The sequence below is a fragment of the Tripterygium wilfordii genome, chromosome 21 (assembly GCF_013401445.1).
Source record: "Tripterygium wilfordii isolate XIE 37 chromosome 21, ASM1340144v1, whole genome shotgun sequence".
Classification (NCBI taxonomy): Eukaryota; Viridiplantae; Streptophyta; class Magnoliopsida; order Celastrales; family Celastraceae; genus Tripterygium; species Tripterygium wilfordii.
The window spans coordinates 7630525-7735146 of record NC_052252.1 but is presented as its reverse complement, the minus strand read 5'-3'; the positions used below and the strand labels follow the sequence as shown (position 1 = coordinate 7735146).

Genomic DNA, 104622 nt, shown 5'->3' with positions numbered 1-104622 from the left:
CTAAATCTTACGTTTAGCTTGAGAAAAAGGATTTGGGAAGAAGTTATCAATTATGGTGCATATTTTGAGCCCATTTTTTGTGAGGGCTGAGTGAGATGATTGGCTCCAAAACCAAAAGCCCAACAGGGCAGGGCAACTATCACACACTGAATCTCCATCTCTTCATTTAGATTAAGTAGAGACTCTCCGTAAACTTGTTCTCTGATCGACTTCTCTCCCTCTCTTTGCCTCCACTCACTTCCATGTATGCAAGTGAAATTACGTTCTTTTGTTGTTCCATTTCACTTTCTATTGACAGCGATATGTTTTCTGCAAGCAACTTCCAATACAAACAACCATCAATCGGGTAACAGGACATTCTTCATATCCTTGTGTACTGTTCTAATGAAAGTAGCTACTTAGTTGCTCATTCTGATCTTCACTTGAACATGCTGAGAGAAGTACTTTTGCAGTTCCTCTATCTGGGAAACGACCAGCATCGGTCACTACCCATCACACAAACATGCTCACACAAAGGCTCACCTTTGATGAAAACAATAATTAGCCCTACAATGTAAAATGGATCAGGTAAAGTGATTCTTGAAGGATAGAAAAGTCAAAAAAAACCAATGATCAATAGAAAGTACAAGTTGGTAATAATTGGTGAATGTAGGGAAACAAGAGCATATGATATCCCAAACTGTTCAGAGCAACTTCAAAATGTGACAGGACTGTAATACTTCGACCGCTAAAACAACATTCTACTTAAGCTCCTGCGAGAGTTTAGGGGAGAAAGCAAACATTATCGAAATCATTTCCGTTTGTCTGGCCTTTGGAGCAACAATCACACCCTACTCCACTTCGGCCAAATAATCATCAATTTCAGCAGGTGTTAATACCCTGCAAGATAGAGAGCAAAAGATTAGATCTATTGAAGCAAATGCTTCAAGGTCAGTTTACGAATTAGGAACCACTGGTTTTAACTTCAATCACCACCATAGACAAGTACTGAACTGGGAATATGAAATAACAATCTACGTAACTTTCGACAATTAATCATGGCACTGTAAACGAGTGGGGCAACATCGATGTCACATATGTAAGTGCATTGAAAATGAATAATAAGAGGCAGAACTTGCCTGAATTTTTTGTCCGTGCCTATTATTCCAATCTCGATGTTCTTCCCAGATATTTGTCCTTCAAATCTACACAAATATAAAGAAAATGGCTGAATAAACAGATAAAATAACAACAAAAGTAGCTACTGGAAGTGAATCTGGAAAGGCTGATCTAGCACAGATAACTCGTAAGTTGGACTGACAAGCCACAAAAAGGAACTCTCATTGATGCCAATAAGGGTTAACTCATAACTGATAAAACCACAAACATTAGAGTACCATAAAACAGGACTGACAAGCTGTAAGCCATACATATCAAAGTTTGACACCAAAGGGAGATTCTCATTTACGACTACTTTGATTTCAAGTCCTGGAGGAGTGAGCAAAGAATCAGTAAAATAGAAATACCTAACCCATTTGGTTTATCCTACTTCAACCTTTCACCATTCATCAGCTATGAGCTATGCATTATAAAATAGAAAAAGAAAACAAAATTTCTAAAAAGATGCATACCCCTCCTTCAAGGTCAGAATGGCTGTGTGAACAGCATCATCGAGCTCCATATCATCAGTGTATCTAGAATGTAAGATGAGAATACTTAAGTTATATTCAAGTACACAAGCCCCAATTAAACCATATTAAAGACTGAGGACATAACAAAGAAACAAAAGTTAAGAATGCAGTCCTATTGTGATTAGTGAATACCTCTTCTCAAGAAAAGTTTTCGCATTTGAGACATTCTTTCCCATAGCCGAGGCTTTCCATGAGAAATAGGAACCCGATGGATCCACCTGTTAAAAATATCCTCAGATTTAGCTATGGATGCATGCTAAAAAATTGATTTTGACATTAGAATTGCACAAGTCTAAAGGATAACCACTAGAAATGCACAGAATCTTTTGTATTTCTAAATTTGAATGGACATGGAGAGAGAAAGTACAAATATTCTATCACTACAAACAAGAAGGGGATGGAACAACAGAGAGATTAGTCAACTTTGAGCAACCTTACCCCAATATGTAAATCCCATATTATCTTCTGCAATTTAATGTTACTCCATGATTACCCAAATTAAAGTCTCTTATGCTAATACTCAGGAAAAAAATGAGAAGTTGGTCTAAAAGTATGCATGTCATTGGCAATTCAAAAGATGCTAAAATCTAGAGGTCAAGTGTAAAAATATATTTCAAATGAAGTGCAAGCTACTCTCAAATCTCAATAGAGTTGGAAACATATCAAGTTAAATAAAACAAGAAAATAGAACTGTTGATCACAGCAAGCAGTTCTGACAAAATGCAATGATAATTAAAATCCAAAGATTGTTATAAAAGACTTTTTCCTTTCCAGTTCACTTTGAGTGCAAATTACAAGCATGAAAACTTTGTTTTTTGAGCAGAAAAAACCTGTCAATTAATAATAACAGCATAGTAATGCGACTTGACCCAGGAGCAAACAGCCAATCCAACATGTCCCCAATAAATTTTTGCATGAAGAGTGGCACCTCAAACATTTAGTTCCCCTTCCACATATAGGCAGTTTATGTTAGCCATTTGCCAGTCTAAACAATATATTCACATAAACAAGTCACAAGGATATCTACTTGTGCCAGCAACACATAGCTGCATGAAGGCTAGGGCCAATATGTGTGATACACTGCAAGCGGGCCAAGAACAATGCATTTTTCAGTACATTTAATACAACCAAATTGGTTAAGGACATACCTGGTACAATTGAGGACCAGAGTCATCAAATCCAGCAACCAGTAGGGAGACTCCAAAAGGCCTAACACCTCTGCCAGAAAGAAAGATACACTAATATTTAACTCAATATCTGTTTTTTCCTACATGCATGCACACCAACATAAAAATAAGGAAGCACAAAAATCACGCACTATATTCCCACTAATTTCTCTAATGGAGAATCCATAGCCAACCTCGAATTGATCGGGATAAGGCTTTGATGATGATGATGACCAATTGTCTATGGGTCTCCTTTACATTGATTGCTAATGTTTTCGGTAACAAACATTATTTTCTTATAGCTTATAGATGAACAATACAGTGACAAATTGTTCATGCATAAAACCTCAACTATTCAACACCTTTTCTGCATTAAAAAGGAAATATTCCGATAAATGGAAGCAGACGAGACATGCAACTTGGAAAACCATTGATCCCAAATCAAGACAAAGAGAAGACTAGATTTGACCGACAAATCTATTGAAAGATGTAGATACCTCAAACACATGCATACTTTTCACATTGTAACCAAAAAAAAATAGCAACAGTTTTATTTGTTACCCAGATTGAGTGAACTCCTGCATAACAGCTGCAGTTTCTCTCACAAGCTGCGTGACAGGAATTGGTTCCTGCAAACATGAAATTAGCAAAGCAGTTATACCTTAACAATACAGTACCATGTGAGAGATAACTAAGTAACAGAAAAGTATATCCTTACATGGGAAAAAGTACATTCAGCCCTGATCGTACCACTCACCAGAAGGTGAAGACAGGGTATAAGGTAATTGCTATGTCTCAGATTCATAAATTGCCAGCAAAAGTGGTGATTCATTACACATTTAAACAAGCAGACAATCAAGTGTCATAATAAGATTAATTATAATAACTTATTTCAGGATAAATCAGAAACCAGAAGATCATAGTGTGACTGTCCCCAGGAGATATTAAAGAATGACTAGGGAAAACCAAAAATAAAGGTCACCATAGAATAAAGGTCAATATGAAAGGACATGGAACATGATAACTACAATAGTCATTCATAAAGACTTATTACAAGAAGGATAAGCACATTTTACATACTAAGGGAAGCAAATCGATTACAGAAAGAAAACAAAACATTAAACATGTCATTCAGTCATTGACAGCCGATCCCTACCTTATATAATCGATGATACTGCTCTGCTTGCTTCCTACTTTTCCGAACCAAAACTCGAAAATCAGGACCCATACCACTGCAAAAGATAGAATTAAAAAGGAAAAAAAAAGCCACAGACAAAACAGTAGAAGTATATCCAAGGCAGTGGTTTTTTCCACGTTTTTATTGACAAACGAGGGGTATGTTACAGTCATCTGGAAGCAAGTAATCAATTACATTCACAAGCATATTCTAATTCTGATCACTTTACTCCATGTGCCAAAAATTGTACAACTATCTAACGATCAGTTTCATGAATTAACACTGTCGGAGGAACTTTTGTTCATTCGAAGTTTTGAACAAATGACTGAGGAATCAAACAGTTTGCCCTTCTTGGCTCCACCTTGAGAATTACAAGAGGTCAAGCACTTACCTCTATTTCTATGGAACCAACCATTACCCAACACAAACTCATTAAAATTAACAGCCAACTGCACTAATGATCTTAACCAATTATTCTTAAAAAATCCTATAAAAAGCAGCGACTCCAGACACAACCTCTTAACTCCTTTCCACGTTTGTCTTCATGAATGATGTGTATAGGTTGAAACCCAAAAACAAATTTCCACCTCCCTAGCAAATGTTATGTTCCAACTTGTTGCTCCATCAACAATTATAACATGGTTAGTACAAAAGCCTCTTTATCACTAGCCATTTCAGTAAGAACTGGGTATTGAACCTTCAAAGGAGACTAGCTGAATGATTTATCCATACCACCATCAAAGACATAAAAGGATAACAATCTTCCTGCTTTTGCAAAAATATTTTCTAAACACCTATCCATCAAGTGCATGGAAGTGTAGGTTGATTTTTTTTCAAACTTTCTTTTTCATAGATAACTGCAAAGTGCAAACATGTTTTCTTCCTATGATAGAGACAGCCGCTGGAATATGGCTTGACGGTAGGCCACTTCAACAAAAAACCTACTCCAAATGAATATACCATAAAGACCTTCATGTTCACCCTAAGGCATCTATGAAATTTATTTAACAATCATTGGTGTGAAGTAACATGCAAAAGACATACCTGTAGACGACTCCAATGTTTGGCGTCAAACACTGTATTTTCTGTACCTGAAGAAAATTCAAACTAAATATCATCATCAAAGCCTTATTCTAAACAATTTAGGGTTTGCAACATGAATTCATACAAAAAATTGCATATCATCAACAGCCATTTTGGGGGATCGCAAAATTATTCAAGAAACAGATTAATTACATGCCCTTCTCCAGCATTACAGCAAAGCCAACTGTCCTCCTCTCCTATGCATCCCAAACAATCAGTTTCAAAACTCCTTCCGCACTAACTTAACTTTGTTATGCATGGGAGCTCTTTTTTTCTGTTTCTTTTTTCAGGGATTTAAAAATGAGCAATTGTAACTTATTTTCTTCCTAAACAGATACACATTTGCAGAGGTGACGGGTACAACTTATGCATTTTCACCAAGGGGGAAAGGATAGCAGTCCTAATGCATCACTTACATGAAGATCATTAAGAATTACCCATCTCAAATCCTTGCATAAATGTGAAGGATGAAGTTTCAAAATCTCATGACATACCTTAAGCAAAAAACTACAATTGGAGGAAAGGAACATTTGAGAATATGATTTGCATTTAACCAAATATAATCAAAGAACTACACTATGTTTTCCCACTACATGAGGTAATATCATCTTCAGCTATCACCAAGCAGTACAATATTTGACATGGATGGCATTGCAATACAGATAAAAAAGTTTAATCAAATTTCCATCAGCATCTTGAAAACAAAATGTCCACTTACAGAAGCTTCATCAACCAATATTGAAGGCAGTTTCTTCTCCGTGGCAATGACAACACCATTAGCAGCTACAATAATCAGGTAAAAGCATTACTAAAGATTAACTTCAGAGGGGAAAAATTTATAAAGATTTTTTTTTTGACCCATTTGATTTGGATGCAATCTGAAATAAACAGCCGATTCTAGACCATCTGACCACTTCGGTAAAATTGAGTAAAAAACGTAATCCCATGGATGTGGAGTTCAAAAACATACCTTTAATCCCTAATGATGTTTGGCCGGAACCAACAGCCGTTAATGCGTGCTCGATCTGAACTAGCTTCCCTGAAGGACTGTTTAATAACAAGTAATTATTTTGTAAATGCAAAGCTTATCCATTTTATAAAGGGGATCGGAAGTACAAGTTATGCAGAACATACCTGAATGTGGTGAGCGAAAACGAGTACTGACTATCACCCATTATGAGTCAACAAGTGAGATAAGAAAAGCCCTAAAGCAAGAAAAATGCGTCAATCAAACAAATCAGAACATCTGCTTCTAAAACTACGTCCAGACTCATATACAGAGCGAAACTACTTACTTCGAAAGCTCGGATGTGTCCGCCGATGAGAAGTAAAGAACTAAATAGCGATTCTTCCTTGATTTCTTGTTGGGGAAGAAGGTCTTATAAGGCCGGGCTTGTCTTGTATGGTCCAAACTCCAAACCCAACAGCGGAATGGATTGAATCCGCTTCGATGTGGAACTGATTTGAGATAGTTGGGCCAGTATGTCGGTAGAAGCCAGAAGGCCTATGATATTAGACAATTGGGCCAGCAAGTCAGGAGAAGGCCTATGATATGAGACAATTCGGCCTAGTAAAAGGGCGATTTGGGAGCTGTTTTGTTTTAACCTCTTGCGGTCGGTGAGAGGGGATGAGTTCCTAATTTTGGTTTGGTGTGGTGACAAAAAGTACTTGATGTGTCACTAAAAATATTGTGACAAGGTGAGGGGTAAAATTGGATATTTATCATTGATATCAATATATTTTTTAAAAAATATAAATGGAGTGATAAAATTGATTGAGGATAAAATTGGAAAACCTTCGTGTTTTGACACCTAAAATACTATCAAACTCGTTGTATCGGAGTGGAAACAACTCTCTGCTTACACTTTGAACTCACTGTGTTGTTGTGGTTATTGTAACGCATCGCTTAGCGAAACACTTTTTTGTTCAATCCGATACGTTCAAGCCAAAAACGGTGCATTTAATAGGTGTAAGCACACTGACAAACACACCCATTGTAGAAATAAATTAGCCAATTTACATTCCACTCTCATATCCAATTTAACAATTAAAATAAATTAGCCTACCTTGTAAAAATGACTCTTAAAAGAAATTTATTGAGTCTAGTAACTTTCTCATTTATTTATTCTAAAAATTTCTTTTTAAAACACACTTTTTTTTTATTGTTGTTTAAGATATTTTTTATACCTGACGTCTATTTCTTAAAATTTTTTATTAATTACACCAAAAATGACTGGAAAGATATTTTTATTAACAGACCAGGTATAAAATTATATGCAATATCGTTATTAGTTTTTTTTTTTTTTTTTGTGTATCTCCATTCTAGTAGATTGCATGACTAGTTTTTGTTTGCATCTCTCGAATAATTGTTGTTGCTCTAAGAACAATTTGAAATTTCATACGTTAATTCATAAATTCTTAGATTGCGCCTTTCCCTAAGTCGATATAATATGAATATGTGAATATAGCAATTGTCTTTTTTTATTAAAAAGTGACTTTGTTTGTGACGTAGCACAAAGCAATCAAGGAAATACAAGTGTAAATCTTCAAGAACAATCTTGGAATCCACCAAGGAAAACTGGTTGTAAACCGAAGAGTTTTATTAACTTCAAGGAATGAATGCATAACAATCGGCCAAAAAGCTTAAATAGTCACTAGGAAACCCTAATTTAAGTAAAAAGACCAATAAAGACCTTAACTAAAATAGAACAACTTAAAAAGAAAGTTAACAAAAGCAATAAAACTTTAACCACCCGTCAGCCTGTCTTAACATAGGGAAATTAAGCATGAAAACGACCTCAAGCGGGGACCCCGATTAGACCATTACGGAGAATGAAAATCAGTATTGGAAAACATATTATAATAGCGATTCTGACATCCAAGTCAAAAAGTTATGGTTGTTTCTTCTCTGCAGCTTTTTACGCTTCCCCTTCTCAATATCTTCTTTCTTCCAATCAAATTCTTCCTCAAACACAATTGCCACTCGTTATACGTCAGTTTGCATGGTTATGATAAAAATTATGTTCAATTGTTAGAGATTTGGCTTCGCTATAATCAGCCAACAAAGTAGTAAGTACCTATATTTGTCCTTTTATTTTAGTGGTGCCTTTTTTTTTGTTGCTACATGCTTTGATTTTCTTTACAAAGAACTGAAGGTTTTTTATAAACTGTGGAAAGGATTGGCGTTCGTTCGGTGTTATGAATTTTTCTTTGTTTTTCATTCCCTATCGGTTGCATAACTGGTGTTTTGTCTGTGTGTCTATTTGTTGCAAAAAGAGAAGAACAACACAGGATTTACGATGTTTGACAATGTGCCTACATTCTCGGAGTTTACGTTTATTTTCAATATAAGAAATTTCTTAGTTCATTTGTCTAGGGTTTTCAATTCTTATAATACTTCTAATATGAGCCATTATTTAACACTATTTACACGGCTGAAAACGCGCATATGAAATAAATTTATTTGCTTCACTAAATCGATTCAATGTGAATATTTGAATACCAAAATTATCGTGTTTTTCATTCAAATGTAACTTTTTTTGCAGATTCATGATTAGATTTATATGTATTCAGTTATTTTATAATTGGTTGTGCTTCCATTACACAACAATTAATTACATTTGCGCCTAATTATGAGTTTATAAATTATGGAAAAGGATTGGTCTACAATTTCTTCAACTTAAATTTATTTTCATGCATTTATTAAATTTAGGAAGAATTGTCGGGCAGGGCAATACATGATTATTATGTCTCATCTATTATGAAAGTGTCATAACTATGCTTCATACATTATGAAGAATTGCAATTAAAACAAAGGATTGAAAAAACTATGCTCACATATGTAGTAGATTTTTATGAATTACTATCTTAGAATGTTACTTGCTTATGTTAAAGGTCCAACAAGTTTCACTGATATAAGAATTGTCAATGGAACTCTTTATGAAACATTCAAGGAGGCATGCAACACAGTGGGTTTAATAGGGAATGATCATGAGTGGCATGAGGCAATGGACGGGATTGCATAGTGGACTACATCATATGAGATTAGAAATTTGTTTATCACATTACTATTGTTTTGTGAGGTGATACCAAATGATACGAACAACCCTTCCCACCTCAACGATTAGCAGTTTGTCCACTTGGGGGAATGATCATGAGTGGCATGAGGCAATGGACGGGGTTGCACAGTGTACTACATCATATGAGCTTAGAAATTTGTTTATCACATTACTATTGTTTTGTGAGGTGATACCAAATGATACGAACAACCCTTCCTACCTCAACAATTAACAATTTGTTCACTTTGGGCCAAGGTTCTCACGGATTTGTCCTCCCAAGCTCACCCCATAATGGATCTAGGAAGTTGGTTCAGCAACAACCCCTGCAAGCCTGAGCCCGTGGATCTACCATTAGAAAAACAGTTGCTAATTATTAAGGGAGTTGGACCCCCTTATATTTAGAACTTCACACCCACATCTAACCGATGTGGGATGTGCATGACAAAGGTGTCCAATGCAAACAGATGATTTGAAACACTATTGTTGAACTTTTTACAGGCTAAGACAGAAGCTTTGGGTTGTCAACCTTACACGTCTTAGATTAAGAAATAAGAAACCAGGTTCTAGTTGAACTAAAAAAAAAAAAACTGGTAAAAAAAAGGTGCATCCCTCATGAGTAAATTTTCAATGCCTGAAGTTGTCCAACTACAAGATCTAAACAACATAGTATTGAGAGAAAAACTTGAGTATAACACCGATGAACTTGAAGTTGAGAATGCTACTCTGGTCCAACAATTGAACAAAGACCAAAAAAAGATGTACGATGTAGTCTTGGCGACTGTCTATGGAGAGAATAGAGGTTTGTTTTACCGTCATGGGGAGACTGATAAAACATTTGTTTATCAAGTAGTAATCACTTAGTTAAGTGCATATCACAATTCAACAACACTCTACGTCAGCTCAATTAAAGCATCCTCTATATTTTTAAAATATTCATTCATTCAATCTTTCTTAATATTTTTTGTGTTAAAAAAATTATTACATTATAAACCAACAAATATATTTTTTACGACTCTTTAAAATATATTAACATAAAAATTAGAGAATAATAAAAATACTTATTGTATTTAATTTGTAAAAAAATATATATTTCTTCATTTTTTATCACAATATATATTCATATTTAATAAAAAATAAGACATCAGAAAGAAGCATGAAAATAATAAAAAGTAATATTTTATTAATAAATTGAGTTAAGCTGATATGGTAAAAATGAGCTAATGCATGTATCTTTTTGTCTTTTTCAATGTTTATCCTATTTTAAAGTATGATTTTTCAATGTTTTGCGCCTAACAAATGCATTTAGTTCAAAACCGACTACGTAGTGCCCTATAAAGACTGGGCCTCGCCTCTGTTCCAAAAACGATCACGTTTCTCCGTATCTGGTAAATCTCTCTCGCTCTCGCTCTCTCTACAATGTCCGTCGCTTCAGAGCAGAATCGCTATTTCTCTAACCCTAATCGGGCAGTTTGTTTTCTGCCTTTTGATCACTTTTTTTATGTACTAACTGATGTAATGTTACCTTGATTTTCTTTGAAGCCAAAAGAGTACTCTCCGACTTCGGTTTTCAGGTTTAGATCTCGCTATCTTCGTTCTCTTCGGGTATAAATCGTTGTTTAACTGTGTATAATGTAATTTCGTTTCTTCTCTCTGTTGGTTTTTATTTTCTCTTGATTTGATGTTTCTTTTGCTTATGGATTCTATTGTTTCGATTAATTAAGTGAAAGTTCGTGAGTTTATGTTTTTTTTTTTTTTTTTATATTTATAATTATGCTAAAAATGATAAAAATTACGAGACGGTTTGATGTAAAGCCGTAGTTGATTTAGGACTTGAATTTGTTATGTGGTTATTGTTTGCTTGGTGGTTGGTCACTGGAACTGTCTGAGCATGTACAAAATTTTGTAAATTTAGAACAAAGGTAAGTGGATCAGAAAATCTGTAGGGAACCTTTTTTGTACGGCTAAATATGGCCTTTTCTTTTTGGATTTTACATGGGGGGTGGTGAGGGAAGGGAAAGTAGTAGTAGTAGTAGAAGAATAATAAACAAAGGCAATAAGGCATGCAGAATTTACCGTCATATTTAGGGAAAAATGTTTGGTCTGTATTTGAAGTTTGAAGTTTTTTGGTCTGTTTTTGAAGTGGAAAACTTTTTTTCTTCGACTTTATTTTTTTGATGCAGTGTCTGAATTAAGTGTTTATATGACTCATAAGTCATAAAATTAGTGTTATGATTCCACATTTCCATCTGTGTTGGTGGATGTTTTTCTTGTCTATTGTTGGTAAAAAAGTTTTTGTTGGCATTGGCGATATCCTTCACCAAGGGTAAACACATAATCCTAAACTTTTTCATTATCAAATATATATGTTTTTGGTCTTTGTCTCTATATATTTTTCAGGTAGCTGCGTGGTTACATATATTATTGCTCCTAGTGCATGATTGACCACTATTTATTGTGGCTGAAGTTTGAATGTATTTCCATGTGCCAGTAAAATTCAAGCTGCTGAAATGAAACCCTTGTAATCTTTCACCAATAATGTTGCACCATGCATTCCCTGCTTTAGCAGTTTAGCTGTCTGTTACTGTTAATTGTCTTTATTGAATCAGACAGCATCACACCTGGAGAAGTGATGGAGTTCAATGAGGAGCAGAATGGGGCTTCAGGAACTATTCCTGAATTTGGTGCAATCTTTATGTCAAATGCTGCTACGAAAAGAGAATGTTTTAAACGTAAACTGTTCGGCCTTCCACCTCGCATGACCCACTTTGTAAAACACGTTAAAACTGGGATGATGTTGTTTATGTTTGAATTTGAGAATAGAGAACTATATGGTGTGTTCCAAGCATGCTGTGATGGTGCAATGAACATTATTCCCAATGCATTCAGCTCATTTGGAAATTTTCCTGCCCAAGTATGTTTTTTTCGTCTTTTAAAACTGTTAGTTACCTTTCATATTTTTTTGGAAGGAAAAATAAAAGAGAAGAACGTTTCAGGGATTTGACACTATCTGTTTTTATGGTCAATTGTCTTGTTTAGGTAAAATTTGTTCCAATTTGGCTATGTAGTCCGCTTCCTGAAGATGAATTTTATGATGCTATCAAAGAAAACTACTTTTCATCAAAGAAGTTCAATTTTGGGCTGGACGAAGATCAGGTTGGATCCTTCTTCCATCAACATCTGACCTCAATGGAAGAAAAGAGTATATCCAGATTTCTTGACGACCATTCTTTTTTCTAAATATGCAGGTCCATAGGCTTTTGTCATTGTTCAGTTTGAGAAAGTTCAAAGACATGACACTGCACAGACAATTTTCCAGAAGTCAATTTACAAGACCAACTGGTTATTCTAGAAGTAAAGTCAGAAAAAGGGTTGATGGTGGCCGGTTATTTTTGACTGATGCCACAGAAGACGAGCATAATTTGGACCACAGTTGCAGGGCAGTCAACTCAATGGATTACCCGAGAGATTCTTTTAGAGGTGATGGAAGATTTGCAAGAAGTGCTTTGTCAGAAGATGAAAGCAAGATGAATGATGAGTTTGGATTGGCAATAAAAAATGACTACTCAGGAAAATTTGGAAGAGTACCTGATAATGACAGGTTTGCATCAACTGATGAAATAGGAAATAAATGTAATGTTGACACTGAGTGTGGGCCTTTCATTTCAACCAAGTATGCTGGATATCCTTTACATGAAATCGGAACTGGAAGAGTTGCTGATGATTTTATATTTGGAATGAGTGACAGAGAATGTGACAGGGAAAATGATATTGAGCCACCTGTGTCAATTGAGTTATCTGGTGTTTTACCGCCTAGCCTCAATAAATCTGTCCTTTACGGCTTGCCCACCTTAGGTACAGATTCTCTAGTTGATGATCACCTTAGACCATCTCCAACTGTCCATTTTCCAATGAAGCCACAAATCACAAGCCTCTCCTCTTCAAAAGTATATGGGGATGCAGTGTCACCTATCTCTAACTTTTCTTCTTCGACTTCTTTTGGTACTAGTGCTATTCCTTATGAGCCCGACGCACCTAGTTTTAGCTACGAAATGTCATCACCTCATTTGGTTGATCATAGTTCTAATTCACCACAGAAACATGCTCGTCAGAAACGTTATGTCAGGAAAATATCTCCTACCTTGGATAGCCAATCGCTTCCGCTGCACAGAGAGCATAAAGTTACAAGCAACTGGTTGGACTGCAAATCTGATGTGGATAATAATGCTTCATTTCCTTACCTCAACTCTTATGAGAACTCCTACAGGACCAGTGTGCATTTCATGGAGCCTGCATATTCTGAAAACAGGCCGAAAAGATATGATGAGAATGAAGATTCTACTGGTTTCGTACGGCATTCTTCTTTATCTTTTCCACCTTTTCCAGAAAAGGGAAATGGTTCGAGGACGGATGAGGAACCTTCTAAGTTCTTTAATCCCATCGAGCCATCTGCTAGGTTTGAGTATAGCTATCCTGTTGGATCAAAACAGGAACATGTTCGTAAAATTCCATGGTGTGAAGATGATGATTCGTTTGTTGTTAATGTGCCTACTTCAAAAGAGGTTCACTGCCTGCAGCAAGATTGTTCTGTAAATGGTAGAGATATAGGTTATGCTGACTTTTCTTCAATCCATGATGACTTCCATCAAAATTCTGATGGCAAGTATTTTGGCTCCAACAATAAAAGAAACAGTGTGTTTTCGCGCTTAGCTTTAGCTCCTGGAAAAATCAAGCCAGAAAATCGTTTGCACATTGGAAATAATGAAAGTGGTGTAGGTAGATCAGTTGATGAATTGATGGCAATGCTGCACCAGAGTCGGCAAGAATGGGTAAAAACAGAAAGCTCTAGATCATCATTCAAACGGCTGGATAGCGTCAAAAATTCAAGCATGAAAAAGCAAATCAGTTTGAATCCCAAGTTACCGAATACTCACTCACAAAAAGCCCACAAAGCCACAAAGACAAATGCCATTCCAGCAGATGAAGAAAACACCAACCAAGTATCTGAAGGAACTCCTTTTGTGGATTTCAAGCGTCGCAGTGAATTGCAGAAACCTCATGTTGACGTTAAAACTGGAGGGACTAATGTGAGTGCTGAGAGTGATGGCTCACTGGGTGGACGCCATAAGAAGAGAAAGTTGATTAGGCCGAACTTCAACAAGAATGACTCATCTGATGACAAGGAGCTTGATGAAGATACTATACAAAATATGCAGGCACCTGGTCACGAAAGTAATGTATATACTGATAAAACTAGAGGTTGTGATGCTCTAAGGAGAAGCTTGGATTGCAAATCCTGGTTACCTCAAAAAGTTGAAGTGTCATCTCATTTGTGTCAAGCGGGTTATGAAGACATGGATGTCATTGCTGGAGGGGACTTATCTAGTCAAGTCAATAAAATGCTAGAGAATTCTGGGGCAACCTTTAGATTTACTCCTGAACATGTAGCAAAGTCATCACAAAATATGTCACCTTCAACCTCATGCAAACAGAGCGGTAATAATGGAGGAAAAATTTTGTCCACGATGGACTCAATTTCTCAAGACTTTGATGATGCTGACCGTATGATCATGCCTGAGGCATCCTTGGAATTACGGGTTGTAAATGTTGAAAAAGAATGTTTGCGTGTGGATCAGGATGGTAGCAATAAAGAGGTGTTAGAAAATGTTGAAGTTATTTGCAAATGTGGCTCAATCAGTGATGAAGCTACCCCTGGTAATTTAAGTGACTCAATTAACGAGATTTCTAAACTGGAAGAAACTGGTGATGAGCTTTTAGGTATCCAAGTAACGGAAGAGAGTGGACAAAATAAACAGCAAGTTTTTCAAAATAGTGGTGAGGCTTCCCCTGGTCTAGATTGTGATAATGCCAGACATATGATTGTGCCGGAGTCATCCTTGGAATCATGGGCTGTCAAAGCTAAAAATGGATGTTTGTATTTCAGTCAGGATTTGAGTGATAAAGAGGATGTTGATGCCTCTTGTAAATGTGGCCTCATCCATGATGAGGAATCCTCTGGTAATTTGAGCAACTCGATTAATCGGGTTTCTGGACTGGAAAATGCTGTCGAAGACATTTTAGGTTTACCTGTAAATGAAGATGGTAGACGAAATAAACAGCTAGTTTTTCAAGACTGTGATGAGGCTGTCCATGGTAACATAAGCAGTTCAATAAATCAGAATTCTGGAACTGGAACTGGAACTGGAACATCAGGTGAGAAGTTCTTAGAAATTAATGTAAATGAAGCTGGTGGAGGAAATAAACAGAGAGGTCCTGAAAACAGTTGTGACAGAACTATGGGTAAATTACGTAGGCCAGTGTTTGATATCATCCCATGAGCTTTCAGGTGCTGGTCTAAATGATGATGGTATGGCAAAGGAAAACCAGGAAGCATATGAAGCTTCTTAAAATTGCTGACTATGGTTACTTTTTGTTGGGGGGACTGGCTGAAAGGTCAAGTTTCAAAAATTTTCTTGGATTTAACCCTGATCCGGAAATTAATTTTTGTGTTTTGTGTTCTGGTAAATGAAATGGACTCTTCTGGTGGTTTGGGTTTGTATCTAAACCTTCAAATATATATTCTGGGTCTGGATTTTGTTTTTGGTATTATACTGCGAAGCAATAGATCGGCCGCTCTATTTTGTTGTCCATGTGCAGTGTTGGTGATGGCAAGACAGGTATTGAACTAGTGATGAAGGTCAAAGAGCACTAGAACTTGAACTTTTACATTTTGTTTGATGGAGCAACTTTAAGAAGTTTGGTTAAACGGGGTTTGTGCAGAAGACATCGACTTTACTTTAACGGGGGGCTTGTTTGAAGGTCGGAAGTAGATTGCAGAAGAAACTGTGATGTCACCTAGACTTGTTTCCTGGAACTTTCTAGTGGTGATTCCCCTTTTTGTTTATGTTGTTTTTCTGACTTGGGCTGTACGTATCTTTTTGCTTGGGGTTGTGAAACTGGGTTGGCAGTTCTTTGATTTAGCTGTTGTACCAGATTATCCTCCATAGAACAATGTTATTTTGTTGACACCAAGAAAAATTAAATTATATTAATTTTAGTCATGATAGTTAAAAGTGTCTTTCAGCTGGTCACTGACATGGTTCTATATGCCTGGTCCTTGCCTTTGTTGCATGACTTTTTCTACTGCAAAGAAAAAGTTCATTATCTCAACTTCCATAATTGATCCAACACTTGTTCTGGGACTGGTTCATTTCTATATTTGTCTTTCGATAGAGTATGGTATATGAAACAGACTTGAAAGGGCATTGTGATAACTTTGCTGTCTTTGCAGATGCCATATCAATCCCAACTCGTAGTATGTATGATTCTCGTTGATTAAAGAGACGTGTGTTATAGTGAAAAATCATTTTGTGATGGTTGGTTCTCTCCGAGCTTAGGACGTACGGTGACCGAGTTTCGCGATCAGACTTAAAGAGTTGAGACACACGGTGACCGAGTTTGGAAGTTAAACCGACCAATTGAGACATTGAAAGTGTTGAGATATGATATTGATATGAATTTGACCACAAAGATTTGCAATTTAATACTTCCAACTCATCTTGTTCTGTAGTTCAAATGACATATCCATTACAAGTAAAAAAATTTACAATTTATGTGGAATTATTGAACGTAAGAACTTTATTAGGCTATCACCAGCAGCAAATATATCGAGGGGCTTGATTAGTGGCCGAGTTAGGAGAAGCCAAAGGTTTGACGAGAGTTTGGCGGTTGTGCCGTTGAAATTTTTTTAGAGCTATTAACCATATATATTATATAATTATTATGAATTTTTGATATCTTGTATGAGTGTCTATCAATTAATTATTATAATTTTATATTAACAATACATATTATACCGTTATTAAAACATATTTTTGGTAATATATAAATTATATATAATGTGTAAAAATTTTCAAAAATTTAGGGGGTTAATGAGTAGAAATACATGTATTTTTAGAAAAGGATGTATAGTTTAATGGGCTACCCGGAGAGAAAGAAATAAGCAACGATACACACGTAGGTCGCAGAAGAAATCACAATGTCAAAACAAATATATACATTTGGACATTAAAAAAACCAAAACCATTCGAGAGGTTGTGGATGAAATCACGCCAATCAGGGAGAGAGTTAGAGAAAGGAAATAAAACGACGTTTAAAGTTGTTAGAGGTTAAGGTTATCGAGCCTTATCAGGAGCAATAAAAGCGCCATTACTAAAGCCCACTATTAATAAAGTCCATTGTTATTAATTAATATATAATATATATTTTTTAAAACCGGGAGATTCCAACCCTGAACACCAATCTTACCACGCAAACTAATGGCTCGGGTGTGTTATTATCAATACCCTAATTATAATTATAGAAGTCGTTTTTTTGAGCCGCTCGCTCTTCCAGTAAATTCAATAAAATCTTCCATACAAAAGAATCCACGTCTCTTTCACTTAAATAGAGTGAAAACGTCTCACTCTTCCAGTAAATTCAATGGAATGTATGTCGAATTAGGGGGTTTCACAATTAGTTCTAAATTGTAGAGTCTACAATTGAAATCCAATGGCTTGAGAGATTTGTCACATCATATCACATTTTTGTTTTTTCATTTTTAAAATTTATATGATTTTTTCTTCATCATTAGATATGAATTGTAAACTCTAGGGAATTGCGGAGCCCCCTCCCCGATAATTCAAAACTAAAATAACTATCAAATGGAATGATATGTATGAACAGTTGTGAAGTCGTGATGCACACATTCCGGTGATCTTACGACGCCAAAAATGCTGCGAACCTCATATCATGGCGGTGCCCGCGCTATGGGGTGTATGTATGCGCCGCAATCTCTGCTCTTCTGCTCCTACTCTCTATCTCCCTCCTATATACCCGCCTCAGTCTCTCGCCTGCTGATAATTATCGACAACGAAATGATGCATTTTCGATCCAATACCCCCTCCTCTCGGACTCCGACGATCGCCAATTTCTCCACCGAAGACAAGATCGACACTCTCGGCGACCAGCTGCAACAAGAGAATGACAACGAATTGTTTGATTGGGAAGACGATGGTGACCAAATTAGCAGTAACAAGGTATCCTCATCTGGGTTTTACTTCTATCGAATTTCTAATGGCATTCGTCGGGCCGTTAATAAGCAGTTTATTGATGATTGAGATAATGATTATGTCGGGTTTAATGAGGGATTGTGTACAGAGGATAAGAGTAAGGCTGCATTTGGGTCGGATGATGTCCCTGTAGATGAAAATATGAGGAGGAAGGTGACAGAGGTGGAAGAAATTGAGGATGCTCTGATGTTGTAGGCGGGGAAGAGGGATTCACCCCTGAGGGAAGGGTTGGGAGAATGGTTTGACAAGAAAGGTGATTTCTTGAGGAGGATAGGATGTTCAAGTCCAATTTGGAGGTGTTGAATCCCTTGAATAATCCATTGTTGCAGGACCCTGATAGGGTTGGGGTCATTACATTGACTAGAGGGATAAGGTGGTCCAGAAATGGTAGTTCAAGCATGTTCCCTTTGGTGGCAAGAAGCCTTTGCATGTTTTGGTGGGGAATGAGGAAGCTAAGGTCTAAGGAAATCAAAACGACAAACATGACATGAGGAGTAAAAGGCATTCTAAAGTGTTGAAGATGTTTCGGGAAGTGAATGTTGAAGGAAACATGAGGAACTAGTGTTCAGGAAAGATGATAAGAGGGGCATTGTGCGGAGGACTTTGGATGACAATGCAGGTAATAGGTTGAAGAGTATGAAGGCAAACAATGTTGACAAGTATTTGCGTTTGACAACTGGAGATTTTTCGAATAAGAGTAATGGAATGCAAGATAATGATGTACATATTGACTTACATAGTAAGCAAGTAAACACTGGAGATCAAAGTTTGAGCGGTAGTACGGATGGGAATACATCACATTGGAGTAGTGGGAGTGAGCTGGTGAGAGATACATCAGCTGGTGAGTTGGGACAAAAGGGTAAGTTGGAGAAACTAGCTTCTAATGCTCATCAAAGAAAGTCTGAGCCTACGAGTCATATATACGCAGATGGGAGGAGATGGGGTTACTATCCAGGCTTGCAATCTAGCCTTTCCTTTTCTGATTTCATGGAGGCATTTTTGAGAAAGAGCAGGTGTGATATGAGGGTTTTTATGGTGTGGAATTCCCCATCATGGATGTATAGTGTTCGACATCAGAGAGGACTTGAAAGTCTTCTCATCCACCATCCTGATGCTGCGTTGTTGTGTTCTCTGAGACAATTGAACTTGATTTTTTCAAAGAAAGCTTTGTGAAGGATGTGTAAGAATCTGGCTTATTTCTTACTAGATTTTTTGCTGGTTTGTCTAGTCTACAATGCCAGCTTGAAGGGATGGTCTTTGTCAACAGTTTCAAAGTTGCTGTTGCTATGCCAAATCTTGATGAATTGTTGAATGATACCCCTGTGCATGCGTTTGCATCCATCTGGTTTGAATGGAGAAAGACAAAATTATATCCAGTTCACTACAGTGAGCTTGTCCGGTTCGCAACCCTCTATAAGTAAGTGTGCTTCGTTATGCAGTTTCTATGTGTTGTATTAGGTAACAAAGCCATGTTGAAATTTCAATTTTGTATCCAAAATTTTATTGCATGTTGTTGTTTATTTTATGCATTAGTGTGAAATGGTAGCACTAAAACAATGCTTTTTAGAGCTACCAAACCAATATGGGTGGAGTTAAAAAGGTAATAGCTATTCATGAGATATAAAAAAAGAAAAAAGAAAAAGAGAAGCAGCTATGGTGTCTCGGAGTGCTACTCATGAACGGAGTATACTGGTTTAACGGGTAGAGCTGCAGCCTGCAGGAGAGCATGTCAAAGGATAATAGCTGTGCTTATCATTTATATTTCATTTGTTAGAGAGGCAGACATGTGTCAAGACGAGTATTCTTTGGACGAGCCATGGGACTTAATTGGTAATGGCTAACTTGGAAAAGGTTGTAGATATAAAATTTTACATAAGAAGCAAACATATTACTTATTGCTTCAAAAATAGGAAATGGATTCATGTAGACTGCAATCCTAGAAACTGTATGGAGAGACTGTCTTGTTGCAGATTTGTCCCTTGCTAGACATTAAGCTGGAACCTACTTATGTTGAATTATTGGCAAATAAAAGAGGACATATTTTCAATGAGCCAATGCAAGTTTTATGTTGAAGCAAAAGGTTTATGGAATATGATATCCTTTTGATTGCAGTTATATATTATTGCTAATAAACTTGTATCCCATTTGTTGGAATTTAATTGTCTATTATTTTAGCATGGTGATGTATTTATCATCAACTTTGAATTCTGTTTGTCGACTATATTGACAAGGTCATTGTGTATTTTCTTTTTGTTCATTTGTGCAGATATGGTGGTATCTATCTGGACATAGATATAATAGTTCTTAAACCATTGTGTCTTCATTAAATAACACTGTTGCTTTGGAGGATCAGCTTGCTGGAAGTTCCTTAAATGGTGCCTTAATGACATTTAAAAAACACAGGTAAGGATGATGTTGCCTTAAACTTTACGATATGGTGCGCTACTTTAGGTGCACCATGTTGGACTGAGATTTAAAACATGTAGATGGGCCTATTTTGTGAGGATTCCCTCTATGGTGAGGTTTTCTCCTGTTCTCCTTTCCTATTGAAAATGATGATCTATGCCTTTTTTTCCCGAAAAATAAATTAACAATTTCCAAGTTTTGCAAAAAATAGTATGGGGTGATTTTAGCCCTTCCTAAATGATGATCTTGATGGTTAGAGATATTTCGTTTTAGCAACGTGAATGTGATTCTAGTTAAGTCATTCTCTAGTCTCTATTGCTGCTTTATTTGATTATCTCTGATATTCTTGGGAAAGGAGCGTTAGAGATTTGTTATTTAAAGGAACCATTATCTCAAAACTGTGTTAGAAGGAGGACATATAAACTGAATGAGGAAGATTTTAACTATCTGAATCTAACATATCCTCCCCTGAATAATCAGATTTTAGGAATTTCATTTGTCAGCCCTTCTCCAGTTGGTATCCTTTCTTCTTTTCCTCCTGTCTTTACCTTTCAGTTAAAGGACATTGTTTTTGTTTCTACATGGAGTAATTTGGTTGCTTAGATCATGGAGGCGAAATCCCTTCAATTGATATTCTTTTGGTTTTTGTGAAGGAGCATGGGATTAAGGAAATAACTTCTTTGAGAAAGTAATGAGAGAAAACTGAATATCCTACCATGCCTTGGTCTTATTATTAATCAATGATGAGAACTTGATACCATTTGATGTTTGCTTGTCCTTCTGACGCAGCGCCTTCATCATGGAATGCTAGAAAGAGTTTTACTTGACATATGATGATACACGCATGCGGTGCAATGGAGCTAATCTATTGACCAGAGTTGCAAAAAGATTTTTGAGCAAAGCAAGTAAATCCATTAGAGAGCTGGAATTAAAAGTGCAACCTTCTTACACGTTCTTCCCGATTTCTAAGTATATCACAAGGTATCATTACAAACCTAATGTTGTTATTTCACATTCCTGCATATGACCATATTTGGAATGCCCAGTTTCTTATGGTGGGACCTGACTTATTTGGATCGGTGGACATAATAAACAAGGGTACTCAGATTTCTTCAAAAATTCAGTTACATGATTTTTTAACTGGTGACTAACTTTCTGATGTGATGTTATTCCCTTCTCATGCTTTAGCCTTAACTGATATTTGAAAATCTACCTTATGACAAATTGTTGGAATTAGAAGAATGCTTGTCCTTCCACTGTCTATTTTCTTCATTGGGCCATAGTTCGTCTTTAGACTAGTCCATGACATGTTTCATTGCTTGAGGTTAGATGCATGAAAAGTAAATGACATGGATAGGCTGTTTCTCAGTCTCCTTTGCACGTATTTGGAGGGGAAGGACACAAAAAATCTTTGTGATGGAGACTTTGTCCATGTTGAAACTTGAAGAAAGTCCCATAGCCTTCTCTTTCCTTTTAGGTTCCTCGGTGTTTCAGCAGTCATTTATTCCTTTCTGAGGCCTTTGGATTGTTGTTATGCACCTGTGCTGGCAGTGGCTTTACTAAAATATCTAGTTTGCATGTATATCAGTTTAATTTTCTTTCACCTAAATTGCAGTTTTTTACTTAGATTAGTACGTATTTGATCCTATATTGCTTGGCTCATGTCCTTCTGACTATTCTTCCTCGTTAATTTTTAGTTTATTTGAACTGTATACAGATACTTCGTGACACCAACAACAGAGTCCGGAAAAAATCAGGATGATACTCTATTCAACACAATTCTTATCGAATCGTTAATATTTCATTTCTGGAACAACTTGACATCTTCTCTCATCCCAGAGCCAGAAAGCCTTGTAGCTAGGCTTATCAACCGCCGTTGTATCCATTGCTTGGACGTTCTGTGAATTTTACGGAAGTTTTCAGGTTTATCTAAACGATTGAACTCAGTTAAGGTATGATGAGTAATGACATCCTCCTTTATGAAAACCTTGTTTGTTTAGTTGCTGCTCAAGAATATATTAAGCCGAGCTCTTCCAACCTGATAATTATCTCCAAACATGAAGCATGCTTGTTCTTTTTGTTGTAGAGTTTTGTGTCAAACCCGTCCAAGAAATAAGGTAGCATTGAAATGTTGGTTCCTCAACAATTTTGTATGAATCAGGCTAAGCATTTTTTTGCTGTGGTAGTCGCCAAAATCTGTAAAGAATCAATTATTCGATAGAAATTATCATTTGTTTGACATGTTCCCAAGTTTTTTCTTTTTCTAGTCTTTTTACTTATTATTTATTCTTGCCTTTAAGGTCTTTTTTTTAATGATTCTTCATATGTGCATTCTTTCTCTGGACTATTGGTCAGCGTGATCATTCTACCTCCTTTAGGCAAAAAAACATGAACTGTAGAAATTTAAATTCGAGGCTGCATGATACTGCTGGGCATAGTTGGGATTCAGTATGCAATGCCTGACAGGAGTAATGGCTAAATCTTTTTTGTTGTGCATTTTTATTTCATAGGTAAGTAGGTATATTTGAACAAGCAAAGCATCATTACTCTATGAATATCAACCTTGAAAACATGAAAAAGGAGGTCATTCCCCAACAACTTGCTGAGCTAGCCCTATTTGCATTCCTATATTGTTCTTCTCTCAAGCTTCATCTTGCCTTTTGAGGTATCAAAAGGAAGATGTAGTGGAAAAAATGAAAGGGACCTATTGTGTCCTAGTCCATAGCATTGAGACTAAAGCATCTCCTTTTCACAGGATTTAAAAACCATTGCACCAGGAACCTCCTCCCATTTGATTCCATTGACATTTTTACTCATTCTCCGTGGGTCCCTTGACCCCACCCACATAGCTACCACCTGCACCAGACCCATACACACCCAAACACATGTCTGCAATCTCATGTGGTGCTGTCGGATCATTTCCGGTGTACCACACATTCACAAGTGGATTGCTGGACACTTTCTGCTAGCTCATGAGATCATTCCATCAGCACCTGCAGCTCCATTTGGTGGTTTCATTATGTTGTTGCCTCCATATGTGCTTGGTAGTGGCTTGCCTGAATATTTTGGCCAGACAAATGCGTAAGCTAACATGCCCGGGCATTGGGTTCCACTATAGCCAACCCAAGCATAGGGCATAGTTACACCAACAATGTTTGGGAAGTGTAGTATAACCCACATGCTGCTCTATAGAAATCTTGAAAGTAGAGATCATTGTGAGCATTGAGAGGTAATGCTATGGGATGTGAAGTGACTGCATTTTTGATGATAGATTGGATGGCTAAAGCGGCTAAGATAACCACCATGTGAGTATCTTGAGTCATAGATCAGAAGAGTCGTACCCATGGGACTGAAGGTCTGCTAGATCAGAAGAGCCTTCATAGTTCTTTGCCTGGTAGAATTGCTTGCCTTCATAGTTCTTTACGAGTCCAATTATATATTTTTTGTCCCAAAGAAAAAGATAAATTGAACATGAAAAAGACAACACATTTAGACCATTGAATATGATCTGAAAATTTGTTTCTCTCTATGATGATGAAGTTGATTTTTGTATGGGCCCTCTAGTGGGATCAAATATCGTTATGACGAAAAAACATAATAAATGAAAAAATTGATTTCATTACAGAAGAGATACTCCTTGTACAAGAAACTGCTGTCATATGGTCACTCCTTCACATTCAATGAGCAAAACCCACAAAAAGTACGATTTATAAAAACGATTCCTGTTCTCTGTTGCATAAAAACTGCAAAGAAAATCCCATGAGAAATTTAATATGTGATTTTGTTGAGAAGAAATGAAAAATAGACACATGTCACTGCAGTAGGTATTGTGTAGACTGTATAACAATGTTTTAAAAATCGGATTTTTAATCATGTCGGTAGACCACCGATGAGGCGATAACCGGTTTAACCGGAAGTTGAAGTTTTGAGTTTTCTTCCTTTGGATTTTGGCAGGTGATTGGAATACAAAATAGAAAACATTGAACATAGACGCTACTTTGTTAATGGCGAATGTTTGTTTCACGAAGCAGAGTTGACCTATTGTTTGGCCCAAAGAAGATCAACTCCTCGTTCGCTCTCCCGATCTTTCCATTCAAGGTAAATGCTTCACAAACTTTTCTTTACTCCTTACTTTTTTTCGTTCTCTTCCACTCTTGTCTGATTCAATTCGATCTTTCTCTTGTTGTTATTGGAATCAAACTTTCTTGATTGTGTATGTGGATTACTTTGAACGGGTGTTTGTGAAACTAGTAAAGTTGAGATCTTGCTTGCACGAATTTCTGGGTTTGATTCCATTTTCTTCAATTAAATCAGCAAATCCTCTGTACTGAATTTCACGATTTTTTATTTTACTTTCGCACATCTGATCCATGCGTTGATTAATAGGTAGACAGGATTGTCCGAGATTTGTCTTTTGATTTTCTTCTTTTTCTTGGGCGACTTTTATTTGTTAAATTTCTGGGATGTTTGGTTACTTCCCAGATCATTTGGTTTAGGATTGGTGCTCCATTTGCAATTTGATGGATATAGGGATTTGCTTATGAATGTTAGAGGCTTTATTGGTAATAGTTACTAGCTTGTTTCATTATAGAATTTTGTTAATTAGGTGCTTAAAGTCTTAGCAATGGAATGAAATACTTATCTCCGAAATCGAAAGTGAGAAAACAAGAAGGAAAAACAGAATGTTAATAAAACACAAAACACAGAGCAGCACTATATCAAGAACAACAAAATGGTCATGTATACATGTTGATATATGATTTTGTCATTGCGGACATTGAGCTTCGATTTATAATATATTTAGTTGATGCAGTCATAGTCTTGAGGATGATGCACTAATTTATCTGAGTAATGCATTCTTCAGTACTCCTTTAGAATGGCTCGATCCGCTGTTGATGAAACATCAGACAGTGGGGCTTTTATGCGTACTGCTTCAACATTTCGTAACTTCATTTCTCAAGATCCAAGTTCCCAATTTCCTGCTGAGTCTGGCAGGTATCATCTATATATATCATACGCTTGTCCTTGGGCATCCCGATGCCTTGCGTACTTGAAGATTAAAGGACTTGACAAAGCCATCAGTTTCACGGTAAATACATGAAAGTTTTCATTAGTAGATTGAAGTTCTAATGATATAAGTAATATTGTCTATAAATACTTTGCTCAGTCTGTCAAACCCATATGGGAAAGAACGAAGGAAAGCGATGAACATATGGGATGGGTTTTCCCTACTTCAGCGACAGAGGAACCAGGAGCTGAACCTGACCCTTTGAATGGCGCAAAAAATATCAGACAACTTTATGAGCTTGCAAGTACCAACTACTCGGGGAAGTACACTGTACCTGTATGTTTAACCCTCCTGTATGATATTTTATGATTTCTTTCTTCGAGCCTCCCAGTGAAAATTTCTTCTCATAAGTTTGAATTTTTGCCAATGCTAGGTGCTGTGGGACAAGAAACTCAAGACGATTGTTAGTAATGAAAGTTCTGAGATAATCCGTATGTTCAATACTGAATTCAATGATATAGCTCAGAATGCAGCTTTGGACCTATATCCTCCTCAATTGCAAGCTCAAATTAATGAAACGAATGAATGGATATACAATGCGATTAATAATGGTGTTTATAGATGTGGTTTTGCAAGGAAGCAAGGGCCTTATGAGGAGGTAAGAACTTTTTTAGTAATCTGAATTGGATCAGGGCTTTGTCATTGGAATTCACCATACTTGCTTATTTTTCTTTCTCGTAGGCTGTGAAAGAGTTATATGAAGGCTTAGACAGGTGTGAGGAGATACTTGGAAAGCAACGATACATCTGTGGAAACACATTGACTGAAGCAGATATACGGTTATTTGTCACCATCATAAGATTTGATGAGGTACTGTTATTAGAGTTTCTAATGACATGAAAGACTCTTTGCTCTTTGGTTCTTCTGCGTTTTGTCCTTCCTCTCGTCTTTTTATGCAGCGAAACAGAAATGGTAATCATAAAGAAATGTAATCCTTGAAAGTTTTTTTCATTGTGATCGTCATAGGTTTATGCTGTACACTTCAAGTGCAACAAGAAACTACTAAGAGAGTTCCCAAATCTGTTCAACTACACCAAAGACATTTATCAAGTACCTGGTATGAGTAGTACTGTCAACATGGAGCATATCAAGCGGCACTATTATGGAAGTCATCCTTCTATCAATCCATTTGGGATCATTCCTCTTGGCCCCAATATCGACTTTTCTTCTCCGCATGACAGGGAGCGGTTTTCTGTCTAGATGGGATATGTCGACAAACTATGAAACAAATGTCTTTTGATTTTCAAGTTTGTCCTACTTTTCTGCTGAAATAAATGGCTGCTGAAGTTATTGAAGAAATGGGTCTTAGATTGGGGTAATAAGGGCATGCTCATATGGATTGCTGAAGTTTGTGTGCTAAACTATTGTACTATCTGTATAATGCCGGATGTGTTCGTTTGTTGATGCTTTGAGTGATTTTAAGTGAAAGTTTGTTATCGACAGTGTTAAGGTTCTTTTGCTTTGGTTTTTGACACAAAGCTCAAATAACCAATGCGAGTAATTTTCTCTGCCTATTTTATGTAGATACGAATTGGATTTTTTCATAAAAATTTGATATCCATTACTTTGGAAATAAATTAATGTTTAATTATCAATTAATCATGGTTTATACACTCCAATAAAAGTATTATACCAATAAGTCCTTAAGCTAAACATTAAAATTTCATGGAAAAATTAGAAATAAGTCACTTAACTAAAAGTTTTGTTCCAATGATGAAGGCCTAGGCCGTCGTAGTGGAACGTTCTAGTAGCTTGTCCATATCAACAGAGGAGTTGTCAAGCAAGAAGAATTCTTTTTGGTTAAGAACTTGTGATAGTTAGCTTTTCTTTATTGTCGTAGTTACTATTTTAATTAGTGTTTGCTTTCATTTAGCTTAGCTTGGTAAAAGAGTAATTTTCTATTTGGATTTGAAGTAGTAGTTAAGTAGGATTTGCTTTGTCTTCCTTTGGTTATATAAGCCGTTAAAATATTACGTGGTTATTCATTTAATCAATCAAATTAAAAAAAAAAAAGAGACTTGTTCTCAAAATCGAGAATTTTCACATTAAAACCCTTCATCACTCCCATGCCAGCTATTCCGGATTATCATCTGATTCTCAAGTTCACTTTTCTTCAAGGAAAGAAGAGTTAAACACCGACGCTGCAATTGTCGATCTCGAGATTGTCGTGATCTCAGCAAAGCATCTCAAAAAGGACGACGTGGATTCTAACAAAGGTGATCATCACAGCGATGATAGCCGATTAGGGTCTACATCGAATACATTAGAGCAATCATCAATTGAAGATGAGGAGGATGATCTGAATGAATTATCAACGCCTATTTTCGATGAAGAAAAAGAGGAAAACTTGAACTTGAATTCTATTGATTTTGGGATAGATGAACAACATCCCCGGTATTCGATGACTATCCAAATGAAGAAGATCAATTGCTGCAAAAGGAGAACAAAGAAGAAAAAATGAAGGAGAAAACTCACATTATTCAAGAAGCAAATCTTAACCATATTATGGGGCTTGTTGAATATGTCGATTTTGTCATTCCCAATTGGTTTAGCAAGGTTAATAATCCTTCGGTCTCTTTGATAATTGAAGTTGAGGATTCAAGGAAGAATTGATCGGAGACATGCTTCTTCGTATCAATGATGTTATTCTCGACAGGGTTTTTACTACTATAACTCTTTAAAATTCGAGGTCGAGTTTTCTCCAACAAGGGGAGGTTCATGTAGTGGTTGTAATTTCCTTTGAGGATAAAGATTCTCTTGAAGGGGATGAGAATGATGAAGACCTAGGCCATTGTAGTGGAACATTCTAGTAGTTTGTCCACTTCAGCAGAGGAGTTGTCAAGCAAGAAGAATTCCCTTTGATTAAGAACTTGTGATAATTAGCTTTCCTTATTAAATAGCTTTTTTTTTATTGTCGTAGTTACTATTTTAATTAGTGTTTGCTTTCAATTAGCTTAGCTTGGTAGTCAAGGAATAGTTTTCTATTTGGATTTGAAGTAGTAATTAAGTAGGATTTGCTTTGTCTTTCTGTGGCTATATAAGTCGTTAGAATATTAGGTTGTTATTCATTCAATCAATCAAGTTGAACAAAAATAGGAGACTTGTTCTCAAAACCGAGAGTTTTCTCTCAACCCAGTCTTATTCTTAATTCTGTTAAGATCAAGGTTTTCATCATCCAATATGGACATTCCAATAAATTTTGTTCCATAAGATCCATTGAGTTTTAAAGTATTCCATAAAGAACAAAAAATTATAAACACTTATTTTATTAATAGAAATATCCTCATCTTCTTATTTTCCCCATTTGACACCCAAATTTGAGCTTCTTCCTTCGTCAACTATTCCAACCAGTCAATGGGTAGGAATTGTGCACTTAGGTTTGGTTTACATTCCCGTGGTGGTGGCTTGCAACCACGGCGTCTCTGCCTCCGAATTGGACACTTTTCTTCACCGTTGGCCGTGACTTCAAGGTCAAAATTAGGTGGAATCAGCAGTTGACGACGATGAATAATGGTTAGGGGTTGCTTGGGTGCTTCGTTTTGGTGGGTCAACGACACCATGCCTGGGAATCTGCTAATTTGTTATCTGTTTTGAACTACTGATATGTTATCTATTTCTAATATCTATTATCTGTTTCTTAAAGATAAGTATGGTGAAACATATAACATTATGGGAAAATATATAACATTTCAACATACCCAAAAAAGCTAACATATAAACAAATCCAAAATAGATTCATCACAACCAGAACCAGAAGAAAAAGAAAATACAAAAAAAAGAAGAAAGGTGATGCGGCTTTTCAGATTTAATACCAAAACTAGGCCTGTCCATTGGGCTGGGTTTCGGGTTATCGGATGGGTTTGACTCGATCGGGTGTTTTTTTGATGAGGGAGTGACCTAGGGGACACCGAGTCACTGGGTTTCTCAGGTTACCAGATAACATTTGAGGACTCAGCAAATTCAGGCAGAAGAAGAAAAATTGATGCAAATTTGAGGCACTCACAACACAGAATGCAAGCAACAAAAGCTAAGGTAAGTAATAAAACAAAGCCAAATCGAGTGAAAGCAAGACAATTGTGTTCATTGAATCAATGAATCCTTAAGATTTCGTGAACAAAGAGTCACGAGAGTTACAAGAATCAGAGCTATCTCCTCCAATCGAAAGATTTTGTGCATCCTGAAGAACTCTGTTATTTGGGCCTTGACTTATTACGTTGATTTCAATGTCAAAATAAAAATTGGGCCTTGTTCTCTCTAGTCTCTACCATGAGTCCATCACTCTATTAGATTATTAATGCTAGAAATTGGGCCTTGTTCTCTCCACCATCCATCACTCTATTAGTGCATATATTTGTGATATCCCACATCGAAAACAAAACAAGAGAAGCTCAAGGAAATGCTTTAAAAGCATAGAGAGGTCTGTAGATATCAAATACTTTTAAGTTTTATCAAAATGTTTTTTTATCTGGGTTATCGAGTGACCTGATAGCCCGAAAAGTATAAAAATAACAATCTGAAACCTGACCCTATTATGGACTTTTCGGGTTGAGTTTGGCCCAGACCGATAAAAAAGATATCAAACCTGTCCGATAAGTCTCAGGTCGGTCCAGGTTTATAAATTAATGGACACCCCTAACCAAAATAAATATAATATCAGTAAACCCAAACATAGATCTAATTTCAACAGATGAAGTTTTCAATTTTCTTTCTCTATTTTCTCTCTTTAGACTCGTAGATCTTATTGAAGAAGAAAGATCTAGAGGAAGCTTTTGGTTTTTTACAAAGAACGGGGTAGTTAGGTAATTTACTTAAAATAAAATTAAAAGATAGTTTTACCCTTATCTATATTTATGCACTGTGTTTTACTCTATTATGCCATACTGACACCATCCCTTTTTTATTTAAACAATTTTCAAAATATCTTATCTCTCAAAATACATTTCTTATTTTATATATATATATATATATATGTATATATATATATATATATGTATATATATATCTCTGTGTGTGTTATATTCAGGATCAACACAAAAATATTTTTCCAATGAGACCTACTGTTGATATTTTTTGGAATTGAAAAAACCAGATCAAATATAGTATTGATTTAAATAAGAGAGCTTCATGCTTTTGTGCATTGGTTAATCATATAGAAATCATGACTGAAAATTTCAACTTTACTCTAGGTAAATCATATTAGACACATAAGAATGTTCATATGAAATTTCATAACAAATAGAGCACATATGATCACTGTTAGGTCTAAATTAACCTTACTAGCAAGTGTAGTAGTCGGCGACTACAACACAATGATAAGCAAGGGTCGAATCCACAGGGATGGAGTTATGTCTAATCCAAATGTATACTTGTATGTATGTATGGACAATGCAAAAGTGTAAAGTTTCACTCAAGTTTGTTTGGTTTAACAATTGAACTAAAGACAAGCAAATAGTAAAGTGTTCTTGGTATTTTCTTGGAATAAGGATGCAAATTACGCTAATGCAACTATCACTAATGCAACTAATATGAATGAGATGAGTTAATGAATATGAGATGAACACCAAGGCTTCGGAATCTCCCTTGGCAAATGACTTACAAAGAGACAAATTCACACACACATTTGCTAATTCGGGCATAACGAATCTGTACCTAAGTCGGTTTAGCGCACTTAAGCCAAATCTCCCTAAAATTGATTACTAGCCAACTTATTGGTCTAGGTCGGATATTCCTAAATACATTCTAGCCATCTTATTGGTTTAAACATGCAAAGGAATTCATGAAGTTCCATGGAGATTAGGATTCATATAAATTGTCACCTAATTAAAGGAAGACACATTCATAACCAAGAGTTTCAAGAAGCATAATCTACTTGACATATTACAGTCTAAGAAAATTCTTCAAACAATTTCATCCAAAAACCTAAAGTGTGGGCCAAACACAACAAGCATGAAGAAATTGCAATCAAGCATAGAAACACAAGATTTATACCCAAATCAACTCATATATATGTAAATCAAGTCATATACAAAATCATCAAACCTAAGACTTCATCCTAGCCTTGGCAAAAGTGGTTTAGTTACACATAGAGAGAGAAGAACACAGAGAGAGAAGAGAGTGGCATGAATAAACCCCAAATACTGAGATAATCCAAGTTGGGTTGAAGTATTCCTCTTCCAAGCTCCAAGAATCTCTTTTCCCCTCTATTTTCGCTCTCCAGAAGTCTGTTTGAAGTGTCAAAAGTGTTATGTCGCTAGGGCAAATCACGAATTAAAGCTGGCCCAAAAGCTGTTTTATGCGCCTAGACGTGTTGAATTCATGCCTAGGCGCGCGCCTAGGCGCAAGCTCATATTTTCGGTTCTCTTCATATATGCTCCCTGGACTGGGCGGACGAAATTATTCTGGGCGTGCATAAATGTTGTACCTAGGCGCACCTCGCCTAGGCGTGAGCCTAGGCACACTTCTTCACCAAAATCTCTGGATCTACCCTTGGAAACTTCAAACGACTATAACTTCTTCTCCATATAACCTTCATTTGAGTGATTTTGGAGTATACGGAAAGCTTGAGATGTCTAGTTTCCAATGCCTTTTGTTTCGCTTGATTCCAATAACTTTGCAGAAAGGTATGACCATGTGAACACACGAAGGTCGGTGGACATTTTCTCCAATTCAACCCCTTTTCCGCCACTTTTCATCCAAACCCGACTTTTCCCTACAAAAAGCATAACATCCCATAAACATACTAAATTTATTATTAATAGAGGCTTAAGAGAGATGATTAACTACCAAAATTATAGGTATTTACATACCTATCAAACACGCCACACTTAAACCCTACTCGTCCACGAGTACAACTAAACTAAACATAGCTATGAAATAAAATCCTAACTCACTAACACAGGAATCGTGGTTGCATTTAGCATATGCAACAAGCCGTTAAACCCCTAGGTGTCCCTAGTGGAGGAGTTTTGTATCCTGAGGGCTTACAAGAATGACACCCACAAACGTTTAAGTCTCAAGAGATCAAGCACCCCACACTTCATCCGCACTATATACTCATGGAAAATTCTCAGCCTACTCAATTCGTCTTTTTAGATGGCATGTAGTGCTAAGAGGAAATGCATAAAAGTGTGACTTCCAAGAGTTTATACATGCTAAACATAGTCACATTACAAGACTCCCAAGAACAACCAAGCAAATATATCAAGGCACATTTATTTATATATATATACTACTCTATCTAAATGCCTTTTTTTTTCTTTTTCTTTTTTTTAATCTAGGACCGTGCAATGCTCACTCCATTAAACTTTCTAGTCAACCCATGTAGCGAGTTCTTAACCAATGACTCCCAACCAGTTGGTTTAGGGCATTAGGTGATAAAGCACCCCTCGGATCAATTGCTCGAGTTGAAAAGGTTTCGAAGTTAAGCTAGCCTAGTATGTTCATCGTGATTTCCTTGCCTTTTTACGTGAAACTCGAGTTGGTTAGACAAGAGCCCTGGTTACTCAGTAAAAACACATAAGCGGAACAGGATTTTCATCAATTTTCAAGTTCATTTTTTTTAAATAAATAAATAGAAAGTTGTACACAAATAACTAGTGCCCATGATATCACTAACATGATGTTCTAGCTCATCTTAGAGAAAGTCCACATTCAACATATATACCCAACCAAGTCATACCCCACCATATTTCAATGCAAGTGAATCAATTTCGTAAGTAACCAAGTAGGCATCAATGATTCTTCAAGCATATAAGGGGACAAGATGGGTTCACAACTCAGATGTGAAACATAATGGAGTCCATCAAAGCTCAGTTCAACATAAAACCATAAGTAAGCATCATCCATAGTACATGACCTCAATAGCACAAAATAAGAGTACCCTACCACCCCACACTTAGAACAAGCTTTGTCCTCAAAGCATAATAGGGGAAGAATCATAACATAAAAAAAATGGAGGACAAGCTTGAAACAATACAACCTGCGGGTGGTGGCAGTAGTGCTGTAGGGTGAGAAGATGGCTTGTCGCATGGTAGCCATCGTCTTTTCTCTTGGCATAGTTCATTAGGGTGCCTAGGCTTATGGATGTCGCGCCTAGAACAGCCTACTGTAAACAGAATGCCTAAAAATTTTAAATACCTTACAGCCAGATTTCGACATATTTAAACTTGTATCCACACAAAAAAAATTTCAATAAAAAAAAACTATGAAGCACAATAGGATATGATTCATTGGGTTACCTCCCAAGTAGCGCTAAATTTAGTGTCTTCAGCCAGACGTAGCTGTACCTACAAAATCAAACATGCATGCATCAACACTTAACAGTTTAAGCAAACTCCCACCCTAAACTTTAGGAACATGCATAGTCATCAATGCAAATAAATAAAGGGAGGGAGAAAGCTTAAACACAACTCTTGTTTTAGATACGGAGAGAGACAACCTGATTTGGAGAAATCACAACAAGTCTCAACACCTTCACAACAATTCTTGGGAAACAAATCAAGGAGGATGGTGCACATGATACTTTCCCTTCAGAATCCCCGAAACATTTGCCCACAGAATTCAAGTTGGCAAGCCATAAATTTCCACCCTTTTTCTATCTTAGAATTCGTTATTGTGAAAGTACCATGGATGGACAATTTCAATGTCTCAAAAGGAGCACTCGCTTTACATCTCAACGTTGTTTTGGACCGTGCTTTTTTCAACTTCCTTGCTCTTGTCCGCACACCTTTCAAAGTTGGAGATAGCTTGCTAGTAACTGGAGATAGCTTGCTAGTAACAAGGGAAGTAGCCACTAGCTCGTTGGATATTGGCGATGATGGGGTCTTTTTGCTTTCAATGCCATCACCAACCACACATTCCACAACCTCATCACTTGAAGTCATTTTTGTCAATAGATTCACTTTCTCATGGCCAACCATATCAACATGAAGACATTCTCTAATGACTTTTGGAATCTTCATAGCCTTAAAGATTTTGAACTCCATGGTCTTGTCAAAGACTGTCGTTGTGAGCATGCCCTTTTCCACATCTATAATGGTCATTGTGGTAGCCATAAAACTGCGCCCCAAAATGATAGGCAATTCTTTCCCTGGAATAGGGTGATTTTTCATCTCCAAAACCAAGAAATCCACTGGAATAATGAATTCACCAACCTTAACCAACACGTCTTCAATAATGCCAAGAGGGTAAATAATGGAACAATCGGCCAGCTGAAGATAAACTGAAGTGGGCTATAGATTCCCTATGTTCATGGCTTGAAAGATGGAGTGGGGCATGATGTTCACGCTAGCCCCAAGATCAAACAATGCCTTCTCAATTTTATGCCCACCAATGGTGCATGAAATTGTGAAACTACCTAGATCCTTCAACTTTGGAGGTAGTTTCCTTTGCAAAATGACACTCGTCTCTTCTGATAAAAAGACTTCCTCATGCTCACATATTTTCTTCTTGTTGGTGCACAACTCCTTAAGCAATTTGGCATATTGAGGAATGGACTTAATAGCCTCAATGAGAGGTATATTAATCTCCACTTTCTTCAAAATTTCAAAAATATCCCGATTATACTTGCTTTTCTTAGCCGATACAAGATGAGATGGGAAAGGCACTTTTGGAACATACTCTTCTACTTCTGACTTTTCCTTCTCAACATGAGGTATTGTGGAAGCACTTGGCTCCACCACTATAAGCTCATCATGACTCTCACTTTCAAGCTTCTTATACTCAATCTTGTTATCCATTTTTTTCCCACTTCATAAAACAGTAATAGCATTAACATCTTCATGCTTCTTGGGATTAACCTCAGGTTGACTTGGGAGCTTTCCCAACTGTCTTTCACTCAAGGCATTAGCGAGTTTTCCTACCTGCATTTCAAGCTTTGAGATGGACTGAGTATTACTAGAAACATTTTGTTACAACTAAGTTATTGAATTGCTCATCTCCGGTTGGGAATGCTGCATTGTGACTTGTGATTGAGCAAGTTAGGTGATAAGGTCTTCCATAGTAGACTTCTTTGCATCTTGAGAAGGTGGAGCTTATGTTGGAGCTTGCCAAGGTCTAGGCCCTCGGTTGAAATTGTGGGGTAAAGCATAGGAGAAATTGGGGTGACTATTCCATCCTGGGTTATAGGTGTGAGAGAATGGATCATTCTGCTACCTATGAAAAGGTTGAACTGCATTAGCCTCAGCTTCAGGAAATATTCCACTTCTAGAACATACATGAGAGGATGATCAGTGCCTCCACAAATGCCAAATGGCTCCAAATTTTTACTCAACAAAGTGACTACCGCATCCAATTTCCTAGCCACAGATGCCATCTCTGTATTCGAAGTACCAGCCTCATAAATAGTGTGTTTAGAAACATAAAGATCACGAGTATCCCATTGTGAGGAATTCGTCACCACAATCTCAATAATTTCATTGGTCTCAGTCAGTTCCTTGGCCATAATATTTCCTCCAGCAGTTGCATCTAACCTATGGCGGCATTCATGCAACAGATGTTGGTAGAAGTATGAGATAATCTACCATGGCAAGAACTGATGATGTGGACAACCAATCAGTAGAGTCTTGTATCACTCCCAAGCCTGAAAGAGTGGTTCTCCCCTGTTCTGTCTGAAGTGGAAAATCTGATATCTTAACCTCTGTGTCCTTGACTGAGTATAGAACTTCTGAATAAGCTTAGTAGAGAGTTGATCCCAAGAAGTGATAGAATTTGTTGGCAGAGTCTTGAACCAAATCTTAGCACTTTCCTTAAGAGAGAAAGGAAATAGCTTCAATCGTATGAACTCTTCAGATATGCCCTGAATTTTTTGAGTGCCACAAATCTCCAGAAAACTGTCAATGTGATCACTGGCATCTTGATTTTCTGCTCTTGAAAAGGATGGAAGAATGTTGATCACATGGCATTTTAGCTCACAAGAAAGGTTTGGAGGAATAGTAGGATAGACGATGCAAGATTGTCTAGTAGAGAATTGTGGCATAGAGTAGTCCATGATGGAAACAGGAGCATTTGCATTGTTGGCATTGTTGCCAACTCATTCATGATTTTCAGCCATGCTCACTTGTTCAGAATATTCTCCCAAAGTTTTGTCACTATACGAACTAGAACTGGATGTAGGAGAGATAAACCGAGTGGGAGAGTGCTCCCCAAGAGGGTCCTTGTCTCTCTTGTTCCTTCGTGCACGTTCCAAGTCTAGATCAACATGAAGAATTTTTGTGTCTTGAGAACGCCTTCCCTGCATGAACTACAAACAAGAAGGAATAGTATAAGGGTCACTAATTATCAAGTAAGTAAGAACTAAGATATGTATGTAAGTATCTATGTATACAAACTAAAATGGATCAAATATAAGCAACCATCCCCGACAACGGCGCCATAAACTTGTTAGGTTTAAATTAACCTTACTGGCAAGTGTATTAGTCGGCGACTACAACACAATGATAAGCAAGGGTCGAATCTACAGGGACGAAGTTATGTCTAATCCAAATGTATATATGGACAATGCAAAAGAGTAAAGTTTCACTCAAGTTTGTTTGGTTTAGCAATTGAATTAAAGACAAGCAAATAGTAAAGTGTTCTTGGTATTTTCTTAGAATAAGGATGCAAATTACACTAATACAACTATCACTAATGCAACCAATATAAATTAGATGAGTTAATGAATATGATATGAACACCAAGGCTTTGGAATCCCCCTTGGGAAATGACTTACAAAGAGACAAATTCACACACACATTTGCTAATTCGGGCATAAAGAATCCGTACCTAAGTCGGTTTTAGCACACTTAAGCTAAATCTCCCTAAAATTGATTACTAGCCATCTTATTGGTCTAGGTCGGATATTCCTAAATACATTCTAGCCATCTTATTGGTCTAAACATGCAAAGGATTTCATGAAGTTCCATGGAGATTAGGATTCATATAAATTGTCACCTAATTAAAGGGAGACACATTCATAACCAAGAGTTTCAAGAAGCATAATCTACTTGACATATTACCTTCTAAGCAAATTCTTGAAACAATTTCATCCAAAAACCTAAAGTGTTGGCCAAACACAACAAGCATGAAGAAATTGCAATCAAGCATAGAAACACAAGATTTATACCCAAATTAACTCATATATATGTAAATCAAGTCATAGACAAAGTCATCAAACCCACGGCTTCATCCTAGCCTTGGCATAAGTGGTTTAGTTACAGATAGAGAGAGAAAAACACATAGAGAGAATAGAGTGGCATAAATATACCCCAAATATTGAGATAATCCAAGTTGGGTTAAAGAATTCCTCCTCCAAGCTCTAAGAATCTCTTTTCCGCTCTATTAAAGCTGGCCCAAAAGCTGTTTTGTGTGCCTAGGCGTGTTGAATTCATGCCTAGGCGTGCCACGCCTAGACGCAAGCTCATATTTCCGGTTCTCTTCAAATCAATGCTCCCTGGACTGGGTAGACGAAATTATTCTGGGCGTGCATAAATGTTGCGCCTAGGCACACTTCTTCACCAATATCTCCGGATATGTCCTGGGAAACTTCAAACGATCATAACTTCTCCATATGACCTTCGATTTGAGTGATTTTGGAGTCTAAGAAAGATTGCGATGTCTAATTTCCAATGCCTTTTGTTTTGCTTGATTGCAATAACTTTGCATAAAGTTATGACCATTTGAACACACGAAGGTCGGTGGACATTTCTCCAATTCTACCCCTTTTCCATCGCTTTTCATCCAAACCCGAATTTTCCCTACAAAAAGCATAACATCCCATAAACATATTAAATTTATTATTAATAGAGGCTTAAGAGAGATGATTAGCTATCAAAACTATAGGTATTTACATACCTATCAATCACCTAAACATTTAATATCATTGTTTAAAAAGAACAATGAAATTTCTTTAAATCAGTGAGATTTTCAATCTAACAGTGAAATTTCTTTAAGTTTCAATCATGATAAATATATTAAGCATATAAGAATGTTCAAATGAAATTTCATAGCAAACAGAGATCATATGATCACTCAAACAAGTCATATCACTATTTTATAAAAATATCGAAATTTATTTAACTCAGTGAAATTTCTTTAAGTTCCAATCATGATAAATCATATTAAGCATGTGAAAATGTTCATATGAAATTTCATAGCAAACGGAATATATATGATTTCTCAAACAAATAATGTCAATATTTTATAAGAACAATAAAATTTCACAGTTTTGTTTAATTTTCATAGTTTTTAGAACTTTCAGTTAGAAAACAACTTTCTCTCCTTCAAATCAAATTAAAACAGTGATTTCGAATTCTTTTTTTTTCACAACACATGCAATAAATCAATAATATATCCAATTATTTTGTTCCCTCTGTCCCAATTTGTTTGTTATCCTTTGGAAATCCAACTTTTTAAGGAGACATGATTTAATGCAATTCAACTACACAAAATAACCATGATATTCTAAATTTATCATTATTTATGGTGGTACTTTTTTCCCTTGAAACAAATGTGATTAAAGTTACAAGAGTAATTTTGAAATACAATAACAAAATTGTTAATTAATAAAGAAAAGTGACACTAGTTTTGGGACAACCCAAAATAGAAAAGAGGACTAAGAAAATGGGATAGAGGGAATATAATATATTCAGATTCGTCCAGAAATGCGAATCAAGAAAAAAATGAACCAAAAATCTAAAAAAAATGAAGAGAGATTCGTGATTGGAAATAAAAGAGAGTGAGAGAGTCGATTATTGGAAAGAGATGTTAGGATTGATCAATAAATTCAAAGTCGATTCAAATTGTGTGTGAAGACGAGGTATGCTGATGGTATGACATTTCTAAAGTTGTCGTTTAAACGGAAGGGGTTTAGCTATTTGGACAATTCAGGTGCATGAAATGGCAAAGGGGCCTTATTGGATGCCTGGATCAAGAAAGGTTTGAGAACTATCCGGACAGTTGATAGGGGTGTCCAGACAACTGCACTAGAAAACACGTCTGGAGGCTGTTATAGTCCGAACGGATTAAGTGGTTGTCCAGACGGTTGACAGGGATGTTGTTTTTCTATAAATATGAGACTTGTTTTCTAGGGTTGTAATCTAATTCCTATTTTTTGTTTCTCTGGATTTGAGAGACTGCTGAGAGACAGCAAATGGGGATAATTTTGTGGTGAATCTCTTAGGTTCAATTGAGTTCAAGGTGTGAGAGAAAATTAAGTGCGTGGTTTTTCTTCCAGTCTTGAAGGGTTTCCACGTATGTTATTGTGTTGATTGTGTTTCTATCCTTAGTTTTAATTTCTCTATTGTCGTGCGATTTTTTTTGTTAAGGAGGATCTTGGGCAAATTTTCTAACAACTAGTATTGGAGCAAGGTTTCTAAAAGCAGACATGTCAGATGTTAAAATCTACATCGAAAAGTTTGATAGGAGAATCAATTTTGGATTGTGACAAGTACAAGTGAAAAATGTGTTGATTCAATCTGGGCGACACAAATCTTTGAAGGGAAAACTAGTCTCGATTTTAACGAAAGATAAAGGGCAGTCCAGTAAGAGCGATGAAGATTGGGACAAACTTGATTTAAAGGTGACTAGTGCAATTCAGTTATGCTTGGCTAAGAATGTTTTGGCGAACGTGTATGGGATATCTACAACCAAGGCATTTTGGAAAAAACTTGGAGAATTGCACTAGTCAAAGGGTATTTCAAGTCAATCTTGGGCAAATTTCCCAACAAGAGAGAGGTGTGAGGTCGAGAGAGAAGAGAAACGTGAGTTGTGAGTTGAGAAAGAGAAATGAGAGAAGCTTAAGGTACGAGATGATATAAAGTGTTTTAGGGTTATGTTATATATTAGGGCACTTTTCTCCAACAAAAATTCAGGGACCTATTGGTTTATTCATTTAAGTAGTGGACCTAATGATGTGTAATCTATCTATGAAGGACTTATTGATAATTCTCCCTAAAATTAATTTGTATGTATTTAATTATTATTATTATTTTGTAATCAATATGTACTTAGTTATTGATAAAAAGCAATCATTTGATGGCTTATCATAAAAACTAATAAAGAAATATAAGAAATCATTATTTTAATAAAAGAAAGAATATAATAGGTAATCTGATGTAATATGTGTTGGATAGGGAATCTATAAAATTAGAAAACAACTATATTTTTTTTTGTATTTTAAAAAATATGTTAAGATTATTTGATAAAGATGCTCCTAGTCTATTTTGATTTAGTAACACTTTAGTTAGGTAATTATTGAATTATCAACCAGTTTATCCAATTATCAACATTCTGCTTGAGCTGTGTTGTACAAGGAGTCAAGGTTACATGCGTTTCGGGTTATGATTATGGTAACCTATTAATCTTTTCTATCATATTTTGTTTGTTTGTTTTATTAAAAATGTTGATTATCAACTAATGACCAGTTTTTTATTTCATAATTCATATATATATGGTTTGTATTATAATATTAGTATTATATTTTTAAAAATGTTGTAATGTATCGGGTTAACCAAGTAATTCAGGTCGGTTCAAGTTTGTTGAGATTTTAGGACCGGGGAAACCCATGTTAATGCGCCTAACATTTTTAGTTTACTTACCATTGGCTGAGAGTCCACTATCTCAAAACTTAATGACTCTTGAGACTAGGTCCATAACAACTTATAAGCCACTCATAATTTCTTTTATTTTTCTTTGTGAGACGTGTTCTGATTCTCCAACAAAGTTCAATCCAAAACGTGTTCTGAGTTGTGATATTCGAATTGTGATAGGTTTGAATATAACTGGAGCATGTTAATACTTGCTTGTTTAGACCTAAGTCAATTCAGGTAATCGAATTCTCATATAATAAGGAGTTTTTGGCCTAGTGGGAGTTATTCCATATAATTCCAAACATAATAAATCAAAATGGAGTTCACGACACTTTGAAAAGGCCTTTGACAGTAACACATTTCTTTTCAATATGATGATACCAAAATCACTCTCCATTAGAATCTTGACACATGGCACAAGGAACTAAACTAACAAGTCAACCGAGGAGTTACAAATGCTTACCTTGACCGCCGACCAAGTCTAAGCCTAGGAGACCAATCGAGAAGCATCCAAAAAGAACACCTAGAGCACAATGTCCGAGGAGAGAGCATCTCGGCAAGATTGAGATTCCCCTTCGATGTGATACCAAACATCTTATCTCGGAAGTCTCACGTGAACTAACACCTAAAGACCTAGAGTCCTGAAAGAGACCAACTCCACTTAAGAAAGGAATAAGGGAAGAAGTGATGAGAGAAATGACTCTTTCAAGCAATAGCTAAGTAGAGATATATCCTTTTTATAATTCAGTTACATTGCTCCAACATGGGTTTCCTAGTAAGGGATAAGCAAGTCTGTCTGGGTGTTCCCCTATTTCTTAGTCTTATCTATTTGTTCAGGTTGAGAAATCACTGGTTCAAAAATTACTACGGTGATAAGAGAAACTTAATACCGGTATGCTTTGGAACCCGTTACCACTACCCCAAAGGTACACTAGAGAAATGTTACACTAACGAGAGATGTTGTTTTCAAGACAAGACTTGGAGTAATGGTTAACTTGGTGGGCGTTGGACGAGCGCCCTGCGATAGCTTGTCGGTAGGGGGTGACTCTACATTTGGGAAATACCTGTGAAGCAAGCATTTTTCCCATACAAGAGGGGTTCAGATAAGACAACTATGTTATTGAGGGTCACCCGTGAAACGGTGTTAAATTAGGCCTGCATGCCGCTAGTATGGTCACCAACCCTGGGGGGATTCTCAACCGATACCATTGGAGCCCCTACAACTCACTGTTTCTCCCGTGCAAGCTATCCTGAGCAGAAACAATTACACTTTCTAATATCAGTCCTACGATCCTACCTCCTAATACAACGCCAAGACCAATCTAATTTTTTATACCATCACAACCCATTTTCATTTTTGTTGTGAACCGATTAGAGTTTAAGGATCAATAGACGGATTTGGAGGCTCCACAATTCTTTGAGTCTACAGTTCAAATCTAATGGTGGAGAAAAAGTTAGACAAGTTTTAAAAATGAAAAAATAAAAATGTAGTGTGATGTGACACACCTTTCAAATCATTAGATTCAAATTGTTGACTCTACAATTTTAAACGAATTGTGGAGCCCACAGATTCGGGGAACCCATAGCTTCCTACTCTTATTGATTTTTGTATTCAACTTCTCGTAAAACAAAGTGCTTGACAATTCCTCCTCTTCTAAGAAAGAAACCAAACTATGTGAAACCAATATGACATGATAGCATGTATGAAAAATTGCATATTGCAAAATGTATCTATTAATATCAACCAAAAATCTCCCAATTATATGGCAAAAAAAGCTTCTCCTTTGCATCCTCCCTAGGGATGATTTTGATAAGAGAGTGAGCTAAGCTACCCATGATTTAGCATTGCTGATATCATAAATCTCTCGATTTAAATCAACAATATTATCCATTTTTTATTTATTGATTCACTGTGGATACATCAACCCCTCACAGCTTTATTTTTCTACATCGTCAACAACGATACTTGACCAAAAAAACCCTTGTTATTTGAGAGTTGCTTCAACAATTTCTCAGCATTATTGTAATACGAAGAGTGGACTCATGATGATTTGATAATTGAGAGATAAGATAATGTCATTGACAAAAGATGATGGATGGTGTATGCCGACACAATTAAGAAAGAAAGACAACTCTCTTTAAGAAAGGTAGACTATATTAGATAAACAATAGTGCAATAGAAAAATAGTGGAAATAACACACATCATGCACATGATTGTGTGATTTCAAATATCCTATATTCTTATGTGTGAAAAGGGCAAGAAAGAGGCTTTAACAATACTTTCATTATTGAGATAAAACCCACTATTGGATTGTAGTAAAAGAAGCAATCATACTTACCTCCAACAAGTCTACATCATGCCCCCACATTTCCCATCTTGAAACCACTTTTCAAATCAGGCTTAATGGAAGAACTCATTTTTGCAAAGCAACAAATTAGAAAAAAATATTGTTGTCTTAATTATGAGTTCTAGTATTTTTGGCTAACGAAATTGAAAGTATTATACATATATATTATATTCACCTTATTCTTTTTGTCACCACCAATATGGATGGATGGGAATTGAATTATTTGGGGGTGAAAAATGTGCTACTATTGAAGAGCAAATATATAGATGGCCTCCAATTTCCCTACAAGATTAAATATAGAAAAATAATAATATCTATATTCTTTGTCCTTTTCTCCATTATTTTTCAACCATAAATATTTTTTTACTAGGGAACCCATCAAAAGAATAGCTCACTGGACTCAATTCCAATGATAAATCCATGGGTCACATGTGATACCTGCAAATCACACAGTCCGATTAAGCCTTGGGCTGAAACCAATGCTAAAATAACGCTAAATTGCTCCAGAGTGAGTATTAGATTCTGTAACCTCTCAGTACTAAGAACAACTCCAAGAGGATACCCCTAAATGGAATGTAGTACTTGCAAATCCCAAAGTTGAGGTACGTACCACCATCCCCAAATCAAAAAAAATTTATTCTCACTTTCTCCCTTTTCTCTCTTTTTCTTTCTCTTCATTTTCTTTTATGATATAATGTATTAAAATATTTGATTTGGTGTTAAAATGGGGGTGTGATATTAGAATAGAGATCTCTTAAAAATAATTTATGGTTAAAATAGTGGAGAGGATGTCCCCCATTTTGAGGTATAAGGTTGAAGTTGCTATAAATTAAAACTACTAACTTAACCATATGAACAAACGATTTTTTGTTCCCATAAATGTTATCCATCCACTTCCCTACACAAATGATATAATGATCAATCAAAAGGAGAAAAAAATGAAATGATATGATAAAGACAAAGATAAGGCAAAAGGAGGGGGAAAAAAAAAGGGCTTGGAGATTTTTCTTTTAAAAAGAAAATTTATTTTAATTTGTTTGTGCAAATATATTTTTTTGGTACTATATTGGGCCTTATAATTTTCTCTAGAGGGATAAATTATAATTTACTGAGATAAGTACGGATTTAACTCATGTACTTTGCATTTTGGGTCAATTAAGCTCTTGAACTTTTTTTGGGTTAAACAAGCCCATATACTTACTTTAATAGTACAATTTATCCCTTCGCTGTAACATACGTTAGAAATATTGATGCGATCCTTAAGTGTAATTTTCTTTTATTTTTTCATTTATGATGTGATGTACATGTAGACGTCACCTATCATATTGTGACATGTGGTAATTTTTTAAATTATTGATTTTTCAAAATTATAACATGGAACCATATCTATTTGGAAAACTTTAGTCATACCCAATGTTTCCTAAATACACCCCTTTTTAAGCGTAACCCATAAAATCTTATATTTTTATAAATACACTGAAAGTACTGAAAAATTGAGACATTTGAAAAGTGCACCCCAAGATTGAAAAGCAAAGAAAAAACCTACAAAACACAATAGGGAATTCCACTTCTAAAATACATCAAAATCATCAAATGGAAATGGAAATGCCCTTACAGAGTGAGCATCTGGCTTCACCATATTGCATCCAAATGGAAATGTCCTTACCATAGCCAGAAAGCTACTGCTAGAAAGAACATAAAGACCCAACAATTGCATTGAAGGTAGAAAGTGCATAAAACCAATTCTAGGTCAACAAAGAAAGTGATACCTTGTCCTAGAAAATCAACAAAGGCCTCTGTGATTCCATCTTAGACTCCAAATTTATCAACTTATTATCAATCACCAACTAAATCCCTGAGCCCCACAACTTCATTCTCGACGGAATGAATCTCCTCCAACATTTCCCTTTCTTGAAGTTGCTTACTTTACCAAATATCTTATCGAATCCACTCACCAGCATATGGGTTGATTTCTCAATTTCATATTGTAGAGACTCCTTGGATTTCACCAACTCCATTGAGTGCCTCTAATTCAATCTCGAAGCCTCCTCTTTCTCACGCAAAGTCTCGTCTTTCTGCCTCGAGCACATGTCCCGCTTCTTGATAGCCTCATGAGCAAACGCCTTCAATCGATTGAATGACACCTGTAGCTCTGATTTCAAATTCTTCACCGTCTCGTGAGCCGCTCACTTGCGATCGAGGTAGTCGTGGTATGCATAGATCTTCCTCTGTTTTTCCAGACATTGGGGGTGGGGTGTTATGAGTCAAAACCTAAAAAAACCACAAAGTCAACGGGAGTCGGGGTGTGTTTAGTGAACATCGGGGTGTGACTAAAGTTTTCCTATCTGTTTCATACATATCGTAAACCCTAGAATCCCCGCCTCTTTGTTTCCGAAATCATTTTATCCCAAGATCAAAATATAATTCACCATGAATTTGTAAATAAATTTATCCCAAAATGAAAAGATAAATCACCCTGAAGAATGTCCCCTCTCTCTCTCTCTTTCTCTTTGTTTTTATATGATTCACGTTCATTAAGCATCACCTAATAGCTAGCTCAATTGTGGAACCTACTGAAATAGCTCGGCTAAAGCACGAACTGATTTCATCTATCAAGCAGAAAAGAACAAAATAACATTTCTTAATGTTAGTATGTTTGATTGATTGAAGATGTCATTGATTTTGAAAGGCAAGAAAAGGATCTGGAAATGAGGTTGAGGGTGTATTCCTCTCCAAACAGGTTGGCGATAGAGCAATGGTAGGTGGTGCTCTCCAACGACTGTCCATGTCTTGTTTAGAATTCCTTTTGGATATGCAACTCGCTTAGATCCACCTCCACAGCAACAACAACGGATGCTAGTGATCCTTCCTCCTCCTCCTCCTCCTCTTCCTCCTATGGTTCATGTTTATCCACCTGCCACTGCTACTTCTCCCACTCATCCTCCTACATCACCATTTCAGATTTAGGAGCTCAAACGGTGGCCGGTGCAGCTAGTTAAGGAAGAATAGGGTTTGGTTTTGTTATTTTGATTTTAATTTTGGGTTAAATCTCTCATTAATGATGCAAGTGTAACATGACATTTTTACACTCCTTTTTTTAGGGATGATAATTTGTCCCTAACCCGCCCCGATCCCCCACCCCGCTATACATGTTTATATATATATATATATAATAAAATATAGATAAATATTTATTTGTCTAAACATATATTAATTTCATATTATTATCAAAAACAAAGTAACACCTAAACCCAAAGTCCCTAAACATAATATTATCATACTCCTAATTAGATTGAATAAATGTTGATAAAAACTTACCCTAAACCCTAAGTTAAATATGACTCTCTAGTCTCTATTCCTAAGTCAATTGAATTGATATTGATAAAAACATAGGAACCTAAACCTTAAGTTAAATATGACCCTATACTCTTAAATCCTAATCTCCAAACCCCTAAAGGCCCTAAACCTAAGCACTAAACCCTAAAGCCATAATATGACCCAGTACTCATAGATGTTGATAAAATCTTAACACCTTAAGATTTTATAAAATAAAGTATAAAACTAAACAATTTAAAAATATAGAAGTGTATAATATAAAATTTAAAATCAATACCCTTTAAGTAAAACTAAAATTATTTAATTGTGTTAAAAATATAATAGGTGGTATGTAAAGATAATATTTTAATTAGTTCGCAAATGTAACATAAAAGTAGCCAATAGCCTGTTTGGCATAGCTTATTTTGAAGCTTATGAGCTTCAAAATAAGCTTTGTCGAACAACCCACATAAGCTAACTTAACTAGCTTATAAGCTCTAATAAGCTCCAAAAAAATAAGCTTCAAATTGAAGCTTATTTAGAGTTTATGTTTTTTTTTAAATTTTTTTTGGTTATTCTCTTTTATTAAGATAGCATTATATATGATATTATGAAATTTTTTTATTTTATATTTTAAATTAAATTGAAAAAGACTTTTTTAGTTGTTATAAGCTAGCTTATGCTATAAATTTCGTCGAACACCTAGTAGCTTATTTCACAGCTTATAAGTTAGCTTATTTTTCACAGCTTAGAAGTTAGCTTATTTTAACAGCAAATAAGCTCTGCCAAACGGAGCCAAACTAGTATGTTGGTTAGTCCATTACTCTACCACTTGGAAGTCTTAAGTTCGAATTCCTTGGATGTGCAATTTAATTTTTCAATTTTCAAAGATGTTGAATAGGGGCGAGGCGGGGGCGCGGGGACCCTTGGAGGTGCGGGGCGAGGACGGGGTTTAAAAGTCGCCCCGACATGAGGGGATAGGCGGGGCCCGGGGCATACCCTTGGAGATGCGAGCGGGGATTGGGTAAAAGTCGCCCTGACATGAAGGGCTGGGCGCGGGGCATACCCTTGGAGGTGTAGGACGGGGACGGGGCGACCATGATCCAATCCCGACCCGTTGCCATCCCTACTTTTCTGGAAGATAATTAGTGCCAAATCAACATTTTTAACGACGACTAGGGGTAAGGTGTACCATTCTAATAAGTAAAAGTCACCCTGACCTGCGGGGCATAGGCGGGGCCAGGGCATACCCTTCGAGATGCGGGCTAGGACTGGGTAAAGGTCACCCCGACATGCGGGGTTGGGGGCGGGCCATACCCTTGGAGCTGCGGGGCGGGGACGGGGCAACCATGATCCGACCTCGGCCCGTTGTCATCCCTACTTTTCTGTAAGATAATTAGTTCCAAATCAGCATTTTTAACTGCTGCTAAGGGTAAGGTGTACCATTCTAATAATTACAGAGCTTGTTTAATCAAAAAAGAAATTCAGGGACTTAAAAAGTTAAATCTACCTAAAATATAAAGGGGTACATCTAAATACCTAAAATAGTAAAATACATGACTAAATCCGTACTTACTCCTAAGCCCTAATTTATTTATCGGTTTCTCTCTCCCTAGAAATTTTAAAAAGAAAAAAGGGGAAAAAGCCTCTCTCTTTTTGGATACAGTCCTCTCAATCTCTACACAGACAACACATTACTAATCTGAGTGCAGATTGGCAATCAGTTTCTCTAAATCAATGAACAAGTGTTTTTGTTCTAGGGCATGAAAATCTCTAAGGAGCTGTATTTTGGGTCATCCATCACTGCTCCGCCATTGCTATCGGTGAGTTTTTTCTTGTTTGTCCCTCCTTGTTTTATCTGTTAGTTTATCTGGGTTATGCTGAATCACTCTTTTTGTAGTCATCTCCTATCTGGGTTTTGCTTAATCATCCATTATTCGTGCTATGCTTATTGGTTTGTTTTATTCTATTATTTTCAACCCGGTATATGGACTCTTCTGTTTATTTCTGATATCCATTTCAAGGTTTTGACTTTGTTCGTACTTTTTTGCACATGAAATGGGTATCTGGTCTGCTCTGTTTGCATCATTCCCTGTCACTCAGTATTGCCTCTCTTTCCAGCTTCGCAGCGATCTCGTTTGTTCATTTTTGCTCTTTGTTTTTGCACACTCTTTTAGCTTTAGATAAGTTAGAGACGCCACTATCTCCTCTTAATCCATATTTGTTTTTCATGTAAAAAGTTTGAGCTTTTTTTATGCGTCCATGTTACCTTTAGTTACTGCTTTACAAACAGATTTGTTCCAGATTTCTCTCAAAAAGGGGGAAGAGAGCAAAGAACCCGGTTTTTAATATTTTTCATCAGTTTTTTCTGCTCCTTGTTTTCTGGTTTCCAATATTTTATTCGTCTTTTTGGTGTTGTAAGTTTAATCTACTGGCAAGATACTTTCTATGTCAACTAATAGTTATAATGATTGGAAGTTGGAATACACCATAGTTGTTTTATACTGTGCTGGAGAACATGAGCATGCCATGTGGTTCTTGTTTTAAAACCCTATAGTTTAGTTGTTTATATTTACATACAAGTTTGGGTTCTAAGAGCAATGAATTAATGACCTATCGGAGTGTGGAAAGATGGACAGCCGAAGATTGGATTTAACAGTTCACCACTCTGGATCAACACAATCAGAGGAATCTGCTTTAGGTTTGGAAAGAAATTACTGCAATCATCATAATCTGCCTTCATCAAGTCCATCGCCACTTCAGCCTTTTGCTTCAGCTGGTCAGCACTCAGAGAGCAATGCTGCATATTTCTCTTGGCCTACTTTGAGTCGATTGAATGATGCAGCAGAAGATAGGGCAAATTATTTTGGAAACATTCAGAAGGGAGTGCTTCCTGAAACTCTTGGGCGGTTGCCAACTGGACAGCCGGCTACCACCCTGCTTGATTTGATGACCATAAGGGCATTTCATAGCAAAATATTGCGTCGATTTACTCTTGGCACAGCAATTGGGTTTCGAATTCGACGAGGTGTTCTGACTGATATACCCGCAATTCTTGTTTTTGTTGCTAGGAAAGTTCATAGGCAATGGCTCAGCCATTCACAGTGCCTACCTGCTGCCCTTGAGGTGAGAGATTTTTGGCCTTCTGGCCTTGCATTGGATTGCTTACTTTCAATGAGCATCCATATGATATTTTCATTTCAAGTTCTTGAGGGTGGGGTTGAGGGCATACTGATTTAAGCACCAATCGCTGTTTGGGTCATAATGAACTGACGGTGGAAATTTTCATGATTCTTTGAGAGACTGAAAGTCTTTTGTTCTCTTTTTAGTTATGGCTTCTTTTCACATTTCCTCCTGTTTCCCTGTTTTACCTTTCTCTTTCTTTTTCCATTTTAACCTCTTTCGCTTACAATTTTTTCTCGTTGGATTTGTATTGAGAATATAAGTTAAGTCTGCGACTGATTTCTTTCTCTTCTTGGGAAACCACAATGGTTGCATAACATATGATACAGGGACCGGGAGGTGTATGGTGTGAAGTAGATGTTGTCGAATTCGCATATTATGGTGCACCTGCACAAACTCCTAAGGAAGAATTATATACTGAACTTGTTGACGATTTGAGGGGGAGTGGGCCATGCATTGGCTCTGGTTCTCAGGTATCTTATCGGACCAATGAAATTCCATTTTATATTCAATTGTATGGTGTATGGTTGGGGAAGAACTAGTTTATAGGGTAAATAAATGTTTTTGGTGACCGCACGTTAACACTATTTAACAATTAGATTAAATTGTTAGTGCACAACCTGTTGGGGTTGAACTTGAGAGCTGAGTACTACTTTTTATGAAGATTTGGTGTAGGATTCTGGTAATTAGGGGTTTGATGTGCTTGCTATGCTGAGAATTCCTTGGCTTCTGCTTTGAACCATGACAAATACGATTATAAATTTCTGGGATGGGTAATTCATATGTCTTGTGCTGATATACTATTTTAATGTGTTGGTTTCACAGTTTTTTTTTAATCCTCCGCTTGCTTGTCCTGAACTCTAAGTCTATGGATAATGGACAGATGTGTTGTTTACTTGTCATTTCTCTTGAAATCACAGCATCACACCATTTAACATTCTTGTAGGTTGCTAGCCAAGAGACATATGGAACTTTGGGTGCTGTTGTGAAAAGTCGAACAGGGAACCGACAGGTTGGTTTCCTCACAAATCGGCATGTAGCAGTTGATTTGGATTACCCAAGTCAAAAGATGTTTCATCCTTTGCCACCCAGCCTTGGACCTGGAGTGTATCTGGGTGCTGTGGAGAGGGCAACATCATTTATAACAGATGATCTTTGGTATGGAATCTTTGCTGGAACAAACCCAGGTAATATAGTTTTACATTAACATCACCAATTAGTGTAATATCTTCTTCTGCTAGGGCACAGCCAGTAATTTCTCTTTATAATTCCCCTCTTAGACTGCTTTCTGTATTCTAGACTCCTACTTTTGTTGAAATTAGGAATTCCTAATTTGCTGAGTTGGTTGTTAAATCGAATAACTAGAAAGGAGGCCTCATTTTAGTTGAGCTTAATTGTTAGGCTTCAAAACCGAGCTCCTGTCGTTATTAACTGTGATCCTGAATAGTAGTCATAACGAAGGTCAAACCCTAAAGAAACTTGTATTCAGCTTGTGTGTCTATGATCATCTAAGGACCTAGATGTACAGTAGCAAAACTCAACTACCTCTGTGCAGTTCATCTTGTATCACCATTATAGATGTCATTGTTCTATAAACCAGACAAAACTGGGCCCTACTGGTATTTTTAATTATATGTGAAACTAATTGCCTGTTTTTCTCTCCCCTTGTTTCTTGTTAATTTTTATGGAAGTTTTTTATTAGCAAGTGTAAGGTTGTGAAATCAGTGAGGCACGAAATATTTGAAGTGGGCTTGATAAATTCTAATGATATATAAAGTATAAATTGCAATGATAAAGGAGGATGCTTCGTCTGGATTATCATTTGACTGTTTTGAAATCTTTTCCTCTGGATCACTGAGCTTAATGTGTTGCTTTAAGCTGTCAAGACTTTTTTGGAAGGTGTATGCTTGTTTATGTTGGAGCTGTCTGTTGCTCGATTTTTCCTGTATTATATTTGTCTAAATGAATTTCTCATAGTTCCCTACCCCCCTTACATGCCCATTTCAATTTGTTATGCCTGCAGAGACATTTGTGCGAGCAGATGGAGCTTTCATTCCTTTTGCAGAAGATTTTAACATGAATAACGTAATCACAGCTGTCAAAGGTGTGGGTGAGATTGGTGATGTCCATATCATAGACTTGCAGGCTCCAATCAACAGTCTAATTGGAAGGCAAGTGGTCAAAGTTGGAAGAAGCTCTGGCTTGACTACTGGGACCATAATGGCCTATGCTCTTGAATACAATGACGAGAAAGGGATTTGTTTCTTTACTGATTTTCTCGTTGTTGGTGAGAACCAGCAGACTTTTGACCTTGAAGGAGATAGTGGAAGCCTTATCCTTTTAACATGTCAGAATGGTGAAAAGCCACGGCCAGTTGGGATTATTTGGGGTGGAACTGCTAATCGAGGTCGGTTAAAACTAAACGTTGGCCAGCCTCCGGAGAATTGGACTAGTGGCGTTGATCTTGGTCGCCTTCTTGACCTGCTTGAGCTTGATCTCATCACAACAAATGAAGGGCTTCAAGGTTTGTACACCTGAACCAATTAGTACAACATTTCAGTTTTACAGTGCTTTGCTGGACTTATGCAAGCGTTGTTTTCAGTTGCTTTTATATGAATGGTCATATTTGCAAGATTGAGAAACAAGTAATGCATTCGAGTGATAATTATGGTAAAAAGGGATGCATTTTCTTCTGTAAATAAGGTCTTTACCAAAAGCCATAGCCCTTTTCTTCTGAAAAATATAGTGAGTTACACCAAGAGGCCATTTTTAATCTTTTTTATTTTTTTTGATGAAAACCATGTTTAATTTTTTATTTTAATTCCAAGAGTTTTGCTTTATATCTACTGCTGGATGCCATTCATACTATCATTTTGAGCGGGCACAACCAGGTTTTTATTTTAAATCTTCCTGATGAATTCAAGTAGATGCTAAAGTTGTCTCATTCTTCTGTGGCAATTGATACCAATAAACAGCCAGATGTACTGGTGTATGAGATTTGGAAGAATGAAGACTAAAAAAGGAAAAAATGGAGAGCACAACCCCGTTCTAACTATATGCTATATTGTTTTCCAAATTCATGATGCATTATTATTTTTAATTTTTTCATTTCTTTGATATTTTTGGTACAGTTGCAGTGCAAGAACAGGTAAATGCTTCTGCAGCAGGGATTGATTCCACTTTCGGGGAGTCGTCTCCCCCACACCTGGTGCCATCAAGGGATAAAATTGAAGTAAACTTTGAGCCTCTGAATTTGAATATCCAGCACGTTTTGGTGGAGGGGGAATCCCATCAAGGATTGATTGCACCGTTCATGCACCCAGAGTTTCAAATAGAAAATGGGGTTGACAAACCGCCTAAAATAGAGCACCAGTTCATTCTGAGTTTCAATGGGACATCTCCAGATCATAAAACAGGCCGATGTGAAAATCTAGAATGGAAGAACCCCATGGTGCTGAGTAACGACTCTGATGAAGAGCTTCATGTTTCATTGCAGTTAGGTAGACTGAATTGAAGAGAAGAAAGCACTCTGATTAGTAAAAATTGAAGAACCTGGATGAATGACCAAGGCATATATATTCAGGGTGGCGCGGAGAAGTGCTCCTGAAGAGAGAAATGCAAGGCTGTTCCTCCATTCTGCGTTCAGATATGTGGTCCTTCATCTGAGAACTGTAAGTATTCTGTACCTTTGTACCGTCGGAGATTGAAAAGAAAGTTTGATGTCCGTGCTCTCGATCAAGTCAATTATGATTCTTCTTTCCATGATCAAGGTTACAATTGTAGGCCATATATAATGTGGTGTAGAATATTTAGTTTAGGGTGTACCTGTATCTACAACTTCTCGTTACATTTTATCTCAATATGCCAAAATATGTGCCATAATCACTCCTGAAGTGGGAGTTTGAACAACTTTGAAAGCGTCGGAGGATTCCTTTTTCATTCGCTCAGGGAAAATTATGGTCGCCTTGAAAGAGGCATTCATATCACAGAAATTCTGTCTCAAATGATTTTTTGTTTTCCATGCTATGGTTTGAGCAGAGTTATTTAGTCACTGCATTATTTCGCTTCGTCCCGGTCTTTTTTGTCTTCAGCGTGGAGCGAGTTGGGTTGGTGGTCAGAGTTTAGAGTTGTTCGGTGGGTATATTGGGCCGAAAAATTCTCGGTTATTAAAAAAAGTGGAAGTTGAAATTATCGAAAGGACTCGTTGAAGAAAAAGAAAATATTGATTTGGTAGAGTATTTTCAGAAAAGGAAAAGTTGGCTATTTCAACTTGAGAGTATTGAACTGAAATAACCAAACATCACTCACTCATGAGCCACAGATAAATTCGTATAATCTAGTAATCAAAAACATACTACAACATGCATTCCACAAAATTGTTGTGATGTAGCTTTTCATTATTAAGTGATTTGTCTGTATTTTAGGGAAGGATGATTATTGAACAAATCTTGAGCAGTTAGCTTAAGCTCTAACTACATGTCAAAGGTCAATTGGTTAGGCCAATTGTTGCTTTCGTTATATGTTCAAGTTATAATTATATCTGTGGTCGCAAATCATAAAATGTGTCAACTTAGAATCATCAAGTTTCTTTTTACCCATAACGCAAATGATTCTCTAACATATATGTACATATATGATGCATATATGTACATATATAATGCAATTTTGATATAATAAAAGAGCATTGATTGGTTATTGCCAGCTCCATGTATATCAATAAAATAATTAAATTGATTTAACCTAATTATTAAACAAATAACAAAGAGAGTTGCTAATTATCAATGCTTCCACCAGCAAGACTCAAGTTCAATTCCAGACGTTGATGTTAAGATTTCTTAAAATATCTTAATTAAGAGAAGTGAGTGATCTAAGTACCTGAGCATCAAAGCACGCATGCACACAATTACCTATTAATTCAAAACAGAACAATGATATAAAAAGGTAATCTTTTTGTGCATGGCAACACCGTTGTCACCACAAAAGACTAATTTTTTGGTCACAAATTAACATTTGCATTTATGACGGTTGTCTTTTTTTTGTGGTGACACAATGTCTCCTTAAAACAGTTAATTTTTTTAAAATTTTTTTTTTTATCAGTAACATGTTCAACATTTACACAACTCATCCAGATGGTAGGTTACTGCAAAAGATCACGTCGCAAAAGGATTTTGTGGCGGCAAAATATTTTGCCGCAAAAACTAATTTTGATCATCACTAAAGACTAAATTTTGTGGAAAGTTTTTCTTTTTTTTTTGGCAATATAATGTCGTCGTAAAAGAGTAGTTTTTTTGTCACTAATTAATGCCAATAACCAGTTCAATATTTACACCAGCTCATCTAGGCAGGCAATAATGTTACATACAAAATGGACATATTAACTCATAAAGAAAGCCTATGTTCAGAAAAATATTTATATTTGCGAATTGTGGTAAACACAAAAAAAAAATTATAGTCTCAAGTAGACTACCCATATGTCGTCATTATTTAGATATATAGAATAACATAGATTAATTGCAACATATCACAAAAGAATACTCTGATGAAATCCCACTTCTACACTCCAATCAATATCATTAAAACAACTCATATCTTTAAGTATTTGATCACCCCTTTGAACACAAACTTGCTTAGAAGTCCTAAAATTCAATGCATGCAACGATTTCTTCATAAGCTCTTTCACAATTAAGCTTCTCAAATATGTAGAAACAATAAGAAAATTCAGATATCGATGCTTTTCCAACAGTTCGTAAATACATAGAGACTTCTAAATTTGGTACACTTTCTAGGCTTAAGACAAAATTTTATTAAGTTATAGTTTGACATGGTACTATACCAACGCTTACTGAAATTAATCAAAGAAGATCATCATAGTCAATATTGGAGTTGATGGATAAGTCTGTAAGCAAAATCCGCAAGTGACTTTTTGTGTTTACTCAACAAGTATCTCAAATATTTTCAAAACCAATACTCCAACCATCAAGGAATATATAATATACATGTCAATCAGTTGGTAAGAATGCTCGTTAACTAACAGAAGAGTTATAAATGCGAAAATAATGGAGGATATATTGATCAAATGAATAAAGCTACCCAACCATGTATAACTCACTATGGTCTTTTGAAATTATATTGCATATCAATCCGAGCTCAACCTTAATTATTTTAAAGGTTTTCTCCCAACTTATATTTGTGTCATAAAAGAACAATTGACTAATCTTGACATGTTTGAAGGTAAGGATGTGATCAGCAAATAACCACTCGAATATAATGATCAATTTATTTAGTCGTTGTAGGTTGTCGTAAAAGACCATGTCACAAAAAGATTTTTCGGCTACAAAAGATTTTGCCGCAAAAAACTATTGTCTCCTTTTGTGGCAACATCTTTTGTCTCTAGAAAAGACTAATTTTTGTGACAAGTTTATCATCTTTTTATAACATAAGGTTACCGTAAAGTAGTAAATTGTGTACTACTAATTAATCTCAATAACATGTTCAACATTTAGACTAGCTCATCCAGGTGATAATGTTACACACAAACTGAACATATCAACTCATAAAGCAAGATCATGTTATGAAAATATTAAAGGCTTTCTCCCAACTTATATTTGTGTCATGAGAGAATAGGGGTATAAAAAACCAAACCAAACCGTAATCTGAACCGAAAACCAAATCAAAAATAATTATTTTGTTCGGTTTTTCGGTTTACGATTCGACTTTAGATTCTGAGATTATTGTTAACAAGTTTTTGGTTTACGGTCCGATCTAAAAAACTCTATTACAGTTTGAAACCGAAAAATCGAGTTAGTCTTATACATTATCTTTTACATGACTTGATAACCGATACTCTAATTCATTGTCATTGACTTATTAAAGTAATAGTATCTCATTCATTGTCATTGATAAAGAGAATAACCTAGCCTAGCATTATTAGGCTAGCTAGATTGCTTTTCATATCTTTTCTCTAGGAAAGAGCCAAAGAGCCTCTGAACATTGAAATCGTTTCAATACAAACAGAGTTTTGAGCTGCAACCTACAGGTGTTGAGTTGAGAGACGAGTGTGGAATCCAGAATCATCTATCCACTGAGAAGAGAATACCAGAGAGGCAAAGACTATGCCTCTACGTCGGAAGTTTGAAACCAACACAATCCTGTCATCATTTTATGATTTTTTTAGAGGTTTCTGCTGGTTTCGTAGTGCTTTTGAGTGGATGTCAACCCTTGGTTGCTGTGCAATTGAGGAGCAAACAATTTTAATCGAAACCCAAAACCAAACTTTTCGATTTGGCTTGCTTCGGTTTCCATATGTAAATCGGTTCAGTTTCGTTTGTAATAATATCAAATCGAAAATATTCGGTTTTGTAGATTCTGATTCCAAACCAAACCAAAAAATCGAACTTCCACCCCTATGAAAGAATAATTGATTGTTTCTCAAACAATACCTTCCACTTCTTAGTTTTTCAATACCTCATCCTCACTCTTTATCGTGTAGATCCATAAATGCCTAGAATAATCATAAATGAAGGAAATGAAATGAAATACCTTGCTCCATCCTTTGAAGTACCCCCACACATCCAAGTAAACATAATCTAGAATGTCATTGGTCTTTATGAATGGTTGTATTCAGGGGCGGAGCCAAAAGGTGATAATGGGGTGGGATAACATTGAAAAAAAAGTATTTTGATAAGCTCAAAAAATTTTAGTAGAGGTTTGGGGGTAGTGCCCATGGAAATTTTTTTCCATGCCTATTATGGATGAACATTTATTTTGATGTTTTCCCTTATAAAATAACCCAAAAGGTTAATTAAAATACATATTAAAATTGATGAAACTAATTAAATACTATGTATAATATGAAATAATGTGTAAATGTGTAACAAAAAGTAATATTTCAATTTCAAACTAATTTTTCAAAACAAAAAATATTGTTATGTATTATTGTTTTCGAGAGGTTTTGTATTATTGTTTAATATTAACAATAATGGAATGGATAATATTAGAGTTACTATTGTTATGCATTGTTCATTACTATTAGAGTTACTTCACCTTGCATTGTTTTCCGAACGCACAATGCTCACGGAAATCAACCTTTCTAACCTTGACCCCTTTCATTAGACACTGCCTGCTTGCACGACTCTAACATGTCCCTTTCACTCATGTGGCCAAGATACAATTGTGTAGATGATATCCCCAAGTTCTCTGAAGTAGACACTACTGCCCCGTCTGTTACTATATTATCAGAGAGAGTGTATAAATTTTCAAATTCTTTTGGCCTTCATCACGACCAAAGAATCTCGCGCCACTTTTAGAATTTCATCATGGCCCGTAAACTTGTACACATTTAAGTCTTAAATCCAATGAGAAATCATATTCTTCCTTAGATCTAGAACTTGACACACCCCTGTTAGTATTCTCATTATCCCATCATGCATCTTAATTCTAATCGAACCTCTGTTAACTGTTTTACAAGCCATATTATTGTTAACCAAAAATGTTCTAGCATCAACCTTCTCATAGGAAGTAAACCACTACATATTTGGACACATATGGTACAAGCAATCAGAATCTAGTATCCATGCATCCTGATAATATTTTTCTAAAATCACTGATAAGGTGATCTCATCATCATCAAAACTCTGCTCGGCTACACTAGCCTCATCTCCGACTCTGTTGCTCTTATCATTCGTTACACCTAATTTTTATGCTTTTGGAGTAAAGGACAATTTCTTTTAATGTGAACCTTTTCATGACATTTGTAACATTCAATCTCTTTCTTTCTGGACTTCGATCTAGACTTTGATCTACCTCCTCTAGATATTTTTCTCTTCCTATCTCCTTTTTACAAGCAAACCCTTTGCATGTGAATCAATATTTGAAATCTTCTTTCTCCACTGATTTGAGAAAAATGCAACAGTAACATACTCCAATTCAATAATATCTTTTTCATAGAGCAAAGTAGTGACTAGATACTTATAGAAATTAGGGAGAGAAGATAACAGTAATATGTGTTTATCCTCATCTTTTACCTCCTCAACGACATTCAATAGTTATGAAATTATTTTATTAAATTCATTAAGGTGATCATTCAGAGATGTACCTTCAACCCATTTGCAACTTGTACAATTGCTACTTGAGATACAAACGACTCTTTAGATATTTCGTCATGTATAAATCATCTAGTTTCGCCTAGAATGATGTGGTCGAGTTCTCCCGCATTACTTTGGATCTCCTTCAACAAGCACAGGCGAATCGTGCTACATGCCTAAAGATCATACTCCTCCCAATCATCACCGGACATGTCTGCCAATTGATACCTAAGCCCTTTTAATGCTATGTGTAACCTTTGTTGTATCAGGATATGTTGAACCTGAATCTATCATAGACCAAATTGATCTTCCCATCAAACTTTTTAACATCGAATCGAGCTTTCAAAAGCTTCGTAGACTTAAATGTCATCTCCGATCGTAAATCGTAACATTCATCTTTGATACCAATTTGTAGAGTGGAAATAGCCCAAGATATTCACGATAAGCAAATAATTAATGCAAAATTAAGATAAACCAAAATCAATCACACACAAGAGACTACGATTTTATGTTGTACGGCTAATATAGCCTACGTGCACGGATTGTGATGATAAATTTTATTGATGAATTATCTCACACAAATTATCTCTGAATATAAGGATTCATACTCTCTCTCTTACTTTTTTTCACAATAATAATATTTATAGTGCATTTAGGATTTATGGACAATAACCAACTATCCTTACAAAAGTTAGAGCCATTTACAATAACTTTAACCTTTTTATTTTTTCAATATGGGATATCATCTTTTGCATGATGGAGAAAATTTGATTATTTTGAAATAACCAAACCAAAAACCCAACACTACATACACACACATAGTCTACACAGACGGTATGTATAGATTGTATCATATTAATATCATGTGTTTGAAGTGTCAATTATAGTCTCTCCTCTTCATATATAGTTGTGGGTCATATACACCAAAAACTAGCTAGCTGGACATGTTAACGCCTTAACGGTATATAATACTCTCGTAATTAATGTACAACATACACCCTTTTATATATACTTCCAGAATATAAAGTATATGTTTTGACGACTATATGTATGAGCCGTTGTGGCTTAAGGAAGCTGTATTGACAGATCTTCTGCCGGTTGATACTTAATAAAATACAGTTTTCCTCCTTAAAAAAATAAAAAATACAGCACTACCTATATATGCATAGAGCTTTATATATTCTAATCTGTATGTCAGAAATAGAGATCCCTTGCAATTGGAGAATTCAATGATATCTATCTGCTATTAAACAAATCAATCAGATAATGTAAATTGACTAAGAATGAGAATTAAGAAATATATATGACACAAAAAGAAGAGATCGAAGAAATATTACAAATTAAATAAATTAATTGATGAGCCAATATTAATAGAAGAATTACCTGGAAATAAATATATATGATGCTGGAGATTTGGTAGCCAGATAGATGGTATAAACCAAAACCGAGCCAATTCCATATCAAAAGAATTTCTACTACTGTTGGTAATTGAGTGATTGAAGCTGCCAGATGACCTGATGGAACCATATTGATCTCTAAACCAAACGCCTTTCTAATCTCACAAAAGTCCCTTGATATATTGAATTGCTATTTTGGGTATAAAAATCAGCCAAATATAACCCCCTACTGTAACTCACTAGTGCACAAACAAAATAAGAAACCCACCATTAATAAATCTGGCAATTATGATCTATTGATTGATGGTTCCATGGATATATATTTGTTTTCCCCTATAAATATGGGTGTGTCTCTATATATGTATAAATTGGTGAAAGAACATGGTATAAATCCGAAATAGAGATATAAGAGAGAAAGAGACAGATTCATTACCAGATCATGCTGGCAGCTTCAACCTCTCAAACCCAACATAACAAAGATTAACAAGAAGATAATAATGAACTCAAAACACTACTGATTGAGAGGGTTTGGCCTTTTTTTTTTTTTGTGGAATTCAAGGGGGCTTCACCCACCTATGAAGGGCAGGATCGAACAGAGCCATGCATGTTTTAAGAAGTAACAGGTAGAGAATCCTTTGTGACTTTCCTCTCCATCTTTTATAAATGCATTCCTCTCCTCTTCTGGGTATTTCATGGGGGGAGAAGTATTTATTAATGGTGGGTCTTTGGTCCTTGTATTCTATCTTACAGCTATTGACAATGACTCTCTCTCTCTCTCTCCCTCTCCCTCTCCCTCTCTTCAGCATTGCACATATATAATGACATATTATAACTAATAATAAATAAATTAGCTAAAGAAACGACGACCACTGGGACCTCCTAGGCTCCTAGCTATTAATTATATTATGGTTCAACTAAATATAAAGTAAACCAATTTCAATAAGCTAATTAACATGCATGTAAGCTCATAAAACTTTACCAAAAAGGAAAAAAGTTAGATTCATAGTTAATTATTAATTACCGTCGTGGGTTAATCGAGATATTTACTGCATTCATAGTAACACAAATTGTAACAATTTGACATGAATCTAAAAAATTAGGGTTCTTGATGTTAAATAACCTAGATTGGATTGATAATTAAGAAAGTAAAAATATAGAAATACTGTAGGTGGTCAGGCATCCTCTCTTGTCTTTAGTTTCGGGCGGTGCTTATGTGTATTTGTTGTTATAAGACAATGACATATAGACAAAACCCTAATGGAAGCCCAAGGATCATATAAACATCCCTTTATATATATAATAGCCTCATTACTCGATAGGGTAAAACAATGACATATAGATAAAGCCTTAATGGAAACCGAATGACCAGATACACACACCTTTTAACATATGTGCATATATGTATATATAATAGCTTCATTAGTAGATAGGGTCACATGGTTGTGTTTCTGTAATTTAGCTCTTGATATTTCATTTGATTAAGGTAGGTGTGTGGTGATGGTTATGAATAAAGCATCCGATAAATTATTATTTATTAGTTGTTTTTTTTTATCCAAATTCGTCCCACTTTGTATTTGATTATTGACTACTTTGTCATCTACTCTACTATGGATAGGTTTTGCAGGTGCCTTGTGTATTTTAGTGTGTTATCATTTTCTGTGTGGGGGGTGGTGCAGATTCAATATTAGGATATTAATGCATTATCTCAAACCAAGAGTTTCTGATCATTATTAATTTTCCGTTAATAAAATATGATTTATTTTTATTCTAAAAACATGCAATGGTTCAATTAAATCACAAGCACAAGCTTTCTTTTCTCATGATGGTACGGGGAGGAGTTGAGATATGACGATTCTCCTCCTCATCCGATAAAATAGATTCCTAGCTAAGTTTGTCGCGTGTAATTTAGCTAGCTAGCTAGGAATCTATTTTCCTTTTCCTTTAACTTATTGAAAAGTTAAGAGCAATTAAAGGGGGTGATTAGTTAATTTGGACTTTGATAATTAATTGTTAAACTTGTTTCGATGCTTTCTAGGGTTCACGCCAAGAGAATCCTAGCCATTCATGCGGACACAAGACAAAAAAAGAGAGAGAGTACTTACTGCCCATCTTTTAATTAGAATCCTTTGTCAAAGAAAGCCTGTCACATACTTGGAATAGAAGAATCAAAATCAAAACATAACAAAAAGGGAGAAAAACTAAGGGTATGTTTGGTATTATTTTTGTTTTTTGTTTTTTGTTTTAGTTTTCAAAAAGTAGAAAATAAAAACAAAAAATATTGTTTGTTTGTATTTTCTGTTTTGGTTTTTATGAAAACCAAAAACAGGTTTTCAAAATTTTTGAAAACAACAAAAAAAGGTTTTTAAAAGTTTTGAAAATAGAACTAATTACACTTATTATAGATTGTACTTTCTTTAAGATTTCAGATTGCAAATTGTATAGAGATATGAAGACAATGATCAATTATACTTTGGGTTATTGTTTTATTTCTTATCTTTTTTTCTTTCTATTGATGTTTTCAATGGTGAAACACGGCAAACGCTGCAGTTATAAAAAATATAGTGATGTTGATATATTCCATTATTATGAAAATAAAAGCATAAACACATTTTTTTTTTTCAGTTTTATGCTTTCAGTTTTTGTTTTCAATTTTTGTTTTCAGTTTTAACTTTTCAACCAAACAAGATTCAACTTTTTGTTTTCATTTTATGTTTTATATTTTATGTTTTTGTTTTATATTTTTGTTTTTAAAATTTGTTTTTGTTTTTTATGCAATTAGACCTAAATAAACCCCACCACAACTAGGAAAGTCATTTGTCGAGTCAATGAACGGGACTCTTCAGTCTTCAATGGCCATCCCAATGTCCATTATCACCGGCCGATCTCAATCAGAGCAAAGGGAAATGGCCCAAATGGAGAAAGACCTTGGGCTTGAACAACGGCCCAATCTGAATGACATACAAGCTTTTTGGGGACAACATACTTCAGGGACATATTAGCACAATTCAAATGAGGATGACGATAATAGCAAGGGAAATTTTTTCTACACACCACAAAATTACTATCTTTATTTTATTTTTTAATTTTTTATAATTTACATAAATATCTTTATATAAAATGACATATTAACCCTTAAACTAAAATTTTGAAATAAATAATTTTTACATATTTAATTAATAGTCAATTAGAGACTACTAAATTTACATCAAAATTTTCCAAAAACAAAAAAGCAATCAATATGTGTATGCTAATCAAACCACTCCTAGAAGAGAAATTTCTTTGGGCTATAGTTGCATGCCTTAAAGATCGAGAGCAATCATGGTCCACAATATTTGGCCGAATTGAATATTTGGATTGTTGAAACATTGATCTCCACCCTTTGATCTTTACCCCTTATTCTCCTTGAAACACGAAGCATTGGAAGGATCTGGATCTTGTCCTAGAAACGATTGCAAGACCTAGTACTTGTCCATGGGCATCAGAGAGAACCAAGAAGAGAAATTTTAATTAGAGAGATGTTGCAAGTGGGACGATAGTTTGCGCAAGACAAGCTCTTCGCATGACAAACAGAGGGAGATAAGATCTGGGATGTTCTTAAGCTTAGGACTGAATGCGAGCGACAATAGGGTGGTTTTTTTTTCTGCGTTTGTGTTTCTACAAGGTTTGTGGATGGTGTCTGTTGTGGAGAATCGGTAGGAGCAATCCTCCCCGTAATAATTAAATTGGTAAGAGAGTGTGAGGATGAATTTAGAGTTAAAGAAACATGTGTAAACTTAAAACTTATCAAAAAAAAGTGTGTAAACTTAATAATAAAATTTCTAATATTTTACACAATTAGGGTAAATTGGTCTTGTCACTACAATTTTATAGGTAGATTTATAATTTTTTAGTGTAAACATATCATATTTAAAAAGTGGTGTAAAGATAATATTTTTGTGGAGTGTAGATAAAATTTCCCTAATAGCAAAAGCGAACATTCTTGGAGACAGAAAGCAATTAATAATGGCATAAACTAATATTTCCGAAAGTTCAGGGCTCAAAGTGTAATTTCATGTAAAAAAAACCGCCTTACTCCGACCTTAACTCCTACTGCGCTCCCTTATATAATAAACCCTAGATTGCTTCCTGACACCGCCGTCCCAGCTCGAGCTGCTCAAAATCTCTGGCCTAACGATGTCGTACGACGATGTAGAAATTGAGGATATGCAGTGGAACCAGGAGTTACAAGCTTACACGTACCCTTGTCCCTGCGGCGACCTCTTCCAGATCACCAAAGAAGATCTCCGTCTCGGTGAGGAAATCGCTCGATGCCCTAGCTGTTCTCTTTACATCACAGTCATCTACAACCTCGACGACTTCATCGCCTCCGATTCTAATAGCAACGTCCAGCCCTCCAAGCAGCAGCCCGTCGCCGTTGCTTAAATTCTACAAGTCTTCTCATTCTTTTAGGAATCAGTAAAGTAAGGTTTTTTCCTCTCTGTAACCTTGAATTTTACGTGTATTTAGAATAATTATTGATGCAATCGAGATATTGTAAACGCATAGGTGCGTGATTTGTGAATTGAATCAATTTTGCTGGAACTGAATTGCAGAATTTCCCTTGGAATTCGAATTATCCTTATCTTCTCCTTTGTAAAGTGAGATTCGATCACATGCTTCACGTTTGGTTATGTATAAGTAATCTAGATAAATGATAGATAAATTGCGGAAACTTACCTTGTATACAATACTGGTTCTCGGACACATTCTTTATGTCAACAACTTTGCTGAAGTTGAAGCTTGTGCACTGGGTTGAGTATCCCAAGCTGGTACCAACTAGTGATTGAGCAGAATACTGGTGTAAATCAGATTGATGAGCCATGGTTCTAAGATGAGTAGTCGAATAAACAAAGTCCCTGGCCGGATGGAGCCAGACCTGATGACTCCATATCTTACATTTATACTGACATGGTGACATGGTATTATTTGTCTGCTTAATTTTTCCATCTTAGCCTTGAGGTTGTTGGTGTTTAATTTTCTGTTTGGTTTAAGAATTTTACGAAGGTACAAACCCAACCCTTGATCGCTCCATATCTTCATACTTGACTAATGCAAGTGTGGAAGTGATCCTAACAAGATTCACCTCATTTGTTACATACTTGCAGCACAGATAAAATGAGTGAGGTTGTTCTATTAGACATTGGTGAAAAATAGTTTTGGAGATCACCTTGTGGGAGGAGAGGGGAATTACTGGAGACAATTCTTCAGATTATCTTGTCTATTGATCCTTTAGGTATGGCTCTTTAAAACTTTGGAATAGAACCATATGATACTTAGTATATGAGACAGTTTTAAATTATATAGTTGTTTCTCTGATTTTTTTTATAGACTGAACAACAAATTTTGCACACTGTTATCCTAGCTTTGCAGTTTCCATGGGAGTTTTGTTCCGTGGAAAACCTGCTGCTGCTGTGGTATTGTTAACTTCTATTTAACATGTTTCATGGTCCTTATACAGAAATGTCATTCTGCCTTGAGGAATCCAACGAATAACCAGTATCTAGCGAAGTTTTTTGAGGGGAAAGAAGGAAAACTGATACTGGGATGACGCTCTGGAATAGGTCCATTATTCTCGCATAATGTGGCATTTTTATGTTATTCAAGTACTGTATGTCCATTATTTGTGCAATCCAATCTCTTTAATAAGGACAGTGGGGACTGGAGGGTAGAGAACTAGAGAAGTATGGAATGATATTGGGTATTTCTGACAATCTAGATAAAACTAAATTCCACTGCGAGAATAAAATGATTTAAGATCTGCAAGATCTCTATGAGAAGTTAAAGCCTCTGACTGGATTTTAATGGGTTGGATTTTCCCTCTCATGGAACACTTTTTCTTATTAAAGTTCTCGACGACATGCAGACAAGAATAATCAGTTTTGAGTCCAATTTATACTGTCCTACACAAAGATCCATTCTTTTCTGTCTTTTTTGCTTTTTAATTTGAAATTTTTGTGCAGTTCTTTGAAATGCAGAAGTTATTTACCACAATTTTTAACCCAAACCGTCTTGCAAACGGATAAGGCTCAACATTGATTTTTTGACATCGAGCCTGGGGCAAAAGTTATGGACGAACTCATATTAATCCAATTCTGAAGATCAGCTCGTCGGTAATTCTTTTATAAAAATGTTGCACCTCAAAGTAGGAGATATACATGAACAAATTCATTTTCGTCCCTTAATTATTGTTATAGATTTTGATGGCTATATTATTATTTATCACTTCATAACAAATTCTCACTCAATATATCAATTTATTCAAGTTTTCTTAATTAAACTTTGATTAATAAATAAATCTACATTCATAAAAAAATAAAATAATTAATACAGCGTATGAGATCTGTGGAGATCATGAATTCATTTGAATTCTACATCATGTTGCTCACAAATTTATCATTTTTAAAAAAAATGCTCAAAAGTAATAAATAAGAACGGCCTTACCGATATTCTTCCCTCTCATTAAAAATTTAAAATTAAGCTGCTAATTATACTCCAGATCCAAAAAAAAAAAAAAAGAAAACTACTAATTATACTCGTAAGTCGTAACTCTCCTTTTTACACAGAAATACAATGCTTTCTCTTGAATTCTCCTCTCTACTTATTAAAACACACCACTTTACCTTTCAATGAACGCGTCTCTCTCACAAAATAAAACAAAAGCAGAGCAAAAGCTCCACCAGGAAGGAAGGGAGCGATTGGTGTGGTTTAGATTCAGAGAGAGAGACTGAGGGGTGTTGCCTTTGGCATCAACGTTGAAGGAGCTAAAGAGCTTACAGATCTCTCTCTCTGCTTCTCTTTCAAACCCTAGGTGGCGATACAAGATGAGCCAGAAGTCGTTGATCTACGCTTTCGTTGCTCGTGGAAACGTGATTCTCGCTGAGTACACGGAATTCAGTGGGAATTTCAATTCCATAGCGTTTCAGTGCCTTCAGAAGCTCCCTGCGACAAACAACAAGTTCACTTACAATTGCGATGGCCATACTTTCAATTACCTCGCCGACAACGGCTTCAGTACGTCTTTTCAACTCATCGTTTTGTTTTACGTTCCATTTTCCCTAGGTTCCCGAGAATATGCTAGATACAAGAACTCATAGAAATTAAAATGAAGGCGTGCTGTGCTTCTTCTTTATCATTTGACTAAGGGCCTGTCTGTTTCTTTGAGTGTGAATGAATTCTCGGAGACCACTGCTTGGGGTTTTGGATCTTCTGTCTGGTTCCCGAGATAATGGTCCTGGTTGGAAGAAACTGGAATTGGTGGCGTCCAATTAGTGAGCTCGTCAAGTTGAAGTATAGTATTTCAAAGCTTTGGATACTCAGTGGATCGTGGTAGTCGGGACTTCTATTTCTGATGTTATGAATTGTGGTTTTATAATGTGTATACACTATGTTTGTATATTGTATGTAGAGTCTCTATCTTGCCTTTCACTGTGAATTGTGTATGGAATTAGAAACTCTGGAATCTGTTCCCTCAGAGTAGTCGTGGTTGATTATGTTTTTGGCTCAAATACTAGTATAGAAAGAAAGGAATGTAAAAAATTGGTTTGTCTTATTTATGTTGTGTCTTGATCACGGCTCAAGTAACTTGTGTTTATAACCTCTAGAAAAGTTGCATAAGAGGTATCATTAAATTTGTTATTCATTTGGCTTATCGTGTATTTTCATAATACTTTTAACATGTAGGCTTCTGATATTCTGTATTGCAGCATATTGTATAGTTGCAGATGAATCAGTAGGAAGACAGGTACCAATGGCTTTTCTAGAGCGTATCAAGGATGACTTTGTGTCAAAATATGGAAGTGGAAAAGCTGCTACAGCTCCTCCCAATAGCCTAACCAAGGAATTTGGGTATTCTACTCTTAAGTTCTTGGAAATCTTTGCTGGGAATCCTTCTTGGTCTTGTATGCTTGTAGGTAATGTCTAAATGACTTATTGCAGGCCAAAATTGAAGGAACATATGCAGTATTGTATTGATCATCCTGAAGAGATAAATAAGCTTGCCAAAGTGAAAGCCCAGGTTTCAGAAGTAAAAGGAGTAATGATGGAAAATATCGAAAAGGTAAACTCCATTCTCTATAGGCATCTGCTACTTGAGTTGTTGAAATGGCTGCAGTAAAAACTTGTTAGATTTAAATTTTTTCATGTCACCATTCAAAAGAATGCCTAATGCCTTTTTTATTGAAGCTTTGTTTACACTTCAAACCACAAATAAAAATGATCGTCCAGAGATGATGATGATGATTCAAGGTTTGCCAAGTAATTTTATTTCGTTGAATACATGGCCAGTAATCAAAATATTTTGCAATGGTTAGTCTATTAGGAGGTTGAAACCATACTTACTTGTTTTTTTAAGTTTATGAAGGCATATGTCTAATGTCTCTTCTCAAAAAGAAGGTTCTAAACTATGATTTTTTTTTTTTTTTTTTGTGTTGCCTTATACTTATTGTCTTGGTCTAAGTTTGGCACCTGATGTTATCTTGACCATGGAGCTATCTCATATTCCATTTCCTCTCAATTGAAGTTTACTTGAAGTTGTCATTTCTTGTTTTGTGTCGTGTGTCTTTTTTCTTGGGTCTCTAGAAGACCATGGTTGTATGATATTGGAATGTGTCCCTTTTGGTAATGGATTCCTATGCTATGTTGATCAGGGCATACCAATTTTTGTTAGCTCATGACTTTTTGAGATTTAAATACATGCACAAGATGTCGTTTCTTATTGCAAAGGTCAGATATTAGCTCATAAATGGTAAATGGCATGTCAGGAGTACAACTGGTACCCCATAGCTTGCTTTCCTCAAAAATCTTTGACTTCCTTGCTTGCTACTTTCTTCGTAATAATGCTACCTGATTGTATATTTGTAGGTTCTTGATAGAGGGGAAAAGATAGAGCTTCTGGTGGATAAGACTGAGAACCTTCATAATCAGGTCTTGAATACTCTATTTTCTCTCATGCACCTATGTATCTTTTTATTTTTAACTTCTTATGACTCAAGTGGATGTTTTTAATGTATGAATCAAGGTTGGCTAAGTTAAAATTTTCATGTGAGGTCATGATTTTTGTTGCTAGCCTTAAATCTTCTTCTTTTTTCATGCTATTTTTTTTTCGCATTACTTGCAGTCTTGGACTTTTGTGGTGCTGTAAATGACTCTCTCCAGTATAGTTTCTTGTGTATCACTTTCATGAAGTATTCTGAAGTTGCTTATACAGATCATTTGCTTAGCTGGAAAATTCTGTTGCGCAAAAGAAAATTTCTTGTTTGGGTGATCATGTGTGGCCGGTGAACAAAGATGGTCTTTATTTTGTTTGTATAGAGAAAAATTGGACTTATGCTTAGCTATGCTGGCTGAATTGTTATGCTCTTCCAGGCACAAGACTTTCGTAACACAGGAACAAAGATGAGAAGGAAAATGTGGCTACAGAACATGAAGATCAAGCTCATTGTTTTGGGAATAGTGATTGCCTTGATCCTCATCATCGTGCTCTCTGTTTGCAAGGGGTTCAACTGTGGGAAGTAAAATGCGGTTCTTGAAGAGGCTTTCAAAACTATACTTTCTTTGCGATATTACTTTAAGGCAGCTATCAATTATATTGTATGGCTTTGTATGTAGACAAATTTAGCCATTCGGCTATTCGATCCAGAAGGAATTGTTTTTTGCATGACTGGACCTCTTTAAGCCTTTATTATGTTGTGAGATTCTTTTGCGCTTGAGTTGTTCCTTTTTAAGAATGGTTCAAGTTATGGTACTTGCAGGTGATTGTGTTAAATTTACGCAGTGCTTCGAATCTTTTGGAGTCTGGATGGGAACTCCTCAGGTGGTCCAATGGCTTGCTCATTCTGGAATGAGTGTTGCATTGTGTGTTGGGAATTGCATGAGGTTGGATTGATGCTTACCGTTCAGGTCAATTGACTCATATTTGATTGTTCACTTGTAAAACCGGCGGGTCAATCCGATTCTGATAACATTTTAATAAATATGAGGGTTGAGGACACAAAAGTGGTTAATAAATATTTTAATTGAAAAAGTAAATAATAAAGAGGAGAATGTTGTGATTAATAAATATTTTAGTTCACAGATAAGTCACTCTTATTGTTACATAATCGTACATGAGATTTTCACCTCCTACAGTTCCTCGTTCAATAAAGAGGAGGATGCAATTTATTTGTAATAGAACAATGTAACCGGACTCATATTTTAAGCTCAATATATATGGCATATGTGATAGTCATTAATTATAAATATATTTGTAGGACTTACTTAACATCCAATACTCCGGATGAATTTGGGTCATAAACTAGGGGTGTCAAATGGTCGGTTCAGTCAATTTTTTTCAATTTTTTAACATAAATTTAACCGATCGTTCGGTCAATTATTGACATTTTGATCGTTTTTTCGGATTTTCGATCAGTCCTCACTAACATATATTTATAATAACCCACCAATCGATCGGTCTGACGATCGGTTCGGTTTGTGTGGTTTTTTTTGACAGCCCTGTCATAAACTGAGGATTTCAAGCATTTTTCTTTGTTAACAATAAGTATGGAATCCAAAATTTAAAATGGACGCGACACTTTTTTAGTTTGATATCATATACATTGTATAATTACTAAATAAACAAATGCTCTAGATGTTGCCATGTCAGCTCTTAAGTTCATCATATAATTGCCAAGTGTATTTTGATTTTCAACTTAAGTTAATTGCTTGATTTTTCGCCCACTTCATGCAAATGTGAATCGCCTTTTGTCTGACATTAATGTTTTTGTTTTAAAATGAAATTGAATTAAATACAATTTATGGTAGAATTATTGGCTATCGTTCACACTTCACAACTCTTCCTTTCCCCTACTGTTTATCTCCTTCTGAATGTTTATTCTTCTCAGCACGATTCATGTATCTGGAGTAGCTAGATCGATCACTACAACATATATTGACACAGAAGAAAAGACAAAAATGAATTACATAACTATTAATGTAAGTGAGAGGAGTTTACAGAATAGTTCATTTTTTTTTACACTCTACAAGATGCACAAAAATTAAATTATTGAAAATGGTATACAGAAATCGCAAACCCTCACTCTTTTTCTATGGTGCATGAATATTGGGATTATTGTGTCCAACCCTCCTCGACTTAGTCATCCTTCACGAGTGAGGCTTATCGATTCATGAAACCACTTCCATTTTTGCCTTCTTCTAAAGAAATAGGTGTACTATGGAGTAGAGGTTTTTAAAAGTTACTATTTGCCATGATAACCTCCTCTCTGTTTTTTAAAGCAAATCCTCGTCAAGAAAACATCAACCTGGCTTACAATCACTAAGAGACAATAGATGATAATCTTCCTAAGCAAATAGTAACTTTTATGAGCACACCTCGTTTTGGAAAGATGATGAACCTAATGAAGAGTTTATATTACTTTGAAAGGAACTCTCTTGAAAACGATGACAAAGAAAACAAATGTCATTTCTTGGGAAAGATAAAGAATAACTAGTCTGAAATAGAATACAAAGAACAAGTTGAATATAATTTTCTTATTTCCAATAATCTTCAAAGTTAAAACATGTGATATTTCAGATAAAAATGAAAGACAAATTTCTATCACTCATCTAAATCCAATCTTCAAACTTTATCATATCACTTGTAACCTTTGTTCTAGTGTGATTGGTAGATTTAATCATTTGCAAGTGTCAGATATTTCTACAAAATCAAAACAAAAACTATAAGAATAATGATTTTAATTTTTTTGCCACCATAAATAAAATTAGGAATAAATAATTAGCACATGTGACAATATTAACCTCAAATGGTATTACGACTACCAACAATATTAACAACATTGCGATAACTAGTAAAAGCCGCAATGGTATCTTGTTGAATATGTACAATTATGGGAATAATAATATGCCTACTGTAAAAACTTCAATTTTAGAGGAGTTTCACCATCTCTCGATTAATTACCTCTCTCCCTAAATTGTTGTACCTCACACTCAGCACACTAAAATCATCTTGCATTCTCTTCAACTTTACAAACATGTCCATTACAGTATAATACAACATGACTAAAATCCAAATGCAAATAAAGCACAACACATACATTGTTATTTTATATAGGTATTTCTCCCGATTGTTCTCCAACAAATTACAATTCTACCATATATCTTGGTAAACATTTTCAAATTTATGCAGAGCATCCACATGATCTATATGTATATAGATCTATTATGGAGCGGGTTGCTTTTTAAATGTTATTTGGTGGATGCTAACCTCAATATTCCACTTATTTTCATATAAGGTTGAATGGCAAAACAAATCTTGTAACCTCATATGATAATGAAATATTGATGCGACCGCACCAACACATCTTCCCGCTCCATGATAATTATTATAAAATGATTCAATTTCACTCCCTAGCAAACTATGGTCTTTCCTTAAGTTTTAAAACTCATTCAATTATAAATAACTTGGTGGTTCAGATTGGTTTCCTCTTAATATGTATGAGGATTGTTGCTTCTACTTTTTATTCCTTCCCATACAATATTACGGTGCCTATGTTGGGTTCTATGTGCTCATGGTTTATGTTTATGTTATGGCATACTACCTTGGATATGTTTGTGAGGATGAAGAGGTTGCACGTAGTTTTTGATGGGATGAGGGCGTGATATGGAAATATGAAAAAAAAGGTGTTTGCGTGGAGGGTAGGAGAGGCTGAGCTTATCGAACATTTGGTCAAGGAGATGGACTCGATCATTCTCTAAGTTTTAGAGGCGATGTTGAATATGACAACATTCTACTATCACATTAACATGTCAGTTTAGCTCTTGCTACTTGTGGTTGTAATATTGGGAGTCATAATGTCATTTGTGGTTAACATTGTAACATGTTGTATTTCCTTGTTCCTAATCCTATCAGGAAAGGGCATGTTAATATGTTACTGCAACTTTATTTCCCTTAATTTAATTATTCTCTTTTTTTTTTATCGTTAGAACTAATTATTACTACTTTTTTATGAATAACCTACGGAGTTAAGATTAAGAATGAGGGGCACAATAGACATTTTGTCTCTGTCTTTATTGATGGGTTTAGGGCATCTCCAACCAGAGTCGTAAAGCAGTTCGTAAATGGATAACGGACGATTTGCATACCCATTTCGTCATTTTCGTCAAGCCAACAGAGGTCGCAAACCGATTCGGAAATTTACGACCCCATTTCTGGTTCCCATATTTGCGACTCTGGCAAGGAGAGAGACGAAGGTCGCAAACCAGCGCGGGTGTTGAGCAACGGCTATGAATAGTGCCGAAAACCAAGTATAAATGTTCACATTTATGATCGCAATTCGCTCACCAACACTGTCATTTCTCTTGCTCCCACATCACTATTTCCAATTTGGCAGAGGAATAGTTTGAGATCTCTGCATTTGCATGTTTATAAGCTTCTGATATACCGAAATTGTGTTGAGATTGGATCTGATCGTAGCTTCGAGTTCAGGTGCCGTACGGTGGCCGAACCGAAAAGGAAGGGGACAGCGAACCAAGAGGCCAAAGGTTGCTTGCTAACTCTCAGCCACTTGTTAGAAGGAAGTGCAGCTTTATTGTCGGGGGGAATCAACAGGAAGGAAAAAAGAAGGTAGATTTTTCTATTCTATTTCCTCCTTTGATAAGGATTGGCTTTAAGTGATAGAGGATGTGATTGGAATTAATTTTTTATTTGGGTAATTTTATTGTGTCAACATACTTGTGTGCGTTTACTTTTGATTATGGCCTATGCAGTTGATGACTTTATTTTTCTGTAGAACAACTTGTGTTGATGGATTGGTTAGTGGCTTTAAGAATTAAGGCTCATTCTAAACGTAGTTTGGGTTCTATAGATGAATATTAGTTCGTTTAATATTTTCTTATGGGTAATTGTTGTGCTGTTTGAACAGAGCTTGGGTTTGATGGTGAAGTTGAGCAATCTTTGGGTTTGAATTGATTGGTTTAACTTCGACATATATATAGATTACAAATAACTTCTCAGAGTAAAACCAACTTGATGAATTCATGCGTGATGTTTTGAAAGCTCTGAATTGGTTATATGGGCTTATTATCTATATTGTTGAATTGTTTCTTCAATTTGATCAGATATGAATTCCCTATACAATTCATATGCATCGTTGCTCATGAGTGATGAATTAGACGATGATCATCATATTGATCAATTGGATTCACAAATTCCATCCGAGGTTGTGCCTTCAACAAGAACTAGTCGAAGAAGTCAAAATTTCTCAATTGACGATGATAAACTCCTTGTGTCCGCTTGGCTAAATACCAGCAAAGATTCAATTCAAGGGAATGCTCAAAATTCTAACAGATATTGGCAAAGAATTAATGAATTTTTCAACACCCATGGAGGCCCCCGCACCCAAGCATCGCTAAAACAAAGGTGGATTGACATTAACAAGAAGTGTCAAAAATTTTCTGGATATTTAAGCCAAATTGAAGGAAGACACCCTAGCGGACAAACCGAACAAGGAATGGTAATTTTTCCTACTTATAAATATGTGACTAAATTTGTACTGGAATTTTTGTTCATATTGTTGTTTCTTATTGATGTTTCTTGCCATTTGATGATATTTGACAATTTGGGGTTCTGCTATTTCTGATACAGCTTGATAATGCAAAATCCATGTACGCTAAATTAGAGCGTAAACCATTTATGCTTGAACATTGTTGAATTTTATTGAAGGAAGAAGTCAAATGGCAAGAAACTCTCTCAAACAAGAGGCATAAGACTTCTAGTGTCTCCCTACATGACACTCACGAGTCATCGATTGGCGGAGATGATGATGAACGTTCAATTAATCAAGATAGACCATTAGGCACAAAGGCCGCAAAAAAACTTGCTACAAGTGGATCAAAGTCCTCCATTTCGGATGAGATCTTGAAAGAGAAAATTGATGTCGAACGCGCAAAATTTGAACAACGTGACAGAGCTCTACTTGAACAACAACGAAATAGAGAGCTAAAAGAAAGGGAGATGGAGAGGAATTGGGAAATTGAAGTTATGTCTAAAGACCTTAAAGGCATGGATCCCATGGTGGCTGAGTATTGGAAGAATGCTAGGATTGAGATAATGGAAAAAAAGGGTTATGTTTGAGCTTTTTAATTGTACTAATGTCTTTATGTTTTAGACTATGTATTATTGAGCTTTATGTATAATTGAGGTTCTGATCATGATTGAGGCATATGTATTATTGGACAATCTTTTATTTGCTTTTGTCAGGTATGAACAATATTTGATTAAGATGTTGTGGACTTCTATTTTGGCTTGTATTCAAGATAGTATCAATGCAGAGATGTTATTCTTTTGTTGACTAAACAACAGGCTTTTATCATGTAGTGGTAGAGTTCAACCTTTTAGGTTGTTCTTTTCTATTTGGAGTCAGATTGAACTTAGGGAAACAAAGTATCATATATTATCATTCCTAAACCCATAATCCTAAAATAACACTGCTTTTACTACATAACCTAACTCACTGACGCAGGAATCGCGGTTACATTTAGCACATGCAACAAGCCTTTAAACCCCTAAGGAAACCTTAGTGGACGAGTTTTAGTCTCGTGAGGGCTTTTTCAGATCTACCCACAAACTATATATTATAGTGGCCTCAATCGGATGAGCCTAAACGAGCCCATAAGTGCTCTACAAGGTCATCTTGCAATTGTGAATGGGTTGAAGCATCTCTAATTTGATGATGTGTTTGGATGAAACTTGTAAACTCAGTTGTTTGAGTACGTGACATGGTCGGTGGAGTTGTGAGACCCTCAAAGTCTATGTGGTCGGAACCTCCGTTTTCCTCAACGATCATATTATGTAATATTATGCAAGCTGTCATAATATCATCAAGTGTATCAATGTCCCTATATCTTGCAGATCCACGTGTTATGACAAAACGAGCTTGTAGGACCCCAAAAGCTCGTTCTACGTCCTTCCGCGCAGTTTCTTGCATTTTAGCAAAATGTTTCCTTTTTGGGCATTGTGGGCATGGAATTGTTTTCACGAACGTTGACCAACGGGGATATATTCCATCGGCGAGATAATATCCCATATTGTAATGATGTCCATTAATCATGTAAATTGCTTCAGGTGCACTACCATTAGCTAGTGCGGCGAATACAGGAGATCTTTGAAGCACATTGATATCATTTAGAGACCCTGGCATTCCAAAAAAAGCATGCCAAATCCACAGATCACGTGATGCCACTGCTTCCAAAATAATGGTGGGCGAACGACAATGTCCAGTATACATCCCTTGCCAGGCAGTTGGGCAATTCCTCCATTGCCAGTGCATACAATCAATACTTCCAAGCATACCAGGAAAACCACGTTCTTCATTTTGTGCTAATAAACGTTGAACATCGTTTTGGTCGGGTGCCCTCAGGTACCTTTCTCCTAATACTGTAACGACTCCTTTAACAAATCTTTTTAAACTTGCAATTGCAGTACTCTCACCAATCTGTATATACTCGTCCAAAGAGTCTGCTGGACTCCCGTATGCAAGGATCCTAACCGCTGCGGTGATCTTTTGAAGAGCAGAGAGCCCTAATACTCCAGCTGCATTCCGTCTCTGGACAAAATATGCATCATTCGCTACCACAGCATTTGCAATATGGAGAAAAAGATTTCGACTCATTCGAAATCTTCTCCTGAATAGACCTTCGTGGTAAACATGATCTGGCTTGAAATAGTCATTCCACAATCTAGAGTGACCGTCAACATGATTACGTTGAACAATTCTATGGCCTGGAATGGAACCACGGTGGCCAGTTCGTCTCCTCCCATTTGCTTCTTGATCATCTGTCTCTCGTGCATTAAAAAGCTGCTCCAACTCATCTTTAGAGTCGGACTCAAAGGCAAGGAATTCCCTCAAAATCTCAGAACTAACATTTGGGTGATCCATGGAGAAGTTTGAAGTTTGTGATAAGATTTTTATGTAAAATACACAATGATTTGACACAAAATGATGAATGAAGGCTACACATATTTATACATTAATTAAAAATAATAAAAAAAAGTGGTAAATTAGATGGAAACCAATTTTACATACTCATTGTTGGAGTGAGATTCCATTAAAATATGTATATGGGTTTGTATATCACTATTCAAGTAAGCATAGTACAATTATGCATATCCATTTTTATACCTCTTGTTGGAGATGCCCTTAGCGTGTGTGTTGTGCAATGGATCCGTTTTAGAATACATCGAAAATGCGCAAATCTTTCTTTCCTTTTTATCGTGGGCACAGTGATGATTAAAAGTTTACAACATGGCCCCATTTTTGTCTCATCCATTTAATACTTTTTATTTTATAAAATACTTTTTTTTGAATATCTAAAATACTTTTAATTTAACATATATAAAATATTTCTTTTTTAATACTTTTACTTTTATACCTAATAAGTTTACAGTTAACATTTTATATTATTACTATATAAAAATAAAATATTTCTAACATATTTATAATTTATGCTTAAAATTAATTTTAATCATAAACTATATTTGTTAAATTAAATTTAAGATTAAAAATCGTATTATAATAACAAAATTTTTTATAATAATCTTAAGATCTAATATTATAAAATTTAAGATAATACTTTAATTGAAAGTTTTTTCCGCTAGTGTCAGCTTGTAGTTCACCAAACATCTCTTCACAGCATATTACACAGTTTTAAGCTCAATTTTTTTTTTACAACTTTTCCACTAACATTGAAAATCAACTCAACCATCTACCAAACGGATCTTCAATAGAACCGTTAGAGATAGTCGTCATATATATGTTTGAAAAGAAACTTACCGAAGAAAACTTTCCTTTATAAAACAAACACCACATCATATCACCTTCAAACTGGGCTTCGTTACCCGGCCAAAGTGAGAGCTAAGTGAGAGCGTATCAATATGACGAGTAGAATGTGAATCTTCTAATCAAAATATTTAGTTTACAATCACCAACACAATCATTCTTATGTACAACAAATATTCCCTACTGAATTTAATACTTTTATTTCAATAAATATTAATATTTTTGAATTTTTCCTTCATCATCACTTAATGAATATATGATTCTGTAAGGTACTAATTTAATTCATGCACAAACCATGAATTGCATAAATGATACACTCAAATTACTACTATATAAATATTTTCTTTTATGTGTTTTTTTCTCTCTCTTGGGCCTCTTTCTCCTCTATATGGGCTGTATTCGGCCCACAAAATACAGACCAAGTTCAAGAATCCAACATGCTCCGTCTCCTATTGAGTATGACCAACCAAGCATTCTTGTCTTGGACAAATCAATCACCATGACTCAAAACTCTTCACGATAGCTGGTACTCAATACTACATCAGAATTACTTTGTTTTTCTTTTCTTCCTCTAAATATCATAATATCATTACCAAAACCCAGTTATGTTTTGGTCGTGCTGAATGCTGACTATACCTACCATGTAATTTTCCATCTCTTTTTGGTCAAAAAAGAATGGTCTACCACTCCATTTCTAGGTATTGACCGTGGATTTCCATAACCCCATCTATCCGTTTACCTATAATTGTTGGAATTAATGACCAGAAATTGTTATACTATGGAACGCACGAGGAAGAAACATTGATCCAGGTTAGAACTTGACTCGTGACCTTTACTGCTCCAACCAAAACATTTATGACAATATTGACTATATATATATATATATAGTCTCAGTCCACACTACACTGCATTATTTACAGGCCCACAAAAGTAAACGGGCCGTCAACAGTATGGGCCCAAACTGTAATCAACTGGCCATGCATGGGCCAGCAGGACCCGTTCAGAGAGAAGAAAAAACAGTAGGAGCAAACAAAACGATTACCGTCTTATGCTATGAAAGGAACGGACATAACACTGGAATTGAATGATCAAGTTGTTGTACAATGCACTTCTTGTGAATTTAACAAACCTACACACTTGTGTTTAAATTAGTTTGTTCCTTTTCGGCAAAGAAAAAAAAAAGAGTGTGTGAAGCATGGTGTGTGTCATTGACACTAATGCTTGTTTGTGTTAGAATATGTATAAATGATGTGAAATGCTAGTTAGTTATCTCTCTGGATTTAGGTTATGGTGCCCGAGATTGGGAGTCCAAACAAACTAGTTGGCCGCTGAGATATTTCTTCGTGGATTCATGGCTTCATGGGTTTGTCTCACTTTCAGACCTTTACTAGCATGAGTTTCAACCCAATTTTACCTGTCACCATCATGGTAAGGGTTTTTTTACGGCGTGAGATTTACGTCCACTTAATTGTCTAAAAGGCATGTTAGGCTACGTGATTCATCGGTTACCAAAAATAAAATAAAATAAAACAAAACAAAATAAAAATTATTAGAATTCCAACAATAATATCTATTTATAGATCTCTTGCTTAAGAATAACAGAGCATCCAACAATATATTTTCTTTGCTTAATCATTATTTAAAACTAGTGGTAATTTTTATATATATAAAAGATGTTAAATAGTAAAATTAGTTGGTGATGATGACTAGAGATGCTATAGATTCATGATATATACATCACCTAATTTAAGATGCTTTAAGCACCAAAACAATATATATATGATTAGCTTAAACTTAGTCAAAAAGTGACCTCCTCAATTCACTTAGTGTATCAATTAATTAAGTACTACTGTGACATTACATTATTGTCATCAATATATATGTGATGTCCAATGAAAATGACAGGAACACCGTGCGATTTCTTTGCAATCCAGATCACCAAACCTAACATTTGTTTTTTGTTCAATTTCTTTTAGTTTGTGCATAATTTTGGTACTTGTTTGATTCTTTGTACATCTTCTTGGATTGTTCCTTTTTCTTTCTATCTAAACACATTCAACTTGCAAGAAACAATCACTAGCATTATTAATGTCTTGAAAATGGCTTCACCACATTATTTAGACCGCAATACATGACATAACTATACCACATATATATATATATGCACAAAACTTATCTATCATGTACATGCATCAAAACACAGCAGCCTCTACAGATTGATTTGTGTGTATATATTTATTATATAAAGAAACAGCATGATCAATCACAATCTGTTTGGTTTTATTAATTATTACAATGATCGATTCATATCTACCGACGCAATATTAATTTTACGTTAAGAATAAGATTCACGGGTGCCTCTAATTCATGTCCTATACTACTTATCTTGTTACATGTCAAATGTCATATTAAAGAGAAATCACATCATGAATATATATTGTCATAAAAGACAAGATAATTACCTACCCAAAATGTTTATATATATATCACATCCAACCCCAAATATGAGGTGGAACGTTATCGCATTATGAAAGAAAAATGTTGGTCGGTCAAATCACTTTCAGTACTTTTCAACTTGAATGGATATTGACAATTAAATAGTTAATTAGGTTATCTTCAAGACTGCCTTTTTTTCAAATGGGTGTTCCAAACTTATACCAAAAATTCTACAATAGGAGGTCCCATTGATGGCTTCTACGAATTTAGTTCGCACAAAGTTTGATAGGGTGGTTTGGTACCAGTAAATATTGTTGATTCTCTCTCTCTCTCTCTCTGATATTTCAACAATATATTCATATTCATACATATCACATCAATTAATCCGTGTATATTAAGTCAAAAAACAGTTTTTGTTACTGAGAGAGAGAGAGAGGTATAATTAATTAATTAGTGAAAATGTAGGATGACTAAATGCCAAATAACTACTAATCAGATCTCAAAATCTAATATCAAATCAATACTTCAAATAATTATATGAAACACATCAACATCAACAATTATATAAGATTGGTTTTTTTTTTTTTTTTTGATATAAACATTATATAAGATTGGTTGGTTGTGTGTGTGACATAAATATTAATATGACATTACTTTTTTTTATTTCTAATGGAGAAGTGACAATATATAATGACTAATAATAAATACAAAATTATATTGCAGTACAATGTAAATGTATGTCGTGATAGCCTCCAAAAGAGAAATTCCAAAGAAAACGACATCACAAAAATATTGTGTGTCTACATCAGTTTGGGTTTGGTTCACATTCATCCATCACTAATTTCCTTGTCAAACTTTTCTCATTTTCAATATACAATATACTTTGGTTTGTCAATTATTCTTGCTACTGTATACATGCATTAGTAAGCAACAAATTAAACCGTTGAATTAATTCTTGGTACAACTAGCTAGATAGGGTTCTTATCTCTTTCTCAAGCATTTTGTGCTGGTATGAAAATTGAAGGTGATAATATTTGGACCAAATTATTTGATTCCTCTTGTGCATTTAATTTGAAGAGCAACTCCATAAGCAGGAAAAATCAAGCTATATGTACCAAAATATATATATTTAATGAAACTATGTGAGAGAATTATAGTAGGTGGCTTTATTTCTTTCAAAATAAATTAAACAAAATTTGTGTTAAAAAAAAGAAAAAAAAATAGCTTAATTAGTGAAAGAAAAAGACCAACAACTTTCAATTTCATGCAATGTTTTAAATAATAAAAAAATAGGGAAAATGATCAACAAAATAACTTTTTTTATTTCAACCATTTTTTTTTTCAAAAAATATATACATTAAAAATCTATTTCTTTTGGTTCAAATTTAATTGTGAAAGTGACACGTGTGGCTAAATGTCATCTCTTCCATTATTCACACGGTAGAATAATAGTTGTATGTGTACATAAATGAGACAAGATATCTGAAATTAAGTCGTGTCCCCCACGATGACTTGGTCCTTAATTTTCCCTTGGAACACACTTTGATAATTTGAAAAGATAGAAAGCAAAGAATCAACAACCTAAATCCATGAATTAATGTCTATCATGCTAGGCATGCATGCAAGTTCATGTGTGAAACCAACAACACTAGAGACTTTACATCCAATTTAGGTGAAATTCCACAATAAAACAGTGAGTCATGATATAGACTATAAATAAGAATGTTTAATTTAGATAGTGTTGTGTCATATCATGCATATGATCTCAATTACAGAAAAGACTTAAATTTTGTAAGATTTTATTTTCTTTTATTCCCAATAACTTTGGATGAATAAAAAATACAAGCCTAATCAGCATGATAGGTGACATACAGAGGGAATGATTTCTTAGAGACAATCCAGAGAGTAGTCGAACTAGGAGTCAATCCAATGAAAGGATAACGTGAAAATCTCAATAGTCTCGTAATCCCAACAAGCATGCGTGACATGAGTAAGCATGTACCTAGACCCAACCCGTGGAGGGAAAACATCACAGAGAATTTCCTTAAGTAAATAAATGTGTATTTGAATTCAAAGCATTAATTTTCGAGTTTAAACCAAGTGAAGATTAAGATGAATCATTATTGAAATTTCAAACGAAGAATCTGGGATAAGAAAATCTCAATTGACACACTCCACAGCGCCTATAAAAGGCATCATCCACCTGAGATGAGGTGCGTACTAAGAATTCATTACTTTGATTTCTCTTTTGAAGAATGTTGATTTGAGTGTTGGAGTATTCTCGGGTCACGAAGGACCGCCCGTTTCATTGTTCCTGCAGGATCCAAGAGGTTCACCATCGACGTCACAACCTCATCACTACTGACGTATAGTTGTGCGAATTTTTAGACCGAGAATAACTAGCTAATTGGGTATATATGCTGGTTATGTACTTGAATTAGGTTCATTGTCAAAATTTAAAGAAATTTTTAATACAAAGATTGATGCTTTAGTACTTAAAAAGCATCACCACTTTATCAATCACTTCCATTTAGTCATCATTTAGCAATCCACTTTAGCTAAAATATATAAAAGGGCACTCCAAACTTTGTACTAGAGTGAGATATGTTCCATTTGATGCTTACAACTTTGTATTTTTATAATAATTTCATATGGAGCTATATGTATGTACAATGTACTATGGAAATATATTATTCATTGCAAGAAACCAATCAAAAAGTGGTGCTTGTGTAAAGTTATATGTTCATTTTTGTGGGAATCATATATATATATATATGATTCCCACATTGGAGCTTTTGTTTGAGGCATCATATATAGGATCTTCCTAGTGTTTGGCATATAAAACCTAACCTTTGAAGATATTTTATTAACATTTTGTAACATAAAAGTGAAAGTGGCAGGCTAGTGGCCCATGATGGTACAAACACTAATTTGAAAAGTAAATCTATGCGTCATCTGAAATTTCGAAGAAAATGCAAATGAATGTTGGAACATGCAGCACTAATTGATAGTACTATTTGGGTTGGTTTGCCAATAAATTTCTAATTTCACTTATAGTAATAGAATAGTACATGCTGGTGTTAAGTCACATACATATGGCCCTTCTTTATGGGATTCAATACTAAAATTTACTATTATGATGACAATGTGTTGACATTGGCCTCGTGCTTAAGTTGAACAACTACTGAAAGTTCATTAGATCATCATATCATGCATCCAATGCACACTTGATTCTATATATTTTCATGATTATATGTGTCTATATATATATATATATATATATATATATATATATATATCTGTGTGCGTGTCCATACTTGACGTGGGATATCATCTAACACTTTCTTTAATCCACAATTTGGAATCTTTTTAGCAAGTTTTTCTTTGTTTTGTTTCTCTTTATCTGTCGTCATGGTGAAAACTAACACACATGTACATAGGTTTGGAAAAGTTTACATATATATATATATATAGATACACAGAGAGAGGGAGAGAGAGAGATACGTGTAACTTGGGTGATGTGTAAGCAATGCAAAGCAACAATAGTGGGTAAAAAAGAAGCGAGGGTGTGGTCGATCGATGTGGGAATCCAACCTGTTATCTACGTTTACTTGCTTTTTGTTTGGTCCTAACTCGTTTTCTTCTTCTTCCACTTTTTTACTTTTCTTTTTCAAGGGGTAGGGTTTGGGGAGGTGATGTGTTTCTTTATCTTCCATGTTTCTTTTTTACTTTAGTTAATCTTTTTATATATGTTCTTTTGTATGTGGGGAGTTTAAGATAGGCATGAAATGTGTTCGCAATCGGTTTGGTCAACAATCTATGATGAAAATAATGAGTGCATGAAATTGGGCATGGAAAATTCAATTATTACTTGAGAGACCAAGTTTGATTGATAGGGAAACACGACTAGGGTAAATTTTGACTTTTTTTTTGGGGATCTTTTGATTCACATTATATCAATGACTCTACGTAGTTTCAATTTAATCTAGTTAATAATTAGTATCTAATTTGGATAATTAGTTGGAAAATTAAGAGAAAATAATTAAATTTTAATTAGAATGCTGTAATATGTAAATAATATCTTTTTTTTAAAAAAAAATATCACAGAGAATTATACTTGCAATTGATGTAAACAATATTTTTGATATGGATTTGGGGAATCCGCAATTTCTTAGAGTTTACAATTCATATCTAATGATGAAGAAAAAGTCATACAAATTTTAAAAATGAAAAAATAAAAATGTGGTGTGATGTGACACATCTCTCATGCCATTGTATTTCAATTGTAGACTTTACAATTTAAAACTAATTGTGAAGCCTTCTAATCCAATTGATATGGGTATTCGTCTATAACTTATATATTTATTTTGATGAGAACAAAATAATCCCAATTAAGGGTGTAGTCAAATATTCCAATTATTAACCTCTTTCCTTGATTTTTCTCCTATTTTGCCTTTTGATTTTAGTGAAGACTAGAATCCTTAATCATGTCCCAATTGAATTGTCATAAACTTCAAGATGGTATCTCCCCTTCTTTTTTTTTTTCTTCCAACATTTGACTTTATCATACCATATAGAAATAAGGTAACAGAGCAGAACATTGTATGACAATAATCCTTAATTTGATAGATATGTTCTTTGAATTCTCATTAAGGTCAAAATTATGTCAAAAGCAAACGCGTGATGTGTGATTGTGGAAAATAATATGTAGTTGGACAATCGATTGGTTTTGAAATACTAAGTTCTAACCTTCAAATTATTCATTAAATTTCCAATATAGCTAGATATCCGCTCATGTTAATTACGGTTGTGTTGTTAAGACTTATATTCGACATCGGTTGAGTGTAAGTCACCAATATAGTTTATAAGTAAAAATTTAATCTCTCTTAATCAAGAGGGTATTTTTTTAATAACAAAATCGTGTAGGATTTAAATCCAGAACAAACAATACTTATTTGAGTTGTTTGGATTGAATTTATGGTTAATAACAAAATCGTCCGAATATTCCGAACGACATCGTATTACATCGGACATCTCCGGCATTATACATGTCAAATTTGGAAAGAATAATAAACTCGTGCATTTTGATATAAATAAATAATATATACTCTTGTTGACTAATTAAGATATTGATTAAGGGTAATCCTCCACCAATTACGTTTAAGACTTTGTGATTAACTAAACTCAATGATTCATTCACCATAATTGTAATTCTATCCATATTTATCAACCGTATATTCAATGTATTCGCGTTGATTAATTAATAAAAACAAATATATTTACATACTTATCTATCTGAATCATCGGATATGGAGCTGGAGCTGGAGCTGGAGCAGGATTTGACCAGAGAGAGATTTTTTATGAAAGGAAACTGTACCCCATGCGCCCCCACTATTAATACAGTGCACATGGTGCACACCAGATCATTTAACACCGCGTGCCTAGTTGTCCGTACAAATGAAGAACAGCAGTTACCAAAGAAGGGGACAAAAGGTAGCGATACGGGGAAACCGCAAGGGAACAGAACCGGGTCCCACGTACTCGGTGGGATCCCCCACACACGGACGTGGCCAAGACGCTCAGTTATAAAATAAAAAACATTAATAAATTATTGTCCGAAAAGAAATTTTGTGCTCTTCCCCAAAAGAAATATCACACGTGAGAACCAACTCACACGGGACTAGTCTCGGGTAAAAATTGTACGTATCACTCTGATAATTGTGCTTTGAATCTTCCTCTTCCGTTTCTTAAAAAAAGCTGTAAAAAAAACTGTAATTTTGATGCGTATCTAAAGAAATCATAAAAAAGAGGTAAATATTTTATACCATAAAAGCCTTTGAGATTATGATGTTACTTATTTTACATATATATATATATATAATATGTATATATATAAAGATGAAGTTGGACCCGATCAATAAGGGAAAGTGGAAGGTTAATGGAGAGTTGTCTTTGTTTAGGAAGTGACAGCGAAATCTGGGATGGGAATTCAAAGCAAATCTACAGAGACAAAATCTGTCACTCACCCCTTTCAATTTCTTTTCTTTTTTTTTTTAATTTTCTTGACCTTTTCATTTTATTTATATATGGAAGAGGAGTTTGTGCCAGTGTAATATTATAATAACATATGCGATTAATATGATTGATATTCTCCCTCTCTAAACAGAGTCCTTTGACTTTCTCTCTCTATCACCAGCCAGCAAAAGCCTTAAATATATCCAATTCTGGCCCCTTCTCACCACCTCTACTGCATGCGCTGCTCATCTCTTCCTTGTTTTCTCTCATACTTTTTTACATCTCCAACGTCTCTCTCTGTATTCTCTCTAGTCATACAACAATAACCGATCAACCACAACAGATTCTCATCGTTTTCCATGGCAGTTGAAGCTCGGAATATGAATTTTTTCCATTCTCGGTTAGTGCCTAACAGATATCTATTCCTCTGTTTCTCTCTTCCTCTGCCTTTTGTGTTCTTCAACATGTGTTGTTAACGTTTTTTTCTTTTTGATTTGCAGGAGTTTATTGAATCCGAATCAAGGGAAGATGAATATGTACAATACCCAGATGGATTCGGGCCTTAATTTCAATGGGTCGACGCCTGATTCAGTTTTGCCTATGTACCAGTCTCTGGATTACAACCCTGTTTCTGGGAAAGCATCGATGAACAAGGCAGACAGTGGTGTCACATACAACATTCCTGCTCTAAGAAAACGGCCTAGAGACCCAATCAATGACATCGAAGCCTTTAATGCCTCTCAAAAGTCTAAAAACTCTTCTGGATTTGCATCTTTTCTTGATCAAGATATCATCTTTCAGATCCAGCAACAACAATTTGAGATGGACAGATTCATTGCCGACCATGTAATTTTCTTCACACCCTGCCTTATTTTTCTCTTAATAAAAATTGATTGTATGTTCATTTAACTAACAAGTTTTTATTTCTGGTTATTGAATTAACAGACAGAGACAGTACGGATGGAACTGGAAGAGCGAAGGAAGATGCAATCAAGAATGCTAATACAATCAATCCGGGACAGAATCGTGAAGAAACTGAAAGAGAAAGACGAGGAGATGGAAAGAATCGGAAAGGTAAATTGGATTCTTCAAGAGAGAGTGAAGAGTCTCTGCATGGAGAATCAAATATGGCGAGACTTGGCCCAATCAAACGAAGCCACAGCCAATTCACTCCGCAACAATCTGGAACAAGTCTTGGCGCACGTTAGCGAGGACCGCAACCAGTGCGCCGGCCCCGCCACCGCGGACGACGCAGAATCAAGCTGCGGGAGCAGCAATGAAGGGGCAGCGGCGGAGGTGGCGGTTGCGAAGAGGATGTGCAGAAAGTGTGGGGAGAAGGAATCAAGTGTCCTGGTACTGCCATGTAGGCATTTATGTCTTTGTACATCATGTGGGTCCACTCTCATTGGCAGTTGCCCTGTCTGCGATTCTGTCGTGAATGCCAGCGTTCATGTTAACATGTCTTAAGACATATTTCCATGCCCTGAAAAGGCAAATTCAGCAGTAAAAATGGTAACAAAAAAAAAAGACAAATAGAAGAGATTTTATTCATTTTTTTGTTTCAATTTTGTTTATATTTGTACATATTTTAGGCAATTATGTGAATTATTTTATTCTACTATGGTATGGTATGGTTTCTCAATAATGTGAGTGAATTTGTCCTTTTAAAGAAACCAAGAATTCAACCTTAGAGTGTATTTGGATTAAGGAATTTGGAGGGAATAGAAGATGAAGGAAATGACGTTTCTTTTCAATACCTTTGTTTGAGAAAAATATTCTATTAAATTTTTATCAAAATTATTTCTTTCCAAAATGGAGACAGTTGAAGGTAAGAGATTATCAATTAAGTTTTTTGTAAATTAAAAATTTATTTTACCATTGCACATAACACTTAAACATAAAAATAAGAATGAATTAGTAAATTAAACTACTTTTCTTTCCCCCTTTTCCCTTACACTCTTTCTCTTCCTTCCCTTTCCTTTCTTTTCATTTTCTTCAAATCCCTAAATCCAAACACTCTTAATATTGGTGGTGGGACTCTCGTGTCTCTGAGGGAAGAGGCAATATCGGGAATCAGCTTATCACAAATGTTGTTGGTTGATTTTATTAAATATTTGGTTAAGTCATTGTCATTTTCGGTATCAGGGAGGGTTGGGTGGTGCCATTCAAAAAGTTTTGATTGAAAAAGCAAACAATCCCAAATGGAAAGGCAGAGGCTTTGTAGTTGTAGAGACGTTAAGGCGTGGGACTTTGATGTATGTGAGGGGAGGTGTGTATATCTTGTCAAATTTGGCATTATTGTTTGGGGACAAGAGTGAAGAGACCTATTATTCTTTTTTTCTTTCGGTTTCCTTTTTTCTGCTCATAAATTCATAATTACTTTCTTTTCTCTTCTTTTTCCCTTCTCCCTTATTTGGAGTTATTATGATTGTGAAAGCTCACGATATACACAGTATTGATATTATCAAATTTTAATTAGGGTTTGTTTGATAATCGTGGTAATGGACCTTCTTTGGGCACAAATAAATATGGAACCCACACGTGGAATATCTACATATCATAAAAGTGAAAATTGACGTTTGTAAATCAATCTCACATTGAAAAAGTAATAACTCAAAAGTGAATTTATAATCATTTTTCATGATCGGGAAGGCTCCGTCCAATGGTTGTTTGACAATCTAAAATGTTAGTAAAAGATTAGTCAATTGTGGATTCTATTACTATTAATTAATTGGTCAAAGTTCAATCTAGAAATAAAGAAACAGTTTTAACTCCACTTATACATAATATATTTATTGATTTTCTAATTTGTATTTTAGTTTTAACTCTATTTATACATAATATATTTATTGATTTTCTAATTTGTATTTTTCTTTGTAATTATACGAAAATATGATTAACCTATTATAAAATGATGTCAATGTTTCAACTAACAATTATATGTCATGTTTACTTGAACTTTCGTTGCGTTGCTGACTTCCCTCCAGATTTCCCTCTTACCAAATTCATGTGTTTTTATCTAGTAAAGACGAAAATCCAAAATAATTATTTTTATCTCCCCTAATATTTTAATTTATACGCGATATATTTTTAATATTTTAAATTTTAATTTATATTTTGTTGTAAATTGTACCCCCAAACCAGTCCTGGAGAATGGAGACAAGGCATAAGCTTGACACGTGTGAGAACAAACAAAATAATAAATAAACAGGTGATTCAATCGCTTGTTGTACCCTGCCATGTGTGTACGGTGATGCCAGTGGCCCCCACTTCTCTACTTTTCAATGAAACGATGACGTATTTACAAGAAAACCCACCCCAGAAAGTCTATCTTGAGGCTTGACAGTTATGTAAACCCAATTAGACCGTCATAAATCCGTAAACAAAAGCCGACAATAGCGGAGCTTTAGGTTTGTTTTTGTTTTCACAAAGGGTAAATGATACTTTTGATCTCTCACATATGGATGGTAAAACAACTCAGTTCCTCATATTCCAAACATAACAATTAGGTCATTGATATTTGTGAACTATAACTCGATCAGATTTGGAGGAAATCCAGTCAATCAATTTGTTGACCTATCACGTTGACCTAATAGAAACCTTCGAAATATGGTGACATGTATCGTTACCGTGAAGATTATCTGACGTGGATTAGAGCTGGTGGGAGATTGAAGCGGGAGATGTAAATTTCCCACAAAATTTTTTAGGTTAAATCTTCAAGCTCTACCATAATCTAACCCCAAACGTTTACATCTTCAAGCTCTGTCTCTCTGTGTCTCTGGCTCCATCGAGTTCGAAGTTGAGCAAAGGTTGAAGAACAATGATCAATATAACCAGAACTTATAAGTATTTCGACTTCGACAACCTAATCAAAATACTTTGGGGTTTTGTATGCCATTTTTGGGATCTTCTCATTCTTCATTTGTTACTTTCCAAACGTAATAAATGACTTAATCGTTACATTTGAAACGTGAGGAACTGAGTTGTTACACAATCCATCTATGAAGGACCAAAGTATCATTTACCACGCCCTACCCCCACAGGTGAAAGGCATGCTTTGCCCTCGTGGGTCTTCACGTGGCCCACCTCATGATCAGAACACTACTGCTGCAGCTACGTTTATATTTCCAAGTAACGTCGCACCTCTTGGATCTTGTATTTTGTGCTGGATAATGAGTTTGCTTTGCTTGATGCACACCCAATTTATATATATATACTAGTTTATTATGATCAAGCCAACTTAGTACAATTTCTCAAATCCCACCCATGAAAGATAGGATGGGAATATGGGATCCCTCTAAAATGACTAAAAGGTTCTTGACAATAGTATTATGCTAATTATTAATACTTAGCATTCTATCTAATGATAAGTGTTAAAATCAAATCTAACGGTTATAAAGAAGGGTGGGAATGTGGGATTACATGAGACGGAACGGGGGTGAGACCTGAAACTTTTTTTGGTAACCGAAGGCCCCAACCCAACCACTACTTTGTAATTTTTGGATCAGTTTTAAACCCAGACTCAACTGTCAAAGCTTGCATCACGACGACATGCGCTTCAAACTGGGCCGAAGACTTCCAAAAATGGGTTGCAAGGCCCACAGAACCAAGAAACTCTTAGGAAATATCTAGCTATTTTTGAGCTCCCGCCCCAGACAATTTTAATTCTTAAGTTTGGAGATATAACCAACCAGTCTATGGCAAAATTGTTTGGGTGAGACATGAAACGGTGCCCAACTTACCAACTTAGTCGATTTTTGCATCATCACAGTAGTAAATTTAGAAAATATGACAAAAATATAAAGTACAGCATGCAGACATGGTCAGTTGGTCACGACAAAAACAAAAGCAGAACAGATGCCATTATAAGGTGTCACATAAATGCTCTAATTATTTGTCACAAGAGTTGATCATTCTAAACTTAATCTCCTAACAAGATTAATGGAGAACAATAAGAGCTGTCAACTTTGAAATAATTCATTAACATATACTCTCCTCATCACCTCACATGCATGCTAGCTCCTCTTGCTACTCGATTATATATTTATATAAGTTTTCAATCAAATATTGCAAATATCAATCACATATTCTAAACAGTGCACCTGTCGGTGATTATATTGCCCTTCAATATTTTGATTTTGAACACAATAAAACTCTTGTCATTTTGAAGTACAAATCAAGATTATTTTATTATAAAAAATGACAATGAATATTTACTTAAGTTGATATCTACCTATTCAACTATGCTACTATATATATATATATATATATATATATATATATATATATATATATATACACACGCACACTATCTGACTTGACCTGACGACTACCATAGGTATCTTAATTTATGCCAAACCTTCAATTAATTAATTAGTTTAGTTGAATCATATAATTAATTAGATTCTTATATATTTATTGTACGTAGCATCAAAGACATGGACAACCACTCTTTATCTCTCTCTATCTTGAAATTAAACTAGCTAGCTAGTCTTCTCCAAAACCCTGATGGCCGCCCATCAAGGTAGACTTTTTAATTACTATCATTGTCAATATTCATTTGGTTACAATTTGATTCGCCAACCCATCTAGATACTTGTCTAAGATTGTTACTTAAAATAATATTGGTGATAATATTGTCTTAGCTTATCAAAATAGGAAAACCCTAATTAGTAAGATAAATTGTTTTTGTTTCTTTGTCAACTTTTCTTCAATTTTTTTGGCTTAAAATTGAAAACCCGCAAAGCCAAGCCTACCGACTTCCTTTATAAAAACAAAATAGTAAATCACAATCATTAAACCTATAAAACCGACATTAAATAATTATATAATAAAAAGTGAAGTCATCATCTTTTTTTTTTTCAAAAATTTCTCTTGGCCCTTATACACTCTTATATTATATATGAAAGAACGTCAACCTTTGTTGCTTTCAATCAACGTGTGCCACCTTTGCGTGGTCCAAGTTGAGATTAAAATATTATACCAGATTATTTTGACTAATAATTGGGAGGTATTGAGAGCAACACATGATGATGCATATTAATAAGATAAAGTTAGAGGTTTTTGGCTCTTCTGGGACCCTTTTGTCTATATATATGTATGTATGCATGTATATGTATGTAAGACTTTCAATGTTGACACAACATCCTATCCTCGAGAGAGAGAATAAATTATTCTAAAATTCAAGATCAACTGAGACAGATCAACTGATTATTGATGCAAGAGCACGTTTTACTTTTAATGTTATTTATTCAACTATGCATATATATTTTCTAGATCATGACGATGACCCACTTAGTGATTATATTATTATTAGGGTTCTATCATGAATCTACAGACGAAAATTTTAATAGTACTCTTCATAGGAATCGTATCCCATGCAAGTACCATCTATGACTTTAAATATATATATATATATAACTTGCCTATTATAATAATAACAATAATAAATCTTTCTAGATCAAGAAAAGGTTCTTCTTTACTGTATATATTATTGTTTTGTTCATTTAAATTAATTTAAATGAAATCTCATTCAATTTGATACGGTCTACACACGCAATGTAGGGACATAGTATATTATATCCTTTGATAACAATATTATTTCCAATCAAAAATTAATGATAAAAATAATATATAGTTCGCATGACCTCATTAATTTTTGTATGTATGAATAATAATGATATTTTTCATGATTTTCAATTTTGTTTTCAATTATGGTTTAATATATATTGAACTAATGAACTTGATGACGTGCAAATCTTGCTTGATTTGCTGGTGTATCATAATGGTTGAACTAGACTCTTTGGATGCTGTTGGTGTCGAACTTCCCTTCTATGCAAGATGAGTAAGTGTAAGTTAAGAAGTCCCATGAGACATGTTCCTCAGAAAAAAATGCTCCGATACTTAAGTTAAAACGTGAGGAAATTAGGGATTGGAAACTCATAGCTCGAGGCTCTCAAGCATATATATGTTGTGAAAGCAGTGAAATGTGTGTATATTATATCTGATGGAGGTACCTTTTATAGGGGTTGGATGAGTCTTACTCTGTTGTGGAATGTGTTCTTTGTTTTTTTATTTTATAAGATGCTTTGGTTTTATTAATAATAGAAGCACCGATAACAACATAACAGCAAAAACCAGACCAAAATGACTAGAGACAAATAGGAACCTAGACCAACCACACCAGACGACCAAAGCATAAACAACTAGCGAAGGATTCCTCTTTGGAAGTTTTATTCCTTTTTGAACTACCTTCCCGGTTTATCCGAGATATCCATATTGCATATTCTGAAGTATGGCAGTGAAATACTCTTCTTCTCGGATTTGACTAAGGTAACCGTTGTATGTAATATAACGATGTGAGGTTTCAAGGCGTCTGATTGTGTCTGAGGTATTCTTCTGCGTAAGTTTCATGTCCTTTTTGACCACCACGTGATCTTTATTGAGTGGACTGAGTGGAGGGTGTTTTGGTATCATCAACAGTAATTAAAACACCATTTGAAAGTACCTAAGCTTAATTAAGAAATTAAGTCTTTTTTTTGGGGGGTATTTTGAACCGACTAGATATTTTCTTTTTTGTTTTCCAATTGATGATGAATTCACAATGACAATAGTTAAATGTTTGATATTGTCACATTACAAAACCAAGTGATGGGTAGCATAGTAGCTAGACATATAAATCATCAATTTTAGAATAATTTGCACTAATGGAATCCAGGGAAGGTGGGGTACTGGGGTGCGAAAGGACATGTAAACATTAATGTAATAATATGGCCAACAATGATGTACATTTCTTTAACATGTGTGGACAAGCAAATTAAAGATATATATATATATATATATATATATATATATATATATGTGTGTGTGTGTGTGTGTGTGTGTGTATTCAAATGAAATGAAAGGTCATATATAGAGTGTTTGCTATATATTACACCAAGATGGCAATCAATATTGCATAATTACAAAGTCCCCATCATGTGTACAACTACATTATTATTCTATTGGGGCCAAAATTGATGAGTGAAATGGGTGTACTTCCAGTTAGACCACAAAGTTATTGAAAGAAAAGAACACAAAATAAGATATAAGATCTCGTAAACTTTACTTGTGTTGGAGAATTTTTGGCAAAGACATTGAACAAAGTAGTGGGTATTTGGCTAGTGGGTCCAATGATGGATCTCTCTTTTGTCATGGTAAAGTTTGATTAATCATAATAAACACAAGAGTCAGTTTCTTGGTGCGCCACTTGCCCTCCTCATCATACTTGCAGATGTATATATATATATATATCCATGACTCCCCCATATTCATAAGATTCCATTTTTCTAATTCCAGTACAGTACTATTGAATTGTCATTGTTATGTAATTGTGAAAGGAAACAAAATAACAAATTAAATTGGTTGAGCAGAACAAGAAATCATCTTGTTTTTGTTCAATTTAGGATGGGAATCTGAAGTTGCTATCATTATAATAATAACAAACAAACAAATTTGATTTATTCGTTAGGTCTCTGTAGATTGTCCTACTTGACCAAGCGAGAGAGAAAAAAAAAAAGAAAGAAAGGCTAAAGGAGAACTTGTCTTAATTAACTATTATATAAGTCGAAATAAAGGACAAAGCAAGAAGGCAAAGTTTGGGACTCAATCTCCATGCACCACTCTTTGTGTGTCTTTACTGAAAAGCACCTCCTTGAAAAACTGAGATTTTTGCAGGCAACGTGCTCCATCTAACACTTTGCTTTGGATTTTTTTTGGTCTTGAAACATGAACCCTAATCTATTGGACATCGACTTTTGGATAAACTTCCATAATTCTTAATCACAAAACCTTACGTCTAGTCTAGGAATTCAATTTTATAATTCAGAGTTAAATTTGGATCGATCGGTTATCAAACTTGGAAATTGTGAACTGCTCTCAGTCACCTACCTGTCTGCTTATTGCAAGATGTGATATTGTATAAGTTCCCAATTTGTTAAAAAATATATTTCGCAAAATGATTTAGAAAATATCATATAATATGATTGTTTTAATTTAGGGCAGTAGTACTTTCAATGAAGGGTGGTGGATGTGGTTTGAGAGAAGTTTCGTCCTCTTGGAACAACATCAAACATGGGCATCATTTGATATATCATATTAACACCTTATCAATCAAAAGACAACCTATTAAGTTCGTCCCACATGGTCTGCCAACTCTTATCTCATAAAACTAGAATGAAAGTTGTCAGCACCATTCATATCTACATCTGCACTGTACCTATATATTTTTCTTTTTTCATACTGGGCCCTACTATCTGACACGAAAAATGGGTCGATTCCAGTATCAAGGCCCATGTCAGTATCAGGGCCCACTACTAATGTAAAAAGAGAGAAAGTTTGTCGTAGAAGTAGTATAGTAGTCCCACACTATCCATCCATACTAGTACATATTCCCTTGCGTGTGGGGTTCTTTTTATATTTTTAATTTTTGATGGAGATGGGGAGGACACAGCCAGGCACAAATTATGGATCCAATTTGATTGCTTTTATGTGGCTCATAATGTGAATCCTGACTTTCTTTTGTTGTGTTGTCTATAATAGAAAAATATTGTATGTACCGACTATATGATCCATCAGTCTGGAACTGATGTTGCTGCCTTTGTTCTCTCTTACAACGCAGTTGCCCTTTATGACAAGGGTCCCATGCATAATCAAGTGACAACACCTTATCTAAAATATTTTCTATTGAATTATTGTGATCTACCCACAAATGACTGATATGGGGTTCACTTTCTTGGGGGTAGATGGATTTGGTAGGGTAGGGATAGTGGAGTAGAACTAAAGGCAAGGCAAGCTGGCAAGGAACAGTTTATTGGATTTCATTTATTATTATTTCATTGTTGAATCCAATTAAAGCCACCAAAGCTGGAGTGGTGCAGGCCTTTGAGGCATTTTAACACACACACTTGGTGTGCACACATCAGATTCTGCCACTAAATAAAACGCACTTATTAGTGCAGACTGAACCCAAACACCCATCTTGGGGGAAATGATTGTCTTGCTTTTTCCATGTTTTAAACCTTAAAGTCTTCAATTGGTATAGTAATATTACAAGTTTACAACAACCCAATTTCAGTGGACACCCTTTTGTGATTTCATCTTTTGCTGCTCTAGTGGGAACTCATGACTTTTTTTTTAATAAAGAAGAATATCAAAAGTGGTGGTGAGATTGAAATGGAAGTAATTCAAGGCATTAGGAATAATGTGCTACTTTTTCTTCATTTGAAGGAACCATTTTTGTTTTATATTGAAAGTGGAAAGAGAATATGTAGCATTGAAAGTGAAAACTGACTAAAGGGCTTCATGGTTGATGGAACAGTTTTCTTGGTGGCATGTTATTGAATCCATTGCTTTTTTTTTTTTTTTTCCTTTTCTTCTAATCAACAGTTCTGTCAGGTGTCAAGAACAGTAGATGAGTCACTGTGATTCACATATCATTCTCTGAAGACTGGTTGATTCTGATAAAAAGAATCATGTGTCCCATTATTGTATATGTATAGTACACTTTCTTGACAAACCCACTTAGGCAAGGCAACTACACATCTTACTTTCTTCTTTATATACATCTACATCTTTTTTTTGTTGAGAAAGATATAGAGTTGCTTTTAGCTTACTGGGTGGTCCAAAGATATTGAATTGGTTCTTTTCTTCTTTTTTGAACTTTGAACCAAAAGCTGGGCCTCAGTAGTGGAGAATGGTGAATGGGCCTCCCTTTTTTGTTTGTTTTAATGTTCTTTACATCCTCTCTTACCCTTGTCTCGTGGGCCTTATGAAGTTACTTATTTTGATACTTCTCCTAATGGGCTTCCTTTGACATGAATTAAGATTGGGTTTGTCTTATGGGCCGAACTCTCCGTTTTAGTAGGCAAAATGAATCTGGGCCTCTGGTTACAAAAAAGACAAATAGGGATGTATCACATGGGCCTTGTGGTCCACAACAATGAGACAACTTGTTAGGGGTGAATATCGGGTCGGGTCTCGGGTTTCGGACCGGGTCTGACCCGACCCGATAATTTTTAAGATCAGTAGACCCGGTCCGTTAACCATGTGAAAAATATTCCGGATTATCGGGTTCGGGCCACCGGGCTATCGGGTTCGGACCGGGTTAACCCGGTGGCCCGGTAGAAAAAAGACATTAAAACAAACAGCTGACTGTTCAAGGGCTTCTTTGTGCTCTTTTTTTTTTTTTTTGATAAAACTTCTTTGTGCTTTAAAGGCCCATTCCATGTGCCTCTCTTTTTATAAACAATGTGGGATACTAAAAAGTGAACTAACAAGTTGCTTAAAAAAATATATATATTATATTTCTATAAAAATAAATTGTTTGTCTTCACCAATACAAGCCTTCTTTTCTCCTTGAAACACCACCTTTTAACTAGACCAGGTGAAAGAGTGAGGAGACTGAGACGAGCTAAGTTTAGGGGTGTTTCAGTGTTTTTGTATTGGTTAAAAAGTGAACTAAGTTTCAGTGTTTGTGTGTTTTGGTTAAGATTCTTAAGGAGCACTAGTTGAGCTCTAATTGAGCTTCAAAAATCTTTTTGATGCATCATGCCATTGGACTGTACAATGCTTTTGTTTCACCTATCCCATTGGACTGTACAATTCTTGCTGGCAGAAAGATTTGTTTGAGAAATTCCATCACAAGTGAGAATCGCAATGAGAAACACATGCAAAATCAAATTGTTAGACATGTCAGTATCCCACATCGTAAAAGTTGAAAGAGAAGCATGGGCAAAATGGCTATAAAACCACAAAGAAACACAAAGTTTGACACAAAATCAAAAACATTTAATTTAAAAATTATTGTGGGCTGGGTTATCGGGTGACCCGATAGCCCGAAAATGACATAAATATTAACCCGGAACCCGGTCCTGCTATTAATTTTTCGGGCCGGGTTTGGTCCGGACCGATAAATAATGTTTTGGGTCAGCCCGATAAACTCCGGGTCGGTCCGGGTCTCCGGGTCGGACCGGGTTTGCAGACCCGCTGAACACCCCTACAACTTGTGATCGCTATTTGCTTTCACCAATTCTTGGAAGGAATGGGCCTTGTGGCCCCTACTTTCTAAACCAAGTATGATCCGATGAAAGCATTACCTCTCAAAATCATAGCAATTGTGTCCATTCTAGTCGGTCAGCATGCCATATTTGGTGTCGCAGCCCTACTTCTAACCCGTTCGATCCCGGATCTGAGCCCAAATCGAAACCAAGTATGATCATACTTGCCAGGTATTACTGGATTCGTTTGACATGTTATGGTCTAATTGTTCGAAGGAAAATCCGTAGCACAAGTTTCCCTTTGCGGGGTTTGTGGTAAAGAAGATACTGATCCGATTATTGCCACAACTGGATCACAGATTACAGCAGATAATCCACCAAATCAGGAGTAAAATGAGGACATTAATTGGACATTGAAGTCTCCACTAATCAAGCAGCAATTGACTAAACTCCTCCCTCATTCTAAGATCAATGATATAAGTTGTATATTACATTCACACTTATCTAGAATCATGGGATACCATACGTAAATCATGTGATATAGTTTTTTTTTTTTGATACTAGGGAGGGGGAATACCCACAAACAAACCAAAGGATTAAACCTCTATTTGCAATACCCGCCTAGGCCAAGCAACTCCAATAAAATCCTCCCAAAGCAGACCCTGAATGCCAACAATAGGATGCTGAAGAATCGTTAGCCCATTGCCATGGTTGAGAGACTCAGATGCAAGGAAATCAGTAACCCGGTTCCTTTCTCTATACACGTGAATTGCTTTCACCTCCCAAGCTTGATGAACAAGCTTCCGGCACACACTAATCAAATTGGAAAGAGAGAGCTTTGGAACACTCTGCTTATTTAGCCAATCCGCAACCATATAGGAATCTGTCTCCAAAATAACTTGGCGAAAACCCTCTTCCCAAGCTAGACGAAGCCCATGAATCGCTGCCCAGAGTTCGGCCTCTATCGATCCACAACTGCCAATATTAGCAAAAAAACCTTTTAACCATACACCGCGATAGTCTCTTAGCAAACCTCCAGCACCAGCTGCACCATGCTCACCTTTACTACACCCATCAGTATTGAGGGTCACCCATCCTTGAGGAGGAGGAGACCACCCAATCATTTGCAAACCATACATGCCTTTACGTACAAGAACAGATGCATGAAGGCTAAAGGCTTGCTTGATTTCAGCCAAATACCTCTTGATCCACATGAGCTTAGAATCCACCAAGTAGTCTTTATCATTAAAAACCATGTCATTTCGCGACCTCCATATGCTCCAAATAGCCACGACAAACATAGTGTCCCAGCTAGCCCCAAGGTCAGTAACTGAATTCTTACACAAATTATAAGAAAGCCAATCTTGAAAACCCATTAAGTTTTGACAACGGATTTCAACAGGAGGCATTAATAAGTTCCAAATATGCACTGCCATAGGACACCTCCTAAATAAGTGATCCACATCTTCAATCTCACCAGGACAATTTTTGCAAAAAGGAACATCAGTAAATCCTCTTCGGACCCTTTCTGAATTACATAGCAATCGTTGATGTTTAACCATCCAAATAAAGGCCTTGACCCGTTGAGGAGCCTCAATTTTCCAAATAGACCTCCATATCTTATTTGTATTGACCCCCTCATAACCTGTAGCAATGTCATATGCAGTCTTGATTGAAAATTCGCCACTACAAGACTTGCCCCAACATAAACTATCCACAACATCATCATCTTCTGATAGCATGAAAGCCGCCAACTTTTGTTCGATATGACTAGGAAGGAAATCCTTAAGAGTATGCCAGTTCCAACCAACCCCTCTCCTCCAATAATGACTAATCGGCCTGTACATATCCACCATATTAACATTCTTTAAAGATATATCAAACAGAGGACTATCTCCAATCCAAACATCCAACCAAAAAAGAGTGTCCTTCCCATTGTGCACCATAGCCCTTATACCCTTAGTCAAAATAGGGACAGCTATAATCACTCCACGCCAAAGATTAGAAGCCCCATTTTTACTCTGTAACTTGTCCAGACTAGCATCTGAATGAATGTATTTGTTACTTACCACTTTGGCCCAAAGACTATCCTTTTCATTAATAAGGCGCCATCCTATCTTAGCAAGATAAGAATGGTTCATTTGACACATTCTTTTAATCCCTAGGCCCCCTGCATCTTTCGGTCTCGTCACCTTCTCCCAATTAACAATACTCACCTTTCTTAGCTCCTCATTACCTCCCCACAGGAACCTCCGCACTAATCTTTCAATATTCATACACACCCCCTTGGTAATAAGGTCGTTTGCATCACATACGATGGGATAGATGTAAGGACTGATTGAGCAAGCACTGCTCGCCCCGCAAAAGAAAGATATTTCATTTTCCAACCTTGCAATCGAGAGGAAACACGATCCAGAATATAATTATAGTCCCCCACTGTTACTCGGCCATGAATAGAAGGAGCACCCAAGTACCTCCCTAAATGAGTCGTGAGAGTAAATCCTGACATCTGGGCAAGTTCCTGAGCAACACCAGGGTCCACATTCCTCGAAACAAAAATCTGCGATTTTTTAAGACTAACCTTCTGCCCAGAACCAGCACAGAAAGTTCTAAGACAGTCCTGGACTACATTCATTTGATCAATAGAAGCCTCGGCAAATAACACCAAGTCATCCGCAAAAAATAAATGAGAAAGATTTGGGCCCTGTCTGGAAAGTTTAATAGGCACCCAAGCCCCTTGAGAAACCGCTCTGTTAATAATATGACCCAGCCGCTCAATACAGAGAACAAATAAATAAGGAGAAATAGCATCCCCTTGACGAATACCTCGACTAGGATTAAACCAGTCCAATCTGTGCCCATTCCAAATAACTGCCATCCGAGATGTAGTGACACATTGCATGATATTTCTAACCCAAATATCATCAAGACCCACCTCTGTCAAAGTATCTTGAATAAAGTCCCAAGAAAGCATATCATAAGCCTTCTCAAGATCAATCTTGATAGCCATATACCCTTTACCACCTCGCTTCTTACCCATAGAATGCAACACCTCTTGATACACAATAATATTATCAGTTATTTGCCTTCCAGGAACAAAGCTACTTTGATTCGGAGAAACAATACTAGGCATAACCCGCTGCAAACGATTAGTCAGAGCTTTAGTAATCAACTTATAGCCTAAATTGCAAAGGCTAATCGGTCTAAACTGGCTAACATATTCAGGCACCATAACTTTAGGAATAAGGACAAGAAGCGTATCGTTAATTCCTGAAGGCATTATACCCGAATCCAAAAACTCAATAACAAACCGGCATAAGGAGTTCCCAACTACAGACCACATCCTCTGGTAAAAACCTGCATTAATTCCATCAGGGCCAGGAGCTTTCAAGGGTGCCATATCAAAGAGAGCCTGACGAATTTCTTCAGCCGAAAATCGCATATGAATCTCACTGGTTTGTTCCATATTCAGAGCTGGAAAATAACCTCTAGGAATCAAAGACATATCACAACTATCATCCATAGTATACAGGTTCATGAAATAATCATGTACCATAACCTGAAGAGAAGCTGGATCCGAGATCCACACATCATTGGGCCCTTTCAGAGCTTCAATTCTACTTCTACTCTTACGGACCATGGTAGAAGCATGATAAAATTTCGTATTGCGATCCCCAGATCTTATCCAATTTTCTCTAGACTGCTGGTACCACAAAAGTTCCTCCTGAAATAGCACAACATCTAACTCCTTCCGAAGCTTGGACTCTAATTTCTGCAATCTCCAGGAGGGACTAACTGCCATCCGAGTTTGAATCCCTCCAATTCTAGCCCACAACCTTTTTTTTCGATGATAAATATTCCCAAAAGTATTTCTATTCCACCCAGTTAAAGCAGTCGCAATATTAGAATTATTTTCCAACACAGACTGCCCACCATCCCAAACTTGCCTCACCAGCCTTTGAAAATCTGGGTGAGTAAGCCATGCTGCCTGAAACCTGAAAGATTTGATACAGTTATCACAATCTTGCTCTTGAAAACGAATTAAGATTGGTGAATGATCAGAATGATGCTTTGGGAGATGGACAATAGAGGCTGTAGGAAACATCTCCTTCCAACCACCAGAACAAATCGCTCTATCCAACCTAGTGCCCTTTAAAATACACTCTCGAGAACCTCTGCTCCAAGTATAAATTGGCCCAGAAAAACCCATATCTATCAAACCTTGATCAAAAATCCAATTAACAAAACCTGCGCACCTCTTGTGGACCTGATGCCTGTTGGAGCTGACTTCATCAGAAGAAACAACTGAATTAAAATCACCAGCTAACAACCACGGCGCCGTAATGCCAATCTCCTCCTTGCGCAAATCTTGCCATAACATCTTTCTCAGAGTTGCATTTGGGCTACCATAGACCACAGTCAAAAACCAATTACGAGCCCCATCACCATTAACACACAAATGAACAAATTGAGGGTGGGTGTGAACTACCTCAATTTGATACTTATCATGCCAAAAAACCCAGATACCTCCACTGAAACCAAAGGCTTCCACCCTCACCCAATTTGCAAAACCCCATTGCTTACAAAGAGAATCCGCGTGAGAGCCACTAACCTTAGGCTCTAACAAACCCAGGACACCAGGCCTATGAAGGCGAAGAAGATCCTTTAGGGCGCGGTTAAACTCCCTCGAGGCCGCACCTTGACAATTCCAAATAACACAATCCATAAAAACCATATTAACAATAAAACAACGAAGACCAGAAAACCCAAGCACAAATCAAGATTTAGTATTCTCAACGCCTTCCACCACAGTAGGCGCCACACCTAAATCTCCACCAACTAGCAGAGGTTCATGCGTATCAGTATTACCACCATCTCGAACATCCATAAAATCATTCTCTATGGTATGACCAAGAGTATGGAACATAGGAGGATCCTGATGGTGCTCTATAGTAGGAGGCAGCTCTTCTACAATATGAGGACGAACATTATTAACCACCGTTCGAACTATCTCCTCTCCGCCTTTAGATCCACGCACCAAGACATGATCTGTTTCAGCAGCTGCACGCCGAAGCTTGTTGAAAGATTTGGGTGTCTCAGAACTAGTATCATTCTTACCCTTAGATTTGTACATATTGGGCCCATGTGAAACAGGCTGGCCCATTTCAATATTATATATTTCCTTTTGCACCTTCACATTGGGACGCTTTCCTTTACTACCAAGTCTTGCACCACCCACATCTTCTTGGCCCACCAAAATTTCTTCATTTATTATATTATCCAGCCTATCATCTTGCTCATGCGTGTCCAATAACGCAAACCGAGATTGCCCCTGAGTGATCTCCTTGGATTTAGAGACATCAATTATCATGTCACCTCTACTATTACGCCCTTTATTCAAATTTCCATACTTATCCTGCCTGGCAAGCGGTCTACGCATCTTTCTCGTGGCAAGCATTCAAGGTCCAAAGCTCTCCATTATCTCCGGATTTTCAGGAATATTGTCTTTCCTATTTTGTAAAGCATCCACAATTTTCTCCGTACTTTCATGCGGAATAACCGACCTTTTTTCAGTCTCCATCGGAACCTGACCCTCACCAGACAGACACGTATCCTTCCGATGTCCATACTTGCCACACCCAAA

The 104622-nt window shown here is 35.8% G+C and overlaps 10 protein-coding genes, 1 non-coding gene and 2 pseudogenes across 13 annotated transcripts; 9 read left to right on the top strand and 4 right to left on the bottom strand.

Moving 5' to 3' along the window:
- Positions 1-573: 573 nt before the first annotated feature.
- Positions 574-6504, bottom strand: LOC119987632 (proteasome subunit alpha type-2-A-like). Its single transcript, XM_038832544.1, has 12 exons — positions 6392-6504; positions 6231-6301; positions 6067-6143; positions 5815-5879; positions 5058-5104; positions 3993-4068; positions 3398-3465; positions 2819-2888; positions 1803-1888; positions 1611-1673; positions 1119-1184; positions 574-879 (listed from the first exon to the last, which is right to left on the bottom strand). Exons 2-12 carry the CDS (start codon positions 6269-6271, stop codon positions 831-833), a joined length of 708 nt encoding a protein of 235 aa, XP_038688472.1. The 5' UTR covers positions 6272-6301; positions 6392-6504; the 3' UTR covers positions 574-830.
- Positions 6505-10493: 3989 nt separating this feature from the next.
- On the top strand, positions 10494-16242 carry LOC119988780. The gene is made up of 5 exons (XM_038833941.1): positions 10494-10539; positions 10694-10725; positions 11761-12065; positions 12191-12307; positions 12400-16242. Exons 3-5 carry the CDS (start codon positions 11784-11786, stop codon positions 15487-15489), a joined length of 3489 nt encoding a protein of 1162 aa, XP_038689869.1. The 5' UTR covers positions 10494-10539; positions 10694-10725; positions 11761-11783; the 3' UTR covers positions 15490-16242.
- On the top strand, positions 15516-22913 carry LOC119987844 (annotated as a pseudogene).
- Positions 22914-23043: 130 nt separating this feature from the next.
- On the bottom strand, positions 23044-24364 carry LOC119989309 (annotated as a pseudogene).
- Positions 24365-24557: 193 nt separating this feature from the next.
- On the top strand, positions 24558-27249 carry LOC119989308 (glutathionyl-hydroquinone reductase YqjG). Its single transcript, XM_038834745.1, has 6 exons — positions 24558-24765; positions 25532-25756; positions 25835-26011; positions 26109-26333; positions 26417-26545; positions 26702-27249. Exons 1-6 carry the CDS (start codon positions 24679-24681, stop codon positions 26933-26935), a joined length of 1077 nt encoding a protein of 358 aa, XP_038690673.1. The 5' UTR covers positions 24558-24678; the 3' UTR covers positions 26936-27249.
- A 9015-nt stretch (positions 27250-36264) lies between these two features.
- Positions 36265-36371, top strand: LOC119990257. Its single transcript, XR_005465985.1, has one exon. It is a non-coding gene; the product is annotated as a small nucleolar RNA R71 (small nucleolar RNA).
- Positions 36372-48573: 12202 nt separating this feature from the next.
- On the top strand, positions 48574-54126 carry LOC119989839 (protein NARROW LEAF 1-like). 2 transcript variants are annotated; one of them, XM_038835576.1, is made up of 6 exons: positions 48574-48785; positions 49525-50088; positions 50475-50618; positions 51092-51332; positions 52169-52669; positions 53277-54126. In XM_038835576.1, the coding sequence occupies exons 2-6, from the start codon at positions 49594-49596 to the stop codon at positions 53657-53659; spliced, it is 1764 nt and encodes a 587-aa protein (XP_038691504.1). In that variant the 5' UTR covers positions 48574-48785; positions 49525-49593; the 3' UTR covers positions 53660-54126. The 2 variants fall into 2 exon arrangements, with proteins under 2 accessions (XP_038691504.1, XP_038691503.1); XM_038835575.1 differs by having other exon boundaries at positions 48575-48785; positions 49545-50088.
- A 10612-nt stretch (positions 54127-64738) lies between these two features.
- Positions 64739-66487, top strand: LOC119989325 (diphthamide biosynthesis protein 3-like). Of its 2 annotated transcripts, XR_005465791.1 has the most exons (3): positions 64739-65085; positions 65770-65897; positions 66123-66487. XR_005465791.1 is itself a non-coding variant. In XM_038834768.1 (2 exons), the coding sequence occupies exon 1, from the start codon at positions 64799-64801 to the stop codon at positions 65045-65047; it is 249 nt and encodes an 82-aa protein (XP_038690696.1). In that variant the 5' UTR covers positions 64739-64798; the 3' UTR covers positions 65048-65085; positions 66123-66487. The 2 variants fall into 2 exon arrangements, 1 of the variants encoding a protein (XP_038690696.1); XM_038834768.1 differs by lacking the exon at positions 65770-65897.
- A 998-nt stretch (positions 66488-67485) lies between these two features.
- On the top strand, positions 67486-70371 carry LOC119989324 (vesicle-associated membrane protein 722-like). Its single transcript, XM_038834766.1, has 5 exons — positions 67486-67675; positions 68368-68509; positions 68600-68720; positions 69524-69586; positions 70028-70371. The coding sequence occupies exons 1-5, from the start codon at positions 67486-67488 to the stop codon at positions 70175-70177; spliced, it is 666 nt and encodes a 221-aa protein (XP_038690694.1). The 3' UTR covers positions 70178-70371.
- A 3774-nt stretch (positions 70372-74145) lies between these two features.
- LOC119988654 (glutathione S-transferase T3-like) lies at positions 74146-75935 on the top strand. The gene is made up of 2 exons (XM_038833769.1): positions 74146-75168; positions 75300-75935. Exons 1-2 carry the CDS (start codon positions 74776-74778, stop codon positions 75363-75365), a joined length of 459 nt encoding a protein of 152 aa, XP_038689697.1. The 5' UTR covers positions 74146-74775; the 3' UTR covers positions 75366-75935.
- Positions 75936-76299: 364 nt separating this feature from the next.
- Positions 76300-77592, bottom strand: LOC119987843. Its single transcript, XM_038832746.1, has 2 exons — positions 77007-77592; positions 76300-76793 (listed from the first exon to the last, which is right to left on the bottom strand). Exons 1-2 carry the CDS (start codon positions 77590-77592, stop codon positions 76300-76302), a joined length of 1080 nt encoding a protein of 359 aa, XP_038688674.1.
- A 9470-nt stretch (positions 77593-87062) lies between these two features.
- Positions 87063-88564, top strand: LOC119988155 (BOI-related E3 ubiquitin-protein ligase 1-like). Its single transcript, XM_038833094.1, has 3 exons — positions 87063-87343; positions 87444-87789; positions 87889-88564. Exons 1-3 carry the CDS (start codon positions 87303-87305, stop codon positions 88408-88410), a joined length of 909 nt encoding a protein of 302 aa, XP_038689022.1. The 5' UTR covers positions 87063-87302; the 3' UTR covers positions 88411-88564.
- An 11010-nt stretch (positions 88565-99574) lies between these two features.
- Positions 99575-103713, bottom strand: LOC119987842. The gene is made up of 2 exons (XM_038832745.1): positions 101453-103713; positions 99575-101366 (listed from the first exon to the last, which is right to left on the bottom strand). The coding sequence occupies exons 1-2, from the start codon at positions 103711-103713 to the stop codon at positions 99575-99577; spliced, it is 4053 nt and encodes a 1350-aa protein (XP_038688673.1).
- Between the last annotated feature and the right edge of the window lie 909 nt (positions 103714-104622).

Excerpts from the sequence above, each read along its gene's own strand:
- LOC119987632 (XM_038832544.1), bottom strand. The coding sequence starts at position 6,271 with ATGGGTGATAGTCAGTACTCGTTTTCGCTCACCACATTCAG. Across the intron at positions 3,466-3,992 it reads AGTATCATCGATTATATAAG|GAACCAATTCCTGTCACGCA; the intron begins GTAGGGATCGGC and ends TCATGTTTGCAG. Across the intron at positions 1,185-1,610 it reads ATTCTGACCTTGAAGGAGGG|ATTTGAAGGACAAATATCTG; the intron begins GTATGCATCTTT and ends ATATTTGTGTAG.
- LOC119988780 (XM_038833941.1), top strand. The coding sequence starts at position 11,784 with ATGGAGTTCAATGAGGAGCAGAATGGGGCTTCAGGAACTATTCCTGAA. Across the intron at positions 12,066-12,190 it reads TTGGAAATTTTCCTGCCCAA|GTAAAATTTGTTCCAATTTG; the intron begins GTATGTTTTTTT and ends TGTCTTGTTTAG. Across the intron at positions 12,308-12,399 it reads TTGGGCTGGACGAAGATCAG|GTCCATAGGCTTTTGTCATT; the intron begins GTTGGATCCTTC and ends CTAAATATGCAG.
- LOC119989308 (XM_038834745.1), top strand. The coding sequence starts at position 24,679 with ATGTTTGTTTCACGAAGCAGAGTTGACCTATTGTTTGGCCCAAAGAAG. Across the intron at positions 24,766-25,531 it reads TCCCGATCTTTCCATTCAAG|TACTCCTTTAGAATGGCTCG; the intron begins GTAAATGCTTCA and ends TGCATTCTTCAG. Across the intron at positions 26,012-26,108 it reads CGGGGAAGTACACTGTACCT|GTGCTGTGGGACAAGAAACT; the intron begins GTATGTTTAACC and ends TGCCAATGCTAG.
- LOC119989839 (XM_038835576.1), top strand. The coding sequence starts at position 49,594 with ATGGACAGCCGAAGATTGGATTTAACAGTTCACCACTCTGGATCAACA. Across the intron at positions 50,089-50,474 it reads GCCTACCTGCTGCCCTTGAG|GGACCGGGAGGTGTATGGTG; the intron begins GTGAGAGATTTT and ends CATATGATACAG. Across the intron at positions 52,670-53,276 it reads AACAAATGAAGGGCTTCAAG|TTGCAGTGCAAGAACAGGTA; the intron begins GTTTGTACACCT and ends TTTTTGGTACAG.
- LOC119989325 (XM_038834768.1), top strand. The coding sequence starts at position 64,799 with ATGTCGTACGACGATGTAGAAATTGAGGATATGCAGTGGAACCAGGAG.
- LOC119989324 (XM_038834766.1), top strand. The coding sequence starts at position 67,486 with ATGAGCCAGAAGTCGTTGATCTACGCTTTCGTTGCTCGTGGAAACGTG. Across the intron at positions 67,676-68,367 it reads CCTCGCCGACAACGGCTTCA|CATATTGTATAGTTGCAGAT; the intron begins GTACGTCTTTTC and ends TCTGTATTGCAG. Across the intron at positions 68,510-68,599 it reads AGCCTAACCAAGGAATTTGG|GCCAAAATTGAAGGAACATA; the intron begins GTATTCTACTCT and ends GACTTATTGCAG.
- LOC119988654 (XM_038833769.1), top strand. The coding sequence starts at position 74,776 with ATGAATTCCCTATACAATTCATATGCATCGTTGCTCATGAGTGATGAA. Across the intron at positions 75,169-75,299 it reads GACAAACCGAACAAGGAATG|CTTGATAATGCAAAATCCAT; the intron begins GTAATTTTTCCT and ends TTTCTGATACAG.
- LOC119987843 (XM_038832746.1), bottom strand. The coding sequence starts at position 77,592 with ATGGATCACCCAAATGTTAGTTCTGAGATTTTGAGGGAATTCCTTGCC. Across the intron at positions 76,794-77,006 it reads TGAAGAACGTGGTTTTCCTG|CTAATGGTAGTGCACCTGAA; the intron begins GTATGCTTGGAA and ends TCGCCGCACTAG.
- LOC119988155 (XM_038833094.1), top strand. The coding sequence starts at position 87,303 with ATGGCAGTTGAAGCTCGGAATATGAATTTTTTCCATTCTCG. Across the intron at positions 87,344-87,443 it reads ATGAATTTTTTCCATTCTCG|GAGTTTATTGAATCCGAATC; the intron begins GTTAGTGCCTAA and ends TTTGATTTGCAG. Across the intron at positions 87,790-87,888 it reads ACAGATTCATTGCCGACCAT|ACAGAGACAGTACGGATGGA; the intron begins GTAATTTTCTTC and ends TTGAATTAACAG.
- LOC119987842 (XM_038832745.1), bottom strand. The coding sequence starts at position 103,713 with ATGGTTTTTATGGATTGTGTTATTTGGAATTGTCAAGGTGCGGCCTCG. Across the intron at positions 101,367-101,452 it reads CTCACGACTCATTTAGGGAG|GTTGGAAAATGAAATATCTT; the intron begins GTACTTGGGTGC and ends CTCGATTGCAAG.